At 47.5% G+C, this 144,179-nt stretch overlaps 1 protein-coding gene across 1 annotated transcript; it reads right to left on the reverse strand.

Moving 5' to 3' along the window:
- Positions 1–57,942: 57,942 nt before the first annotated feature.
- On the reverse strand, positions 57,943–107,032 carry CDC5L (cell division cycle 5 like). The gene is made up of 16 exons (XM_073673943.1): positions 106,850–107,032; positions 104,133–104,236; positions 103,876–104,037; positions 101,172–101,299; positions 98,991–99,090; positions 98,057–98,275; positions 97,340–97,487; positions 96,494–96,682; positions 90,866–91,014; positions 90,277–90,439; positions 89,793–89,957; positions 89,543–89,623; positions 87,000–87,245; positions 83,004–83,201; positions 82,203–82,415; positions 57,943–58,512 (listed from the first exon to the last, which is right to left on the reverse strand). Exons 1-16 carry the CDS (start codon positions 106,892–106,894, stop codon positions 58,408–58,410), a joined length of 2,415 nt encoding a protein of 804 aa, XP_073530044.1. The 5' UTR covers positions 106,895–107,032; the 3' UTR covers positions 57,943–58,407.
- Positions 107,033–144,179: the final 37,147 nt, after the last annotated feature.

The following is a 144,179-nucleotide window of genomic DNA, read 5'->3' on the forward strand; positions in this document are numbered from 1 at the left end:
ATAGAACTTTTTGGTGATAATTCTAAGCGGTATGTGTGGAGAAAACCAGGCACTGCTCATCACCTGCCCAATACAATCCCAACAGTGAAACATGGTGGTGGCAGCATCATGCTATGGGGGTGTTTTTCAGCTGCAGGGACAGGACGACTGGTTGCAATTGAAGGAAACATGAATACCGCCAAGTACAGAGATATCCTGGATAAAAATCTCTTCCAGAGTGATCAGGACCTCAGACTTGGCGGAAGGGTCTCCTTCCAACAAGACAATGACCACAGCTAAAATAACAAAGGAGTGGCTTCAGAACAACTCTGTGACCATTCTTAACTGGCCCAGCCAGAGCCCTGACCTAAACCCAATTGAGCATCTCTGGAGAGACCTGAAAATGGCTGTCCACCAACGTTCACCATCCAACCTGATGGAACTGTAGAGGATCTGCAAGGAAGAATGGCAGAGGATCCCCAAATCCAGGTGTGAAAAACTTGTTGCATCATTACCAAGAAGACTCATGGCTGTACTAGTTCAAAAGGATGCTTCTACTCAATACTGAGCAAAGGGTCTGAATACTTATGACCATGTGATATTTCAGTTTTTCTTTTTTTATTAAATTTGCAAAAAATTCTACATTTCTATTTTTTTTCAGTCAAGATGGGGTGCATAGTGAACTTTTTAGAATTTACCAAATGGCTGCAATGAAACAAAGAGTGAAAAATTTAAAGGAGTCTGAATACTTTCCATACCTACTGTATATGATTGTACATAGGAGCAGTATTATACTAGTTATAGTATTGTACATAAGCGCCGTATTATAGTAGTAATATTCTTGTACATAGGGGCAGTATTATAGTATTAATATTCTAGTACATAGAGGGCAGTATAATAGTTAGGGAAAAAATAGAGTCCAGCCCACCCGCATGCACTATTTGTAGATTCGTAGAAGAGGAAGCATCCGTGCCTTGGATGTGAATGATTGCATAGAAAGAAAAGTCCAGCTCCACGAAAATCCAAAAAACTCTTCTGTATTCGTGTGAATGGAAACACTGTAGTTGGTGAATTTAAAATGCTATGGCAATAGATAAAACAACTAGTTTCAGGTAGTGAAACCCTTAATCATGTTAATAAGCCATACACTCCACAGAGGTGACCTTTATTGAAGAGTGGGGAGAAAATAACCTTTACTTACACACAACATTTGTAAGGCTCATTTTGAGTTTGCCACAAGACATGCGGAATACCCACCAAATGTATGGAGGAAGGTGCTGTGGTCAGATGAGACCAAAATTGAACTTTTTGCCCACCAAGGTAAACGCTATGTCTGGCGCCAAACAAACACAGCTCATCAACCTAAGAACACCATCCCCACAGTGAAACATGGTGGTGGCAACATCATGCTGTTAGATGTTTTTTAGCAGCAGGTACAGGGAAAATGGTCCGAGTTGAGGGGAAGATGGATGATGCGAAATACAACGATATTCTTGAGCAAAATCTGTTTCAGTCTGTCAATGATTTGAGACTGAGGAGACTACTACCCCAATCAGCCGGCTCCTGCTGTCACAGTAAACAGTGAGAGCAAGCCCTGATGACGAGAGGAGTAGTCTCTCATCAGCCGGCACCTGTGCTGAAAGTAAAAAAAAAAAGTTAAAAGTTAAAATTAATAAATAATTATTTATATAAAATTAAAAAACACACTATACTCACCTGCACCTAATCGCCGATGGCCTTGTCCCCTGTAAAAAATAAAAAAACACCATATTGTCACCTTTATGCCTAATCCCGATGCCCATGTCACCTGTAATAAAGAAAAAATAATAAACCACCATAATCCTCACCTATCTGCCATAATCTCAAGTGTCCCACGCAGATCTTATTAATAGAACAGTCACATTGAAAGATGTGACTGCTCTATTCAGCAGCTGGCGATACACTGACAGGAGAATCATCACTTCCACATTGTATGAGCTGCCGTGAAAGAGGTCACTCGAGTCCATCAGCTGATGAGCTCTTGTGATGTCACTTACTGCACCGCCGTGTGAAAAAATTCTCACATAGCGGTGGTGCCGTAAGTGAGGTCACCAAAGCTCATCAGCTGATTGAACTTCAGTAACCTCTCTCCCGGAAGCTCAGGGCTGTACACTGTTACAGGAGTGATTACACTCCTGTCAATGTATAGCCAACTGTCCTCTAGAGCAGTCACATCAGTGATTGCTGATGTGAGTGCTCTAGAACTGACCCAGATCTTCGTGGGACTCTGTGGATTATGTCATCACGTCGGACAGGAGAGGTATATGTTTTGTTGTTTTTTTGCTTTTTTACAGGTGACAATGGGCTCAGCTGAATAGGCGTTAGGTGAGTATATTATGTTTTTTATTATTAAAAAAATGATTAAAACCTTGTGGACTTTCATTTCAAATAAATGATTTTTTTCAGGCAGTGTGTTTATTTCAAAACCTTACTATGGGGTTAGTAATGGGGGCATCTTATAGACACCTCTCCATTACTAACCTGAGCTTCATGTCAGCTGCCAATACAAGGCTGACATGAACCCCAACCCTATTACGCCACTTGCCACTGCCACAAGGCGAGTGGGAAGAGCGTGGCTAAGCTCCAGATTTGGTGCAACTTATGGATGCACCTTTCTGGAGCCACTGAGGGCTCATGTTATTAGCCTCAGAGGGGGACAATATCCATGGTCCCGTCCCTGGCTATTAATATCAGCTCACAGCTGTCAGTTTAGCCTTTGCTGGTTATATTTTATAGGGAGACCCTACGTCAATTTTTTTCTAGGACCCCCCTGTAATCTAGCCAGTAAAGGCTAAGCAAACAGCTGTGAGCTGTTATTAATAGCCAGGGAACATCTTTGGCTAATGGCCCCATCCCTGGCTAGTAATATCAGCCCCCAGTGATTGGCTTTCCCTCTGCTGGTTATGAAAATGATATGGGAGATCACGCCATTTTTTTTATTTAATTCTTCATTTTATTTCATTTATAAGAAATCCCATGCCAACTGTGCTTGTTTTTAATGCTGCGTAAACTCACCCGCAGCATGTCAGTTTCTGTAGCAGAGATGCTAATCACCGTTGCAGATTTTGACTGATTGAAATGTCATTACATGCGGTGGATCTGCATGTACTGACAAAACAAGTGTGGCATTAGAACGAAGCATTTTGGATGCAGCGTATTGAACTGCTGGTTCCTGATCGTGGGGATGTACCCCAAAGGCAAACAAAACAGCTGTCAGCTGTTATAAATAGCCAGGGAACATGTTGACTAATGGTCCATTCCTAGGCTAAAAATAGCAGTCCCAGCTGCACCAGAAACGGCACTTCATATTTGAATGGAATTAGGGCTAATGTGATTAGTGGTAATGGGATTAGGTGTCGTTGACACCAAGCCGCCCCTTGGTTTCGTATTGAAGAGGTGTCAGCCAGACACCCTCATTACTAAACCTGTAAGTAAAGAGCGCACCCCTGAGAAAGACCCAGTCAGGAAGCTGAGGACGGGATCCTGCAGCTCCGATGCCATTTTCAACTGTAAGTATCGGAGCTACAGGATTGTTTCCTGCCTGGCATGCCACACATGGTGAGGGCAATCTGGCTATGGGCACCCCGGAGCCTCGGGATCCGAGAAAATGGCCATAGTGCCTTCATTATTAGCCACCCTGCAAGGGCCCCCCTCTGCACCGGCTATATGTCAGCCCTTGGCGTCTGCTCTGCCGGGATATGTATGCCGCCGGTGCGTAGTACAAAACATTATAATGAGGGCAATCGGGTCATGGGTCCCCCTGGTGCCTCGGGCCCCAGATTGCCCTCATAATCTGCCTATGGATGTATGGGCCCCTTTAGTGTTCTAGATCCTGTAAGGGCATGCATGTTTGCCATCCATGTTGTAATGTACCCCATCTTGACTCCTTCTGGTTATAATCTCTTTCATCCTGCACCCCTTCAGTAATAATGCCCCACATCCTGGACTCCGTGCTGTAATATTTTCCCTCATCCTAGTATAATGTCCCCATCCTGGAATAATGCCATCCATCCTGGTATAATGTCCCCCATTCTGGTATAATGTCCCCCATTCTGGTATAATGCCCCCATCCTGGTATAAAATCATCCATCCTGGTATAAAGTCCCCATCCTGGTATAACATCCCCAATCCTGGTATAAAGTCCACCATCCTGGTATAATGTCCTCCATCCTGGTATAATGTCCCACATCCTGGTATAATGTCTTCAATCCTGGTATAGTGTCATAATGTCCTCCATCCTGGTATTATGCCCCCATGCTGGTATAATGTCCTTATTCTGGTATAATGCACCCCAACATGGTACAATATCCCCAATTTTGGTATAATGTCCCCCCATCCTGGTATAATCATGATGTCACTGACATGTGCCGCCCATCACTATCAAGGCAACGTCTACTGCCGGCCTCACTCTGCACTGCAATATACTTCAACTGAATGTGCATCCGAGGACACATATTGAGGTGAAATTGGTGTCGGTGGGCCCCTTTCCGTGTGGGACTGGTCGCGGTCGCATCTTCTGCGACCACGTTCATAACACCCCTGGTTCTGGCTACTAGGCATATATGCACACTTCATTTTCTGGAACAATTTGAAGGGTGCCAACTAGTGATGAGCGATCACTAAAATGCTCGGGTACTCGTTGCTCAGGTCGAGCAAATTGGAATGCTCGAGTGCTCGGTCAAAGTAACGAGCCCAATGTAAGTAAGTCTATGGGAAACTCGAGCATTTTCACGGCACCCCCCCACCCCCCCGGCGGTATTCTGAGGGCCTAAAAATTGCCCAAATCGATGGGAACAGTGCTCAAATGACATGGGAACAGCATGGGGAAGACCCCTGGAAGCATTTCTGACTCCCAGGTCACTGCTGTCAACAATGTTGTCAGAAGTATTACGCCACTTTTACGGACTCACAATAAAACATACAAAAACTGGATTTTCCTGGGAAATATGTTGAGGATCATCCTTTCCAGATTAATGACTTTTATAAGGCAAAAGAAATAACCAAATACTCCTCCACACCTTGGGCTATGTTCACATGTAGCGTTTTTGATGCGTTTTTGCACTTTTGCATTGCTTTCAACCAAGACAAATGCATTCACTGGGAAATGTCATTTTAACATTTTACAACCTTATCTAGCCATGTGATGTGTGACACATCATCAGACACATGCACACATGCATACAGAGGTGAAAATACATGGGAACAGCATGGGGAAGACCTTTTGAAGCATTTCTGACTCCCATGTCACTGCCTAAAAGAGTGCCCATCATAAGTGATCCTTGGCGCAGGCGAAGATGCCTCCCGCCATGCACCTGTCGTTGCAGACTTGCAACAATCACTGTCCACGTTCTTGTCCCAGTGCAGCGTTCAGTTGTCCCTACCCCATTCCTTGGAATGCAAGTGCAAGTATGCAGCCAGCCACCAACCCTCCCACAGGCTGCAATACTATACTGCCAAATTTTTGACAGCTGCCTGCACTTGAAATGTGGCCTTTTAGGCTCGTGGAGGTGGAAGCTGTCCACAATCTTATGGCGGTGGCGACCGAGTATCCATACTCAGTCCCCAGCCGCCACTATTTCTCCCGGTATCGTCTCTGCCTTCCACAAGCACGGGTCCCAGAACATTACCCGTGCCCTCCCCAGTGCACTTACTGGGAAGGACCGCCTAACCACAAACACGTGGGCAGGTGAATATGGCCAGGGACGGTACAGAGCCAGTCCACAGCTTTTTTTGCTGAGTTGTATTTAGCTCGGTGAAAGGACTAGCATAGAGGGAAACCATATCTAGTCTGGGTGTCATTTCTCCCAGGAAGTCCTCTTATGCAGCATGTTGCAGAAGCAATGGCAGCCCGTCCAACATCAACTCGCACTTGTCGGTGGTGCTTTGACACACACACATTTTTCTTTGCGCATTTAATTTCTTGAATACAGAGTTGGACAATGGCCTGATCTGTAATGCGGTTTGAGAAATAACATGCATAAGCATGGCCGATCCACATTAAAAAAGCAGCCATAGCGTGTCCGGGAACCTTCCCCCACACTTTTCTTAGCCATGACTGCTTTTCTGCATGGTTGGATGGTCCCACCAGAGAATCCTCTGGTGTGCCCTGGCTTCTACCTCAGGAGAGTTCATGATAGCGCTAACTTTGCAGCTGCTATGGGGCTCTCGAGAGGGGGAGAAAGGTGAGCCCTCAGAATCAAATCCTATGGTGGGCACAATGTTTTTGAATCTGAAACAGCTTCTCAGTGGCAGTTGTATTTCACCACAGCCATATTCTTTAGGTCGGTGAAAGGACTGGCATAGAGGGAAACCATATCTACTCCGGCTGTCATTTCTCCGTCACCTGGTTCCGCCCATTGTCACACACGACCATGCCTGGCTGTATGTTCAGCGGTGAGAGATTTCAACAACTCTGCAGCGCTGGGCGGTTTGTCACCTAAGAATTAAGCATGTTATCTTCAGCACAGCCTGTTGCCGCTTGACCAAGGCAGTGTTGCAGTGCTGTCAGCTTGTGACTGATGTGGTCATTTCAGAGATGGAGGAGGAGGTGCAGGAGCTGAACAATGTGATTACATTGAGATTAAATTGGTGATGCTGTTTTTTATACTAAAGAAAGATCCTATTGTTTTGGGGGGTTTTATGTTATTTTATAAGACAAATGCATTCACCGGGAAATGTCATTTTAACATTTTACAACCTTATCTGCCAATGTGGTGTGTGACACATCATCAGACACATCCTGTTTTATTTATGATGGAGGGACTCTGAAAGTCATAAAGCCTATTTTTATAGGGCCATCAGACGGCCCTTACTATTCTTAAAAGGCAAGCAGTCAGCCCTCGCTATTGTTAGAGAGCCATCAGCCGGCTATGCTTTGTTGTTCCCATAATTAACAAGTGGGTCTCCTATACTGTTATTGCGTATGCAGTGACTGCAAGGGCTGCCAAAAATTTGGACGCAACCCAATACCCCTTTGAAGAAACATAGAGGAGGGTCTCAGTAAAAAAAATGTTCCCATTATAAAGGAGCGGGTCTCCTATAGTGGTAATGCCCATGCTGTGACTGCAAGAGCTGCCAAAATTTGGGAAAAACCCCACTAAGAATTTAAAGACACATAGAGCAGGGCCACAGTAACAACAAATTCCCATTAGAAAGGAGAGGGTCTGCTATACAGTTATAGGGTATGCAGTGAGTCCAACGGCTGACCAAATTTAGGAAAAACCCCACTAAGAATTTAAAGACACATAGAGCAGGGACACAGTAACAAGTATGACATGTTCCCATTAGAAAGGAGAGGGTCTGCTATACAGTTATAGGGTATGCAGTGAGTCCAATGGCTGACCAATTTTAGGAAAAACCCCACTAAGGATTTAAAGACACATAGAGCAGGGTCACAGTAATGACAAATTCCCATTAGAGAGGAGAGAGTCTGCTATACAGTTATAGGGTATGAAGTGAGTCCAACAGCTGACCAAATTTAAGAAAAACCCCAATAAGAATTAAAAGACACATAGAGCAGGGCCACAGTAACGACAAATTCTCATTAGAAAGGAGAAGGTCTCCAATAGTGTTGGCCTATACAGTGAATGAAAGGGCTGCCAAAAATTGAGAGGCACTCCAATGCCCCTTGGAAGAGACTTAGAGGGCCTCATAAAAACCTGTTCCCATTAGAAAGGAGCTGGTCTCCTATACCTGTAATGCCCATGCACAAAGTGTATGGGCTGACAAACATTTACCCCTGGGGGGTATACATGAACATACTGTATAATTTTTTTTTTACGGGCATCATAAACACCCTTAAAAAAAATTATGTGGGTGTTGCATCACAGACCACGGTCACCCTGGTGATATGGTGGTGGAGGATGAGGATGAGGAGAAGGAGGAGGACAGGAGCAAATAGCCAAAATCAGGAAGAGTATACCCTTTTGTGGGTGTGAAGAGGTGCATGGGAATACACCTCCTAAAAAAGATACTGGATTTGAGTTTATGTTACGCTGCTATCATTCGGTGGTGTTGAGAAGTCTGGCCCAATCCAGCCCTTGTTCATTTTTATAAGAGTCAGCCTGGCAGCATTTGACAGCAGTTGACAGGCAGATGCGCTTATCAGTTATAATTCCACCAGCGGCACTAAAAACCCGCTCTGATAAAACGCTAGTGGCAGGGCAGCCCAGGACCCCCAAGGCATAGAGAGCCAGTCTATTCCACGTATCCAGCTTGGATACCCAATAATTAAAAGGCACAGAGGAATCACGGAGGACGTTGGTATGGTCGGCAAGGTACTCTCTCAGCATCTTCCAAAACTTTGCACTCCTTGTGAGAGTACCCCGCACCTCAGGGCCTGTGCGATGGGAGGGTCTGAGAAAACTGTCCCAGAACTTTGACAGTGTTCCCCTGCCTCTGCTGGATTGCATTTGTCTCTCTCGCCTGTACTCCTTGGTTGTCCAACGAACTGTGACCTCTGCTGCCAGCGTTTTCAGGTGGGAATTTTTTTAATAGTTCCATAACAATGGCCTTCTGGTACTGCCCCATTTTTGTAGACCTGTCCGCCTCAGGAATAAGAGACATAAAGTTCTCCTTGTAGCGTGGGTCTAGAAGTGTCACCAACCAGTATTGACTGTCACCCAAACTTTTGTGAAGGTGAGGGTCATGGGAAAGGCAGTGTAACATAAACTCAGCCATGCGTGCCAGACTGCTAACAGGAAAGACTTCAGTGTCCTCACCAAGAAGATGACTGACCATGCTCTCCTCCTCCTCTCTGTCCACTGGCCATCCACGCTGAACGGACGGTATGACAGTTGTGCAGGTAGTACTGTCTATAGCGCATGAAACTAGCTCCTGTTCTTTCTCCTCCTCCTCTTCCTCATTGTCACCCAATCCACGTTGAGATGAGATGAGGCTGGGCTGTGTGTAATCACCCTGTATGGTTCCTTGCTCCATATCATCGTGCTCCACCTGCAATGCATCCTCTTTGATTGTGAGCAGAGAGCGTTTCAAAAGACAGAGAAGCGGGATGGTGATACTAATTATGGCGTCATCGCAGCTCACCATCTTGGTGGAGTCCTCAAAGTTTTGAAGGACGGTACATATGTTTGACATCCATGTCCACTCCTGAGGTCTTATGTGTGGAGTCTGAACTGAATACCGACGGCCTTGTTAATGCTGGTACTCAACAACTGCCCTCTTCTGCTCCCAAATCCTTCCCAACATCTGCAGTGTAGAGTTCCAATGCGTGGGGACATCACATACCAGTCGGTGAGCCGGAAGCTGCAAACGCTGCTGAAACACGACAAGGGCGGCGGAAGCTGTAGGTGACTTTCTAAAATGGGCACACAGGCAGCGTACTTTAACAAGCAGATCCGGAAGCTCTGGGTAGGATTTGAAAAACCGCTGAACCACGAGGTTAAGCACATGGGCCAGGTATGGTACGTGTGTGAGCTCGCCTTGCCTCAGAGCCACCACCAGGTTCCGGCCATTGTCACACACGACCATGCCTGGCTGTAGGTTCAGCGGTGTGACCCACAGATCAGCCTGCTCTTTCAGAGCTGTCCACATCTCTTCAGCATTGTGCGGTTTGTCACCTAAGCATATTAGTTTCAGAACAGGCTGTTGCCGCTTGACCAAGGCAGTGCTGCAGTGCTTCCAGCTTGTGACTGATGTGGTCATTTCGGAGATTTAGGCTGAAGAGGAGGAGGAGGCTGAGGAGGATGAGGTGCAGGAGCTGTAGACCATGGGGGTAACCCTGATTGACCTATGGCCCACAATCCTCGGCGTCGGGAGGACATGTTCCCTTCCAAGGACCGACTGGGTCCCGACTTCCACTATGTTAACCCAGTGTGCTGTCAGCGAGATGTACTGTCCCTGCCCACAAGCACTTGTCCACGTGTCAATGGTTAGGTGGACTTTCCCGGTAACTGAATTGTTGAGGGCACCGCTAATGTTTTGGGACACGTGCATGTGTAATGTGGGCAGAGTACCGAGGGAAGGCCGCCGCCATCAGGTTGCGGAATGCTTCCGTCTTCACGAGCCTAAAAGGCAACGTTTCGAGCGCAAGCAATCATGAAATGTGGGAATTTAGTACTGTGGCCTGTGGGGCGTTGGCTGCGTATTTGTGCATGCATTCCAAGGACTGTAGTATGGACAACTGAACGCTGCGCTGGGACAAGGACGTGGACGTGTTTCCTGATGCTGCTACTTGAGAGTGTGCAATGACAGGTGCAGGGCAGGAGGCATCTTCGCATGCACCATGGACAGGGGATTGGCTTGCATGCACAACAGCGGAAGAAGCAATGGGGCCACCTGCAGACACTGTTCCTGGACCCTGGGGTTCAGCCCTCAAAGTCGGGTGCTTTGCTGCCATGTGCCTGATCATGCTGGTGGTGGTCAGGCTGGTCATTTTGCCACCCCTGCTGATGCTGGCCTGGCAGGTGGTGAAAATGGCCTTTTTGGGGTTATCGGCAGAGTCAAAAACAACCAGACTTGGGAAGACCTAACAGTTGTACTGGCAACTTCCTTCGTGTTGGTGTTACGAGGAACGGTTGCCTGCCTTATTTCTGCGGCCACCACACTGCTTCTTCCTGCCTGTTGAGGTGCTCAGCCTCTCTCCCCTGTGTGCTGCTGTCCTTGCGCTGCATGTCCTCCTGCCAGGTTGGGTCAGTTACTATATTATCCACCACCTCGTCTTCCACTTCCGCACCCTGGTCCTCCTCCTGACTTTCTGGCAATTGTGTCTCATCATCATCCACCTCTTGTGACACTTTCCCACCATCCCCTTCGTGTAACCGTGGCTGCTCAAATATTTGGGCATTGCTGCATACGATCTCCTCTTGCCCCGCTTCAAGTGGACCGGGCAAGATGCCCGAATCTATAAATGGGAAAGTGAACAGCTCTTCGGAGTGTCCAGGTGTGGGATCAGTTGTCTTTGGGCAATCGGCATGGTGGGAGGAAGGAGGTTCAGGGTGAGGAATATGCGGTCCAGACTTACAGCTACTGAGACTTGAGCACGTGGAAGACAAGGTGGTGGTGGTGGATAATGACTGGAAGCATTTTCAACTATCCAACCAATAAACTTTTCACACTGCTCTGTGTTCAATAGTAGTGTTCTGCGGTCCCCTATTAATTGGGACTGGAAGGTCAAGCTTGAAGATGTGGGTGTTTGTTGTGGCACTATTTCAGAGGGCCCACGGCCTCGGCCTCTGCATGCACCATCAGCACCATCACGTCCAGTTCCCTGTCCCTTGCCACGTGCCTTGCCCATTTTAAATGGAGAACAATATCTTCCACGCTCACAACAAATGACTGAATTTGAAGCGAACTTATATGTGATCCATGTGACGGACAAACCACCGTTTTAAATACCTGGCCTGAGGGTAACTATTTTGAACAGCAATCTTGTGTCAATTGCTTCACTGACATGCTGAAAATTTTTTTTAATGGAGGCCAGAAATGGCAGTATTTTCAGAAAACATATATGTGATCCGTGTGACGGAGAAAACACAGTTTTAAATACCTGGCCTGTAAGTAACTATTTTGAACAGCAAATCGGTGTCAAAAACTTTCCTGACACACTGAAAAAAAAATTTAATGGAGGCCAGAAATGGCAGTATTTTCTGAAAACGTATATGTGATCCGTGTGACAGAGAAAACAGAGTTTTAAATACCTGGCCTGTAGGTAAGTAGTTTGAACAGTAAACTGCTGTGAATTGCTTTACTGACACACTGAAAGAAATTTTTAATGGAGGCCAGAAATGGCAGTATTTCATGAAAACGGATATGTGATCCGGGTGACGGAGAAAACACAGTTTTAAATACCAGGCCTGTAAGTAAATCTTTTGAACAGCAATCTGGTGTCAATAGCTTCACTGACACACTGAAACAAGTTTTTAATGGAGGCCAGAAATGGCAGTATTTCCTGAAAATATATGTGATCCGTGTGATGGTGGAAAAAACACAGTTTTAAATACCTAGCCTGTAGGTAACTATTTTGAACAGCAATCTGGTGTCAATTGCTTCACTGACACACTGAAACAAATTTTTAATGAAGGTTAGAAATGACAGTATTTCCTGAAAATGTATATGTGATCCGTGTGACGGAGAAAACACAGTTTTAAATACCTGGCATGTAGGTAACTATTTTGAACAGTAATCTGGTGTCAATTGCTTCACTAACACACTGAAACAAATATTTAATGGAGGCCAGAAATGGCAGTATTTTCTGAAAACGTATTTGTGATCCGTGTGACGGAGAAAACACAGTTTTAAATACCTGGCATGTAGGTAACTATTTTGAACAGCAATCTGGTGTCAATTGCTTCACTGACACACTGAAACAAATTTTTAATGGAGGCCAGAAATGGCAGTAATTTCTGAAAACGTATATGTGATCCGTGTGACGGAGAAAACACAGTTTTAGATACCTGGCATGTAGGTAACTATTTTGAACAGCAATCTGGTGTCAATTGCTTCACTGACACACTGAAACAAATTTTTAATGGAGGCCAGAAATGGCAGTATTTTCTGATAACGTATATGTGATCCGTGAGATGGAGAAAACACAGTTTTAAATACCTGGCATGTAGGTAACTATTTTGAACAGCAATCTGGTGTCAATTGCTTCACTGACACACTGAAACAAATTTTTAATGGAGGCCAGAAATGGCAGTAATTTCTGAAAACGTATATGTGATCCGTGTGACGGAGAAAACACAGTTTTAGATACCTGGCCTGTAGGTAACTATTTGAACAGCAATCTGTTGTCAATTGCATCACTGACACACTGCAACAAATTTTTAATGAAGGTCAGAAATGGCAGTATTTTCTGAAAACGTATATGTGATCCGTGTGACGGAGAAAACAGAGTTTTAAATCCCTGAACTGTAGGTAAGTAGTTTGAACAGAAAACTGCTGTGAATTGCTTCACTGACACACTAAAGGAAATTTTTAATGGAAGCCAGAAATGGCAGTATTTTCTGACAACGTATATGTGATCCGTGTGACGGAGAAAACACAGTTTTAAATACCTGGCCTGTAGGTAACTATTTTGAACAGCAATCCGGTGTCAAAAACTTTGCTGACACACTGAAAAAAAAATTTAATGGTGGCCAGAAATGGCAGTATTTTCTGAAAATGTATATGTGATCCGTGTGACGGAGAAAACACAGTTTTAAATACCTGGCCTGTAGGTAACTATTTTGAACAGCAATCTGGTGTCAACTGCTTCACTGACACACTGAAACAAATTTATAATGGAGGCCAGAAATGGCAGTATTTTCTGAAAACGTATATGTGATCCGTGTGACGGAGAAAACACAGTTTTAAATACCTGGCCTGTAGGTAACTATTTTGAACAGCAATCTGGTGTCAATTCCGTCACTGACACACTGCAACAAATTTTTAATGGAGGCCAGAAATGGCAGTATTTTCTGAAAACATATATGTGATCCGTGTGACGGAGAAAACAGAGTTTTAAATCCCTGGATTGTAGGTAAGTAGTTTGAACAGCAAACTGCTGTGAATTGCTTCACTGACACACTAAAGGAAATTTTTAATGGAGGCCAGAAATGGCAGTATTTTCTGAAAACATATTTGTGATCCGTGTGACGGAGAAAACACAGTTTTAAATAGCTGGATTTTTAGCGCTGTAATATGGAAATGACCTGGCTGTATTCTGCAGTGCCAACAAGCAAATGGCGCAGAAAAACTGCGTTCTCTGGATTGCTTTTTAAGCAAATAATGAGGATTAAGATGCAAAAAAAAATTATTCCTGGCCCCTGACACCTGGGCCTATTTTTAGAACTATAACAGCAGCAGCAGACAGAACTTTAATGGAGCCTCTTGTGCTATATGCACTTCAGTCTGCTATATACCCTGCCTGCCTATATACATTGCCTGCCTGATATCTCTGCAGGTGGATTAGTCCTCAGAAGGACTTTTAGTTGAGATGGATATGTGTAGAATATGTTGTTTTATACCTACACTAACTAGAAATAAGCAAATCTCTCCCTAGCTCAGCAGCAGCTCTCTCTACACTGTCTGATTCCGGAGTGACTGTGGCGAGCATGGCGGCGCCAGGTCTGATATAGACCTGATGACGCTGTGCGGCCAGCCAATCACTGTAATGCCACAAGCAACATGGCTATGGCACTACAGTGAGTGGCAGGCAATTCCTGCATGTTCATTGGCGCTCTAAAGAGCGCCAAACATGCAGGGAGGAGACCCGATATCCCGCCGAGCAACCCCGGAAATACTCGGCGAGCTTCGAGCATGTCGAGCAGTGAGATGCTCGGGCGAGCACCGAGCAGTAGCGAACATGCTGGCTCATCACTAATATATAGTATAATGCAGCCCCCATAGACTATAATGCAGCCCCCATGGAGTCCATAGAGTATAATGCAGGCACCATATAGTGAAATGCAGCCTCATATAGTGTAATGCAGCCTCATATAGTGTAATACTGCCCCATATAGTATAATACAGACCACATAGAGTCCATAGAGTATAATGCAGCCCCATACAGTGTAATGCAGCCCCACAGAGTAAAATGCAACCCCCATAGAGTCCATATAGTATAATCCAGCCCTCATATGTTATAATGCAGCCCCATATATATAATGCATCCCAATATAGTATAATGCAGCCACCATATAGTATAATGCAGCCCTCATATAGTATAATGCTGCCCCATATAGTTTAATGCAGACCCAGATAGTAAAATGCAGCCACAATATAGCATAATGCAGCCTCATACAGTATAATGAAGTACCATATAGTGTAATGCAGCCCCATAAAATATAATGCAGCCCCCATAGAGTCCTTATAATATAATCCAGCCCTCATATATTATAATGCAGCCCTATATATTATAATGCAGCCCCATATAGTATAATGCAGCCTCATAGTAAAATGCAGCTACTATATAATATAATGCAGCCTCCATATAGTGTAATGCAGCCCAGGGTATAATGTAGCCCTCATAGAGTATAATGCAGCCCCATATAGTATAATTCAGCCACCATATAGTATAATGCAGCCCCATATAGTATAATGCAGCCCCATATAGTATAATGCAGTCCCATATAGTACAATGCAGCCCCATATAGTATAATTCAGCCCCATAGAGTAATGCAGCCCCATATAGTATAATGCAGCCCCATATAGTATAATTCAGCCACCATATAGTATAATGCAGCCACCATATACTATAATGTAGCCCAATATAGTATAATTCAGCCCCAGATAGTAAAATGCAGTCACTTTATAGAGTTCATATAGTATAGTCCAGCTCTCATATGTTATAATGCAACCCCATATATTATAATGCAGCCCAATATAGTATAATGCAGCCCCATATAGTTTAATGCAGACCCAGACAGTAAAATGCAGCCCCACATAGTATAATGCAGCCTCATATAGTATAATGCAGTACCATATAGCATAATGGAGTTCCATATAGTGTAATGCAGCCCCATATAGTGTAATGCAGCCTCATATAGTACAATGCAGACCCCAAAGAGTATATTGCAGCCTCATATAGTATAATGCAGCCCCATACAGACCATACAGCATAATGCAGCCCCATAGAGTATAATGCCCCATAGAGTAATGCAGCCCCATATAGTATAATGCAGCCTCATATAGTGTAATGCAGCCCCATAGAGTATAATGCAGCCCACATTGAGTCCATATAATATAATCCAGCCCTCATATATTATAATGCAGCCCTATATATTATAATGCAGTCCCATATTGTATAATGCAGCCTCATATAGAAAAATACAACTACTATATAGTATAATGTAGCCTCCATATAGTGTAATGCAGCCCCAGAGTATAATGTAGCCCTCATAGAGTATAATGCAGCCCCATATAGTGTAATTCAGCCACCATATAGTATAATGCAGCCCCATACAGTGTAATGCAGGCACCATATAGTATAATGCAGCCCCATATAGTATAATGCAGTCCCATATAGTACAATGCAGCCCCATATAGTATAATGCAGCCCCATAGAGTAATGCAACCCCATATAGTATGATGCAGCCGCATATAGTATAATGCAGCCCCATATAGTATAATTCAGCCACCATATAGTAAAATGCAGCCACCATATAGTATAATGTAGCCCCATATAGTATAATGCAGCCCCAGAGAGTAAAATGCAGTCTCTTTATAGTATAATGCTGCCCCATACAGTGTAATGCAGCCACATACAGTGTAATGCAGCCCCATAGAGTATAATGCAGCCCCCATAGAGTCCATATAGTATAATCCAGCTCTCATATGCTATAATGCAGCCCCATATATTATAATGCAGCCCGATATAGTATAGTGCAGCCCCCATATACTAAAATGCAGCCCCAGATAGTTTAATGCAGACCCAGGTAGTAAAATGCAGCCACTATATAGTATAATGCAGTCCCATATAGTGTAATGCAGCCCCATAGAGTATAATGCAGCCCCCATAGAGTCCATATAATATAATCCAGCCCTCATATGTTATAATGCAGCCCTATATATTATAATGCAGCCCCATATAGTATAATGCAGCCCCATACTGTATAATGCAGCCTCATATAGTAAAATGCAGCTACTATATAGCATAATGCAGCCTCCATATAGTGTAATGCAGCCCCAGAGTATAATGTATCCCTCATAGAGTATAATGCAGCCCCATACAGTATAATTCAGCCACCATATAGTATAATGCAGCCCCATATAGTATAATGCTGTCCCCTATAGTACAATGCAGCCCTATATAGTATAATGCAGCCTCATAGTAAAATGCAGCTACTATATAATATAATGCAGCCTCCATATAGTGTAATGCAGCCCAAAGTATAATGTAGCCCTCATAGAGTATAATGCAGCCCCATATAGTATAATTCAGCCACCATATAGTATAATGCAGCCCCATATAGTATAATGCAGCCCCATATAGCATAATGCAGTCCCATATAGTACAATGCAGCCCCATACAGTATAATTCAGCCCCATAGAGTAATGCAGCCCGATATAGTATAATGCAGCCCCATATAGTATAATTCAGCCACCATATAGTATAATGCAGCCACCATATAGTATAATGTAGCCCTATATAGTATAATTCAGCCCCAGATAGTAAAATGCAGTCACTTTATAGAGTTCATATCGTATAATCCAGCTCTCATATGTTATAATGCAACCCCATATATTATAATCCAGCCCAATATAGTATAATGCAGCCCCATATAGTTTAATGCAGACCCAGATAGTAAAATGTAGCCCCACATAGTATAATGCAGCCTCATATAGTATAATGCAGTACTATATAGCATAATGGAGCTCCATATAGTGTAATGCAGCCCCATATAGTGTAATGCAGCCTCACATAGTGCAATGCAGACCCCAAAGAGTATATTGCAGCCTTATATAGTATAACGCAGCCCCATACAGACCATACAGCATAATACAGCCCCATAGAGTATAATGCCCCATAGAGTAATGCAGCCCCATATAGTATAATGCAGCCCCATATAGTGTAATGCAGCCCCATAGAGTATAATGCAGCCCCCATTGAGTCCATATAATATAATCCAGCCCTCATATATTATAATGCAGCCCTATATATTATAATGCAGCCCCATATTGTATAATGCAGCCTCATATAGAAAAATACAACTACTATATAGTATAATGTAGCCTCCATATAGTATAATGCAGCCCCAGAGTATAATGTAGCCCTCATAGAGTATAATGCAGCCCCATATAGTGTAATTCAGCCACCATATAGTATAATGTAGCCCCATACAGTGTAATGCAGGCACCATATAGTATAATGCAGCCCCATATAGTATAATGCAGTCCCATATAGTACAATGCAGCCCCATATAGTATAATGCAGCCCCATAGAGTCATGCAACCCCATATAGTATAATGCAGCCGCATATAGTATAATGCAGCCCCATATAGTATAATTCAGCCACCATATAGTAAAATGCAGCCACCATATAGTATAATGCAGCCCCATATAGTATAATGCAGCCCCAGAGCGTAAAATGCAGTCTCTTTATAGCATAATGCAGCCCCATACAGTGTAATGCAGCCACATACAGTGTAATGCAGCCCCATAGAGTATATTGCAGCCCCCATAGAGTCCATATAGTATAATCCAGCTCTCATATGCTATAATGCAGCCCCATATATTATAATGCAGCCCGATATAGTATAGTGCAGCCCCCATATACTATAATGCAGCCCCAGATAGTTTAATGCAGACCCAGATAGTAAAATGCAGCCACTATATAGTATAATGCAGTCCCATATAGTGTAATGCAGCCCCATAGAGTATAATGCAGCCCCCATAGAGTCCATATAATATAATCCAGCCCTCATATGTTATAATGCAGCCCTATATATTATAATGCAGCCCCATATAGTATAATGCAGCCCCATATTGTATAATGCAGCCTCATATAGTAAAATGCAGCTACTATATAGCATAATGCAGCCTCCATATAGTGTAATGCAGCCCCAGAGTATAATGTATCCCTCATAGAGTATAATGCAGCCCCATACAGTATGATTCAGCCACCATATAGTATAATGCAGCCCCATATAGTATAATGCTGTCCCCTATAGTACAATGCAGCCCTATATAGTATAATGCAGCCTCATAGTAAAATGCAGCTACTATATAAAATAATGCAGCCTCCATATAGTGTATTGCAGCCCAGAGTATAATGTAGCCCTCATAGAGTATAATGCAGCCCCATATAGTATAATTCAGCCACCATATAGTATAATGCAGCCCCATACAGCATAATGCAGCCCCATATAGTATAATGCAGTCCCATATAGTACAATGCAGCCCCATATAGTATAATTCAGCCCCATAGAGTAATGCAGCCGCATATAGTATAATGCAGCCCCATATAGTATAATTCAGCCACCATATAGTATAATGCAGCCACCATATAGTATAATGTAGCCCTATATAGTATAATTCAGCCCCAGATAGTAAAATGCAGTCACTTTACAGAGTTCATATAGTATAATCCAGCTCTCATATGTTATAATGCAACCCCATATATTATAATGCAGCCCAATATAGTATAATGCAGCCCCATATAGTTTAATGCAGACCCAGATAGTAAAATGCAGCCCAACATAGTATAATGCAGCCTCATATAGTATAATGCAGTACCATATAGCATAATGGAGCTCCATATAGTGTAATGCAGCCCCATATAGTGTAATGCAGCCTCATATAGTGCAATGCAGACCCCAAAGAGTATATTGCAGCCTCATATAGTATAACGCAGCCCCATACAGACCATACAGCATAATGCAGCCCCATAGAGTATAATGCCCCATAGAGTAATGCAGCCCCATATAGTATAATGCAGCCCCATATAGTGTAATGCAGCCCCATAGAGTATAATGCAGCCCCCATTGAGTCCATATAATATAATCCAGCCCTCATATATTATAATGCAGCCCTATATATTATAATGCAGCCCCATATTGTATAATGCAGCCTCATATAGAAAAATACAACTACTATATAGTATAATGTAGCCTCCATATAGTGTAATGCAGCCCCAGAGTATAATGTAGCCCTCATAGAGTATAATGCAGCCCCATATAGTGTAATTCAGCCACCATATCGTATAATGTAGCCCCATACAGTGTAATGCAGGCACCATATAGTATAATGCAGCCCCATATAGTATAATGCAGTCCCATATAGTACAATGCAGCCCCATATAGTATAATGCAGCCCCATAGAGTAATGCAACCCCATATAGTATAATGCAGCCGCATATAGTATAATGCAGCCCCATATAGTATAATTCAGCCACCATATAGTAAAATGCAGCCACCATATAGTATAATGCAGCACCATATAGTATAATGCAGCCCCAGAGAGTAAAATGCAGTCTCTTTATAGCATAATGCAGCCCCATACAGTGTAATGCAGCCACATACAGTGTAATGCAGCCCCATAGAGTATATTGCAGCCCCCATAGAGTCCATATAGTATAATCCAGCTCTCATATGCTATAATGCAGCCCCATATATTATAATGCAGCCCGATATAGTATAGTGCAGCCCCCATATACTATAATGCAGCCCCAGATAGTTTAATGCAGACCCAGATAGTAAAATGCAGCCACTATATAGTATAATGCAGTCCCATATAGTGTAATGCAGCCCCATAGAGTATAATGCAGCCCCCATAGAGTCCATGTAATATAATCCAGCCCTCATATGTTATAATGCAGCCCTATATATTATAATGCAGCCCCATATAGTATAATGCAGCCCCATATTGTATAATGCAGCCTCATATAGTAAAATGCAGCTACTATATAGCATAATGCAGCCTCCATATAGTGTAATGCAGCCCCAGAGTATAATGTATCCCTCATAGAGTATAATGCAGCCCCATACAGTATAATTCAGCCACCATATAGTATAATGCAGCCCCATATAGTATAATGCTGTCCCCTATAGTACAATGCAGCCCTATATAGTATAATGCAGCCACCATATAGTATAATGCAGCCCCATACAGCATAATGCAGCCCCATATAGTATAATGCAGTCCCATATAGTACAATGCAGCCCCATATAGTATAATTCAGCCCCATAGAGTAATGCAGCCCCATATAGTATAATGCAGCCCCATATAGTATAATTCAGCCACCATATAGTATAATGCAGCCACCATATAGTACAATGTAGCCCTATATAGTATAATTCAGCCCCAGATAGTAAAATGCAGTCACTTTATAGAGTTCATATAGTATAATCCAGCTCTCATATGTTATAATGCAACCCCATATATTATAATGCCGCCCAATATAGTATAATGCAGCCCCATATAGTTTAATGCAGACCCAGACAGTAAAATGCAGCCCCACATAGTATAATGCAGCCTCATATAGTATAATGCAGTACCATATAGCATAATGGAGCTCCATATATTGTAATGCAGCCCCATATAGTGTAATGCAGCCTCATATAGTGCAATGCAGACCCCAAAGAGTATATTGCAGCCTCATATAGTATAACGCAGCCCCATACAGACCATACAGCATAATGCAGCCCCATAGAGTATAATGCCCCATAGAGTAATGCAGCTCCATATAGTATAATGCAGCCCCATATAGTGTAATGCAGCCCCATAGAGTATAATGCAGCCCCCATTGAGTCCATATAATATAATCCAGCCCTCATATATTATAATGCAGCCCTATATATTATAATGCAGCCCCATATTGTATAATGCAGCCTCATATAGAAAAATACAACTACTATATAGTATAATGTAGCCTCCATATAGTGTAATGCAGCCCCAGAGTATAATGTAGCCCTCATAGAGTATAATGCAGCCCCATATAGTGTAATTCAGCCACCATATCTATAATGTAGCCCCATACAGTGTAATGCAGGCACCATATAGTATAATGCAGCCCCATATAGTATAATGCAGTCCCATATAGTACAATGCAGCCCCATATAGTATAATGCAGCCCCATAGAGTAATGCAACCCCATATAGTATAATGCAGCCGCATATAGTATAATGCAGCCCCATATAGTATAATTCAGCCACCATATAGTAAAATGCAGCCACCATATAGTATAATGCAGCACCATATAGTATAATGCAGCCCCAGAGAGTAAAATGCAGTCTCTTTATAGCATAATGCAGCCCCATACAGTGTAATGCAGCCACATACAGTGTAATGCAGCCCCATAGAGTATATTGCAGCCCCCATAGAGTCCATATAGTATAATCCAGCTCTCATATGCTATAATGCAGCCCCATATATTATAATGCAGCCCGATATAGTATAGTGCAGCCCCCATATACTATAATGCAGCCCCAGATAGTTTAATGCAGACCCAGATAGTAAAATGCAGCCACTATATAGTATAATGCAGTCCCATATAGTGTAATGCAGCCCCATAGAGTATAATGCAGCCCCCATAGAGTCCATGTGATATAATCCAGCCCTCATATGTTATAATGCAGCCCTATATATTATAATGCAGCCCCATATAGTATAATGCAGCCCCATATTGTATAATGCAGCCTCATATAGTAAAATGCAGCTACTATATAGCATAATGCAGCCTCCATATAGTGTAATGCAGCCCCAGAGTATAATGTATCCCTCATAGAGTATAATGCAGCCCCATACAGTATAATTCAGCCACCATATAGTATAATGCAGCCCCATATAGTATAATGCTGTCCCCTATAGTACAATGCAGCCCTATATAGTATAATGCAGCCACCATATAGTATAATGCAGCCCCATACAGCATAATGCAGCCCCATATAGTATAATGCAGTCCCATATAGTACAATGCAGCCCCATATAGTATAATTCAGCCCCATAGAGTAATGCAGCCCCATATAGTATAATGCAGCCCCATATAGTATAATTCAGCCACCATATAGTATAATGCAGCCACCATATAGTACAATGTAGCCCTATATAGTATAATTCAGCCCCAGATAGTAAAATGCAGTCACTTTATAGAGTTCATATAGTATAATCCAGCTCTCATATGTTATAATGCAACCCCATATATTATAATGCCGCCCAATATAGTATAATGCAGCCCCATATAGTTTAATGCAGACCCAGACAGTAAAATGCAGCCCCACATAGTATAATGCAGCCTCATATAGTATAATGCAGTACCATATAGCATAATGGAGCTCCATATATTGTAATGCAGCCCCATATAGTGTAATGCAGCCTCATATAGTGCAATGCAGACCCCAAAGAGTATATTGCAGCCTCATATAGTATAACGCAGCCCCATACAGACCATACAGCATAATGCAGCCCCATAGAGTATAATGCCCCATAGAGTAATGCAGCTCCATATAGTATAATGCAGCCCCATATAGTGTAATGCAGCCCCATAGAGTATAATGCAGCCCCCATTGAGTCCATATAATATAATCCAGCCCTCATATATTATAATGCAGCCCTATATATTATAATGCAGCCCCATATTGTATAATGCAGCCTCATATAGAAAAATACAACTACTATATAGTATAATGTAGCCTCCATATAGTGTAATGCAGCCCCAGAGTATAATGTAGCCCTCATAGAGTATAATGCAGCCCCATATAGTGTAATTCAGCCACCATATCTATAATGTAGCCCCATACAGTGTAATGCAGGCACCATATAGTATAATGCAGCCCCATATAGTATAATGCAGTCCCATATAGTACAATGCAGCCCCATATAGTATAATGCAGCCCCATAGAGTAATGCAACCCCATATAGTATAATGCAGCCGCATATAGTATAATGCAGCCCCATATAGTATAATTCAGCCACCATATAGTAAAATGCAGCCACCATATAGTATAATGCAGCCCCATATAGTATAATGCAGCCCCATAGAGTAAAATGCAGTCTCTTTATAGCATAATGCAGCCCCATACAGTGTAATGCAGCCACATACAGTGTAATGCAGCCCCATAGAGTATATTGCAACCCACATAGAGTCCATATAGTATAATCCAGCTCTCATATGCTATAATGCAGCCCCATATATTATAATGCAGCCCGATATAGTATAGTGCAGCCCCCATATACTATAATGCAGCCCCAGATAGTTTGATGCAGACCCAGATAGTAAAATGCAGCCACTATATAGTATAATGCAGTCCCATATAGTGTAATGCAGCCCCATAGAGTATAATGCAGCCCCCATAGAGTCCATATAATATAATCCAGCCCTCATATGTTATAATGCAGCCCTATATATTATAATGCAGCCCCATATAGTATAATGCAGCCCCATATTGTATAATGCAGCCTCATATAGTAAAATGCAGCTACTATATAGCATAATGCAGCCTCCATATAGTGTAATGCAGCCCCAGAGTATAATGTATCCCTCATAGAGTATAATGCAGCCCCATACAGTATAATTCAGCCACCATATAGTATAATGCAGCCCCATATAGTATAATGCTGTCCCCTATAGTACAATGCAGCCCTATATAGTATAATGCAGCCACCATATAGTATAATGCAGCCCCATACAGCATAATGCAGCCCCATATAGTATAATGCAGTCCCATATAGTACAATGCAGCCCCATATAGTATAATTCAGCCCCATAGAGTAATGCAGCCCCATATAGTATAATGCAGCCCCATATAGTATAATTCAGCCACCATATAGTATAATGCAGCCACCATATAGTATAATGTAGCCCTATATAGTATAATTCAGCCCCAGATAGTAAAATGCAGTCACTTTATAGAGTTCATATAGTATAATCCAGCTCTCATATGTTATAATGCAACCCCATATATTATAATGCAGCCCAATATAGTATAATGCAGCCCCATATAGTTTAATGCAGACCCAGATAGTAAAATGCAGCCCCACATAGTATAATGCAGCCTCATATAGTATAATGCAGTACCATATAGCATAATGGAGCTCCATATAGTGTAATGCAGGCCCATATAGTGTAATGCAGCCTCATATAGTGCAATGCAGACCCCAAAGAGTATATTGCAGCCTCATATAGTATAATGCAGCCCCATACAGACCATACAGCATAATGCAGCCCCATAGAGTATAATGCCCCATAGAGTAATGCAGCCCCATATAGTATAATGCAGCCCCATATAGTGTAATGCAGCCCCATAGAGTATAATGCAGCCCCCATTGAGTCCATATAATATAATCCAGCCCTCATATATTATAATGCAGCCCTATATATTATAATGCAGCCCCATACTGTATAATGCAGCCTCATATAGAAAAATACAACTACTATATAGTATAATGTAGCCTCCATATAGTGTAATGCAGCCCCAGAGTATAATGTAGCCCTCATAGAGTATAATGCAGCCCATATAGTGTAATTCAGCCACCATATAGTATAATGTAGCCCCATACAGTGTAATGCAGGCACCATATAGTATAATGCAGCCCCATATAGTACAATGCAGTCCAATATAGTACAATGCAGCCCCATATAGTATAATGCAGCCCCATAGAGTAATGCAACCCCATATAGTATAATGCAGCCGCATATAGTATAATGCAGCCCCATATAGTATAATTCAGCCACCATATAGTAAAATGCAGCCACCATATAGTATAATGCAGCCCCATATAGTATAATGCAGCCCCAGAGAGTAAAATGCAGTCTTTTTATAGCATAATGCTGCCCCATACAGTGTAATGCAGCCACATACAGTGTAATGCAGCCCCATAGAGTATATTGCAGCCCCCATAGAGTCCATATAGTATAATCCAGCTCTCATATGCTATAATGCAGCCCCATATATTATAATGCAGCCCGATATAGTATAGTGCAGCCCCCATATACTATAATGCAGCCCCAGATAGTTTAATGCAGACCCAGATAGTAAAATGCAGCCACTATATATTATAATGCAGTCCCATATAGTGTAATGCAGCCCCATAGAGTATAATGCAGCCCCCATTGAGTCCATATAATATAATCCAGCCCTCATATATTATAATGCAGCCCTATATATTATAATGCAGCCCCATATTGTATAATGCAGCCTCATATAGAAAAATACAACTACTATATAGTATAATGTAGCCTCCATATAGTGTAATGCAGCCCCAGAGTATAATGTAGCCCTCATAGAGTATAATGCAGCCCCATATAGTGTAATTCAGCCACCATATCTATAATGTAGCCCCATACAGTGTAATGCAGGCACCATATAGTATAATGCAGCCCCATATAGTATAATGCAGTCCCATATAGTACAATGCAGCCCCATATAGTATAATGCAGCCCCATAGAGTAATGCAACCCCATATAGTATAATGCAGCCGCATATAGTATAATGCAGCCCCATATAGTATAATTCAGCCACCATATAGTAAAATGCAGCCACCATATAGTATAATGCAGCCCCATATAGTATAATGCAGCCCCATAGAGTAAAATGCAGTCTCTTTATAGCATAATGCAGCCCCATACAGTGTAATGCAGCCACATACAGTGTAATGCAGCCCCATAGAGTATATTGCAACCCACATAGAGTCCATATAGTATAATCCAGCTCTCATATGCTATAATGCAGCCCCATATATTATAATGCAGCCCGATATAGTATAGTGCAGCCCCCATATACTATAATGCAGCCCCAGATAGTTTGATGCAGACCCAGATAGTAAAATGCAGCCACTATATAGTATAATGCAGTCCCATATAGTGTAATGCAGCCCCATAGAGTATAATGCAGCCCCCATAGAGTCCATATAATATAATCCAGCCCTCATATGTTATAATGCAGCCCTATATATTATAATGCAGCCCCATATAGTATAATGCAGCCCCATATTGTATAATGCAGCCTCATATAGTAAAATGCAGCTACTATATAGCATAATGCAGCCTCCATATAGTGTAATGCAGCCCCAGAGTATAATGTATCCCTCATAGAGTATAATGCAGCCCCATACAGTATAATTCAGCCACCATATAGTATAATGCAGCCCCATATAGTATAATGCTGTCCCCTATAGTACAATGCAGCCCTATATAGTATAATGCAGCCACCATATAGTATAATGCAGCCCCATACAGCATAATGCAGCCCCATATAGTATAATGCAGTCCCATATAGTACAATGCAGCCCCATATAGTATAATTCAGCCCCATAGAGTAATGCAGCCCCATATAGTATAATGCAGCCCCATATAGTATAATTCAGCCACCATATAGTATAATGCAGCCACCATATAGTATAATGTAGCCCTATATAGTATAATTCAGCCCCAGATAGTAAAATGCAGTCACTTTATAGAGTTCATATAGTATAATCCAGCTCTCATATGTTATAATGCAACCCCATATATTATAATGCAGCCCAATATAGTATAATGCAGCCCCATATAGTTTAATGCAGACCCAGATAGTAAAATGCAGCCCCACATAGTATAATGCAGCCTCATATAGTATAATGCAGTACCATATAGCATAATGGAGCTCCATATAGTGTAATGCAGGCCCATATAGTGTAATGCAGCCTCATATAGTGCAATGCAGACCCCAAAGAGTATATTGCAGCCTCATATAGTATAATGCAGCCCCATACAGACCATACAGCATAATGCAGCCCCATAGAGTATAATGCCCCATAGAGTAATGCAGCCCCATATAGTATAATGCAGCCCCATATAGTGTAATGCAGCCCCATAGAGTATAATGCAGCCCCCATTGAGTCCATATAATATAATCCAGCCCTCATATATTATAATGCAGCCCTATATATTATAATGCAGCCCCATACTGTATAATGCAGCCTCATATAGAAAAATACAACTACTATATAGTATAATGTAGCCTCCATATAGTGTAATGCAGCCCCAGAGTATAATGTAGCCCTCATAGAGTATAATGCAGCCCATATAGTGTAATTCAGCCACCATATAGTATAATGTAGCCCCATACAGTGTAATGCAGGCACCATATAGTATAATGCAGCCCCATATAGTACAATGCAGTCCAATATAGTACAATGCAGCCCCATATAGTATAATGCAGCCCCATAGAGTAATGCAACCCCATATAGTATAATGCAGCCGCATATAGTATAATGCAGCCCCATATAGTATAATTCAGCCACCATATAGTAAAATGCAGCCACCATATAGTATAATGCAGCCCCATATAGTATAATGCAGCCCCAGAGAGTAAAATGCAGTCTTTTTATAGCATAATGCTGCCCCATACAGTGTAATGCAGCCACATACAGTGTAATGCAGCCCCATAGAGTATATTGCAGCCCCCATAGAGTCCATATAGTATAATCCAGCTCTCATATGCTATAATGCAGCCCCATATATTATAATGCAGCCCGATATAGTATAGTGCAGCCCCCATATACTATAATGCAGCCCCAGATAGTTTAATGCAGACCCAGATAGTAAAATGCAGCCACTATATATTATAATGCAGTCCCATATAGTGTAATGCAGCCCCATAGAGTATAATGCAGCCCCCATAGAGTCCATATAATATAATCCAGCCCTCATATGTTATAATGCAGCCCTATATATTATAATGCAGCCCCATATAGTATAATGCAGCCCCATATTGTATAATGCAGCCTCATATAGTAAAATGCAGCTACTATATAGCATAATGCAGCCTCCATATAGTGTAATGCAGCCCCAGAGTATAATGTATCCCTCATAGAGTATAATGCAGCCCCATACAGTATAATTCAGCCACCATATAGTATAATGCATCCCCATATAGTATAATGCTGTCCCCTATAGTACAATGCAGCCCTATATAGTATAATGCAGCCCCATAGAGTAATGCAGCCCCATAGAGTATAATGCAGCCCCATATATTATATTTCAGCCACTATATAGTATAATGCAGCCACCATATGGTATAATGTAGCCCCATATAGTATAATGCAGCCCCAGATAGTAAAATGCAGTCATTTTATAGTATAATGCTGCCCCATATAGTATAATGCAGCCCCATACAGTGTAATGCAGGCCCATAGAGTATAGTGCAGCCCCCATAGAGTCCATCTAGTATAATCCAGCCCTCATATGCTATACTGCAGACCCATATATTATAATGCAGCCCAATATAGTATAATGCAGCCCCCATATACTATAATGCAGCCCCATATAGTTTAATGCAGCCCCAGATAGTAAAATGCAGTCATTTTATAGTATAATGCTGCCCCATACAGTGTAATGGAGCCCCATAGAGTATAATGCAGTCCATATAGTATAATGCAGCCCCATAGAGAAACAGAGTATAATGCAGCCTCATATAGTTTAATGCAGACCCAGATAGTAAAATGCAGCCACTATATAGTATAATGCAGTCCTATATAGTGTAATGCAGCCCCATAGAGTATAATGCAGCCCCCATAGAGTCCATATAATATAATCGAGCCCTCAAATATTATAAGGCAAGCCCTATATATTATAATGCAGCCCCATATAGTATAATGCAGCCCCATATATAGTATAATGCAGCCTCATATAGTAAAATGCAACTACTATATAGTATAATGCAGCCTCCATATAGTGTAATGCAGCCCCAGAGTATAATGTAGCCCTCATAGAGTATAATATAATGCTGCCCCATATAGTATAATTCAGCCACCATATAGTATAATGCAGCCCCATATATTGTAATGCAGCCACCATATAGTATAACGCAGCCCCATATAGTACAATGCAGTCCCATATAGTATAATGCAGCCCCATATAGTATAATGCAGTCCCATATAGTACAATGCAGTCCCATATAGTATAATGCAGCCCAATAGAGTAATGCAGCCCCATATAGTATAATGCAGCCTCAAATAGTATAATGCAGTCCCATATAGTATAATTCAGCCACCATATAGTATAATGCAGCCCCGTATAGTGTAATGCAGCACCTATAGAGTATTATGCAGCCCCATATAGTATAATGCAGCCCCACAGAGTCCATACAGTATAATGCAGCCTTATAGAGTATAATGCAGGCACCATATAACGAAATGCAGCCCCATATAATATAATGCAGCCCCATATAGTGTAATACAGACCCATAAAGTATAACTCAGCCACCATAGAGTCCATATAATATATATATTATAATGCAGCCCCATATAGTATAATGAAGCCCATATAGTAAAATGCAGCCACTATATAGAATAATGCAGCCTCCATATAATGTAATACAGCACCGGAGTATAATGCAGCCCCATAGAGAATAATGCAGCCACGATATAGTATAATACAGCCCCATATAGTATAATGCTGCCACATAGAGTAAAGCAGCCACCATATAGCTTTATGCAGCCCCATAGAGTAATGCAGCCCCATATAGTATAATGCAGCCCCATATAGTATAATTCAGCCACCATATAGTATAATGCAGCCCCATATAGTATAATGCTGCCCCATATAGTATATTGCAGCCACCATATAGTATATTGTAGCCACCATACAGTCTAATGCAGCCCCATCTAGTATAATGCAGCCACCATATAGTATAATGCAGCCACATATAGTATAATGCAGCCCCATAGAGTAATGCAGCCACCATATAGTGCAATGCAGCTCCATATAGTGTAAAGCAGCCACACATAGTCCAAAGCAGCCCCATAGAGTATAATACAGCCCCCATAGAGTATAATGCAGCCCCATATAGTATAATGCAGCCACCATATAGTATAATGCAGCCCCATATAGTATCTATAGTATAATGCAGCCACCATATAGTATAATGCAGCCACCATATAGTGTAATGCAGCCCCATATAGCGTAATGTAGCCACACATAGTTTAATGCAGCCCCATAGAGTTTAATGCAGCCCCCACAGTTCTGCAGTATTATGGCCACCACGTACTCACTGATTTAAAAATAATGAATACATACTCACCTCAGCCCATTCCCCCACTGCTCTGGTCTTAGCAGCTCCACTGCCCGGTACAGTGTGACGCGCAATGAAGTGATGTCATCGCGCCCGCTGCGTCAGATGCAAAGGGGGCATGATGGGAGAGGGTGCCTCACCTGAGGCTGTCTCCTTCATCATTGCTTTCAACTGTATCATCATCTATGAAGCCGATACGGCGGAATGCGCAATGTCGGAGGGTCAGCACCAGCGCCAGGCCTTCCTGACTCACAGACCCCATAGTGGCTTCGTGGTGTGCCGCAGCGGCATGCCACTGACTGCAGGACTCTAGGGGTGTGGGGGCCCTAGGCAAACACCTAGCTTGCCTGACCCTAACACCGGCTCTGATCACAAATAAACATTTACATCCAGATACCTTAAAGATGACATCTTTTGAATAATTCTAATCCCTTTTGTCTCCATTTGGTCCAAGCACCATGATGATGTTTCATTTCTCATCCACATCTTGTCTCTGCAGACTTCCCTCTTCTTCAGTCTTTTGCAGCACATGCTAACACGGTGCCCTGAAATATAACAGTGTCATTATAATGCTCTTCAATAAATATCTGCTCTAAGCTGTGCCAATAAATAATGATTGTTGGCAATATGACTCTCACAGTGTCACTCTTATGGTACATAGCCTCCACACTGTCTTCTCTTATCATATATTACCTCCACACCATCAACTCTTAAAACCTCCATGATTTTTTTAGAATTTTAACCCCTTAAGGACCCTGGGATTTTCCGTTTTTGCATTTTCGTTTTTTGCTCCCCTTGTTCCCAGAGCCATAGCGTTTTTATTTTTTGGTCAATATGGAAGTGTGAGGGCTTATTTTTTGCGGGACGAGTTGTAATTTTGAACGACATTACTGGTTTTACCATATCGTGTACGGTAAAACGGGAAAAAAATTCCAAGTGCGGTGAAATTGCAAAAAAAGTGCAATACCACAGATGTTTTTTTAATTTTTTTTACCACATTCACTGAATGCTAAAACTGTATAGGTTCTTTTTTATTTAAGTGGTGAAAAAAAATTCCAAAATTTGCTAAAAAAAAAAATGGCGCCATTTTCCAAGACCCATAGCGTCTCCATTTTTTGGGCTCTTGGACCAGGTGAGGGCTTATTTTTTGCGCACCGAGCTGAAGTTTTTACTGATACCATTTTGGGGTATATTAGATGTTTTGATCGCCCGTTATTGCATTTTATTGCAATTTTGCGGCGACCAAAAAACGTAATTATGGCGTTTAGAATTTTTTTCTCGTTATGCCGTTTACCGATCAGATTAATTCTTTTTTTATATTGATAGATCAGGCGATTCTGAGCGCGGCGATACCAAATATGTGTATGTGGGTTTTTTTTTTATTATTTTATTTTGAATGGGGCGAAAGGGGGTTGATTTAAACTTTTATATTTTTTTTAATTTTTTTAATATTTTTAAAACCATTTTTTTTCACTTTTTGCTTGCTTCTATAGTCTCCATAGGAGACTAGAAGCAGCACTTGTCTGATCGCCTCTGCTACATACAGGGGACGAATAGATCCCCTGTACGCAGCAGAAATGCTTCTGTGCTATGAGCGCCGACCACTAGGTGGCGCTCATAGCGATCAACTCATGACAACCACTGGAGTCTGCTGCAGACCTAGGGTTGTCATGCCCACCCATCGGTGACCCGCGATCACGTGACGGGGTCACCGATGGGCGGGGTAAGTGACGCGCATCCGGCACGCTGATGTTAAATGCCGCTATCAGAGATTGACAGCGGCATTTAACATGTTAACAGCCGCGGGTGGATCGCGATTCCACCCGCGGCTGTTGCGGGCACATGTCAGGGGTTACAGCCTGCTGCGTACTAATACGTCCCAGGCTGTAAAGGAGTCTGCACTTCCCTATAATGATATTGATCCCCATTGTATCTCCTCATAATAATGCCCCATGCAGTACACAATATGATGCCCCACAGCTCTCCACACAGTAAAGTGGCCCCCACAACCCCCAAACACAGTATGATGCCTACACATCTCCCTATACATAGTATGATGGTCCACAACTCCCTATATAGAGTATGATATCCTTCATAGCATCTTATATACAGTATGATGTGACAACAGCTCCCTAAATACAATATGATGGGCTCACCACTCCCTATGTACTGTGCAATGTCCTCCATAGCACCTTATATATTATTGGCTCACAGTTCTGTATCTGATGTCCCCACAGCTCCTTATATAAAGAATGATGGTCCCACAGCCCCCTGCATACAGTATGATGGCCCCACAGCACCTGATACACAGTATGATGGCCCCACAGTTCCTGATACACAGTATGATGTCCTCAAAGCTCTCCTATACACAATATAATAACACCTACAGCTCCCTATATGCAGTATGGAGTCCCCACAGCTAGAAAAAAAAACCCTTATACTCACCTAATCCTGTTCTCGTCCACCGCAGACTTCATATTCACTTCCAGCTTGTCTCCCAGTCAGCCGGTGCAGTCGGCACGATGCAGTTGTGGCACCCTGCTACCACAGGTACCACAGGACCCAAAAGGGTGCATGGACGGACTTCTCCACAAGAGGCCCTCATTACATGCAGACACCTCCACCCTTCCACCTCATGCCACCAGAGGCAGCTCTGTTAGGGATATATGTATGGAGGGTGGAGTTAGGCAGTCAGTTAGTGAGTTCAGTTCAGACAGAGCAGAAAGTGGGAGAGTGTGCTGGCGCTGAGACCAGTGAAGGAGCAGCATGTCTGCTGCTGTGTTCTGAGGGCCCCGAGTGTGGCCGGAGGCAAAGAGGAGAGGAAAAAGGAGTTAAGGGGGCAGAGGAGCATCATAGGCTCACCCCAAGACACAAACCGGACACCGGGTCCGCGCCTACAGGGTCCTCTATACCCAGTAGGGACAACCGGCATACCAGGAGGCTTCCAGACCCCTGGTCATCCTGAAGCTACCAGCAATAACAGGACTAGGAACCACGAAGGCCCCGGCGTCCAGGGATAGTGGTTGCCAAAGAAAGGTCCTACTACCAAGTGGTCAGGTGAGAGAGCAACACAACACAGAAGCTAGGCCAAGTTCCAGGCTGGCTAGAAGCTTAGAGAGAGAGAGACACGGAACAGGAGGCCTTATACCCGCTCACTGGGGAGAGTACTGAAGTGCACCCTTCCTAGCAAGTACCCTGGACCATACCTGCCGTTACACCAGTAAAGGTACTTAAGCGAATCTCCTGTCTCTGTCAATTACTCCTGCTGCGCCATCTCTTCTGCACTACAGCGCCCAGCATCACCATCTGCCCTAACACCTGCCCCGGGGGCCCGCTCCGCCTGTGGGGAGCAGAAACATCCCAGCTGCCATCCCTTCACCCCCGGAGGTCTGCAGCAGCGCCGGTAACTATTACTGGGAACCACAGGTGGCGTCACGAGACAAACTGTACATTAAAACCCCTTTTTTAAGAGAGACCCCAGAGTACGGGCCCGGGAGCCGACTGCCGTGACATCCTAAACAAGGTAAAAGGCCCGGGTACCGAGTCCCCTATATCCCCCTGGGTGACACACATTAATGTCATCAGTCATCACGCCGTCCGATCCCCCCTGTGTAGCGCCAGCCTCCAAAAGGCCACAGCCCAGGTCAATGCTGTTCACTGCTTCCCCCTAAGATACACCTCGGAATGGCATGTGAGGAGAGATGCTCATCTTGCCTTATGGCCGAATCGGCCCTGCAGGTACCCAATAAATTATATTTCTGGGTAATCCCTTCAACATTTTTAAGAGTATTGTCACTATATTGCCTAAAATACTGACAAAATGCACAATAAAGATGCCAAATCTGTAGAAGGGGCTTCAATTAGATAGTCTCAAAATTAAAAAAGAAATTCTGAGGTTTTATCGAGAACTTGCTTGTATAAAATAAGAAAAAGTTTTAGATTTGAAGATTGGGAAAATCTCCAAACACAATCATAGACATGAATGCGATTAAGCCTCCAGTCCTCGGAGAGCCAGCTATTAAGTCATATCATCATGCCCCGAGGCTCCTAAACTCCTTTAATCATTGTCTTCAGAGGATGATTATTAGGGAGTAGCAGGGCTTGGCAGGGCTATCACGGCACAATAGGCGCTTGCTTGATTTGCTACAAATTCAGATGATGGATATATCCCCGACTCTCTGTCAGGTCCCGTCAGGGCCAGGAATTTACTGGGATCTGGTAAAAGAGGTGGATGATTATTAGATGCACAGATAAGCATGTTACACGCATTCCTTCTGGATGTGTAAACCTTCATTAGGATGATTAATGAATTGACCAGTTCATCAATTAGGCTCAATCCCTATCAATGTCAATTCCCAGACATCGTAGAGAGTTCATTTTGTGCCATATTGGGCTTATAAAGCCAAAAGCGGGTCAATGCCATGAGTTTGGATGTGGCATAAGCATAAGTCTACATAACTTTTGAATGGATCGCGTTTCTCAAAGGGTATAAAAGATTTCTACATGCAATCAAAGGCATACACACAAATATGTAATTCCCCCCTTAAAGGGAATATGTCCGTAGTATCAACCCTGCTAAGCCGTCTATATGGGCATGTAGGTCATAGAAAGCTGAATAAAATGATGCCTTGATATCTGCAATCTGATGTCTTATTTCAGAGAAATTAACATTTTTCTTAATAGGTAAATGAGCTGTTAAGATCTATGGGCTGGATATAGATTTCCCCAAGGTGGGCAGACATTGAGCAGCAACAGGAACGAGGGACACTGAGAAGCTGTCAATCAGGCTAAGTGGGCAGAGATTCAGCAGCAGCAGGGATGAGGGCCACTGAGAAGCCATCAGTCAGGCTAGGTGGATGGACATTCAGCAGCAGGGAGGAGAGGCCCTGAGGAGCCATCAATCAGGCTAGGTGGATGGAAATTCAGCAACAGCAGGGAGGAGGGACCCTGAGGAGCTGTCAATCAAGCTAGGAGGGGGGAGATTCAGCAGCAGGGATGAGGGACACTGAGAAGCCATTAATCAGGCTACATGGATGGACATTCAGCAGCAGGGAGGAGGGGCACTGAAATCACATCAGTCGGGCTAGGAGGGCAGAGATTCAGTAGCAGCAAGGAGGAGGGACATTAAACAGCTGTCAATCAGGCTAGGTGTGTGGAGATTCAGCAGCAGGAAGGAGGAGGGGCATTAAACAGCTGTCATTCAGGCTAGAAGGGAAGAGATTAAGCAGAAGGGAGGAGGCGAACTGAGGAGCTGTGAATCAGGTCAGCACAAGTACGGAGGAGGGACATTGAGAAGCTGTCAATCAGGCTGCGTGGGCAAGGATTCAGCAGCAGCAAGGCGGAGGGGCCCTGAGGAGCGGTCAATCAGTCTAAGTGGTCGGGATTCAGCAGCAACATGAAGGAAGGGCACTGAAGAGCTGTCAATCAGGCTAGGTGGACAGAGACTCAGCAGTAGCAGGGAGGAGGAGCACTAAGGATCTCTCAATCAGTTATAGGTGAGTGGAGACAACTTTCAATCTTTCAGAAAGGATTATAAAGCTAATCTAACATGGATTTTTTCAGAGAAAGTACACCAGTCTCATCAAGTCTACAAGATCTATTTAATAATATATGCAGCTTATATTGAGAAATCTGGTGACAGATCCACTTTGAACAAAACTTAATTTAAATTTTACATAAAAAATTATGGAGAGCATTGGGTATTCTCCTCCGTGGGTATGAACACATTTGGAAACTGCCCTTTAACTCTGTAATGGCCACCAATATGCCACTGTTTGGAAGCTACCAAGGCACCTTATTCTACAGTGGCATACTATAAGTCCTGTACGGATGGTGGAAGTAGTGCTGGAGTGGGCAAATGGCTACCTAATGACTGCCAACTTTCTGCTCTAACAACCCAGGATCAGAGTATCTCTGATCCCGGACGTTTAAATCTTTGATTAGAGAGGTTTGCATTATAACCAAAAGGGACTTAAAGGAGTCACTGATTTGCTGGTGACATGTCGGGGAGTGGAGAAATCCTGAGCAGTAAGTTCTAGGCAGGAGAGGAGAGGTCTGGGCTTCCTGGATCAACAGAAAGTTTTATTTGTTTGGATCAGTAAGAATATTTTTTGGAAACCTGGATGTATTTCCTATAGTCTGTAGTAAATAGTCTGACAGCTCACCCCGTATTGTGAAATCATGCAGCGCGATTGATTCAGAGCTTGCCATGAATGCTGATTAGAATCACATTGCGGGTCATTTTCTTCCGGAGAAGCTCGTGATCAGACAGTCCTTGATATCAAAGACAAGATGCGTTGGGTCAAATGCGAAATGGCTCTTACCTGTGACAAGGAGCTGGCAGCGGAGTTGATGAACGAGCTGCGCACATGACAAATGTGCTCTTTGCTTCCCAGGACAGCTCATAAATGTTCCCACTGCCCGTAAATGATCTGAGGAGGATAGACTTTTTTTATTTTTTACCCCCCCCCCCACACACACACTTCAGGGGATAGAAACACAATGGCAATTGAAATATTTCAGAAACATTGTTACGAGCTGCAAATGTAGAGATGATCTCACGAGCCGGCAGGACAAGCCTGTTTTATCGGATTAGGGAAAACCTTTGACTCCTACATGAAAGCAGCATTTTTGTTGACCAGAGATCTCCCCACCTCGGCAGAACTGATCATCCAAGAGGACGCGCAGAGGAACCGTAACCACGCCGGCCCTGGAGCCATGTTTTCTGTTCTGACTGCACAAAGATCATTCAATCAAGTCCAGGCTGCCCCTATTGCTGAGGAAATAAGGATTTGTACTCAGCCTGTGTTATGCACACGCCCGGGCTAGAGCGGCTTAGTAGTGATTCCACTGGACCGTGCCGGAGAGTGAATACCTGGAGGGGCGTAACTAAGTATCTGCCCGATCCGACCGAGGTGGCACGACGGCATACGACGCCAGAGCACCAAGGAGGAACCGAGCAGAGGGACCAGGTGCTACTCCAGGACAGACCCCGGACACGGATGTTGACCCACACAGGGGAATACAGGAACAGACTGGTAGACTGGCACACAGACTGGGATGCAGGCAGGCGGGTATGCAGGCAGGCGGGTATGCAGGCAGGCGGGTATGCAGGCAGGCGGGTATGCAGGCAGGCGGGTAAAGATAAGCACAGCTAGAGTGCAGACAGGGAGGCACTAGCAAGTAAGAACACAGGCGGGATAGGACCCAGTACACACCGGGACTCAGGAACAATACAGGCAGAGGGTTACAGGCAAGCACAGCTAGAGTGCAGACAAGGCTGAGCAGGGAGGACAGGGCTCTGTTCACACTGAACAGACAGGAAGGGAACGGGCATAAAGGCAAAACAGGTAAAGGATAGGAGAGAGTTCAGACTGGAACTGAGTGTACGGAGGAGACCGACACTGCAGCAGGATACAGGAGCGGGTCTGGGAATACTGCCCCCAGAGAGGCGGAAAGAACAGGCAAGGAGCGTGTACAGACAGGACAGACTAAAGAACACAGAAAGGACTCAGTTCAGACTCGGGAACTAATACCGTAAAGCAGGAGACATACAGGACACAGTTCAGACACGGGAGCTGACACCGCAAGGCAGGAGAAATACAGGACTTAGTTCAGACACGGGAACTAACACCGTAAAGCAGGAGACATACAAGACACAGTTCAGACACGGGAGCTGACACCGCAAGGCAGGAGACATACAGGACACAGTTCAGACACGGGAGCTGACACCGCAAGGCAGGAGACATACAGGACACAGTTCAGACAGGCCTGGAAATACAGCCTCCAGGAAGGGCGGACAGGGAAACAAAGACGGGACCTGGCACCTTCAGAGTGCAAGCACACACTGAAGGAAACACTTATGCACAGGCAGGGATAGAAGGGAGCTGCTGAGCTATATACCAAGTGTCAGACAGCAATAGGCTGAGGACGCACAAGGGGTGTGACCCACAGCAGGTACAAAAGGCAGGAAGTGATCGGGCGCCGCCCTTAAGCAGCAGAAACAGACACAGACACAAACAAGACAGCATGGAGGGAAGCCAGAGAGACATTCTGGACAGGAGATCAAGTGCGCCCTCTTGCACAGTGGGAGATGGACCACCATGCAAGGACGCCGCCAGGTATGTTACAGTACCTCCCCCCTTACGCCCCCTCTTCTTCAGGCCTGCCAGAATCTTCCGCAGGGAATTCGAGGACCAGTCGTTCACTGGGTTGGAGGGGAACAGAGACTTGAGGGTAATCTCTGCTTCGAGGTACATCTTGTCAAGCTCACAGGAAGAAATAGACGGGTTATCAGGTACATAATGAGGAAAAGTCACTGTCTCTTTGTTATCTGGTGGTACCCCGGAGGATTCAGGAAACAACTGGAGGTCCTCCGCCGGGTCAGAAGAGTACTGAGGCTCAGAGAAAACATCTGCTTCAGAGTACACTGGGTCGGACTCACTGGAGGAAGCAGGCGAGGTATCAGGTACAGGAAATAGGAAAGTCTCTGTCCATTCACCACCAGGTGGCACCCCGAAGGGTTCTAAACACAACTGGAGGTCCTCCGCCTGGTCGGAGGGGTATAGAGACTCGGGAGTAACTTCTGCTTCGGAGAACACTAGGTCGGACTCACTGGAGGAAGCAGGCGAGGTATCAGGTACAGGAAATAGGAAAGTCTCTGTCCATTCACCACCAGGTGGCACCCCGAAGGGTTCTAAACACAACTGGAGGTCCTCCGCCTGGTCGGAGGGGTGTAGAGACTCGGGAGTAACTTCTGCTTCGGAGAACACTAGGTCGGACTCACTGGAGGAAGCAGGCGAGGTATCGGGTACCGAGTATAGGAAAGTCTCTGTCCATTCACCACCAGGTGGCACCCCGAAGGGTTCTAAACACAACTGGAGGTCCTCCGCCTGGTCGGAGGGGTGTAGAGACTCGGGAGTAACCTCTGCTTCGGAGTACACTAGGTTGGACTCACTGGACGAAGCGAGCGAGGTTTCAGGTCCAGGATATAGGAAAGTCTCTGTCCATTCACCACCAGGTGGCACCCCGAAGGGTTCTGAACACAACTGGAGGTCCTCCGCCTGGTCGGAGGGGTGTAGAGACTCGGGAGTAACCTCTGCTTCGGAGTACACTAGGTTGGACTCACTGGACGAAGCGAGTGAGGTATCAGATCCAGGATATAGGAAAGTCTCTGTCCATTCACCACCAGGTGGCACCCCGAAGGGTTCAGAACACAACTGGAGGTCCTCCGCCTGGTCGGAGGGGTGTAGAGACTCGGGAGTAACCTCTGCTTCGGAGTACACTAGGTTGGACTCACTGGACGAAGCGAGCGAGGTATCAGGTACAGAGTATAGGAGAGTCTCTGTCCTTTCGTTACCAGGTAGCACCCCGAAGGGTTCAGGAGGTCTCAGGGAGGACAGACCCAGGCGTGACTGCTTGCCTCTAAGTCGAGCACGTCTGGACTGCCTCTTGAGGTTGGGAGAAGTATTCCGGAAAGCGTAGTCACCCTGTGAGGATTCTGGGTGGGCAGTAGTCTCATTGGGCTGGAGAACTATTACGCTACCCACACACATTACCCATTGGGGCTGCTCCGGGATATTGGGAAGTGAAGCTTCAGCAGGAGCCTCCGGGTTAGGATCATCGAAGACCATTAGAAAGGCCACCAGGAAGGCCATTAGGTCCCGGAGGATCGGATCCTGTGTCTCATATAGGGGGTTGATCCATTCCAAGGCATCCCCCGCCAGGTAAGACATAATAAAGGCCACTTTAGCCCAATCGGAAGGAAAATAAAGAGGGTAGGCCTTAAAGTGTAGCATGCATTGCTCCACAAATGCACGACACTGTTTTGGATCCCCATAGTAACGTGGCGGATCCGCAGGAACGAGAGCTGATAGATCCATCTGGACGAGTGCGTAATTCGCCTGGAACTCAGCGTAAAGCAAAAAAAAATTTATTTATTTATTTTAATGCATATATCCGCTGGAAAACTTCTCAGAGGGCGAAGGCCGTGGGGCTCAACGGGAACCATGGCCTGTGCATGCTGTTATGCACACGCCCGGGCTAGAGCGGCGTGTGCATGTGATTGGTAGTGATTCCACTGGACCGTGCCGGAGAGTGAATACCTGGAGGGGCGTAACTAAGTATCTGCCCGATCCGACCGAGGTGGCACGACGGCATACGACGCCAGAGCACCAAGGAGGAACCGAGCAGAGGGACCAGGTGCTACTCCAGGACAGACCCCGGACACGGATGTTGACCCACACAGGGGAATACAGGAACAGACTGGTAGACTGGCACACAGACTGGGATGCAGGCAGGCGGGTATGCAGGCAGGCGGGTATGCAGGCAGGCGGGTATGCAGGCAGGCGGGTATGCAGGCAGGCGGGTAAAGATAAGCACAGCTAGAGTGCAGACAGGGAGGCACTAGCAAGTAAGAACACAGGCGGGATAGGACCCAGTACACACCGGGACTCAGGAACAATACAGGCAGAGGGTTACAGGCAAGCACAGCTAGAGTGCAGACAAGGCTGAGCAGGGAGGACAGGGCTCTGTTCACACTGAACAGACAGGAAGGGAACGGGCATAAAGGCAAAACAGGTAAAGGATAGGAGAGAGTTCAGACTGGAACTGAGTGTACGGAGGAGACCGACACTGCAGCAGGATACAGGAGCGGGTCTGGGAATACTGCCCCCAGAGAGGCGGAAAGAACAGGCAAGGAGCGTGTACAGACAGGACAGACTAAAGAACACAGAAAGGACTCAGTTCAGACTCGGGAACTAATACCGTAAAGCAGGAGACATACAGGACACAGTTCAGACACGGGAGCTGACACCGCAAGGCAGGAGAAATACAGGACTTAGTTCAGACACGGGAACTAACACCGTAAAGCAGGAGACATACAAGACACAGTTCAGACACGGGAGCTGACACCGCAAGGCAGGAGACATACAGGACACAGTTCAGACACGGGAGCTGACACCGCAAGGCAGGAGACATACAGGACACAGTTCAGACAGGCCTGGAAATACAGCCTCCAGGAAGGGCGGACAGGGAAACAAAGACGGGACCTGGCACCTTCAGAGTGCAAGCACACACTGAAGGAAACACTTATGCACAGGCAGGGATAGAAGGGAGCTGCTGAGCTATATACCAAGTGTCAGACAGCAATAGGCTGAGGACGCACAAGGGGTGTGACCCACAGCAGGTACAAAAGGCAGGAAGTGATCGGGCGCCGCCCTTAAGCAGCAGAAACAGACACAGACACAAACAAGACAGCATGGAGGGAAGCCAGAGAGACATTCTGGACAGGAGATCAAGTGCGCCCTCTTGCACAGTGGGAGATGGACCACCATGCAAGGACGCCGCCAGGTATGTTACAGCCTGATGTAACTGTTTGTGTTTTTTTTTTTAAGCCAGGGCTAAAATCAACAGATTACAGCAACCACAGTGTGACCTTAAAGGGAATCTATCAGCAGGATTTTGCTATTTAATCTGAGAGCAGCGTAATGTAGGAGCAGAGACCCTGATTCCAGGGATGCATGACAGATTTGTAGTAGTGGGGAAGGATTTAGCCTTCCTTTGGCACTGAAACAGTTAAAAGAGAATGTTCCCATAGGTAGATCTCTCTGAGCTGCCGTTAGGTCCAGTTAAGGGGTTAGCTGTGATGATCCGAGCCAGTGGAGTAGAGGGGGAACTTAGTGAAATGATCAAGCATAAAGTGTGTATAAAGCATGTCCCTGATATAATTCCTTGTGGGGCTGCAGTACTTTTTATCAGCCACTAGATGCCACTGCTGGGCATAGTTGTCAATGAGGGGCAAGACAGTTGCTAAGCAGATGACTTAGTGGGTGGAGCCTCTGGGTGTGCTAAAAATAGCTGCAGCCGTTATTTTTGAGTTGAGTTGAAGCCCTGTCAGGGATGTGACAGGAACTCTTACATGCGGACGTCCAGGTAAATTGGCTGCTAGGGTAGACGGGGGCACTCTACCCTCAGATAGTGAATCCTTAGTGTGAATATCTCCTCACGCAGGAGTCTCATTAGCCGGCCAGAGAAACTCAACGGAGGTATTGAGGACCCGGGACACTTCTAGTCTGCAGGTAGCAGAGGGAAATAGGACTCCAGGATAAGCCGTGAGGGAGATAAAGGATCTGGGCACACTGTCACTGGTGAGGAACCGTCTCTTAGGCTAAGGAATAGAAACAGAGAGATGCTTCACCTAAAGAGCGCACCAGGGCTGAAGATGATTCTAGCACCTGTATGGGAGACAAGAACCTGTTGGGCCTTATCCAATCTATCAGACTGTAAATATTGTAATTACTCCTTTCATAGGCGTACCCAGGATCAAAACTAGGGGGGGGTCAAGCCATGGTCGTTCAGGTTGTAAAATTTTAAAACGAAAAAGGTGAATGAAATGAAAATTTTAAGAAAATTATATGTAATTATAGAAGTGCTTTATTAGTTATTACAATTATTTGCTTGCAAAAAATTTTGATTTTTATTCTAATTACATGTCTTATACTAATATCATTTTTCTTGGGTTTGAAGAAAACTTGTTCAAAACTTTAGTTTCAATCCAGTCCTGATTTTTCCTTGAAGAATTTCCGATGGACGCTCATCAACCACAATCCAGTCAGTCTGTCCTCTCCCATTGTACTTCTGAGCCAGGTCTTTACCCTTCGAAGGGTACTGAAAGATCGTTCAACAGTAGCTGTGGTGGACGGGAAAGCACTTTAAATGAAGAGTGCGTGCCTTGTTGCAGGGAAAAAAATATTAGCCTCCTCAAAAAGTGCAGCCACTTCAATGTCTTTAACCACCTGTCCTTTCTCCAGGTCCGGACCAGTTCCTACTCGTAAGGCCCAGGCCCTTCCAAATTTCAATAATTACACAGTGAGTGAGTGTATTGTGTAATTTACACTGGCTGGCTGCCACAGTCACTGGCAGCCGGCCCACAGTAACATGACAAGCGCTCCACTCCGGCGGGATTCTCAGAGACAGGAAACAGGGGAGGCAGGCAGCGTGCTACGTCAGCACGCCTTAGGAGTCAGGACCCTGATCAGGTGACATGCGGCGTGCTGTGTCACTCAGCGTGCGTTAATAATAATCCCAGCCGGACCCCATGCAGTGACACTGTGCTGTTCCGGCCGCCGGGTGCAGAGCAGAGCAGTCACCTGCGGCTGGCCACAGAGGGAACTTTCACTGGCCGGCCGCGACCACAGGTGATCTAAGTGTGTGTGCGGCAGGGCCGGATCCAGGTTTTTGTGGACCCTGGGCGAAAGAGTCTCAGTGGGCCCCTTTAACACATACCACGATTCATGATGCACAGATACCGAAGAGAAATATATATATATATATATATATATAGTACAATGCGAAGATTTCACCTCTTACATTACTTGAGTGATATCTACTGTAAATTCCACAATAGCTCAGAAACCAGCAAATCGCTCCACACAGTATACTGGCACTCATAAAATGCTCCATACAGGATACTGGTCCCCATATAACGCTCCATACAGGATACTGGCCCCCATATAACGCTCAATACAGAATACTGGCCCCCATATAATGCTCCATACAGAATACTGGCCCCCATATAACGCTCCATACAGGATACTGGCCCCTATATAATGCTCCATACAGAATACTGGCCCCCATATAACACTCCATACAGAATACTGGCCCCCATATAACGCTCCATACAGGATACTGGCCCCCATATAATGCTCCATACAGAATACTGGCCCCCATATAGCGCTCCATACGGAATACTGGCCCCCATATAATGCTCCATGCAGGCTGTTCCCCACACATAATGCCTCATGCAGGCTGTTCCCCCCCACATAATGCCCCACGCAGGCTGTTCCCCCCACATAATGCCCCACGCAGGCTGTTCCCCCCACATAATGCCCCATGCAGGCTGTTCCCCCCCATATAATGCCCCATGTAGGATGTCACCCCCCCTTATAATGCCCCATGCAGGATGTCACACACCTCCCCTCCCATATAATGCCCCATGCAGGATGTCACACACCTCCCCTCTCATATAATGCCCCATGCAGGATGTCACACACCTCCCCTCCCATATAATGCCCCATTCAGGATGTCACACACCTCCCCTCTCATATAATGCCCCATGCAGGATGTCACACACCTCCCCTCTCATATAATGCCACATGCAGGATGTCACACTCCCCCACCTCACCCCCCTCCCTTATACTGCCACAGGCCTCCATACAATAAAAAAAAAATCAAATACTCACCTCACGTCTCACCTTGAGCCGCTGCTCCGGACTCCAGCGTCGCCGGCGTCTTCCTACTCTGCGCTGTGACTGCTGAGGAGAGAGCGCGGTGTAAAGACGTCACCGTGCCCTCTGACCTGAGACGTCACAGTGCAGCAGCCGCGGAGGATGCAGGAGCTGCTGCGAAGGCATGGGGAGGGGTAAGTATTGTGTCGGCTGCCGGGGCCCTGAGCAAGCGGGGGGAGCGGGCAGTGAGGGGCCCCCCCACCTGCTCAGGGCCCCGGCATTTGCCCGGGTGCTGACGCCGGCCCTGGTGTGCGGCGTGCGGCCCTGCTTCTAGGGGGGGCAGCTGCCTCCCCTGCCCCTCGGTGGGTACGCCCATGACTCCTTTCCCCCGCGTAAAACCCCAGTTATGGTTAATAACTTTGTGTCCTCTGAAATTATTACTGCCCTGGTCCCAGAAGAGAAATGTCTGGAGACAGCTGTGACCGGATGGTGTGAAGTAAGGGAAGAATGTCACATGCACAGCCACACATCAGAGGGAGGACACGAATTGTCTGTAAGGTGCCAAAGCAAGCAGGGGCCACAACTCGCTCACGACTACCTTGCTGGGGCACCTTAGAGATTATCTTTAATGTTTGCTTATGGAAAAAAAAATGTTGTCAACAGCCCTGTAACCACTGACAAAAAAAGCTAACCCATTTTTTTCCCGAAAGGTTATTTACAGTTGTACTCCAAGGTTTACATACCCTGGCAGACTTTTTGCTTTCTTGGCCTTGTTTCAGAGAATATGAATGATAACAAAAAAACTTTTACTCCACTCATGGTTATTGGTTGGGTGAAGCCATTTATTGTCAAACTACTTTGTTTTCTCTTTTTAAATCTTAATGACAGCCAAAAACATCCCAATGACCCTGATCAAAAGTTCACATACCCTGGTGATTTTGGCCTGATAACATGCACAGAATTTAACACAAATGGGTTTGAATGGCTATTAAAGGTAACATCCTCACCTGTGACCTGTTTGCTTGTAATCAGTGTGTGTACATAAAAGCTGAGTGAGTTTCTGGGATCCAGACAGACTCTTGAATCTTTCATCAAGCCACTGATGTTTCTGGATTGTGAGTCATGGGGAAAGCGAAAGAATTGTGAACGGATCTACGGGAAAAGGTAGTTGAACTGTATAACACAGTATATCTAATATTCCTTAATATTAGTATATTCCTTAATATCTAAGGAATTGATAATGCCAGTCAGCAGCGTTCAAAATGTGATTAACAAATAGAAAATCAAGGGCTCTGTAAAAACCAAACCACGGTCAGGTAGACCAACAGAGAATTCATCCACAACTGCCAGGAAAATTGTTCGGGATGCAAAGAAAAACCCACAAATAACATCAGCTAAAATTCAGGACGCTCTGAAAACTAGCGGTGTGGCTGTTTCAAGATGCACAATAAGGAGGCACTTGAAGAAAAATGGGATGCATAGTTGAGTCGCCAGAAGAAATCCATTACTGCGCAAATGCCACAAAGTATCAATACGCCAAACAGCACAGAGACAAGCCTCAAAACTTCTGGAACAAGTTAATTTGGAGCGATGAGACCAAAATTGAACTTTTTGGCCACAACCATAAACGTTACATTTGGAGAGAGGTCAACAAGGCCTATGAAGAAAGGAACACCATTTCTACAGTAAAGCACGGAGGTGGATCGCTAATGTTTTGGGGATGTGTGAGCTACAAAGGCACAGCAAACTTGGTAAGAGTTGAAGGAAAGATGAATGCAGCACGTTATCAGCAAATACTGGAGGCAAATTTGCACTCATCATCCCGGAAGCTGCGCATGGGACGTACTTGGACGTTCTAACATGACAACGATTCAAAACACAAGGCCAAGTCGACCTGTCATTGGCTACAGAAGAACAAAGTGAAGGTTCTGGAGTGGTCATCTCAGTCTCCTAACCTCAATATCATTGAGCCACTCTGGGGAGATCTCAAGCGCGCAGTTCATGCTAGGCAGCCCAGGAATTTACAGGAACTGGAGGATTTTTGCCAAGAAGAATGTGCAGCTTTACCATCTGAGAAAATATAGAACCTCATTCACAACTACCACAAAAGACTTCAAGCTGTCATTGATGTTAGAGGGGGCAATACACAGTATTAAGAACTGGGGTATGTGAACTTTTGATCAGGGTCATTTGGATGTTTTTGGTTGTCATTAAGATTTAAAAAGAGAAAACACAGTAGTCTGACAATAAATGGCTTCACCCAACCAATAACCATGAGTGGAGAAAAAGTTTTTTTGTTATCATTCATATTCTCTGAAACAAGGCCAAGAAAGGAAAAATTCTGCCAGGGTATGTAAACTTTTGAGCACAACTGTACAATTTTTATTCCAGGGGTGGGGAAGCTTTTTTCTGCCAAGGGCCTTTTAAATATAATAGCATCACTTTTGAGTCGTACAAAATTATCAACTTGAAATTTATCCTACAATATTTTGTCAAACATTTAATTAACTTACCCTAATGTGATGGCTGGAACCACTTCTCTTTGGTGAGACTGTGATGTTAGCTGGTATTGATGATGTTGCTATTAGCAACTGATTTTCCAGGTTTGCATCGTTCTGGAGCTCAGTCAACTGTTTGCAATAAGTTTTGTAAAGAACTTGCAGCAGTACGTTTTCTGAAGACAAATGTGTATTACACTGCAGGCCTCCTCAAAGAGGGAAATTCCTCACTGCTCACATTACCTTTATAGAACTCAAGCACTGGCAGGTCTGCAGTAGACATCACTTAGGAGACACAGACTACTGTATGCATCACATAGGATACACCAAGACTGCTGTAAACACATCACATAGAAGACACTGAGACTGTGGTATATACATCACATAGAAGACAACAAGATTGCTGTATATAAATTACATAGGAGACACCAAAACTGCTCTATATACATCAGATAGGCGATACCGAGACTGCTGTATGCATCACATAGGAGACACCAAGATTGCTGTATAAACATTACATAGGAGACAATGAGACTTCTTTATATACATCACAACTGAGACTGTTGTATATACTTCACATAGGATACACTGAGACTGCTTTATATATATCACATAGGAGACACCAAGACTGCTCTATATACATTATATAGTAGACATCAAGACTGCTATATAAATCATATAGGAGACACTGAGACTGCTGAAAACATATCTCATAGAAGACACAGATGCTGCTGTACATACATCACATAGGAGACACTGAGACTGTTGTATATATATCACGTAGAAGACAACAAGATTGATGCATATAAATTACATAGGAGACACCAAGACTGCTATATATATATATCATATAGGAGACATTGAGAATGTTGTATATACAGTACATCACATAGGAGACACTGAAAATTCTGTATGTACATCACATATGAGACACCAATACTGCTGTATACATCACATAGGAGACACAGATACTACTGTACACATGACATAGGAGACACCCAGCGTGCAGTGTATACATCACATAGGAGATGATGGGGCTTTAACATACCCATCACATAGGAGAAACCGAGAATGGTGTATATGCATCACATAGGAGACACCGAGACTGCTGTATAGAACACATTGGAGAACCTGTGGCTGGAGTATATACATCACATAGGAGATGCTGGGTCAGGAGCATATACATCACAAGGGAGATGCTGGAGCATATAAATCACACAGGATATGCTGGGGCTGGAGCATATACATCACATAGGAGATGCCGTGGCTGAAGTATATTCATCACATAGGAGACACTGAGACTGCTGTATATACATCACACTGTTATGATCTGCAACAAGAACTAAGGAAAGATAGGGGAAAGCTGTCCCTACAGTAAGACTAAGCTGAATCCCTACAATGTAGCGGGCTGCCTGTTCCTAGTGAACAGACCCGCCTTCATCCTCGGCTGGTCTGAACGAAGACCTATAGAATTAAGGGAGGGGTCCCTAAAAGAACTAAGGACTGGGACAAAAATGGGACACCTCCTAAACAGAAGTTGTTGTAGAACACAAAAGACAAACTGACAAAAAGTACTAGAGGTCCCAGAGGACCAAGCGAACTGACAGAGATAGGCACCGAAGCACCAGGCTAGCAAGACAGTCAAACAACACTGAAGTCCAGCAAAGCCAGAAGGGCAGAGCTGGAATATATAGGCAGATGGTCACGTGACCGCAAAACACAAGATAGAAAAAACTAACAGGAGGGTTCTAACACACATAGGATACACTGAGACTGGTGTATATACATCACATAGGAAACACTGAGAATGCTGAATATACATCACATAGGATACACTGAGACTGCTGTTTATACATCACACAGAATACACTGAGACTGCTATATAGACATCACATAGGAGACACCAAGATTTCTGTATATACATTGCTTAGGAGACACCAAGACTTCTGTAAATACATTACATAGGGGACATCAAGACTGCTCTATATACAGTACAGACCAAAAGTTTGGACACACCTTCTCATTTAAAGATTTTTCTGTATTTTCATGACTTTGAAAATTGTACATTCACACTGATGGCATCAAAACTATGAATTAACACATGTGGAATTATATACTTAACAAAAAAGTGTGAAACAACTGAAAATATGTCTTATATTCTAGGTTCTTCAAAGTAGCCACCTTTTGCTTTGATGACTGCTTTGCACAATCTTGGCATTCTCTTGATGAGCTTCAAGAGGTAGTCACCGGAAATGGTTTTCACTTCACAGGTGTGCCCTGTCAGGTTTAATAAGTGGGATTTCTTGCCTTATAAATGGGGTTGGAACCATCAGTTGTGTTGTGCAGAAGTCAGGTGGATACAAAGCTGATAGTCCTACTGAATAGACTATTAGAATTTGTATTATGGCAAGAAAAAAGCAGCTAAGTAAAGAAAAACGAGTGGCCATCATTACTTTAAGAAATGAAGGTCAGTCAGTCCGAAAAATTGGGAAAACTTTGAAAGTGTCCCCAAGTGCAGTTGCAAAAACCATCAAGCGCTACAAAGAAACTGGCTCACATGAGGACCGCCCCAGGAAAGGAAGACCAAGAGTCACCTCTGCTTCTGAGGATAAGTTTATCCGAGTCACCAGCCTCAGAAATCGCAGGTTAACAGCAGCTCAGATTAGAGACCAGGTCAATGCCACACAGAATTCTAGCAGCAGACACATCTCTACAACAACTGTTAAGAGGAGACTTTGTGCAGCAGGCCTTCATGGTAAAATAGCTGCTAGGAAACCACTGCTAAGGACAGGCAACAAGCAGAAGAGACTTGTTTGGGCTAAAGAACACAAGGAATGAACATTAGACCAGTGGAAATCTGTGCTTTGGTCTGAGGAGTCCAAATTTGAGATCTTTGGTTCCAACCACCATGTCTTTGTGCGACGCTGAAAAGGTGAATGGATGGACTCTACATGCCTGGTTCCCACCGTGAAGCATGGAGGAGGAGGTGTGATGGTGTGGGGGTGCTTTGCTGGTGACACTGTGGGGGATTTATTCAAAATTGAAGGCATACTGAACCAGCATGGCTACCACAGCATCTTGCAGTGGCATGCTATTCCATCCGGTTTGTGTTTAGTTGGACCATCATTTATTTTTCAACAGGATAATGACCCCAAACACACCTCCAGGCTGCGTAAAGGCTATTTGACCAAGAAGGAGAGTGATGGGGTGCTACGCCAGATGACCTGGCCTCCACAGTCACCAGACCTGAACCCAATCGAGATGGTTTGGGGTGAGCTGGACCGCAGAGTGAAGGCAAAAGGGCCAACAAGTGCTAAGCATCTCTGGGAACTCCTTCAAGATTGTTGGAAGACCATTTCCGGTGACTACCTCTTGAAGCTCATCAAGAGAATGCCAAGAGTGTGCAAAGCAGTCATCAAAGCAAAAGGTGGCTACTTTGAAGAACCTAGAATATAAGACATATTTTCAGTTGTTTCACACTTTTTTGTTCAGTATATAATTCCACATGTGTTAATTCATAGTTTTGATGCCTTCAGTGTGAATGTACAATTTTCATAGTCATGAAATTACAGAAAAATCTTTAAATGAGAAGGTGTGTCCAAACTTTTGGTCTGTACTGTACATCACATAGAAGACACGGAAACTTCTTTATATACAGTCCTGCTCATCGTTATCGGCACCCAATGTAAAGGACATATCGATATTCATGCTATAGTTACTTTTATAGTTACTTCATTTCTGTTGCTTGCTCCTAAAATCATGTTATTATTACTCTTTGCATAGCATACATTCTTTCATTCTTTTCTCCTGCTTCACATGCAATTTTCTCACAAGAACCTTTTCTCTCAAGAACATTCTATGAAACACCCTGCTCCTGTTATCTAACTAGTCTGAGCCGGGATGGGTAACCTTGTAACTTTCCATCATGTGCCGAACTAACGATAATATGACCATATGTGTGTTTCCGTAATAATTGTACTAACATTGGTTTAAGCCTGTAGTATGGCTGTAGGTGATTGGCTATTGATATACTCAAAACAATATATAATGCTAAGTAGAATAAACGGGGGTTAGAGATTCTCCGGATCCTCCCATACAGAGCTCTGTCTCCGTCTGGCTTTCTGTTGAATTGTGCAATCAACCTTGTAACATAATAATTTGACACTCACTTGGTCAACCGTGAAGGGTCATTGCTGCCCTCCCTCAACACCATGAAGTTTAAGTACATAATGTGGAATATCTCCTGAAAAAAAATGAATCAAATGAAACAGTTTTTTTGTATAGAGCACTCGTGTTAAATACAAAAGAGCAAATGATAAACAATTTAAAACAAAAAACAATGGGAAGGTAAAACAGAAAACCTGAAGCTTGCTGTGTCACTGGTATTGGCACCCTTTACATTAATTTAGTATGGAAACACATTTTGACTCGCCTGTGGTAAATCACAAATGAGATTCACCTGTGTTTGTCGGTGCCCATGTGATCTGAATTAGCCAATGAATGAGAACTTCAGTGTTTTAAAAATCCACATGGTGAAGGTCCTGTTCCCATGTCACAATGGTGAAGACAAATGAGCTGTCTGAGGACATCAGAACTGCTATTATTAGCAAACACAAGACTTCCAAAGGGTATCAGGCAATCTCCAAAGACCTTGGTATCCCAGTTTCAATAGTGTGCAATGTTATTAAGAAGTTTGCCAAGCATGGAACCATTAACCCCTTAGCAACCCTGGGATTTTCCGTTTTTGCATTTTCGTTTTTTGCTCCCCTTGTTCCCAGAGCCATAGCGTTTTTATTTTTTGGTCAATATGGAAGTGTGAGGGCTTATTTTTTGCAGGACGAGTTGTACTTTTGAATGACATTACTGGTTTTACCATATCGTGTACAGGAAAACGGGAAAAAAATTCCAAGTGCGGTAAAATTGCAAAAAAAGTGCAAAACCACAGATGTTTTATTTTTATTTTTTTTACCACGTTCACTGAATGCTAAAACTGACCTGCCATTATTATTCTCCAGGTCATTGCAAGTTTGTAGATACCAAACATGTATAGGTTCCTTTTTATTTAAGTGGTGAAAAAAATTCCAAAGTTTGCTAAAAAAAAATGGCACCATTTTCCAAGACCTGTAGCGTCTCCATTTTTCGGGATCTGGGGCCGGGTGAGGGCTTATTTTTTGCGCGCCAAGCTGAAGCTTTTATTGATTCCATTTTCGGGTAGATCCGATGTTTTGATTGTGCGTTATTGCATTTTATTGCAGTGTTGTGGCTACCTAAAAAACGTAATTCTGGCGTTTAGAATTTTTTTCTCGTTACGCCGTTTACCGATCGGATTAATTCTTTCTTTATATTGATAGATCGGTCAATTCTGAACGCGGCGATACCAAATATGTGTATGTGTTTTTTTTTTTAATTATTTTATTTTGAATGGGGCGAAAGGGGGGTGATTTAAACTTTTATATTTTTTTTAATTTTTTTAATATTTTTAAAACCATTTTTTTTTTCACTTTTTGCATGCTTCTATAGTCTCCATAGGAGACTCGAAGCAGCAACTGTCCGATCGCCTCTGCTATATAGAGGTGATGAGCAGATCACCTCTATGTAGCAGAGATGCTCCTGTGCTATGAGCCCCGACCACTAGGTGGCGCTCATAGCGATCAGCTCATGACAACCACTAGAGTCTGCTGCAGACCCAGGGTTGTCATGCCCATGCATCGGAGACCCGTGATCACGTGACGGGGTCACCGATAGGCGGGGTACGTGACGTGCTTCTGGCTCAGCAATGTTAAATGCCGCTGTCAGAGATTGACAGCGGCATTTAACATTGTTAACAGCCGCGGGTGAATCGCGATTCCACCCGCGGCTGTTGCGGGCACATGTCAGCTGTAATAATCAGCTGACATGTGCCCGGTTCAGTGTGGGCTCAGCGCCGAAGCCTGCGCTGAACAGGGGGTGACAGCCTGGTGCGTACTAATATGCCACAGGCTGTAAAGTGGTTAAGGACCTCCCTGGATGTGGGGGAAAGAGGAAAATTGACAAGAGATGTGCTCGAAGGTTGGTGTGAATGGTGGAAGAAACACCACCTCAAACATCCAAAGACTTGAAGACCAACCTGGAACAGTCTGGGGTCATGGTTTCAACAAGTACTATCCGACGCACCCTAAACCAAGCAGAACTTCATAGGCGAAGGTCAAGGAAGAAACCACTGCTGAAGAAAAGACATAAAAAGAAGTGACTGATCTTTGCCAAAGAGTACCTTGACAAATCACAATCTTTCTGGGAAAATGTTCTGTGGACAGATGAAACAAAAAGAGAGCTTTTTGGCAATCCAAAGCATTTGTTTACTGATGGCGCAATGAAATTTAGGAAAAGAACACCTTACCAACAGTTAAGCATGGCAGAGGATCCATAATGCTGTGGGATTGCTTTGCTGCGTCTGGTACTAGAGGCCTTGACCGTATCACAGGAATCATGAAATCAGAGAATTATAGATTCTAGATTTTAGAGCGAAATGTCCTACCCAGTGTAAGAAAACTTGGTTTGAGTCGAAGATCATGGGTCCTCCAGCAAGACAATGACCCAAAGCACACATCCAAAAGTACATAGGAATAGTTGGAAAAGAAAAAATGGACTGCTTTAAAATGGCCAGGAATCAGTCCTGACCTCTATCCCATTGAAAATCTTTGGGGTGAGCTGAAATCTGCCATTGGGAAAAAGAACCGTGCAAACATTCAAGAGCTTAAACAAACTACAAAGGAAGAGTGGGAGAAAATTCCAGCTGAGAAGTGCAAGAAGCTTATAGATGGCTACAAGAAACGTTTGGCCAATGTTTTATTGTTGTATTACTTTGGACCGCTAACTAAAAAATTCTGAGGATATAACTTTGATACATTTCCATTTATTTCTGAAGATATTGTACAGTCTATGAAAAAATGAAGGAGTGCCAATAATGGTGAGCAGCCCTGTACATTACATAAGAGACACCAAGATTGCTGTATATACATCACATATGTAAGCCATCATCAGTATTTGTAACCGAAAATCAGGAGTGGGAGAACAATGCGAAAGTGGTGATATGTTTTTATTCTTCTTTTCCTCTGATTGTTCCACTCCTGATTTTGGCTCACAAATACTGATGTAAAATACTGACCAAATAATGATCTTGTGAACGTGACCTAACTGGGTCACTTGTAAAATCTTATATATGCCAAAACTGCTTGAATTAAAAAAAATCTATAAAAATATACATCAGGGTTCAGTAACTCGTTCATCACGAGACAGACACCACTTACAACTTTATCCAGGTAAGCAGGATCCCAAAGAAGTTACTTAGATTGATTCTTGTGCCCGGCTGCATCTTCTTTCTTGCCACATTTCTGATCTCTGATACCACTTGCATGTTCTTGAGTCGATGTCACTCCAAGTTTCAATTCTCGGGAAGTATGACTATGGGGTAGTCTGGTACATATATTTTTTGGTGATTGTGTAAGTATCTGTATACATGAATCATGGCTGAAGAAAGTGTAATGGTGGTCTGGGCCAGATGGAGAACATAAAGAAAGAGAACAGTTTCCAACAAGAGATGGCACTGAGTGGAGGGTGAATGGTGAAACATACAGCTGAAGACCCTCCCAAATTATGATAGAATTTCCTCTCAATCAGTTGCCTACACATGACGTAAGAAGTAATCATGTACAAAGAGGTCGCCAGACCAGTTATTATACTGAACTGGGACAGGTAATCTGCCTCATTTTGCATACAGCAACGTACAGCTCCTTCTTTCGATTTACACTGTAAAGTATCCGAGTGTTCAGTTTATGAAGAATCTTTCCTCATGTCTGGTTCGCATTACACAGAAATAAGGGGAGATCGGAGCCGCCTCACCGTTCAGCCGAGAAGATGAAATTTATTTGCAGTTTCTGCTGTGAACAAAGGACAAGAAAAAAAAATAGTTGTGATCGGTGCCAGTCACAAGTCGTAGAAGGTATGCAGCTCGTTGTGGAGGAGGTTTGCTTTGGCACAATCTTGCAAACATCAAGCCTATCATTGGGCTGGGGCGTGAGGACTATCACATTAATACTTTATAATATGCAGTTATAGGAGGAGGGAGAGTAAAAATATGAACTCTGGTCTGTAAAAGATACTGGAAATAATTGTGCTCTGCAGCGGAGCCTGATATTCTGTGCATAAAAGGGGTGTAGAAACAGACATTAACACCGAAAATGCAAAAATAAACCACCCCTGGCCAATAACTTTAGTCCCTTGGACAAAAAAAATTAAAAAGGTTTACATTATGACTAACTAGTTTTAGAGAGTGAAGCCCCCGTACACACAAGTCTAATATTGGTTAATATTCCAATGTGTATGGGGGCGCCGGCCGACTGATGGAGGAGATCTTGAATGGGCACATCGGATTTTGGACTGTTGACTATATTGTTCTCCCAGAGATAGAGAACACAGGAAAGCTCAGCCAAACAAGTGTTCCTGTTTATGGGACAGACATCTAATGTGTATGGCGCCCTTCAAGGAGTTGTCCAAAATCAAAAGAGAATTTCAGCCTAAATATCTATTTAATTTAATAATCCAATAGCACTTCTAATATACTTGAATTAAAAATTCCCTACCATTCTCTCTTTACTGTAACTTCCATTTTGTTTTTTTCATAAAACTTCTGAGGATGTTTCGTTTGGGTATCCCAGCATGCATTGGGGATTCTGAAATGGAACGTCATCAGGGGGGCCGGGACAATGGGCATTGACGGAACTGCTGTACCCACCCTGAAATAAAATGTCATCAGTGACAACTGTTTCAGGAGCTGGGCCGATCCGGTCCGTGCCCTAATAAGCATGCGTTGGTTATCCATTCCTCTCGGGGTCTAAAGAGAGATGATGAGACGGAAAGAGAGCGAACTGTCAGCGAGTATTGAAAAAAAAGTGAACACGGCGCGCAGAGACCAATCCTCGAAATGGACGTCACCGCCCTGAAACAGGACGTGATCAGTGACATATCTTTCACGGGCTGGTCTCTGTTCTCTGCAATCTTTCCTTTTTAAGGTGCACTGACAGTGCGCTCTCTTGCTATCTCGCCACTTTCCTTAAAACCCAGCAAGGTCAGAGACAGCTGCCTTTTAATGAATTTCTGTTTGCGAATGCCCACTGTAAGCTGGGATACTCAATGAAAACATCATCAAATGTATATAAAAAAAATGCAGGATATTAGAGTATGGAGGAGATGATAAGAAACTTTTAATTGAACCATATTAGAAAAGTGGTTAGATTAGTATATTAAACAGATATTTTTGGTTTCAGACAACCCCTTTTAGGCTTCTTCAGTTGAATAGTGCACAGATCGGTGTCCAGATCCTGAATCAAGCAGCTCCATGTGCCTCTCTCGCAGCAGGAAGACAGCACAACGCAACATGGGCGTGTAATAGTGAAGTTTATGCCATAAATGCCAACTTGCCCTTGATTTCATCCTTTATAAGGTACGCTCTACGCAAGGCAGGCACATTTTACGGCAGATTTCAATAACTTAAAATTGCAGTTCATGCAAATCCACCAGTACAAACCTAATAAGGCTCATAGCTGAGAGTTTGCTGCGGATGTATTAATTAGTAGACACCGCTGTGTGAACAGCGCCATCCTCACGTCTAATACACTGCAAATTTTTAGCACAGGAAATTGATTTGTGCTGCTGCTGTCCACTGATCCAAAAATCAGGGAACGCTTGTAAAACATTAGGTCAATAGCACTTCAGGAATATCAATATGTCCTGCAGGAAGCAAAGTGATGGTGAATCAATCAACTGAATTGGTGCCAATGAAAGTGGCAACAGGAGCCCTGGAGAGGAACAGCAAGAGCACCCCACCAAAAAAAAAGGAACAGTGAAGGTGGTGGCCACCATGATTCTCTTCTAATCCTTCCGGATTGATTCTTCTCGTTTTGTTCATATCCATGTCACTACTGGTAAGTGAGATGGTACCTAGAGCCCGTTCAGGTTGCACCGGTAGTCCAGATCCTCCAGTAAGGCTCATCTTTATGTGCTGTTGAATGGATGTTTAATGTCTCCCAGCACTATCTGAAGAACATTGAGCAGACAGCAGGACACGGACTGTTACATGAGCAGAACCAGTCAAGCTGTAGAAGGTCATCAACCCAGCAGCAAGGCCGGCATCGACCAAAGCCCTAGAAAATTATCTTCTGCGGCCACTAATGTGTAAATCTTTAACCAAACTGACAGAAACCGGCTCCATGCGGGTGACATAAGGGACCGATCTCCTGTAATGTGTCCTTTTCTCACAATCCAGCATCAGGCACCTCGATTGGCATCACCAGAATTGGTAGGTCCACCATCTATGCCCCAGTCTCTTCACAGATGAGAGCAGGTTCATATTTGACAGACCAGACGTGAAATAGTCTGTAGACACCGTGGTGAATTTTACGGTACCTTCAACATCAACCACCTTGACCAGTCTGTCAGTGGGTCAGTAATGGCCTGGCAAAAAACATCACAAACCTCCATGAGATACCAACAGAGCCCTGACTACTATTAGGCACTGGAATGAGATCCTCAGAGCCATTGTATAACTTGACGCTGGAGCTGTAGGTTCCTCCTGGTGGAGGAGAACGCATGGTCTCAAGTAGCCTAAGTGGAGAGACAGATCTTGTAAAGAGGACAGTATCGCTGACAGCACCTGAAACATCCAGACCTTCCCGTCATCGAATTATTTCACTATATAGCTGTATTTTCCGAGAGTCTCGTCAGTGAAGTACACAACGTTGTCAGACTTTATTTATTGTACACCAATAATCTGCAGGCAATGACAACCTCCAAGGTTACAAAATGACACAACAATGCTGCTACCTACATTCAATGGAATGAATAAGTTGCAAAGATTGGTAAAAAAAAAAAACAAAACAAAAAAAAAAAACAACACACATATACAAGCTAGTAAAAAAGGGAGTCTCCCGCTGACAAGGAGACCTTACACTGCCTGATGTATTTATGGAGGGGGAATTAAAGAGCTCTTGGTATCACAAAATAAAATTATCAGTCACTGTTCTCAACGTTTCAGAGTCTTTAAAGCAGACGCGTCTTGTTCCGCACACAGAAAGGACTTCAGGTTTCCCGGGTTTATTAAGCTCGTCTCACAACAGAAGGACGACGGCCGACACACGGAGGAGCAGATCGGTAGTGATCACAGGCGGCAGGACGAGCACGTGCACACGCGGTAAGCCTTGGGTTCAGTATTTGGGTACCGATTCTTCCTTCTCTAGAAGAAGTTCTGCAAATCGTTGCTGAAGCTCCCTTTCTCTTTCCTCTTGTCTCTGCACATCTTCTTTGAGAAACTAGGGGGAAAAAAAAAAAGGAAAAAATAAAAATAATCGCATACGGCAAAGAAAAATATACAATTCCACGTGACCCAGCAGATGAGTCGTTTTCTGTAAAGCATCTCTGATCTGTGTAGATACAAAGTAGTGGGGGAGACCTGCAGGAGCTCTCCACCAATGCTTTGTATCTACACCGACAAGGAGACTAAGACCGGCCCAGAGCAGTCAATGAAGTGGGTGCGGAGGAAATTAATAGCAGGGGTCACCTATAAGTTTTATTCAAGACTTGTCTGAAATAGGACACTTAAACCCCTCCAACAAAAAAAACAAACTTAGGCTGGGATTTTCAGCACTATTCTGCATCAGGACTCGGTTTGCGCCATTTACAGTAGGTATCAGCTGTAACGTCCAAGTGGCACCCTCCTGCCGGATCGGAGATGGCTCCAGTCATGGACATCTAACCCTGAAGATGCTGTGGTCTATAGTGGCCATGACATCAAAGGGAGGAGTCTTTGTCGCTTCATTTTACCCTAAATCCTATTTGCAGGCTAAATAGATCCTTTTAATTTTTCCTTACAGCTTGTAGAAGAAAGACAGTGAGAATGGACCCTCATGTTACTCATTATCTGCTCATAGAAACTGGGTAAAGTGCAGCCAGAGGGGAAGCAGCCAGTGCCAGCAGCATGGGGATTACCAGGCCAGTGGGATCCCAGTGGGGGTGAAGGCTTAGTGATGGCTGACCGCAGCAGGGAGGATCGGGATGTCGGGGCGATGATCAGATAATGGCTGCCGGGACTCTCCAGGAAGAGCAGCTGCTTTTTGACAGATATAAACTCTCAGGCAGAAGAGAAACAAAACGTTTCCAAATCTCAGACAGGAATCTAATGACTTCGCAGATGTGTGCACTGCCAACACCACGTACAAACAGCAGCCCGAGCAATGTACAGTCAAGGTCGAAAGAGTTGGCACCCTTAAAATTGTTCCAGAAAATGAAGTCTTTCTCCCAGAAAATTATTGCAATTACACATTTCCTGTGTGTATTGGAACAACAACAACAAAAAAAAGAGAAAAAAATAAGGCAAATTGGACATAATTTCACACAAAAGCCCAAAAATGGGCGGAACAAAATTGTTAGCACCTTTCCAAAATTGCAGATAAACTTTGCTTCAAGCATGTGATGCTCGTTAAAACCAAGGCTGTGGAGTGGGAGTTGGAGTCGTAGTCCATTTTGGTGGAGTCGGTATAAAATGGACCGACTCCGAAAATATATAATAAATTGGGTCCAGTAGTTCAATGCAGTTTGTGGGGAACATTTTTTCATAAGAATTTGGGAACGTTCTGAAATGTCCTATAAATTGCCTGTCCTATTCCTGATCTAAGGGGCTAGACTTTTAGCAGAGATGAATCTGTGCTGTAGTTTATGTATATGGTAAGTAGTGAAGCTGCTCCTCTACAGATAAGGGGAAAAAAAAAAAAAAAAAAAAAACACACAGGGAAGGAATGCCTGCACTCATCTCAGAACTGCTGGAGTGAACAGGAAAGCAGGATTAAGGTAAAGTACTTCTTAAAGCATATATAAACTTTCAATAAACTGGGCAGAAATCATTAGTCCAGTATATGTTGTCTCTGTATGCTTGATGTTTTAGTTTGTTTTTCCTTCTTAGCTCATATATTTTATGTTCTATCTAAATGACTTGTTTATTGTATCATAATGATGATTAAAAGCCTGATGTTACTATTTTACTACATTAAAATTATCACTTAAACTTAAATATGAGCCACGTATGAGGGAGTCAAGAGTCGTGGAGTCAGTGTCATGGAAATTGAAGAGTCAGAGGTTAGGCTTACCGACTCCACAGCCCTGGTTCAAACTCACCAGTGGCAAGTAACAGGTGTGGGCAATATGAAAATCACACCTGACACCAGATAAAAGGGGGAGAAGTTGACTCAATCTTTACATTGTGTGTGTGTGTGTGTGTGCCACACTAAGCATGGAGAACAGAGGGAGAAGAGAACTGTCTGAGGACTTCACAAGTCCATCTTCATAGATCTTGATGTTCCTTTATCCACGGTGCGCAACATAATCAAGAAGTTTACAACCCATGGCACTGTAGTTGATCTCCCTGGATGTGGACGACAGAGAAAAATTGATGAAAGGTTGCAACACAGGATAGTCCGGATGGTGGATAACAGCCACAATCAAGTTCCAAAGAAATTCAAGCTGTCCTGCAGGCTCAAGGTGCATCAGTGTCAGCGCAAACTATCCATTCACATTTGAATTAAACGAAAAGCTATTTCAGGAAGCCCAGGAGGACCCCACTGCTGACACAGACATAAAAAAGCTAGACTGCAGTTTGCCAAAATGTACATGAGTAAGCCAAAATCGTTTTTGGGAAGAGTCTTGTGGACAGATGAGAACAAGATAGAACTTTGTGGTAAAACATTCTACTGTTTACCCAAAATGGAATGAGGCCTACAACGAACACCGTACCTACAGTCAAATATGGTGGAGTTCAAAGATGTTTTGCAGTTGTTCTGCTGCCTTTGGCACTGGGTGCAAGACATCATGAAATCAGAAGATTACTAAAGGATTTTGGGTGGCAATGTAGTGTGCAGTGTCAGAAAGCTGGATTTGCATCCTAGGCCACGGGTCTTACAGCAGGACAATGACCCCAAACATACGTCAAGAAGCTCCCAGAAATGGGTGGAAACAAAGTGCTGGAGAGTTCTAAGTGTCCAATAAAGAGTCTGGATCTAAATCCCATTGAACACATGTGGAGAGATCTTAAGCTTGCTGTGGGGAGAAGGCGCCTTCAAGTATGAGAGACCTGGAGCAGTTTGTAAAAGAAGAGTGGTCCATAATACCAGCTGAGAGGTGTAAGAAGCTGATGGTTATTGGAAGCGATTGATTGCAGTTATTTGTTCCAAAGGGTGTGCAACCAAATATTAAGTTGAGGGTGCCAACAATTTTGTTCAGCCTATTTTTGGGGTTTTCTGTGAAATTATATCCAATTTGCCTTTTTTTCTATGCAAGTGTATAACAAAACATGTGAAATTGCAATAATTTTCTGGGAGAAATACTTCCATTTTTTGGAACAATTTCAAGGGGGCCAACACTTTTGGCCGTGACTGTACCTGGCCATACTACAGATAACTGTACAGGCAAAGTGAAATAGACACAATCCTCCCACTTCAACAACCTATACATGACTAATCTTATGGAAAAACTCCTTCCGAATTATAACTTGTGCTATTCTCCAGAGCAGAAATCATTATTCTGGAGTATAATACAGGATGTAACTCAGGATCAGTAATGTAAGTACACAGTGACTGCACCAGCAGAATAGTGAGTGCAGCTCTGGAGTATAATACATGATGTAACTCAGGATCAGTAATGTAATGTATGTACACAGTGACTGCACCAGCAGAATAGTGAGTGCAGCTCTGAAGTATAATACAGGATGTAACTCATGATCAGTACAGGATCAGTAATGTAATGTATGTTCACAATGACTGCACCAGCAGAATAGTGAGTGCAGCTCTGGAGTATAATACAGGATGTAACTCAGGATCAGTAATGTAATGTATGTACACAGTGACTGCACCAGCAGAATAGTGAGTGCAGCTCTGGAGTATAATACAGGATGTAACTCAGGATCAGTAATGTAATGTATGTACACAGTGACTGCACCAGCAGAATAGTGAGTGCTGCTCTGGGGTATAATACAGGATGTAACTCAGGATCAGTAATGTAATGTAATGTATGTACACAGTGACTGCACCAGCAGAATAGTGAGTGCAGCTCTGGAGTATAATACAGGATGTAACTCAGGATCAGTACAGGATAAGTAATGTAATGTACATACACAGTGACTGCACCAGCAGAATAGTGAGTGCAGCTCTGGAGTATAACACAGGATGTAACTCAGGATCATTACAGGATCAGTAATGTAATGTACGTACACAGTGACTGCACCAGCAGAATAGTGAGTGCAGCTCTGGAGTATAATACAGGATGTAACTCAGGATCAGTAATGTAATGTATGTACACAGTGACTGCACCAGCAGAATAGTGAGTGCAGCTCTGGAGTATAATACAGGATGTAACTCAGGATCAGTAATGTAATGTATGTACACAGTGACCACCAGCAGAATAGTGAGTGCAGCTCTGGAGTATAATACAAGATGTAACTCAGGATCAGTATAGGATAAGTAATGTAATGTATGTACACAGTGACTACACCAGCAGAATAGTGAGTGCAGCTCTGGAGTATAATACAGGATGTAACTCAGGATCAGTAATGTAATGTATGTACACAGTGACTGCACCAGCAGAATAGTGAGTGCCGCTCTGGAGTATAATACAGGATGTAACTCAGGATCAGTAATGTAATGTATGTACACAGTGACTGCACCAGCAGAATAGTGAGTGCAGCTCTGGAGTATAATACAGGATGTAACTCAGGATCAGTAATGTAATGTATGTACACAGTGAGTGCACCAGCAGAATAGTGAGTGCAGCTCTTGAGTATAATACAGGATGTAACTCAGGATCAGTACAGGATCAGTAATGTAATGTATGTACACAGTGACTGCACCAGCAGAATAGTGAGTGCAGCTCTGGAGTATAATACAGGATGTAACTCAGGATCAGTAATGTAATGTATGTACACAGTGACTGCACCAGCAGAATAGTGAGTGCAGCTCTGAGGTATAATACAGGATGTAACTCAGGATCAGTACAGGATAAGTAACATAATGTATGTACACAGTGACTGCACCAGCAGAATAGTGAGTGCAGCTCTGGAGTATAATACAAGATGTAACTCAGGATCAGTATAGGATAAGTAATGTAATGTATGTACAGTGACTGCACCAGCAGAATAGTGAGTGCAGCTCTGGAGTATAATACAGGATGTAACTCAGGATCAGTAATGTAATGTATGTACACAGTGACTGCACCAGCAGAATAGTGAGTGTAGCTCTGGAGTATAATACAGGATGTAACTCAGGATCAGTAATGTAATGTATGTACACAGTGACTGCACCAGCAGAATAGTGAGTGCTGCTCTGGGGTATAATACAGGATGTAACTCAGGATCAGTAATGTAATGTATGTACACAGTGACTGCACCAGCAGAATAGTGAGTGCAGCTCTGGAGTATAATACAGGATGTAACTCAGGATCAGTAATGTAATGTATGTACACCGTGACTGTGCCAGCAGAATAGTGAGTCCTGCTCTGGGGTATAATACAGGATGTAACTCAGGATCAGTACAGGATCAGTAATGTAATGTATGTACACAGTGACTCCACCAGCAGAATAGTGAGTGCAGCTCTGGAGTATAACACAGGATGTAACTCAGGATCAGTACAGGATAAGTAATGTAATGTACATACACAGTGACTGCACCAGCAGAATAGTGAGTGCAGCTCTGGAGTATAATACAGGATGTAACTCAGGATCATTACAGGATCAGTAATGTAATGTACGTACACAGTGACTGCACCAGCAGAATAGTGAGTGCAGCTCTGGAGTATAATACAGGATGTAACTCAGGATCAGTAATGTAATGTATGTACACAGTGACTGCACCAGCAGAATAGTGAGTGCAGCTCTGGAGTATAATACAGGATGTAACTCAGGATCAGTAATGTAATGTATGTACACAGTGACCACCAGCAGAATAGTGAGTGCAGCTCTGGAGTATAATACAAGATGTAACTCAGGATCAGTATAGGATAAGTAATGTAATGTATGTACACAGTGACTGCACCAGCAGAATAGTGAGTGCAGCTCTGGAGTATAATACAGGATGTAACTCAGGATCAGTAATGTAATGTATGTACACAGTGACTGCACCAGCAGAATAGTGAGTGCAGCTCTGGAGTATAATACAGGATGTAACTCAGGATCAGTAATGTAATGTATGTACACAGTGACTGCACCAGCAGAATAGTGAGTGCAGCTCGGAGTATAATACAAGATGTAACTCAGGATCAGTATAGGATAAGTAATGTAATGTATGTACACAGTGACTGCACCAGCAGAATAGTGAGCGCAGCTCTGGAGTATAATGCAGGATGTAACTCAGGATCAGTACAGGATAAGTAATGTAATGTATGTACACAGTGACTGCACCAGCAGAATAGTGAGTGCAGCTGTGGAGTATAATACAGGATGTAACTCAGGATCAGTACAGGATCAGTAATGTAATGTAATGTATGTACACAGTGACTGCACCAGCAGAATAGTGAGTGCAGCTCTGGAGTATAATACAGGATGTAACTCAGGATCAGTAATGTAATGTATGTACACAGTGAGTGCACCAGCAGAATAGTGAGTGCAGCTCTTGAGTATAATACAGGATGTAACTCAGGATCAGTAATGTAATGTATGTACACAGTGACTGCACCAGCAGAATAGTGAGTGCAGCTCTGGAGTATAATACAGGATGTAACTCAGGATCAGTAATGTAATGTATGTACACAGTGACTGCACCAGCAGAATAGTGAGTGCAGCTGTGGAGTATAATACAGGATGTAACTCAGGATCAGTAATGTAATGTATGTACACAGTGACTGCACCAGCAGAATAGTGAGTGCAGCTCTGGGGTATAATACAGGATGTAACTCAGGATCGGTAATGTAATGTATGTACACAGTGACTGCACCAGCAGAATAGTGAGTGCAGCTCTGGAGTATAATACAGGATGTAACTCAGGATCAGTAATGTAATGTATGTACACAGTGACTGCACCAGCAGAATAGTGAGTGCAGCTCTGGAGTATAATACAGGATGTAACTCAGGATCAGTACAGGATCAGTAATGTAATGTATGTACTCAGTGACTGTGCCAGCAGAATAGTGAGTGCAGCTCTGGAGTATAACACAGGATGTAACTCAGGATCAGTACAGGATCAGTAATGTAATCTATGTACACAGTGACTCCACCAGCAGAATAGTGAGTGCAGCTCTGGAGTATAACACAGGATGTAACTCAGGATCAGTAATGTAATGTACATACACAGTGACTGCACCAGCAGAATAGTGAGTGCAGCTGTGGAGTATAATACAGGATGTAACTCAGGATCAGTAATGTAATGTATGTACACAGTGACTGCACCAGCAGAATAGTGAGTGCAGCTGTGGAGTATAATACAGGATGTAACTCAGGATCAGTAATGTAATGTATGTACACAGTGACTGCACCAGCAGAATAGTGAGTGCAGCTCTGGAGTATAATACAGGATGTAACTCCGGATCAGTAATGTAATGTATGTACACAGTGACTGCACCAGCAGAATAGTGAGTGCAGCTGTGGAGTATAATACAGGATGTAACTCAGGATCAGTAATGTAATGTATGTACACAGTGACTGCACCAGCAGAATAGTGAGTGCAGCTCTGGGGTATAATACAGGATGTAACTCAGGATCGGTAATGTAATGTATGTACACAGTGACTGCACCAGCAGAATAGTGAGTGCAGCTCTGGAGTATAATACAGGATGTAACTCAGGATCAGTAATGTAATGTATGTACACAGTGACTGCACCAGCAGAATAGTGAGTGCAGCTCTGGAGTATAATACAGGATGTAACTCAGGATCAGTACAGGATCAGTAATGTAATGTATGTACACAGTGACTGTGCCAGCAGAATAGTGAGTGCAGCTCTGGAGTATAACACAGGATGTAACTCAGGATCAGTACAGGATCAGTAATGTAATGTATGTACACAGTGACTCCACCAGCAGAATAGTGAGTGCAGCTCTGGAGTATAACACAGGATGTAACTCAGGATAAGTAATGTAATGTACATACACAGTGACTGCACCAGCAGAATAGTGAGTGCAGCTGTGGAGTATAATACAGGATGTAACTCAGGATCAGTAATGTAATGTATGTACACAGTGACTGCACCAGCAGAATAGTGAGTGCAGCTGTGGAGTATAATACAGGATGTAACTCAGGATCAGTAATGTAATGTATGTACACAGTGACTGCACCAGCAGAATAGTGAGTGCAGCTCTGGGGTATAATACAGGATGTAACTCAGGATCAGTAATGTAATGTATGTACACAGTGATTGCACCAGCAGAATAGTGAGTGCAGCTCTGGAGTATAATACAGGATGTAACTCAGGATCAGTACAGGATCAGTAATGTAATGTATGTACACAGTGACTGTGCCAGCAGAATAGTGAGTCCTGCTCTGGGGTATAATACAGGATGTAACTCAGGATCAGTACAGGATCAGTAATGTAATGTATGTACACAGTGACTCCACCAGCAGAATAGTGAGTGCAGCTCTGGAGTATAACACAGGATGTAACTCAGGATCAGTACAGGATAAGTAATGTAATGTACATACACAGTGACTGCACCAGCAGAATAGTGAGTGCAGCTCTGGAGTATAACACAGGATGTAACTCAGGATCATTACAGGATCAGTAATGTAATGTACGTACACAGTGACTGCACCAGCAGAATAGTGAGTGCAGCTCTGGAGTATAATACAGGATGTCACTCAGGATCAGTAATGTAATGTATGTACACAGTGACTGCACCAGCAGAATAGTGAGTGCAGCTCTGGAGTATAATACAGGATGTAACTCAGGATCAGTAATGTAATTTATGTACACAGTGACCACCAGCAGAATAGTGAGTGCAGCTCTGGAGTAAAATACAAGATGTAACTCAGGATCAGTATAGGATAAGTAATGTAATGTATGTACACAGTGACTGCACCAGCAGAATAGTGAGTGCAGCTCTGGAGTATAATACAGGATGTAACTCAGGATCAGTAATGTATGTACACAGTGACTGCACCAGCAGAATAGTGAGTGCAGCTCTGGAGTATAATACAGGATGTAACTCAGGATCAGTAATGTAATGTATGTACACAGTGACTGCACCAGCAGAATAGTGAGTGCAGCTCTGGAGTATAATACAAGATGTAACTCAGGATCAGTATAGGATAAGTAATGTAATGTATGTACACAGTGACTGCACCAGCAGAATAGTGAGTGCAGCTCTGGAGTATAATGCAGGATGTAACTCAGGATCAGTGCAGGATCAGTAATGTAATGTATGTACACAGTGACTGCACCAGCAGAATAGTGAGTGCAGCTGTGGAGTATAATACAGGATGTAACTCAGGATCAGTAATGTAATGTATGTACACAGTGACTGCACCAGCAGAATAGTGAGTGCAGCTCTGGGGTATAATACAGGATGTAACTCAGGATCAGTAATGTAATGTATGTACACAGTGACTGCACCAGCAGAATAGTGAGTGCTGCTCTGGGGTATAATACAGGATATAACTCAGGATCAGTACAGGATCAGTAATGTATGTACACAGTGACTGCACCAGCAGAATAGTGAGTGCAGCTGTGGAGTATAATACAGGATGTAACTCAGGATCAGTAATGTAATGTATGTACACAGTGACTGCACCAGCAGAATAGTGAGTGCAGCTCTGGGGTATAATACAGGATGTAACTCAGGATCAGTAATGTAATGTATGTACACAGTGATTGCACCAGCAGAATAGTGAGTGCAGCTCTGGAGTATAATGCAGGATGTAACTCAGGATCAGTAATGTAATGTATGTACACAGTGACTGCACCAGCAGAATAGTGAGTGCAGCTCTGGAGTATAATACAGGATGTAACTCAGGATCAGTAATGTAATGTATGTACACAGTGACTGCACCAGCAGAATAGTGAGTGCAGCTCTGGAGTATAATACAGGATGTAACTCAGGATCAGTACAGGATCAGTAATGTAATGTATGTACACAGTGACTGCACCAGCAGAATAGTGAGTGCAGCTGTGGAGTATAATACAGGATGTAACTCAGGATCCGTAATGTAATGTATGTACACAGTGACTGCACCAGCAGAATAGTGAGTGCAGCTGTGGAGTATAATACAGGATGTAACTCAGGATCAGTAATGTAATGTATGTACACAGTGACTGCACCAGCAGAATAGTGAGTGCAGCTCTGGGGTATAATACAGGATGTAACTCAGGATCAGTAATGTAATGTATGTACACAGTGACTGCACCAGCAGAATAGTGAGTGCAGCTCTGGAGTATAATACAGGATGTAACTCAGGATCAGTAATGTAATGTATGTACACAGTGACTGCACCAGCAGAATAGTGAGTGCAGCTCTGGAGTATAATACAGGATGTAACTCAGGATCAGTAATGTATGTACACAGTGACTGCACCAGCAGAATAGTGAGTGCAGCTCTGGAGTATAATGCAGGATGTAACTCAGGATCAGTACAGGATAAGTAATGTAATGTATGTACACAGTGACTGCACCAGCAGAATAGTGAGTGCAGCTCTGGAGTATAATACAGGATGTAACTCAGGATCAGTACCGGATCAGTAATGTATGTACACAGTGACTGCACCAGCAGAATAGTGAGTGCAGCTCTTGAGTATAATACAGGATGTAACTCAGGATCAGTACAGGATCAGTAATGTAATTTATGTACACAGTGACTGCACCAGCAGAATAGTGAGTGCAGCTCTGGGGTATAATACAGGATGTAACTCAGGATCAGTAATGTAATGTATGTACACAGTGACTGCACCAGCAGAATAGTGAGTGCAGCTCTGGAGTATAATACAGGATGTAACTCAGGATCAGTACAGGATCAGTAATGTAATGTATGTACACAGTGACTGCACCAACAGAATAGTGAGTGCAGCTCTGGAGTATAATACAGGATGTAACTCAGGTTCAGTACAGGATAAGTAATGTAATGTATGTACACAGTGACTGCACCAGCAGAATAGTGAGTGCAGCTCTGGAGTATAATGCAGGATGTAACTCAGGATCAGTACAGGATAAGTAATGTAATGTATGTACACAGTGACTGCACCAGCAGAATAGTGAGTGCAGCTCTGGAGTATAATACAGGATGTAACTCAGGATCACTACAGGATCAGTAATGTAATGTATGTACACTGTGACTCCACCAGCAGAATAGTGAGTGCAGCTCTGGAGTATAATACAGGATATAACTCAGGATCAGTAATGTAATGTATGTACACAGTGACTGCAACAGCAGAATAGTGAGTGCTGCTTTGGAGTATAATACAGGATGTAACTCAGGATCAGTAATGTATGTACACAGTGAGTGCACCAGCAGAATAGTGAGTGCAGCTCTGGAGTATAATACAGGATGTAACTCAGGATCAGTACAGGATAAGTAATGTAATGTATGTACACAGTGACTGCACCAGCAGAATAGTGAGTGCAGCTCTGGAGTATAATGCAGGATGTAACTCAGGATCAGTACAGGATAAGTAATGTAATGTATGTACACAGTGACTGCACCAGCAGAATAGTGAGTGCAGCTCTGGAGTATAATGCAGGATGTAACTCAGGATCAGTACAGGATCAGTAATGTAATGTATGTACACAGTGAGTGCACCAGCAGAATAGTGAGTGCAGCTCTGGGGTATAATACAGGATGTAACTCAGGATCAGTAATGTAATGTATGTACACAGTGACTGCACCAGCAGAATAGTGAGTGCAGCTCTGGAATATAATGCAGGATGTAACTCAGGATCAGTACAGGATAAGTAATGTAATGTATGTACACAGTGACTGCACCAGCAGAATAGTGAGTGCAGCTCTGGAGTATAACACAGGATGTAACTCAGGATCATTACAGGATCAGTAATGTAATGTACGTACACAGTGACTGCACCAGCAGAATAGTGAGTGCAGCTCTGGAGTATAATACAGGATGTCACTCAGGATCAGTAATGTAATGTATGTACACAGTGACTGCACCAGCAGAATAGTGAGTGCAGCTCTGGAGTATAATACAGGATGTAACTCAGGATCAGTAATGTAATTTATGTACACAGTGACCACCAGCAGAATAGTGAGTGCAGCTCTGGAGTAAAATACAAGATGTAACTCAGGATCAGTATAGGATAAGTAATGTAATGTATGTACACAGTGACTGCACCAGCAGAATAGTGAGTGCAGCTCTGGAGTAAAATACAAGATGTAACTCAGGATCAGTACAGGATCAGTAATGTAATGTATGTACACAGTGACTGCACCAGCAGAATAGTGAGTGCAGCTCTGGAGTATAATACAGGATGTAACTCAGGATCAGTAATGTATGTACACAGTGACTGCACCAGCAGAATAGTGAGTGCAGCTCTGGAGTATAATACAGGATGTAACTCAGGATCAGTAATGTAATGTATGTACACAGTGACTGCACCAGCAGAATAGTGAGTGCAGCTCTGGAGTATAATGCAGGATGTAACTCAGGATCAGTACAGGATAAGTAATATAATGTATGTACACAGTGACTGCACCAGCAGAATAGTGAGTGCAGCTGTGGAGTATAATACAGGATGTAACTCAGGATCAGTAATGTAATGTATGTACACAGTGACTGCACCAGCAGAATAGTGAGTGCAGCTGTGGAGTATAATACAGGATGTAACTCAGGATCAGTAATGTAATGTATGTACACAGTGACTGCACCAGCAGAATAGTGAGTGCAACTCTGGGGTATAATACAGGATGTAACTCAGGATCAGTAATGTAATGTATGTACACAGTGACTGCACCAGCAGAATAGTGAGTGCTGCTCTGGGGTATAATACAGGATATAACTCAGGATCAGTACAGGATCAGTAATGTAATGTATGTACACAGTGACTGCACCAGCAGAATAGTGAGTGCAGCTGTGGAGTATAATACAGGATGTAACTCAGGATCAGTAATGTAATGTATGTACACAGTGACTGCACCAGCAGAATAGTGAGTGCAGCTCTGGGGTATAATACAGGATGTAACTCAGGATCAGTAATGTAATGTATGTACACAGTGATTGCACCAGCAGAATAGTGAGTGCAGCTCTGGAGTATAATGCAGGATGTAACTCAGGATCAGTGCATGATCAGTAATGTAATGTATGTACACAGTGACTGCACCAGCAGAATAGTGAGTGCAGCTCTGGAGTATAATACAGGATGTAACTCAGGATCAGTAATGTAATGTATGTGCACAGTGACGGCACCAGCAGAATAGTGAGTGCAGCTCTGGAGTATAATACAGGATGTAACTCAGGATCAGTACAGGATCAGTAATGTAATGTATGTACACAGTGACTGCACCAGCAGAATAGTGAGTGCAGCTGTGGAGTATAATACAGGATGTAACTCAGGATCCGTAATGTAATGTATGTACACAGTGACTGCACCAGCAGAATAGTGAGTGCAGCTGTGGAGTATAATACAGGATGTAACTCAGGATCAGTAATGTAATGTATGTACACAGTGACTGCACCAGCAGAATAGTGAGTGCAGCTCTGGGGTATAATACAGGATGTAACTCAGGATCAGTAATGTAATGTATGTACACAGTGACTGCACCAGCAGAATAGTGAGTGCAGCTCTGGAGTATAATACAGGATGTAACTCAGGATCAGTAATGTAATGTATGTACACAGTGACTGCACCAGCAGAATAGTGAGTGCAGCTCTGGAGTATAATACAGGATGTAACTCAGGATCAGTAATGTAATGTATGTACACAGTGACTGCACCAGCAGAATAGTGAGTGCAGCTCTGGGGTATAATACAGGATGTAACTCAGGATCAGTAATGTAATGTATGTACACAGTGATTGCAACAGCAGAATAGTGAGTGCTGCTTTGGAGTATAATACAGGATGTAACTCAGGATCAGTAATGTATGTACACAGTGACTGCACCAGCAGAATAGTGAGTGCAGCTCTGGAGTATAATGCAGGATGTAACTCAGGATCAGTACAGGATAAGTAATGTAATGTATGTACACAGTGACTGCACCAGCAGAATAGTGAGTGCAGCTCTGGAGTATAATACAGGATGTAACTCAGGATCAGTACCGGATCAGTAATGTATGTACACAGTGACTGCACCAGCAGAATAGTGAGTGCAGCTCTTGAGTATAATACAGGATGTAACTCAGGATCAGTACAGGATCAGTAATGTAATTTATGTACACAGTGACTGCACCAGCAGAATAGTGAGTGCAGCTCTGGGGTATAATACAGGATGTAACTCAGGATCAGTAATGTAATGTATGTACACAGTGACTGCACCAGCAGAATAGTGAGTGCAGCTCTGGAGTATAATACAGGATGTAACTCAGGATCAGTACAGGATCAGTAATGTAATGTATGTACACAGTGACTGCACCAACAGAATAGTGAGTGCAGCTCTGGAGTATAATACAGGATGTAACTCAGGTTCAGTACAGGATAAGTAATGTAATGTATGTACACAGTGACTGCACCAGCAGAATAGTGAGTGCAGCTCTGGAGTATAATGCAGGATGTAACTCAGGATCAGTACAGGATAAGTAATGTAATGTATGTACACAGTGAGTGCACCAGCAGAATAGTGAGTGCAGCTGTGGAGTATAATACAGGATGTAACTCAGGATCAGTACAGGATCAGTAATGTAATGTATGTACACAGTGACTGCACCACCAGAATAGTGAGTGCAGCTCTGGAGTATAATACAGGATGTAACTCAGGATCACTACAGGATCAGTAATGTAATGTATGTACACTGTGACTCCACCAGCAGAATAGTGAGTGCAGCTCTGGAGTATAATACAGGATATAACTCAGGATCAGTAATGTAATGTATGTACACAGTGACTGCAACAGCAGAATAGTGAGTGCTGCTTTGGAGTATAATACAGGATGTAACTCAGGATCAGTAATGTATGTACACAGTGAGTGCACCAGCAGAATAGTGAGTGCAGCTCTGGAGTATAATACAGGATGTAACTCAGGATCAGTACAGGATAAGTAATGTAATGTATGTACACAGTGACTGCACCAGCAGAATAGTGAGTGCAGCTCTGGAGTATAATGCAGGATGTAACTCAGGATCAGTACAGGATAAGTAATGTAATGTATGTACACAGTGACTGCACCAGCAGAATAGTGAGTGCAGCTCTTGAGTATAATACAGGATGTAACTCAGGATCAGTACAGGATAAGTAATGTAATTTATGTACACAGTGACTGCACCAGCAGAATAGTGAGTGCAGCTCTGGAGTATAATGCAGGATTGTAACTCAGGATCAGTACAGGATCAGTAATGTAATGTATGTACACAGTGAGTGCACCAGCAGAATAGTGAGTGCAGCTCTGGGGTATAATACAGGATGTAACTCAGGATCAGTAATGTAATGTATGTACACAGTGACTGCACCAGCAGAATAGTGAGTGCAGCTCTGGAATATAATGCAGGATGTAACTCAGGATCAGTACAGGATAAGTAATGTAATGTATGTACACAGTGACTGCACCAGCAGAATAGTGAGTGCAGCTCTGGAGTATAATGCAGGATGTAACTCAGGATCAGTACAGGATAAGTAATGTAATGTATGTACACAGTGACTGCACCAGCAGAATAGTGAGTGCAGCTCTTGAGTATAATACAGGATGTAACTCAGGATCAGTACCGGATCAGTAATGTAATGTATGTACACAGTGACTGCACCAGCAGAATAGTGAGTGCAGCTCTTGAGTATAATACAGGATGTAACTCAGGATCAGTAATGTAATGTATGTACACAGTGACTGCACCAGCAGAATAGTGAGTGCAGCTCGGGGTATAATACGTGCTGGGGTGTGCACGCGTCTTCTTGTGCAAAGTGGCTTCGGAGAGAAGTGGCAGTTATTTCAGAGGCCATGGACTAACATTCGTCTTCTTCTTCTCTTTCCACAGGTACATGCTCTGCATAATTCCCCTGCTCCTATGTATGCTGTCTTCTAATGCTCTGCTGACCCATCTCTCTGGTACATGCTCTGAATAATTCCCCTGCTCCTATGTATGCTGTCTTCTAATGCTCTGCTGACCCATCTCTCTGGTACATGCTCTGCATAATTCCCCTGCTCCTATGTATGCTGTCTTCTAATGCTCTGCTGACCCATCTGTCTGGTACATGCTCTGCATAATTCCCCTGCTCCTATGTATGCTGTCTTCTAATGCTCTGCTGACCCATCTCTCTGGTACATGCTCTGCATAATGCCCCTGCTCCTATGTATGCTGTCTTCTAATGCTTTGCTGACCCATCTCTCTGGTACATGCTCTGCATAATTCCCCTGCTCCTATGTATGCTGTCTTCTAATGCTCTGCTGACCCATCTCTCTGGTACATGCTCTGCATAATTCCCCTGCTCCTATGTATGCTGTCTTCTAATGCTCTGCTGACCCATCTCTCTGGTACATGCTCTGCATAATTCCCCTGCTCCTATGTATGCTGTCTTCTAATGCTCTGCTGACCCATCTCTCTGGTACATGCTCTGCATAATTCCCCTGCTCCTATGTATGCTGTCTTCTAATGCTCTGCTGACCCATCTCTCTGGTACATGCTCTGCATAATTCCCCTGCTCCTATGTATGCTGTCTTCTAATGCTCTGCTGACCCATCTCTCTGGTACATGCTCTGCATAATTCCCCTGCTCCTATGTATGCTGTCTTCTAATGCTCTGCTGACCCATCTCTCTGGTACATGCTCTGCATAATTCCCCTGCTCCTATGTATGCTGTCTTCTAATGCTCTGCTGACCCATCTCTCTGGTACATGCTCTGCATAATTCCCCTGCTCCTATGTATGCTGTCTTCTAATGCTCTGCTGACCCATCTCTCTGGTACATGCTCTGCATAATTCCCCTGCTCCTATGTATGCTGTCTTCTAATGCTCTGCTGACCCATCTCTCTGGTACATGCTCTGCATAATTCCCCTGCTCCTATGTATGCTGTCTTCTAATGCTCTGCTGACCCATCTCTCTGGTACATGCTCTGCATAATTCCCCTGCTCCTATGTATGCTGTCTTCTAATGCTCTGCTGACCCATCTCTCTGGTACATGCTCTGCATAATTCCCCTGCTCCTATGTATGCTGTCTTCTAATGCTCTGCTGACCCATCTCTCTGGTACATGCTCTGCATAATTCCCCTGCTCCTATGTATGCTGTCTTCTAATGCTCTGCTGACCCATCTGTCTGGTACATGCTCTGCATAATTCCCCTGCTCCTATGTATGCTGTCTTCTAATGCTCTGCTGACCCATCTGTCTGGTACATGCTCTGCATAATTCCCCTGCTCCTATGTATGCTGTCTTCTAATGCTCTGCTGACCCATCTCTCTGGTACATGCTCTGCATAATTCCCCTGCTCCTATGTATGCTGTCTTCTAATGCTCTGCTGACCCATCTCTCTGGTACATGCTCTGCATAATTCCCCTGCTCCTATGTATGCTGTCTTCTAATGCTCTGCTGACCCATCTCTCTGGTACATGCTCTGCATAATGCCCCTGCTCCTATGTATGCTGTCTTCTAATGCTTTGCTGACCCATCTCTCTGGTACATGCTCTGCATAATTCCCCTGCTCCTATGTATGCTGTCTTCTAATGCTCTGCTGACCCATCTCTCTGGTACATGCTCTGCATAATTCCCCTGCTCCTATGTATGCTGTCTTCTAATGCTCTGCTGACCCATCTCTCTGGTACATGCTCTGAATAATTCCCCTGCTCCTATGTATGCTGTCTTCTAATGCTCTGCTGACCCATCTCTCTGGTACATGCTCTGCATAATTCCCCTGCTCCTATGTATGCTGTCTTCTAATGCTCTGCTGACCCATCTCTCTGGTACATGCTCTGCATAATTCCCCTGCTCCTATGTATGCTGTCTTCTAATGCTCTGCTGACCCATCTCTCTGGTACATGCTCTGCATAATTCCCCTGCTCCTATGTATGCTGTCTTCTAATGCTCTGCTGACCCATCTCTCTGGTACATGCTCTGAATAATTCCCCTGCTCCTATGTATGCTGTCTTCTAATGCTCTGCTGACCCATCTCTCTGGTACATGCTCTGCATAATTCCCCTGCTTCATCTGTCCCACTCCAATCAATATTCACATATGTTTGTTCTTTCCCCACTATATACCTTATCTGGTTTTTAGAGGTGCTAAACTGCAGAGACTTGCGTCCTGGCTCTGTCTTTGATCACCCAGCCATCTCCTGTTGAAATGACCAGCTGTTAATTTATCCACAAGCCGTTCCCACAATGCCCTACACCTGATATAGTTTAATGTGGCCTATATATTTAGACTCTCTGTAAGGGGTGCACGTGTCTTCTTGTGCAAAGTGGCTTTGGAGAGAAGTGGCAGTTATTTCAGAGGCAGTTAGTCAGGGCAGGAGTCAGGTAACAAACACTTTGACCACTTACTCTCCTTAAACTATGTTTCTGTTAGCTCTCACTTTTTCCTCTATAGTCCTCCACTTTCTAATAACCCCTCAAATCCCTACACCAAGTAAGAAACTCATCATCTCTCCCTCTATCCTCCCCATTCATCTCACCTCCTCCTCCAAATTATTCCTCAACATTCAATCCTGGATCTCCAAACACAGACAGCCACCTCATGCTCTCTCTTGCTCCCACCTGCTAACACTTTCTCTGCTCCTCCTCACTGCTGGAGATATCTCTCCAAATCCTGGTCCTCCTCGCCATATCCCCACAGTTACTTCTACCTCCTATCCACGACCTTCCTCAAACTGTCGCAACCTTTCTAACCTCATACCCATCCAACTAATACCCACCTCCTCAGCTATACTAACAGGAGCTCTATGGAACGCTCGCTCTGTCTGCAACAAACTTTCCTTCATCCATGATCTTTTCATTACAAACAAACTCTCCTTCCTCGCCATCACCGAAACCTGGCTCACCCCCTCTGACACAGCCTCCCCAGCTGCCCTTTCATATGGCGGATTCCACCTTTCCCACACCCCCCGCCCCAATGGCAAACATGGTGGAGGCGTAGGTTTCCTCCTATCAGAACTCTGCGCTTTCACCAAAATCCCACTGCCACCCTCCGTAACACTCCCCTCTTTTGAGGTGCACTGTGTGCGCATCTATTCCCCCTCCAACCTCCAACTGGCCGTCGTTTACCGACCCCCAGGGCAAGCCACCACCTTCTTAGACCATTTCACTACCTGGCTGCTTCACTTCCTTTCCACTGACATCCCCACTATCATAATGGGTGACTTCAACATCCCCATTGACACTCCCCACTCGTCTGTCTCTAAGCTCCTATCCCTCACTTCCTCCTTTGGACTCACTCAATGGTCTTCCACACCCACCCACAAAGATGGCCACACACTGGACCTCATCTTCACCCGCCTCTGTTCCCTATCTAACCTCTCTAACTCACCACTCCCTCTCTCTGACCATAACCTCCTCACATTCTCTACCCTCTCCTCTCCGGGTGCACAATCCCCACTCCACAAACTCACACACCCTCGCAGAAATCTCAAACACCTTGACCTACACTCTCTCTCTGAATCCCTCCTTCCTCTCACAGACAAATTCCTTGCACGATGCAGACGTTGCTGCTGCTTCATAGAACACCACAATAGCTGCAGCTCTAGACTCGATCGCCCCTCTCACACACACCACACCTCGCACATTCAACAGGCAACCCTGGCACACTAAACTTACCAAAGAACTGCGCCGGGCCTCCAGGGTTGCGGAGCGGAGATGGAAAAGGTCTCACTCCACCGAGCACTTCATCACATTCAAGCAATCCCTCACTAATTTCAAGTCCGCACTCACTACAGCAAAACAAACCTACTTCTCATCTCTCATATCCTCCCTATCTCACAACCCTAAACAGCTATTTAACACTTTCAACTCTCTCCTTCGTCCCCCAGCACCTCCTCCCTCTTCTCTCATCTCAGCCGACGACTTTGCCTCATTTTTCAAACAGAAGATTGACACCATCAGACAAAACTTTGGCCTAAAGTCCACACAACCCCTCCTCATATCTACTCAACCCTCCTCCTCCACCATTACAGAAGGTCAAGTCTCCTCTTTACTCTCCAAATCACACCTCACCACCTGCGAACTTGACCCAATCCCATCCCACCTCATCACTAACCTCACCTCAGTCTTCATCCCAACCCTAACCCACCTCTTCAATCTATCACTAACAACCGGAGTCTTCCCCTCATGTTTCAAACATGCCGCAATCACACCCATCCTCAAAAAGCCCTCCCTTGACCCTTCCTCTCTGACCAGCTTCCGCCCCATATCACTCCTCCCCTTTGCCTCAAAACTTCTAGAACAACATGTCCACCTTGAACTGTCCTCCCACCTCTCCTCCTGCTCCCTCTTCGACCGTCTACAATCTGGCTTCCGACCGCATCACTCGACTGAAACTGCCCTGACCAAAGTCACCAACGACCTACTAAATGCCAAATCCAAGCGACACTACTCCATCCTCCTCCTTCTGGACCTGTCATCTGCCTTTGACACAGTGGACCATTCCCTCTTACTCCAGATTCTCTCATCTCTTGGCATCACGGACTTGGCTCTATCTTGGATCTCCTCATACTTGACAGGACATTCAGCGTCTCCCACTCACACACCACCTCCTCATCTCGCCCCCTATCTGTCGGTGTCCCCCAAGGTTCAGTTCTAGGACCTCTGCTCTTCTCCATCTGCACCTTCGGCCTGGGACAACTCATAGAGTCTCACGGCTTTCAGTATCACCTCTATGCTGACGACACACAGATCTACCTCTCTGGACCCGATATCTCCTCCCTACTAACCAGAATCCCACAATGTCTGTCCGCCATCTCATCCTTCTTCTCCGACAGGTTTCTAAAACTCAACATGGATAAAACAGAGTTCATCATCTTTCCACCCTCTCATTCACATCCCCCATCCGACCTATCCATCAACGTCAATGGCTGTTCACTCTCCCCAGTCCCACAAGCTCGCTGCCTTGGGGTAACCCTGGACTCTGATCTCTCCTTCAAGCCACATATTCAAGCCCTTTCCACCTCCTGCCGACTCCAACTCAAAAACATCTCCCGGATCCGTGCATTCCTCAGCAAAGACTCTGCAAAAACACTAGTGCATGCCCTCATCATATCCCGCCTCGACTACTGCAACCTCCTGCTCCGTGGCCTCCCTTCCAACACTCTTGCACCTCTCCAATCTATCCTAAACTCTGCTGCCCAACTAATCCACCTGTCCCCCCGCTATTCCCCGGCCTCTCCTCTCTGTCAATCCCTTCACTGGCTCCCTATTGCCCAGAGAATTCAGTTCAAAACTCTAACCATGGCATACAAAGCCATCCACAACCTGTCTCCTCCATATATCTGTGACCTAGTCTCCCGGTACTTACCTGCACGCAACCTCCGATCCTCACAAGATCTCCTGCTCTACTCCCCTCTTATCTCCTCCTCCCACAATCGTATACAAGATTTCTCCCGTGCTTCCCCCCTACTCTGGAACTCTCTACCCCAACATATCAGACTCTCGCCGACCGTGGAAACCTTCAAAAGGAACCTGAAGACCCACCTCTTCCGACAAGCCTACAACCTGCAGTAACCACCGCTCCACCACACAACTGCACGGCCAGCTGTACCCTCACCTACTGTATCCTCACCCATCCCTTGTAGACTGTGAGCCCTCGCGGGCAGGGTCCTCGCTCCTCCTGTACCAGTCGCTGACTCGTTTTGTTAAGATTATGTAAATGCTTTTCTTATGTATATCCCTATCACATGTAAAACGCCATGGAATAAATGGCGCTATAATAATAAATAAAAAAATAAATAAATAATAATACAGGATGTAACTCAGGATCAGTAATGTAATGTATGTACACAGTGACTGCACCAGCAGAATAGTGAGTGCAGCTCTGGAGTATAATACAGGATGTAACTCAGGATCAGTAATGTAATGTATGTACACAGTGACTGCACCAGCAGAATAGTGAGTGCAGCTCTGGGGTATAATATTGGATGTAACTCAGGATCAGTGCAAGATCAGTAATGTAATGTATGTACACAGTGACTGCACCAGCAGATTAGTGAGTGCAGCTCTGGAGTATAATACAGGATGTAACTCAGGATCAGTACAGGATAAGTAATGTAATGTATGTACACAGTGACTGCACCAGCAGAATAGTGAGTGCAGCTCTGGAGTATATTACAGGATGTAACTCAGGATCAGTAATGTATGTACACAGTGACTGCACCAGCAGAATAGTGAGTGCAGCTCTGGAGTATAATACAGGATGTAACTCCGGATAAGTAATGTAATGTATGTACATAGGGACTGCACCAGCAGAATAGTGAGTGCAGCTCTGGAGTATAATGCAGGATGTAACTCAGGATCAGTACAGGATCAGTAATGTAATGTATGTACACAGTGACTGCACCAGCAGAATAGTGAGTGCAGCTCTGGAGTATAATACAGGATGTAACTCAGGATCAGTACAGGATCAGTAATGTAATGTATGTACACAGTGACTGCAACAGCAGAATAGTGAGTGCTGCTCTGGAGTATAATACAGGATGTAACTCAGGATCAGTAATGTAATGTATGTACACAGTGACTGCACCAGCAGAATAGTGAGTGCAGCTCTGGGGTATAATACAGGATGTAACTCCGGATCAGTAATGTAATGTATGCACACAGTGACTGCACCAGCAGAATAGTGAGTGCAGCTCTGGAGTATAATACAGGATGTAACTCAGGATCACTACAGGATAAGTAATGTAATGTATGTACACAGTGACTGCACCAGCAGAATAGTGAGTGCAGCTCTGGAGTATATTACAGGATGTAACTCAGGATCAGTAATGTATGTACACAGTGACTGCACCAGCAGAATAGTGAGTGCAGCTCTGGAGTATAATGCAGGATGTAACTCAGGATCAGTACAGGATAAGTAATGTAATGTATGTACACAGTGACTGCACCAGCAGAATAGTGAGTGCAGCTCTGGAGTATATTACAGGATGTAACTCAGGATCAGTAATCTATGTACACAGTGACTGCACCAGCAGAATAGTGAGTGCAGCTCTGGAGTATAATACAGGATGTAACTCAGGATCAGTAATGTAATATGTACATAGTAACTGCACCAGCAGAATAGTGAGTGCAGCTCTGGAGTATAATACAGGATGTAACTCAGGATCAGTAATGTAATGTATGTACATAGTGACTGCACCAGCAGAATAGTGAGTGCAGCTCTGGAGTATAATACAGGATGTAACTCAGGATCAGTAATGTAATGTATGTACACAGTGACTGCACCAGCAGAATATCGAGTGCAGCTCTGGAGTATAATACAGGATGTTACTCAGGATCAGTAATGTAATGTATGTACACAGTGACTGCACCAGCAGAATAGTGAGTGAAGCTCTGGAGTATAATACAGGATGTAACTCCGGATCAGTAATGTAATGTATGTACACAGTGACTGCACCAACAGAATAGTGAGTGCAGCTCTGGAGTATAATGCAGGATGTAACTCAGGATCAGTACAGGATAAGTAATGTAATGTATGTACACAGTGACTGCACCAGCAGAATAGTGAGTGCAGCTCTGGGGTATAATACAGGATGTAACTCAGGATCAGTAATGTAATGTATGTACACAGTGACTGCACCAGCAGAATAGTGAGTGCAGCTCTGGGGTATAATACTAGATGTAACTCAGGATCAGTACAGGATAATTAGTGCAGAACAGTGAGTGCAGCTCCACATTATGAGTGGCTGAGTGGGGTGTATACACCTATACATCCCCCATCTTCCTTAGGTGTTTGGCCTGTAAGATGACACTAGTGACTTGCTTACCGCTATCCTCCTGGGAATGGCGGTGTCCTCGTGTTTCTTCAGCTCCTCGAAGGTCTTCTGCTCCAGGCTGGCCTGCTCATACTGATCCCACACCTCATTCAGCTGTTTGATGAGCCCCATGGCTCGGGACTGGTAGCCGCCCAGCAGGATCTTCAGCTTCTTCTCCATCTTGGCGGCTCTCTTGGCTTCCGCAGTCATATGACCTCTATTTACCTAAAGAGAAAAACCCAAGAGACCGTTCAATCGGTTTCATCACATAAGATCAGACCGCAGCGCCACCGTCAGGACCTACAGTAGTAAGTGCAGGGGGCAGACAGGGTCGTCTCCCCTACCAAGTTCATTCATGAGTTTTCTATTTGTGATTTGATCCCCTATTGTTTGTTAATGACGAGAGCAGAGCATGGACAGCCGCGTCTCCGTTCACAGTGGTGTGAGGTGGAGTCTTAACTCTAAGATAAGTGGGGGTCCCAGAGGCATATTTATGGCACATCTCGAGGATAGAATCCTATAGGAAGTTCAGAATAGTGCGAGGCACCTTCTCTGTGGCTCCTTTAAGAGCGCGTGATGAATAAGGTAAATGATTTGGATCTAGTGAATACGAGGGCTCTCCACATTTCCATCAAAAGGTGAAAAGTAACTAAACAGAAGAGGTAAAAACAGCTAAGGAAGACAAAAAAAAGTTTTGCTATAACTGCAGTTGTGAAGAACATCACTGCCATCTAGTGGTGAAACTGAGCAGACACAGCAGCTACAGCTCATGGCACTGAACACCTGAGCCTGTGGCTGCACACGGACACTCACCTCCAGCCGCTTCTCCAGAGACTCGATTCTGTCCTTCTTGCTGGCCAGGTTGGCTCGGGTGTATCGCCCTTGTCCGGGCAGGTAGAGCACCTGACTGTAGCATTCCTCCCACACCTGGTTGTAGGCGTCCAGGGACAGGTCTCCATGGCCCATGCCTTGCTTCACCACCTCCATCTCCTGCTGCAGGAGCTCCTTCGCCTGAGCAGGGAAGAGAAGAGATCATCATCTGTACTAATCCACTTCTCAGCTCAGGTGTCCTATGCCCAGGTGTCCTACCGCGGCGAGAAACCTGACACCACCCAGTCCATAGTACACACAGCTAAACCTAGTAAAGACAATCACCCCGAATTCAGAGCAGGAATGACTGCAGCAAACCCTCAGATGTGAGAAGTCACACGTCTCGGTGGGTTCTCAGCACGAATCCGGTGCCCCCCACCCCCCATCCTACACCACCTCCGGTGCCCCCCACCCCCATCCTACACACCACCTCAGGTGCCCCCCCCCCCCCCATCCTACACACCACCTCCGGTGCCCCCCCCCCCCCATCCTACACACCACCTCCGGTGCCCCCCCCCCCCCATCCTACACACCACCTCCGGTGCCCCCCCCCCCCATCCTACACACCACCTCCGGTGCCCCCCCCCCCATCCTACACACCACCTCCGGTGCCCCCCCCCCCCCATCCTACACACCACCTCCGGTGCCCCCCCCCCCCATCCTACACACCACCTCCGGTGCCCCCCCCCCCCCATCCTACACACCACCTCCGGTGCCCCCCCCCCCCCCCATCCTACACATCACCTCCGGTGCCCCCCCCCCCATCCTACACATCACCTCCGGTGCCCCCCCCCCCCCATCCTACACACCACCTCCGGTGCCCCCCCCCCCCCCATCCTACACATCACCTCCGGTGCCCCCCCCCCCCATCCTACACATCACCTCCGGTGCCTCCCCCCCCCCCATCCTACACATCACCTCCGGAGCCCCCCCCCCCATCCTACACACCACCTCCGGTGCCTCCCCCCCCCCCCATCCTACACACCACCTCCGGTGCCTCCCCCCCCCCCCATCCTACACACCACCTCCGGTGCCTCCCCCCCCCCCCCATCCTACACACCACCTCCGGTGCCTCCCCCCCCCCCCATCCTACACATCACCTCCGGTGCCCCCCCCCCCCATCCCACACATCACCTCCGGTGCTCCCCCCCATCCTACACACCACCTCCGGTGCCTCCCCCCCCCCCCATCCTACACACCACCTCCGGTGCCTCCCCCCCCCCCCCATCCTACACACCACCTCCGGTGCCTCCCCCCCCCATCCTACACACCACCTCCGGTGCCTCCCCCCCCCATCCTACACACCACCTCTGGTGCCCCCCCCCCCCCCCATCACCTCCGGTGCCTCCCCCCCCCCCATCCTACACATCACCTCCGGTGCCTCCCCCCCCCCATCCTACACATCACCTCCGGTGCCTCCCCCCCATCCTACACATCACCTCCGGTGCCTCCCCCCCCCCCCCATCCTACACATCACCTCCGGTGCCCCCCCCCCCCCATCCTACACATCACCTCCGGTGCCCCCCCCCCATCCTACACATCACCTCCGGTGCCCCCCCCCCCCATCCTACACATCACCTCCGGTGCCTCCCCCCCCCCCCATCCTACACATCACCTCCGGTGCCTCCCCCCCCCCCCATCCTACACATCACGTCCGGTGCCTCCCCCCCCCCCATCCTACACATCACCTCCGGAGCCCCCCCCCCATCCTACACATCACCTCCGGTGCCCCCCCCCCCATCCTACACATCACCTCCGGTGCCCCCCCCCCCCCATCCTACACATCACCTCCGGTGCCCCCCTCCCATCCTACACACCACCTCCGGTGCCTCCCCCCCCCCCATCCCACACATCACCTCCGGTGCTCCCCCCCATCCTACACATCACCTCCGGTGCCCCCCCCCCCCATCCTACACACCACCTCCGGTGCCTCCCCCCCCCCCCCATCCTACACACCACCTCCGGTGCCTCCCCCCCCCATCCTACACACCACCTCTGGTGCCCCCCCCCCCCCATCACCTCCGGTGCCTCCCCCCCCCCCATCCTACACATCACCTCCGGTGCCTCCCCCCCCCCATCCTACACATCACCTCCGGTGCCTCCCCCCCATCCTACACATCACCTCCGGTGCCTCCCCCCCCCCCCCATCCTACACATCACCTCCGGAGCCCCCCCCCCCCATCCTACACATCACCTCCGGTGCCCCCCCCCCCATCCTACACATCACCTCCGGTGCCCCCCCCCCCCCATCCTACACATCACCTCCGGTGCCCCCCCCCCCCCATCCTACACATCACCTCCGGTGCCTCCCCCCCCCCCATCCTACACATCACGTCCGGTGCCTCCCCCCCCCCCATCCTACACATCACCTCCGGAGCCCCCCCCCCATCCTACACATCACCTCCGGTGCCCCCCCCCCCATCCTACACATCACCTCCGGTGCCCCCCCCCCCCCATCCTACACATCACCTCCGGTGCCCCCCTCCCATCCTACACACCACCTCCGGTGCCTCCCCCCCCCCCCATCCTACACACCACCTCCGGTGCCTCCCCCCCCCCCCATCCTACACACCACCTCCGGTGCCTCCCCCCCCCCCCATCCTACACATCACCTCCGGTGCCCCCCCCCCATCCCACACATCACCTCCGGTGCTCCCCCCCATCCTACACATCACCTCCGGTGCCCCCCCCCCCATCCTACACACCACCTCCGGTGCCTCCCCCCCCCCCCCCATCCTACACACCACCTCCGGTGCCTCCCCCCCCCATCCTACACATCACCTTCGGTGCCCCCCCCCCATCCCACACATCACCTCCGGTGCCTCCCCCATCCTACACATCACCTCCGGTGCCTCCCCCATCCTACACATCACCTCCGGTGCCTCCCCCATCCTACACATCACCTCCGGTGCCTCCCCCATCCTACACATCACCTCCGGTGCCTCCCCCCCCCCATCCTACACATCACCTCCGGTGCCTCCCCCCCCCCATCCTACACATCACCTCCGGTGCCTCCCCCCCCCCATCCTACACATCACCTCCGGTGCCTCCCCCCCCCCATCCTACACATCACCTCCGGTGCCTCCCCCCCCCCCCATCCTACACACCACCTCCGGTGCCTCCCCCCCCCCCCATCCTACACATCACCTTCGGTGCCCCCCCCCCATCCCACACATCACCTCCGGTGCCTCCCCCATCCTACACATCACCTCCGGTGCCTCCCCCCCCCCCCCAACCTACACATCACCTCTGGTGCCTCCCCTCACCCCCCCAACCTACACATCACCTCTGGTGCCTCCCCTCACCCCCCCATCCTACACATCACCTCCGGCGGCCCCCCCCATCCTACACATCACCTCCGGCGGCCCACCCCATCCTACACATCACCTCCGGCGGCCCCCTTCCCCCCATCCTACACATCACCTCCGGCGGCCCCCTTCCCCCCATCCTACACATCACCTCCGGCACACCCCCCCCATCCTACACATCACCTCCGGCACACCCCCCCCATCCTACACATCACCTCCGGCGCCCCCCCCCCCCACACCTATCCTACACATCACCTCCAGTGCCTCCCCCCCCATCCTACACATCACCTCCGGCGCTCCCCCCCACCTATCCTACACATCACCTCCAGTGCCTCCCCCCCATCCTACACATCACCTCCGGCGCTCCCCCCCACCTATCCTACACATCACCTCCGGCACACCCCCCCCAATCCTACACATCACCTCCGGTGCCTCCCCCCCCCCCCATCCTACACATCACCTCCGGCGCCCCCCCCCCCCCACACCTATCCTACACATCACCTCCGGTGCCTCCCCCCCCCATCCTACACATCACCTCCGGCGGCCCCCTTCCCCTCCTACAAATCACCTCCGGTCCCCTCATTTTCCCATCATCTCCGGTCCCCATCCTACACATCACCTAGCTACTTACATGCCGGAGCTCGTCCTCTGTGAACTTATCGTACGGCGTCTGCTCCAGATAGCCCACATGTTCGACGCTGGTGGCGGCCGAGCCGGGCAGCTTCCCCTTCTTACTCCCGGAGTAATCTCCGCATGGATTGTGCAGAGAGTCGTAGTGCAGCATCGTGATTATCTCCTTCTTGATCATTTCCTCGCTCTTTTGCAGGTCGGTCAGCGGCGGCTCCACATTCACCGGCCTCAGGATTGTCTCATTTACCTGCAGATCGATAATGATCTCAGCATCATGTGCGACACAGCGAAACCCTGATCTGGCGGGACCCTCGCTACACTAACGTGGGGGCTACAGGTACAGGTGCATCTCACAAAATTAGAATATCATCAAAAAGTAAATTTATTTCAGTTTACTTTTTTTGTATTGAAATTTATATTATATAGAGTCATTACAGAGTGATCTATTTCAAGTGTTTATTTCTGTTAATGTTGATGATTATGGCTTACAGCCAATGAAAACACAAAAGTCATTATCTCAGTAAATTAGAATAATTAACAAAAAAACACTTGCAAAGGCTTCCTAAGCATTTAAAAAGGTCCCTTAGTCTATTTCAGCAGGCTTCACAATCATGCGGAAGACTGCTGACTTCACAGATGTCCAGAAGGCAGTCATTGACACACTCCACAAGGTCCCAGAGTCTGGAGGAAGAGTGGAGAGGCCACAATCCAAGCTGCTGGAGGTCTAGTGTGAAGTTCCCACAATCAGTGATGGTTTGGGGGGCCATGTCTTCTGCTGGTGTAGATCCAGTGTTTCATCGAGACCAAGTCGGTGCAGCCGTCTACCAGGACATTTTAGAGCACTTCATGCTTCCCTCTGCCAACAAGCTTTTTGGAGATGGAAATGTCATTCTCCAGCAGGACTTGGCCCCTGTCCACACTGCCAAAAGTACCAATACCTGGCTTAAAAACAACAGTATCACTGTGCTTGATTGGCAGCAAACTCGCCTGACCTTAATAGAGAATCTATTATAGAGAATCTATGGGGTATTGTCAAGAGGAAGATGAGGGACACCAGACCCAACAATGCAGACGAGCTGAAGGCTGCTATCAAAGCCACCTGGGCTTCCATAACACCTCAGCAGTGCCACAGGCTGATCGCCTCCATGCCACATTGCCGCATTGATGCAGTAATTGATGCAAAAGGAGCCCCGACCAAGTATTGAGGGCATTTACTGAACATACATCTCAGATTTTAAAGTCATTTTTCAAGCTGTTGTTATAAAGTATTCTAATTTACTGAGATAACGACTTTTGTATTTTCATTGGCTGTAAGCCATAATCATCAACATTAACAGAAATAAACACGTGAAATAGATCACTCTGTTTGTAATGACTCTATATAATATATGAGCTTCACTTTTTGGATTGAAGAACTGAAATAAATTAACTTTTTGATGATATTCTAATTTAGTGAGAAGCACCTGTACATAGAGCTGATTTACATCTTAAGGGAGTGTTTACAAACGGGATCTTTCAACTACTGCCTGTAGCCATGGCGACACACTGACCAGTATATGAGCTGCAGACGCAAAACAGCAGACTTTTTATTTGATTATTTGCAAAGTTGTTCTATTTTCATTGCAGCGGAGAATCTTCCCAAAAAGGGTGGGCAGCATTTCCAACAAATTCTTTTAAAAGCTGCACGGTCTCGAGACAAGAAACGCTATAAATGTCATTACAGAGCTACAGTTGTGTATACAGCATCTATGCAGACCGATGCCTCACTGCGGTTACAGACTACATACAAAGCTAGTGAGCCACCGGGGGGTAAAGATAAGGGGGTCTCCGGCTTACTCAGAGCCACCCCCGGGGGGATGGGGGGGGTAAAGGAAAGGGGGTCTCAGGCTCGAGCAGAGCCGCCCCGTGTGTGTGTGTGTGTGTGTGTGTGTGTGTGTGTGTGTGTGTGTGTGTGTGTGTGTGGTAAAGGAAAGGGGGTCTCCGGCTCGGGCCTAGCCACCCCAGGGAGTAAAGGAAAGGGGGTCTCCAGCTCGTGCAGAGCCGCCCCGGGGAGTAAAGGAAAGGGGGGGTAAAGGAAAGGGGGTCTCCAGCTCGTGCAGAGCCGTCCCAGGGAGTAAAGGAAAGGGGGTCTCCAGCTCGTGCAGAGCCGCCCCAGGGAGTAACGGAAAGGGGGTCTCCAGCTCGTGCAGAGCCGCCCCAGGGAGTAACGGAAAGGGGGTCTCCAGCTCGTGCAGAGCTGTCCCGGGGGGGGGGGGGGGTAAAGGAAAGGGAATCTCCAGCTCGCGCAGAGCCGCCTCGTGGTGGTAACGGAAAGGGGGTTTCCAGCTCGTGCAGAGCTGTCCAGGGGGGGGGTAAAGGAAAGGGGGTCTCCAGCTCGTGCAGAGCTGTCCAGGGGGGGGGGGGGGGTAAAGGAAAGGGGGTCTCCAGCTCGCGCAGAGCTGCCCCAGGGGGCTAAAGGAATGGGGGTCTCCGACCAGCAGAGCCCATGGGGGAGTATGTATCCTTAGAAGAGGAATAAGACAATACAACAATACGTGGACTTACTTCAGAGGGTCGTGGTAAGTCTTTCTGCACGGCTTTATGCCTTTGCTTCAGTTCCTTCGCCCGCTGTGCGTCCCTTACTGCCTGAGGATATAAAGAATTTAATTGTAACATCAGCATTTTTTCAAAGTGCTCCACAGCCCCAGAGGTGAACGTGGAGGGCCCCGAGGTGGGCTGCCGCTCCATCATGGAGAGACGTGGGCCGCAGAGCACTGCTATACAGTCAGCTTACTTCTCATACACAGACATGTACCTGTTTGCGCGCCTCCACATCCGCCTCGTCCTCGATGAAGGAGTCTTCTTGGTCTCGCTCCTCCAGTTCTCGCTCAGCATTTTCAGGTAAGACGATCTCAAAGTCGTTTTTGGGAGTGGGAAGAGACATCAGTCCGAGACGTAGGTGTTCCCGAGACTCCCTCTCCTGCGTATCAGATCATAAACAATCAGATCGGCCAAGACGCCTTAGGGTAACGGTTACACACACAAAGGAAAGTTTTTCATTTCTAACTACAGCAAAATTATAAAACCGTTTAGCTGAAAAAAAACACATTGTAATCATGTAATTGCTGGCAGGAAAATTGTGTCCGATTAACAGACAATTTTCTGATGCCAGGTTCCCTATAAGACAGAGAAGTAGGGATTCTCTCAGTAATGTCGGATTGACGCCGTCCCTTTAAATACACAGTTCACTCGTAAAGTTCCGTTTTGTCTCAGCACAAAAATCTCCTCCCGTTATTTACCAAATGTTTAATGTACGTGGGGTCATTGTAATCCACTGATCCGTCCTCCGGATTGATGTTCAGCTTGTCACGTAGGGGCGTCCTTCCCGGGGTGGCGCCGATCACTGGTTTGGGGGTCATGCCACCTCGCGGGGTCAGTCCCTCTGAGCTCTGTGACGGTGTTCTAGAGAAGCCAAGGGTAAATATGACGCATAAACACAAACATTTCTGAGCCATTAGTTCTATTACTATTAACTTATTAAAGGGCGTTTTTGTTTGTTTTTTAAGGTTTTGTCTGTGAAATGGCCGCAGTGTGAACATGCTCTTACACATTGCACGTACACCAACTTATGATTATGCTCCAGCTCATTTCTATGGCTTAGGTATGTATGCCACAAAATGGCAACCGATAGCCACCCATGGCCAGACCATAAGTAAAGCTGCAGCAGCTGTGACCACATAATCCGCCAACCTAGGTCCTTCAGAAGAGCAGCTGTACTCATCCATAGATTTATGGTCCTCACATGTGCGCTGCTGTCAGTCCTTCTACTATGGGAGCCCGCGCTCCAGCTGAGAGGAACCACTGACATTGCCTTATAATCTGCCTCACCTGAATGGTGTGGACAGCACAGTATTAGGGGTCTGCACCACTTGTCTCTGAGGCGTCACACCCGAGAAGTCGCTCTCGTGCAGAGGGGTATTCAGACCACCCTTCAGTGGGGTATCCACGTTTGTAAGTGCCATCAGGTTCTGCGCTTCCTGAAAATACAAAAGGTCCAAACACACTTGAAAACGCAATTGTAAATTTATAGCATTCATGACCACTGCATCTTGCTCCCCCGGTGCATAACGTCCAGCCCCCTCCGCTTCCCCGGTGCATAACGTCCAGCCCCCTCCGCTACCCCCCGATGCATAATATCCAGTCCCCTCCTCCCCCCGGTGCATAACGTCCGGCCCCCTCCGCTACCCCCCGATGCATAACGTCCAGCCCCCTCCGCTCCCCCCCGATGCATAACGTCCAGCCCCCTCCGCTCCCCCCCGATGCATAACGTCCAGCCCCCTCCGCTACCCCCCGATGCATAACGTCCAGCCCCCTCCGCTACCCCCCGATGCATAACGTCCAGCCCCCTCCGCTCCCCCCCGATGCATAACGTCCAGCCCCCTCCGCTCCCCCCCGATGCATAACGTCCGGCCCCCTCCGCTCCCCCCCGATGCATAACGTCCGGCCCCCTCCGCTACCCCCTGATGCATAAAGTCCAGCTCCCTCCGCTCCCCCCCGATGCATAACGTCCAGCCCCCTCCGCTACCCCCGATGCATAACGTCCAGCCCCCTCCGCTCCCCCCCGATGCATAACGTCCGGCCCCCTCCGCTACCCCCCGATGCATAAAGTCCAGCTCCCTCCGCTCCCCCCCGATGCATAACGTCCAGCCCCCTCCGCTACCCCCGATGCATAACGTCCAGCCCCCTCCGCTCCCCCCCGATGCATAACGTCTGGCCCCCTCCGCTCCCCCCGATGCATAACGTCCGGCCCCCTCCGCTCCCCCCCGATGCATAACGTCCGGCGCCCTCCGCTACCCCCCGATGCATAAAGTCCGGCTCCCTCCGCTCCCCCCCGATGCATAACGTCCGGCCCCCTCCGCTCCCCCCCGATGCATAACGTCCGGCCCCCTCCGCTCCCCCCCGATGCATAACGTCCGGCCCCCTCCGCTCCCCCCCGATGCATAACGTCCGGCCCCCTCCGCTCCCCCCCGATGAATAACGTCCGGCCCCCTCCGCTCCCCCCCGATGCATAACGTCCGGCCCCCTCCGCTCCCCCCCGATGCATAACGTCCAGCCCTCTCCGCTCTCCCCCGATGCATAACGTCCAGCCCTCTCCGCTCTCCCCCGATGCATAACGTCCAGCTCCCTCCGATCCCCCCCGATGCATAACGTCCGGCCCCCTCCGCTCCCCCCCGATGTATAACGTCCGGCCCCCTCCGCTCCCCCCCGATGCATAACGTCCGGCCACCTCCGCTCCCCCCCCGATGCATAACGTCCGGCCCCCTCCGCTCCCCCCCCCCGATGCATAATGTCCGGCCCCCTCCGCCTCCCCCCGATGCATAACGTCCGGCCCCCTCCGCTCCCCCCGATGCATAACGTCCGGCCCCCTCCGCTCCCCCCCGATGCATAACGTCCGGCCCCCTCCGCTCCCCCCCGATGCATAACGTCCGGCCACCTCCGCTCCCCCCCCGATGCATAACGTCCGGCCCCCTCCGCTCCCCCCCCCGATGCATAATGTCCGGCCCCCTCCGCCTCCCCCCGATGCATAACGTCCGGCCCCCTCCGCTCCCCCCCGATGCATAACGTCCGGCCCCCTCCGCTCCCCCCCGATGCATAACGTCCGGCCCCCTCCGCTCCCCCCCGATGCATAACGTCCGGCCCCCTCCGCTCCCCCCCGATGCATAACGTCCGGCCCCCTCCGCTCCCCCCCGATGCATAACGTCCGGCCCCCTCCGCTCCCCCCCGATGCATAACGTCCGGCCCCCTCCGCTCCCCCCCGATGCATAACGTCCAGCTCCCTCCGCTCCCCCCCGATGCATAACGTCCGGCCCCCTCCGCTCCCCCCCCGATGCATAACGTCCGGCTCCCTCCGCTCCCCCCCGATGCATAACGTCCGGCCCCCTCCGCCTCCCCCCCCAGTGCATAACGTCCGGCCCCCTCCGCCTCCCCCCCAGTGCATAACGTCCGGCCCCCTCCACTCCCCCCCCCCCCCCCCCCCCGATGCATAACGTCCGGCCCCCTCCACGGTGCATAGCGTTCGGCCCCCTCCACTCCCCCCCCCCCCGGTGCATAACGTCCGGCCCCCTCCACTCCCCCAAGGTGCATAACGTCCGGCACCCTCCACTCCCCCACCGGTGCATAACGTCCGGCCCCCTCCACTCCCCCAGCGGTGCATAACGTCCGGCCCCCTCCACGGTGCATAACGTCCGGCCCCCTCCACTCCCCCAGCGGTGCATAACGTCCGGCCCCCTCCACTCCCCCAGCGGTGCATAACGTCCGGCACCCTCCACTCCCCCACCGGTGCATAACGTCCGGCACCCTCCACTCCCCCACCGGTGCATAACGTCCGGCCACCTCCGCTCCCCCCCCGATGCATAACGTCCGGCCCCCTCCGCTCCCCCCCCGATGCATAACGTCCGGCCCCCTCCGCCTCCCCCCGATGCATAACGTCCGGCCCCCTCCGCTCCCCCCCGATGCATAACGTCCGGCCCCCTCCACTCCCCCACCGGTGCATAACGTCCGGCACCCTCCACTCCCCCACCGGTGCATAACGTCCGGCACCCTCCACTCCCCCACCGGTGCATAACGTCCGGCCACCTCCGCTCCCCCCCCGATGCATAACGTCCGGCCCCCTCCGCTCCCCCCCGATGCATAATGTCCGGCCCCCTCCGCCTCCCCCCGATGCATAACGTCCGGCCCCCTCCGCTCCCCCCCGATGCATAACGTCCGGCCCCCTCCGCTCCCCCCGATGCATAACGTCCGGCCCCCTCCGCTCCCCCCCGATGCATAACGTCCGGCCCCCTCCGCTCCCCCCCGATGCATAACGTCCGGCCCCCTCCGCTCCCCCCCGATGCATAACGTCCGGCTCCCTCCGCTCCCCCCCGATGCATAACGTCCGGCCCCCTCCGCTCCCCCCCGATGCATAACGTCCGGCCCCCTCCGCTCCCCCCGATGCATAACGTCCGGCCCCCTCCGCTCCCCCCCGATGCATAACGTCCGGCCCCCTCCGCTCCCCCCCGATGCATAACGTCCGGCCCCCTCCGCTCCCCCCCGATGCATAACGTCCGGCCCCCTCCACTCCCCCCCCCCCCCCGATGCATAACGTCCGGCCCCCTCCACAGTGCATAGCGTCCGGCCCCCTCCACTCCCCCCCCCCCCCCCCGGTGCATAACGTCCGGCCCCCTCCACTCCCCCAAGGTGCATAACGTCCGGCACCCTCCACTCCCCCAGCGGTGCATAACGTCCGGCCCCCTCCACGGTGCATAACGTCCGGCCCCCTCCACTCCCCCAGCGGTGCATAACGTCCGGCCCCCTCCACTCCCCCAGCGGTGCATAACGTCCGGCCCCCTCCACTCCCCCACCGGTGCATAACGTCCGGCACCCTCCACTCCCCCACCGGTGCATAACGTCCGGCACCCTCCACTCCCCCACCGGTGCATAACGTCCGGCACCCTCCACTCCCCCACCGGTGCATAACGTCCGGCACCCTCCACTCCCCCACCGGTGCATAACGTCCGGCCACCTCCGCTCCCCCCCCGATGCATAACGTCCGGCCCCCTCCGCTCCCCCCCCGATGCATAACGTCCGGCCCCCTCCGCCTCCCCCCGATGCATAACGTCCGGCCCCCTCCGCTCCCCCCCGATGCATAACGTCCGGCCCCCTCCACTCCCCCACCGGTGCATAACGTCCGGCACCCTCCACTCCCCCACCGGTGCATAACGTCCGGCACCCTCCACTCCCCCACCGGTGCATAACGTCCGGCCACCTCCGCCCCCCCCCCGATGCATAACGTCCGGCCCCCTCCGCTCCCCCCCCGATGCATAATGTCCGGCCCCCTCCGCCTCCCCCCGATGCATAACGTCCGGCCCCCTCCGCTCCCCCCCGATGCATAACGTCCGGCCCCCTCCGCTCCCCCCGATGCATAACGTCCGGCCCCCTCCGCTCCCCCCCGATGCATAACGTCCGGCCCCCTCCGCTCCCCCCCGATGCATAACGTCCGGCCCCCTCCGCTCCCCCCCGATGCATAACGTCCGGCTCCCTCCGCTCCCCCCCGATGCATAACGTCCGGCCCCCTCCGCTCCCCCCCGATGCATAACGTCCGGCCCCCTCCGCTCCCCCCGATGCATAACGTCCGGCCCCCTCCGCTCCCCCCCGATGCATAACGTCCGGCCCCCTCCGCTCCCCCCCGATGCATAACGTCCGGCCCCCTCCGCTCCCCCCCGATGCATAACGTCCGGCCCCCTCCACTCCCCCCCCCCCCCCCGATGCATAACGTCCGGCCCCCTCCACAGTGCATAGCGTCCGGCCCCCTCCACTCCCCCCCCCCCCCCCGGTGCATAACGTCCGGCCCCCTCCACTCCCCCAAGGTGCATAACGTCCGGCACCCTCCACTCCCCCAGCGGTGCATAACGTCCGGCCCCCTCCACGGTGCATAACGTCCGGCCCCCTCCACTCCCCCAGCGGTGCATAACGTCCGGCCCCCTCCACTCCCCCACCGGTGCATAACGTCCGGCACCCTCCACTCCCCCACCGGTGCATAACGTCCGGCACCCTCCACTCCCCCACCGGTGCATAACGTCCGGCACCCTCCACTCCCCCACCGGTGCATAACGTCCGGCACCCTCCACTCCCCCACCGGTGCATAACGTCCGGCACCCTCCACTCCCCCCAGGTGCATAGCGTCCGGCCACCTCCACTCCCCCCCCCCGGTGCATAACGTCCGGCCCCCTCCACTCCCCCAGCGGTGCATAACGTCCGGCCCCCTCCACTCCCCCAGCGGTGCATAACGTCCGGCCCCCTCCACTCCCCCACCGGTGCATAACGTCCGGCACCCTCCACTCCCCCCAGGTGCATACCGTCCGGCACCCTCCACTCCCCCACCCCGGTGCATAACGTCCGGCCCCCTCCACTCCCCCCAGGTGCATAACGTCCGGCACCCTCCACTCCCCCCAGGTGCATAACGTCCGGCACCCTCCACTCCCCCACCGGTGCATAACGTCCGGCCACCTCCACTCCCCCACCCCGGTGCATAACGTCCGGCCCCCTCCACTCCCCCCCCCCCCCCCGATGCATAACGTCCGGCCCCCTCCACTCCCCCAGCGGTGCATAACGTCCGGCACCCTCCACTCCCCCAGCGGTGCATAACGTCCGGCCCCCTCCACGGTGCATAACGTCCGGCCCCCTCCACTCCCCCAGCGGTGCATAACGTCCGGCCCCCTCCACTCCCCCACCGGTGCATAACGTCCGGCCCCCTCCACTCCCCCAGCGGTGCATAACGTCCGGCCCCCTCCACTCCCCCACCGGTGCATAACGTCCGGCACCCTCCACGGTGCATAACGTCCGGCACCCTCCACTCCCCCCAGGTGCATAACGTCCGGCCACCTCCACTCCCCCCCCCCCCCCAGTGCATAACATCCGGCTCCTTCCGCTCTCCCCCCGGTGTATAAAGTCCCGCCCGACATACATCATACTTGTTACCTGCAGTATGCGGTCCTGCGCCGCCGGTGTTTTGGGCGTCCTGAGGGCGATGCTGTTATTTGCCACATTATATTCAGATAATAAGGTGCTGGATGCAGAATTGGTGATTCCAGACTCCTCGGCTGTCTGCCGGGCGATCTCGCTAGCTTGTCCGATCTTCACAACTTCTTCTAACTCAGCATCGGAAATCTAATAGAAGAGACAACAGTACAATTGTAAAATACCTGGTATTAATGTAGTTTTGACATTAGAGAAGAGGAAACCTACATATTAAATGTAATTGTACTGTGCATACAGCGCCACCTAGTGGACAAAGCCAGCTAGGGAACAGATCAATGAACGTCTTGGCAAAATGTAAATTGTGAACTGGGCTTCGTGCAATTAAGCTGTGTATTGACAGGCAGCAGCTACATTCAGTTACCACGGCGGAAGTGAAATTCTGACCATTGACATTTTTGGTGTATTTGTAAGTGGCGCCCAGTGACGGAAGAAAAGTGCATGCAGAGCGCACATGCTGCAGTCCAATTCCCAAAGTCTATGAGACATGACGTTCCCCGGCTGTTCTGTGACTCCTATAAACTTTATATGTGCATGCCCGGCCGGCCTCTTCCTCTGCTCTTCTATAGGCCATTTTCAAAACTTGGACTACGAGAGTCCATACTTCCAATATAAAAGCCAATGGTTGGGATATCTCTGAGATTCCAGTACAAAGACTGCAAGAAAAAGAAATGCTCATCCCTGTAGGAAGATGTCACCTTTATGTGACTAGAGTGTGCCGAAATCCAAAGACTTCGGGGGGGAAACACAGTAACGTTACTCCAGGCCATCAACGTTTAATCCTCCCACCTGGGGTGAAGGCAGAACCAATTTGCTTCTCTTCTTCGTCAGCTCGGACACGCCGCCGGTCGTCTGGAGGATGGCTGCCGGCAGGTCCGACTCCTTCTTCCTCTTTATATTCTGCTTGTCCTTCTTTCGGTCTTTTGCTTCCTTCTCTCTGGGGACAAAATAATGTAATATAGTTGTGTTCAAAAGGGGATAGCTTAGGACAACCCCTCTAACCAGACGTCTGAGCCCCCCCATCAGCCATTAGTGTCTGAGTTGCTCCAGAAACCAATAACACGCATAAGTTCCCGTTCTGTTTGGCAGAAGAGACGATCTTCATCTCCCCTTCCTGGCTGGACAGAAGTTGGACTCCTACTTAAGTGATCCTCACTAGTGATGAGCGCTCAGTTGCTTGAGTTTGCCGAGGGTGCTTGGGTACACACCGAGTATCACCCATGCTCAAGTGACATGGTCGAGTCCCCGCGACCACATTTCGCAGCCACAAAACATGCGGGATTGCCTGACAAACACAGCCGCGAAACATGCAAGGGCTCGAACATTTCACTAGAGCACCGGCGATACTCTGTGTATCTGAGCACCCTCGAGTAACGAGCACTTGCACGCATCACTAATCCTCACGTCTTAAAGCCTCAGCGAGTTGGAGAGAAGTATTATTTCTATGTGTGAGTACAAATATGGCTACGTGTGATAAGGTCGAGCAGACGGCCTTCTGCGACTTACGATCGGAGCTCCCCGTCGAGGTCCTGCTGCCGCAGTTTTCTGAAGTCGGCGTTCAGGGCGTCGTAGTTCTCCTCCGACGTGTCGTAAAAGCCCGGAGCCGGCTTCTTCTCGAACGGGATTTCGGCGTTGTAATCTACTCCGCGCTTCTTTTTCCTCTTCTTCTGTATCTCGATCCCGGCCGCTCGCAGCTCTCGCCTCTTCTGAAGAGCGGCCAAACGTCTGACAGGGAGCGACACAATGGTCAGAAACAAGCAGCGGAGACACGAGAGATAGTTTAGAGACACAACGGGGAGGGGGCACAAAGCAGAAACGCTGACGGGTCAGGACGCGGTTATATCGCTTTATGTCCCTCGTATATCGCACGTGTATATCTCTGGAGGTCAGAGCCTGACAATACCAATGTGTCAGAAACATCCGCTGTGCTGGATGGAGCGTGCATGGAAAGAGAATCAACAGGCCATGAAGTATGAAAACCACTACACACACATGGTGGGGGCCACTGCTGTACATAAAGTGGGGGCTTATACTATACTATATATTGGATATGCAGCAGACGGCCTCCGGCACTCAGCTACGTGACGATTTGTCTGCGATCATTGCTTTCACACACTGTTTTTCTGTGCTCTTCACAGGTATATGTTGGAACAAAAAAAATGGGATCCAACATCCATAGGCTCCAATTGAAAAAATAAAAAAATATATATATGTATGCAAATATTTTTTTTTATAAAATAACAGTGTTATTCCATAAAATAGAATCTATAGATACATTGGAGGTTTACCAGCTGCATGAGTTGCATGCAACAAGCGAATGCTGCAAAATGCAGCATAAATGGATCCTACCGAGCTCGGGCATCGGAGTCTGACTGGCAGCAGCGCCTACAACATAAAGGCGAAATACAGGACGGTACCTGCTAGGAAATCATCTACAGACCTGGCTTCCTCCAGCTGCTTTTCTCGCGCTTTCCTCTTGGCCTTCTTCCCTTGGGTGTTGGCGAGACGCGCTCTGGCCTCGGACAACATCTCCAGCTCATCTGTAACAAGAGGCATTGCGGTCGTTCAAGTGATGGGGAGGTTGCATATTTTATAGATACGTAAAGCCTACGGCAGGAAAGTTATGATCGGTGGTCACCTTTTGTTAAAAAAAAAAAAAAAAACACGTTGGTACTGACTGTAAAATCTCTTTCTTGTAGCCTTCATTATGGGACACAGGAACCACGGGCTAATACGCTGCACCCAGGTGGATCCTGTGTCCCCCCGAGGAACTACACTAAGATTCAGGCTGCAACCTCTCCATTACGTCACAGCTAGTTACAGGCTTTGTTTTATGAGGATGTAGTACATGCTAATATGTGATAATCGGTACGATGTCGGATGGCAATGCCCGGGCCGGCCGCACATCTCCTGACCCGAGAGTGACACCAGCATAAAAAGAGATTTGTTTTTCTTTTGTGGTCGGAAGACAATACACCATCCATTAGACAGAGGCATACAGTCATGGCCAAAAGTTTTGAGAATGACACCAAAATTATATTTTCCCATGATCTGCTGGCCTCTGGTTTTTATTAGTGTTTGTCTGATGTTTATATCACATACAGAAATATAATTGCAATCATATTATGAGTACCAATAGGTTATATTGACAGTTAGAATGAGTTAATGCAGCAAGTCAATATTTGCAGTGTTGCCCCTTCTTCTTCAAGACCTCTGTAATTCTCCCTGGCATGCTCTCAATCAACTTTTGGACCAAATCCTGACTGATAGCAGTCCATTCTTGCATAATCAATGCTTGCATTTTGCCAGAATTTGTTGGTTTTTGTTTGTCCACCCGTCTCTTGATGATTGACCACAAGTTCTCAATGGGATTAAGATCTGGGGAGTTTCCAGGCCATGGATCCAAAATCTCTGTTTTGTTCCATGAGCCATTTTGTTATCACCTTTGCTTTATGGCAAGGTGCTCCATCATGCTGGAAAAGGCATTTTTGGGCGCCAAAATGCTCTTGGACGGTTGGGAGAAGTTGCTCTTGGAGGACATTCTGGTACCATTCTTTATTCATGGCTGTGTTTTAGGCAAGACTGTGAGTGAGCCGATTCCCTTGGCTGAGAAGCAACCCCACACATGAATGGTTTCAGGATGCTTTACAGTTGGCATGAGACAAGACTGGTGGTAGCGCTCACCTCTTCTTCTCCGAATAAGCTGTTTTCCAGATGTCCCAAACAATCGAAAAGGGGATTCATCAGAGAAAATGACTTTGCCCCAGTCCTCAGCAGTCCACTCCCTGTACCTTTTGCAGAATATCAGTCGGTCCCTGATGTTTTTTCTGGAGAGAAGTGGCTTCTTTGCTGCCCTCCTTGAAACCAGCCCTTGCTCAAAGAGTCTCTGCCTCACAGTGCGTGCAGAAGCACTCACACCAGCCTGCTGCCATTCCTGAGCAAGCTCGGCACTGCTGGTAGTCCGATCCTGCAGCTGAAACAGTTTTAAGATACGGTCCTGGCGCTTGCTGGTCTTTCTTGGGCGCCCTGGAGCCTTTTTGACAACAATGGAAGCTCTCTCCTTGAAGTTCTTGATGATGCGATAGATTGTTGACTGAGGTGCAATCTTTGTAGCTGCGATACTCTTCCCTGTTAGGCCATTTTTGTGCAGTGCAATGATGGCTGCACGTGTTTCTTTAGAAATAACCATGGTTAACTGAAGAGAAACAATGATACCAAGAACCAGCCTCCTTTTAAAGTGTCCAGTGATGTCATTCTTACTTAATCATGACTGATTGATCGCCAGCCCTGTCCTCATCAACACCCACACCTGTGTTAATGGATCAATCACTAAAACGATGTTAGCTGCTCCTTTTAAGGCAGGACTGCAATGATGTTGAAATGTGTTTTGGGGGTTAAAGTTCATTTTCTGGGCAAATATTGACTTTGCAAGTACAGTAATTGCTGTTAAGCTGATCACTCTTTGACATTCAGGAGTATATGCAAATTGCCATTACAAAAAATGAAGTAGTAAACTTTGGAAAAATTACTATTTGTCTCATTCTCAATACTTTTGGCCATGACTGTAGTGTGGCCACTGCACTATCCCTGCACCCAGAATCCAATGGTACAACTGACATACCTTCATCCATATCCACAGGGTCAGGCCTGGCAGGTTTGGTCTCGGGATTCGGGTCGATTTCTCCAGGTTTAAGCTTCCGAGGGTCATCAGCCGCCTCCTCTTCATTGTCCCTCTGAGCGGCCTTGTCTCTAAAAAGGGAAGATCGATACAACTGTTAGGACTAGAAACGTGTCCAGTGCAATGGAAAAAAAAAAATCTCTCTCTCTCCCATAATCACAGTAGGCAATAAGTATCGTAAGGGCCTGTGCACACATTGCAGATTTGTCGCTTTTTTTCGGTGTAGATTTGTCAAAAAAAACCTGTAGGGTTATCTGATGCCAGCAAAGTGAATGAGAATCCCGATGTCTAATGCACATGTTGCTTATTTTTCCTTTGGAGATTTGGTGCAGAATTCTTTCAGCGTTTATTGTACGCTTCGTTCTTCCTGCTGAGATGCAGAAATTTCTGACATTGCCTGACACGTGCACCAACAATTTCTACACCAAATACTTAATGAGTGTGTGAGGGGGGTGGTAGGAGTCCAGAGTCCCATTCCCCTCTCAAGCTGTTTTAGGAGATTTGTGTTATTTATAGGACGGCCATAGGATGGCAGCACAGTCACAGTTTTATATTACTTGGAGGAGGATTGACAGCAACGGGCACAATACAGTATAGTCCATACTAAAGTAGTCATTGTGGATTCTGGCCTCTTCCAGCCTACAGGGATTATTGGACGTGTCAGGACTAGGGAGCCTCAGAAGAGAGGTGGTCCCTGTTAAGAGTCGGGCAGTGGGAGCCGTGGGGTACAGCAGGAGCTTCCCTACGTGTCAGTCCAGAGGCAGTTTTCCCCTAGATCTGCTACACACTGTGAGGAGCACTGTCTGAGGACTGTGACTGCATGTTAACATCTTGAATGTCGTTATATGACCTGTAATCCTACCTGTCTTCAAGGCCGTGCTGGCCAAGTAAACTGGACTGATTTGTTTTTAAAGAACGGTGTCGTCTTTCATTCAAAAGCAGAAGATCTGAACCAAGGATGACAGCGAGTAAAGACTCACTCGGCTAAATATGTGTATATATATATTTATTTATTAACAGACCACTGCCCAGTTTTCTCTCCATGTCTGACAGCCATTCCATTCCAGTGTCAGTTGAATTCCAACCACCGTCCTCCTCATTCTACTTAATGTGCTTCTGATTAGGTGATCATCACATGAACCAAATCTTATGTAACGAGGGAAAGTATAAAATACACTGCTATGGTCTTCACAATCCTCTTGCAATAGGACAAGCTGGATGGCAAAACAAGTGCTAGGAAGAGCCCAAAAGTAATTTGAATGAAAAAAATAACTTGTAACCATGCCAAAGGAGTTGAAAAGAAAAGTCTTGAGTGAGAAAAAGAAGGGCTCAATTCTGGCTTTACTAGATAGGGATACAGTGAGCGTCATGTTGCTTCCATCCTTAAAAGTTAGAAGATGGAAGTCCATTACAACAAGGTCAAGCAGCAGACATTGGGGACAACAAAGCTACAGACCGGCAGAGGGCGAAAGCGATTCTCCACTGACCGGGACGACCGTCATCTTATTCCAATGTCACTCAGCAACCGCAGGTAGTCACAAGCCATCAAATAAAGAAGAACTGCTTGAATTTTTGTGCCAGGAGTGGCATGAGGTCACCCAAAAGCAGTGTGAAAGACTGGTGGAAAGCAGCCAAGACACATGAAAGCTGGGATTAAAAATCATGGTTATTCCACCAAATATTGATTTCTGAACTCTTCCCGAGTTAAAACATGAGCATTGCTGCTTCTAAACTTGTTTTCTTTGCATTATTTGAGGTCTGAAAGCACGGTTTCTTTTTTATTATTTTGACAATTTCTCATTTGCTGCAAGTAAGTACAACATTTTTAGCTTTAAATTTCGGAGACGTTGTCAGTAGTTTATAGAATAAAACAACAATGTACAGGTATATTTTTGAGTAAAATGTAAAGAGAAAAATCAGAGAAAATGAAAAATTTTGCAGAGAACCTTTTTTCTGAAACCTTGTATTTCCTTTTTAAAATTCTCAACCTGCTCCATACAACTGCTCCCAATGTGATGTTCAAGCAAGCCACATGTCAAGAAGGGGTTCAAGAAGTAATCCACTACTTATACATTGATGCCCCATCCATGGGATAGGGCATCAATGTCTGATTGGCCAGGGTCCCGCACCCGGCGCCATTGCCAATCAGTTGTTATCGGTGGCCGGAAGTACTTACTTGCGGAGCTTGGCCGTCTAGTTGTAGTGGCCACCTTATGGTACTACACATTCGCCTCCCATTGAATTGAATAAAAGGGGGATGTGCAGTACCCCGCGACAGCCACTACAGCTAGACGGCCAAGCTCCACAAGTAAGTACTTCCGGCCAGTGGCCGCCACCACCGATAACAGCTGACCAGCAGGGGTGCCGGGTGCGGGACCCCGGCCGATCAGACATTGATGCCCTATCCTATGGATGGGGCATCAATGTAAAAGTAGTGGACAACTCCTTTAAGTACTGGCAGCAACATTGGGGACGTAATAAAAATCAGTGCAGATGAAAGGAGAAGGACCTGATAAGATGTTCCAGAGGGCATAGAAATTGGAGACCCTGTATACATAGCTGCTCCAGGCTATTTTCCAGTGCACGTTTTCTATCTATACACCCACCATCAGAGTTACCGCGCTCCTGCGTGCACAGCGATACTCACAGTAAGTACTCGTAGTGCTCCAGGCACTGGGCGGCCGTCCTGCCGATGATGGGGGCAATGGTCCTCCATTGGGTGGGCATTAGTTTGGCCAAGTGCAGCAGCTTCTCCTCCTCCTCACGTGACCATTCTGTCTTCTTGATGCTGGGGTCCAGCCATTCGTACCTGTCATTTGAGGGGGAGGAAGAGGACAGTTTTTAGCTGGCAGCTTTATGCTTCTCTCTACGCCAGTAATGTCTTTACTACACGGACCACCTTACCAGCGGGCTTTGCACTGCTTGGCCGACTTCCTGTGCAGTAAGGAAGCAATACGAGACCACTGGTTTTTGCCATATTTCATAACAGCCGCCTTGAGGATTTCATCCTGTGAAAAGAAATATAAAGAAAAATAAATATACAATAGCACACTGCATAAAACATGGGGGGCAGCCTTACTCCCCGGTAGAAGAGGCTATATAAACTGCAGCTGCCCACACAAGCAGGTCCATCCCATCCCGCACCGGTCCGACGAGACCGGAACCCGCAAAAAACATCAGTCGTTCAGTAACCTAATTTCTTGCAATGTCTTGAGAGACAGATTATTTTGTGAATAGTAGATGTGGAAGAGACGGCAGATCTGTCTCTCAAGACATTGCAAGAAATTAGGTTACTGAACGACTGATGTTTTTTGCGGGTTCCGGTCTCGTCGGACCGGTGCGGGATGGGATGGACCTGCTTGTGTGGGCAGCTGCAGTTACTGTTACAGGATACGTTCACAAAGCGGATGGAGTGTCCAATAGACGCTGTCAGTGTCTGTCCGTGTAGTGACAACTCCTTATTCACCAATTTCCAGGGGGAACAACAGAGGAATGGCGCCAGGAAGAGCTCCACAATTGTTTTGCGTATTTGCGTCTGCGTTATATTTCCCCAGCACCAGAAACAGCGCCACTCCTGCCCACGGGTCGTATCTGGTACTGCAACTCAGCCCCACTGAAGTAAACAGAGCTGACCTGCAATACCACACACAGTCCATGGTCAGTGGTGGCGCCGATTCTGAAAGTAGCCAGAACTTTCTCATCCTGGAAAACTCCAACTCCCTCCCAAAATCAAGTCCCTGATAGTTCGTGCATGTGGTTCTGCTGCAATTTCATGTGTGAATCTGGTCTGACTCTGCTTTCGTAGACCCCTGAATGGCCCGTCTGTAGTGGGGGAGGGAAGTAGAAGTTACACGACACATACATTTACCTCTCAGCATCCCGGGAAAGTGTTGTGAGCGGTGACAACGGCCATGCTGGCCGTCACTTTACTTTCTCAGAAGCGAATATCTTCTGAAGGCTGGAAAAAGTTATTTTTATAACCTGACTGTAGGGGGCGACAATATTAATTTACCTCTCTGTGTTTTCAAACTACAACTCCCAGCATGCCCTGACGCCAGCAGACTCTTTCATGGCAGAGTTCAGATAAGTCCCAGCACGCTCCAATGCCAGGGGAAGAACTACAAGTCCCAGCACGCTCCAATGCCAGGGGAAGAACTACAAGTCCCAGCACGCTCCAATGCCAGGGGAAGAACTACAAGTCCCAGCACGCTCCAATGCCAGGGGAAGAACTACTAGTCCCAGCACGCTCCGATGCCAGGGGAAGAACTACTAGTCCCAGCACGCTCCAATGCCAGGGGAAGAACTACTAGTCCCAGCACGCTCCAATGCCAGGGGAAGAACTACTAGTCCCAGCACGCTCCAATGCCAGGGGAAGAACTACTAGTCCCAGCACGCTCCAATGCCAGGGGAAGAACTACTAGTCCCAGCACGCTCCAATGCCAGGGGAAGAACTACTAGTCCCAGCACGCTCCAATGCCAGGGGAAGAACTACTAGTCCCAGCACGCTCCAATGCCAGGGGAAGAACTACTAGTCCCAGCACGCTCCAATGCCAGGGGAAGAACTACTAGTCCCAGCACGCTCTAACACCAGAGGAAGAACTACTAGTCCCAGCACGCTCTAACACCAGAGGAAGAACTACTAGTCCCAGCACGCTCTAACACCAGAGGAAGAACTACTAGTCCCTGCATGCTCTAATATCAGATGATGTGCTGCAGAAAGAGCCACTAGTCCCAGCATGTCCTTACAGCAGAGGCTGTGCTGCAGGGGAAGAACTACAAGTCCCAACATGCTCTAATAACTAAAGGAAGGACTACTAGTCCCAGCATGCTTTTCTACCAGAGGAAGGACTACTAGTCCCAGCATGCTTTTCTACCAGAGGAAGGACTACTAGTCCCAGCATGCTTTTCTACCAGAGGAAGGACTACTAGTCCCAGCATGCTTTTCTACCAGAGGAAGGACTACTAGTCCCAGCATGCTTTTCTACCAGAGGAAGGACTACTAGTCCCAGCATGCTTTTCTACAAGAGGAAGGACTACTAGACCCAGCATGCTCTACTACTAGAGGAAGGACTACTAGTCCCAGCACGCTCTACTCCCAGAGGAAGAACTACTAGCCCCAGCACGCTCTAATACCAGAGGAAGAACTACTAGCCCCAGCACGCTCTAATACCAGAGGAAGAACTACTAGTCCCAGCATGCTCTAATACCAGAGGAAGAACTACTAGTCCCTGCATGCTCTAATATCAGATGATGTGCTGCAGAAAGAACCACTAGTCCCAGCATGTCCTTACAGCAGAGGCTGTGCTGCAGGGGAAGAACTACAAGTCCCAACATGCTCTAATAACTAAAGGAAGGACTACTAGTCACAGCATGGTGTAATAACTAAAGGAAGGACTACTAGTCACAGCATGGTGTAATAACTAAAGGAAGGACTACTAGTCCCAGCATGCTTTTCTACCAGAGGAAGGACTACTAGTCCCAGCATGCTCCGCCCCCTGCAGCAGCTGTTTGCCCGGTGCCGCTCTGTGTGACCCGGCTGTGAGGAGCCCGCAGGCCGCAGAGCCCCGGCAGCATGGAGGCCTCCCCCGGCCGTGTCCCCGCTCCGCCCTCCTCCTCCTCACCTCCGTGTTCCGCCACACGCCTCCCTTTATCATAATGCGCGGCATGGCTGCGGTGTGCGGGCTCCGACACTGGAAGCGTCCGGTAATCTGTCCGCCCCGGGATCACGCCGACCCGCCGCCGCTTGTTGTGGTTGATAGAGTCGCGCTGTGCCGGAGGGAGAGAGCGAGCGGCGCAGAATGAGAGGCGTGTGATGTGCACGGCGCCCTCTGCTGGCCGGAGGCCGCAGCTGTCAGTGTGTGAGTGCCGCTAGCTGCAGCCCGATCCATCATGGGGTCTCTCCGCCTTCTGGAGTCATTTGCGCCTTTTTAGTGTCTTTTGTATTTGCGTCTTATTTTCTCTACCTTTTGCGCCACTTTAGTTGTCTCTCCATTAACTCTTTTTTCATCTTTTTTCTGGACACTTAATCAGATGTTTTAGATTCATGGAAGGTGACTTTTACCAAGTATCACATTTATTTTGCGCCTGCCGCCCTGCCGTCAGGGCTCTGGAGGCGTTTTCAGTTTCGCACCTCTCTTTTTATAGACAAATATGTGACTTTTTAAAAGATTTCTGACTTTTGTTGCTGAAAAGCTGCGAAAAAACAACGGTTAGCGATAAAAGGGGCGATTCTCTAAGATGCTTGTGCCAGAAATCTGCCGGAAACACCTCAACATGTTGTAATATTTGTGCACAACTCGACGGCTGCGCTGAAATATTGTGATTTTTGGCATTTACACGCCGCTCCAGACTGGACATTGGCAGGACGGGGAACGGTCATGTCCACCTTTTATGGAAGTCATAGGCCGCAATGGAAATAAAAGATCCCGAAGGGCCATAATGGCGGATGCTGTGTCCCCCAATGAAGACCATGAGAAAGAGGTTTCATGCTAAGTACCAAAAGTCCTTCTTTCCCAGTCGCTGCATTGGGGGACACAGGAAACCATGGGACATCTCAAAGCAGTCCCAAGGGTGGGAAATAGAAGAACGCCAGAGGAACCAAGGTAACCAAGGGATAGTAAAATCCCTCAGGCCGTAACCCGGCCGACTGCCTCTTCCAGCTCCTCTCTACCCAGACTCATGTCAGCCATCATAAAAGCATGAACTCTGTAGAATTTTGAAGATGTGTAGACAGAGGACCAAGTTACAGCCTTACAAAGCTGCAGGACAGAAGACTGATGGCAAATGGTCCTGGGGGCCCCCACTGCCCGGGTGGAGTGTGATTTAACCCTCGGCGGAGGCACTCTGTCCTTAGCCGGACACACTTCCAGAATGGCAGAACATATCCAGCAAGTAATGGAAGCCTTAGAGACCTCAACGAGATCCTTTCAGAAGGTCAAACAGAGTCTGAACATCTAAATGAGGCCATCAGCGACGTGTCCAACTTGTGTAAAGATAACATACAGATGAAAGAGAGATGGATAGAAGGAGCCCCTCATTAAGGTTAAAAGTTACCTTAGGGCATAAATGTGAAACTCTGGCCTGTGGGTGATTATACTACAAACTCGAAGTGAGACTGATGAACTGCGAAACAAAGGCACTTTTGGCGAGCTGGAAAAATAGGAATTTGGAGATAGGAGTCTTGGATATCCTCTGAGCAATGAAATTCCCTTTGTTACACGGAGGATACAACAGAACATAGAGACTCCATCCTGAAGCAGCGTAATTGGTGCATTTGGTCAAAGGTACAGGTCCAGAATGGGTCTTACCAAGCCCTTCCTCTCGGGCATGACAAAGAGCTTTGAATAAAAACCTGTAAAGAGCTTCTGTACAGGAACAGGAACAATAACGCCTGATCGGAGAAGTGAGGAGAAAAAAACGGAAGCCAATGAGGGAGACCGTTAAGGACAAGATTGGAAAAAAAAACATTGCGTGGAAAAATAGAGAATTCCATCACGGATCCTGTTGTCTTCGTTGGCCATTGTACACTTCCTCTGCATCTCGTCACTGGCTTAGTGAAGGGTCGCAAAGATAAACACTCTGTTCATGTGGTAGGAGAAGAGCACGTCTCTAAGCCCCATCATCGGCGAGGTCCACATAACCTGGAAGAGGAGAATACTCTGGAACTAAAATAATTTTCCGACTGGTCACATGGATGCCAGGACAGAACTGGCTTGTAGGAAGGTTTCTTCATCTTGTGGGAGGCAGTGGCCTCTCTTGGTGGACAGAAGAGAATATTGCGAAAAAGACAAAACTCATGCTGTCTCTGTTTGCTAGCAGGGTGTTTAAACTTGCCTGTGGAAGAGGGGTGCTCTTGTGGCATCCGAGATTATTTTTTGTCCATCATGGTCCCAAACAGGCTGGAGCCCTGAAAGGGATGAATGCAGGACCGCGCACCATGACTTGAGCCAAAGAACACGTCAGATCACTAAAAAGTTGTTTGAGACCTGGATAGAACAGTCATGATCTGTAAGCGAGAGAAAACAGAGATACTCACCTGCATGGCAATCTGCTCTGCGAGGTCCAAAAACTCATTTGTAGGCTCCCCGGAGGGATGCCTTGGTGTTAGTGTACTGCCAAGGCAGAATCTGGACACAGAGGTTGAGCTCTCAGCTTCAAACACAGACTTTACCAAGGATACCACGTGTCTATCCATGGGTCCTAGAGAGAAGCCATCACTAGAGTGGGAGAGTCATGGTCATGGAAAACTGAAAAATCAGGGGCCTTCTGAGGGAGGAGACAACCAGGATGTAATGCGAACCACTGGAAAAGGATACAACATTTTCATACGACTTTATCTGCGGTAACGTCTCAGTGCCTGACCAATCTGAAGGACACCATCTCTGCAGCAGGAGAGGTACCCACTTCAAATACATTCAGGGACTGGTTCACCACACTAACAAAGCTGTTGTACTATGTCTCCAGCTGGAGCACCTGGTTGGAGTACAGGTCCAGTTTTGATTAGGCAGCGTCCGATTCCTGTAGTGACTGAGCATAAGAGAGGGGGGAGTGAGATGATGAATGTTGACTGAGACAATGAAATTTCTTGAGGCTTCTTGGACTGCTGCTGCAATCAGTCATTCTGGTGCAGGGAAACTGGTGACTCACTCACACTGGGTAGTGGACAGAGTGCCAGGCAGTTTTTGACATAGGTAAACATTCTATAACTCTGGCTAAGGTCTGCACACCGGATTGGACACTGATAGGAACAGGGTAACAGCTGTGCAGAGAAAGGGCATGATCTCGCTGCAGGCCACAGGAGGCCTCTAAGCCAGAAGAGCCGGGCGAGTGCAGGGAGTGCAGGTCGTAGTTGTTGGTCTGATGGGAATTCTTTTACTGACACAGGGCACATGCAATAAAGTGACTAGGGCCGTTTGGGCAGGCTGACGCGCACGGTCCTCTCTGAGAACTCGTTCTTCGCTCTGTGCCACGCACCAGGCTTTTGTAGTCGGGCGGACAGAAGACAAAAGGCAAGGTTCTTTTGCACCAGTAAATAAATGCTGACTGTGTTAGTAAAGGGTCCTGCCATCCAAACAAAAGAGGATGACCCCTGCTCAATTACAGACTGTCCTCTCTGCCTTTTGTTGGGATAACAGTCAGAGCGGTGCATCACTACCTGTCGGTGACACGATCATTCAGATACTAGACGCTTCTCCCAAATAACTGGGGGCTTTCTATTTTTTCCAGGTTACTAAAAATTCTCCTCTCCGTGTCCTGCAGTCAGTCCTCCTCATCAGGATGAGTTCACACAAGCATATGTCACAGTCCATATTCGGAACACAATTGTCACGCAAGGTGAGGGAAAGACTAAGTGCAACACGAAGGGAAGAGGGGGAGGAAGACCAAGCACTAGGGAAAGGGGGGAGTGGAGACCCCTAGGCAGATCTAATATCACCATGCCTACCCTACCATCCCTATATTGGTTCCACACCTATCGCCGAGCAGGAATCTAAGCCCTGAATGTCCCTAGAGCTTGGCTCTAGATATGGAATGGACAGGGTGAGCACTAGTCAAACCCCACGACAAACTAAAGACTAGTGATGCGCGAGCATGCTCGCTACTGCTTGAGATGCTCGGTGCTCTCTGAGTATTTCTGGGGTTGCTTGGAGGGAGCTCGGGTCCCCTCCCTGCATGTTTGGCACTCTTTAGAGAGCCAATCAACATGCAGGGATTGTCTGCCACACACTGTAATGCCGCAGCCATGTTGGTTGTGGCACTATAGTGATTGACTGGCCGCACAGCGTCATCAGGTCTATATCAGACATGGCGCCGCCGTGCTCGTCACAGTCACTCCGGAATCAGACAGTGTAGGGAGAGCTGCTGCTGTGTCAGGGAGAGATTTCCTTGTTTCTAGTTAGTGTAGGTATACCAGGATATTTTTTTTATTTTAATCCTGATTATTTGCTTAAAAAGCAATCCAGAGAACACTGTTTTTCTGCTCCATTAGCTTTCTGGCACTGGAGAATACAGCCAGGTCCTTTCCATATTACAGCGCTAAAAATCCAGCTATTTAAAACTGGTTTGTCCGTCACACGGATCACATACAGTACAGACCAAAAGTTTGGACACACCTTCTCATTTAAAGATTTTTCTGTATTTTCATGACTATGAAAATTGTACATTCACACTGAAGGCATCAAAGCTATGAATTAACACATGTGGAATTATATACTTAACAAAAAAGTGTGAAACAACTGAAAATATGTCTTATATTCTAGGTTCTTCAAAGTAGCCACCTTTTGCTTTGATGACTGCTTTGCACACTCTTGGCATTCTCTTGATGAGCTTCAAGAGGTAGTCACCGGAAATGGTTTTCACTTCACAGGTGTGCCCTGTCAGGTTTAATAAGTGGGATTTCTTGCCTTATAAATGGGGTTGGGACAATCAGTTGTGTTGTGCAGAAGTCTGGTGGATGCACAGCTGATAGTCCTACTGAATAGACTGTTAGAATTTGTATTATGGCAAGAAAAAAGCAGCTAAGTAAAGAAAAACGAGTGGCCATAATTACTTTATTTTTAGAAATATTGACATTTCTGGCCTCCATTGAAATTTTGTTTCAGTGTGTCAGTGAAGCTATTGACACCAGTTTGCTGTTAAAAATAGTTACTTACAGACCAGCTATTTAAAACTGTGGTTTGTCCGTCACACGGATCACATATAAGTTCGCTCCAAATTCAGCCATTTGTAGTGAGCATGGAAGATATCGTCCTCCATTTAAAATGGGCAAGGGACTGGGAACTGAACTTGATGGTGATGGTGCATGCAGAGGCCGTGGGCAATCTGAAATTGTGCCACAACACCCACATCTTCTCGCTCGATCTTCCTGTCCCAATTAATAGGGGACCGCAGAACACCACTATTGAACACAGAGCAGTGTGAAAAGGTTATTGGTTGGATAGCATATAATACTTCCAGTTTCTTAGCCATCACCACCACCACCCTGTCTTCCACACGGTCAAGTCTCAGTAGCCGTGAGTCTGGACTGCATATTCCTCACCCTGATCCTCCTTCCTACCACCATGCCGAGTGCCCAGAGACTACTGATCCCACACTTGGACACTCCGAAGAGCTGTTCACTTTTCCATTTATAGATTCGGGCCTCTCGCCTGGTCCACTTGAAGCGGGGCAAAAGGAGATCGCATGTAGCGATGCCCAAATATTAGAGCAGCCACGGTCGTACGAAGGCGACGGTGGGAAAGTGTCACAAGAGGTGGACGATGATGAGACACAATTGCCAGAAAGTCAGGAGGAGGACCTGGGTGCGGAAGTGGAAGACGAGGTGGTGGATGATATAGTAACTGACCCAACCTGGCAGGAGGACATGCAGAGCGAGGACAGCAGCACACAGGGGGAGGGAGCCAGAGCACCCCAACAGGCAGGAAGAAGCAGTGTGGTGGCTGTAGACAGAAGGCGGGCAACCGTTCCCCGTAACACCAACATGACGGAAGTTGCCAGTACAACTGTTAGGTCTTCCCGAGTCTGGTTGTTTTTTAAAGAGTCTGCCGATAACCCCAAAAAGGCCATTTGCACCACCTGCCAAGCCAGCATCAGCAGGGGTAGCAAAACTAGCAGCCTGACCACCAGCATGATCAGGCACATGGCAGCAAAGCACCCGACTTTGTGGGCTGAACCCCAGGGTCCAGGGACAGTGTCTGCGGGTGACACCACTGCTTCTTCCGCTGTTCTGCGTGCAAGCCAATCCCCTGTCCATAGTGCATGCGAAGATGCCTCCTGCCCTGCGCCTGATGTTGCACACTCTCAACTAGCACTATCAGCAAGCACGTCCTTGTCCCAGCGCACCGTTCAGTTGTCCTTGGAATGCAAGCGCAAATATGCAGCCAACGCCACACAGGCCACACCACTAAATTCCCACATTTTGCGCTTGAAATGTTGCCTTTTAGTTTCATGGAGACGGAAGCTTTCCGCAACCTGATGGCGGTGGCCGTGACTCAGTACTCGGTCCCCAGCCACCACTATTTTTCCCTTTGTGCCGTCCCTGCATTGCACAAGCACTTATCCCACAACATTAGCCGCCCATCAACAATGCAGTTACAGGGAAAGTCTACCTAACCACGGACACATGGACAAGTGCTTGTGGGCAGGGACGGTACATCTCGCTGACGGCACACTGGGTTAACATAGTCCAGTCGGACCTTGGGCCCTAAGTAAATCAGGGTTGCCCCCACAGTCTACAGCTCCTGCACCTTATCTGTTAGAACTCTCCTGTTAGATTTTTTCTATTTTGCTGGTCACATGACCTATTTTGCCTATTTAATCCTGCTCCGCCCTTCTGGCCATGCTGGACTGCATTGTAATTTCTACTCTTAAGCTAGCCAGGTGCTTTGTAACCTTTCTCAGTCAGTTTAGCTAGGTCTTTTGACCTCTATGTTCCATGTTGTTTGTTTGTCTTTTTTCGGCTACAATTTCTGCTAGGAGGAGTCCATCTTTCTCCCAGTCCCTAGTTCTTGTAGGGATCCCTCCCTCACATCTATAGGTCTTCGTTCAGACTAGCTGAGGACTTTAGCGGGTCTGATCGCAGGATCAGGTTCCCCTTTACATCGTAGGGATCTAGCTTAGTTCTATTGTAGGGACAGATCTCCTGTCTTTCCTTAGTGCTTGTAGCCTTTCATAACAGTAAGTCCAGCCCAAAAATATCTCTAAGGAAAGACCTCCAGTTTCCATCATGGTGTCGGTTCAGGATTTGGCTCAACGCCTGCAGGGACTCTCTCTGGAGGTGGCCGAGCTCCAACAACACATGAGTAGCTGTTCTGGAGCGCATTTTGTGGAGCCAAAGGTACGATTGCCTGATTTATTTTTTGGTGAACAACAAGATTTTTTTTCCTTTAAAAATGCTTGTTTATTGTATTTTCGTTTGAGACCCAGATCCTCTGGTGATGAATCACAGTGCATAGGGTTCATAATGTCACTTTTGCGCAAAGAACCTCAGGGATGGGCCTTTTCTCTCCAACCTAGTGATCCGTGCTTTAGATCAGTGAATAGTTTTTTTTCTGCTTTGGGGTTGTTGTATGATGATCCTGATCGTGTCTCATCAGCTGAGACGGAATTGAGACTTTTGAGGCAGGGATCAGGTAATGTGGAAAATTATTGTACTCACTTCCGTCGGTGGTCTGCTCAGGTGGGGTGGAACGATTCAGCTCTGAAAAGTTTGTTTCTTGCTGGGCTAGGTGAAAGGGTTAAGGATCTGCTTATTGCTTATCCTACACCTGGAAACTTGCAGGAGGCAATGCAATTAGCTATACGGGTGGATAGGAGACTGCATGCATGGGTTAATGAGAGTAAATCCTTTGCCATGTCAGCTCCTAGTCTTGAGAGGGTCTGTACTGACATTGGAGAGCCGATGGAGATTGGGGAGATGTCACCCCGCTCTCAGGAAAAAGACTGCAGGTTTTCTGAAGGTTTGTGCTTTTATTGCGGAAAATCTGACCATTTCATTAAGAACTATGTGCTTCGTATGAACAAAGAAAAAAAAAAAGGTCAGTTACGCCCGTATAGCCTGTTTAAACACTAAGGGGGTATTTCTTTCTGCTACTACTGCACCTCAGGAAGAATTAATTGAAGTTCGGGTATTTGTGGATTGTGGTTCTACTCTGAATGTGATTGATGGGGGATTCTTGGAAAAACTTAAATTGAAACCCAAACCTTTGTCATCCCCTATTGCCGTGGTTTCTGTCGATGGCTCTCCCTTGAAGGCTCTCCCTTCACAAGGTTTATGAATTTCCCCTCACTATTAATGGTATTCACCAAGAAAATTTGGATTTGGTAGTATTAAATAATTTGCCTTCTCCAGTATTTTTGGGGTCACCCTGGTTAAAATTGCACAATCCTGTACTGGATTGGTCTACCAATGAAATTAAGTCCTGGAGCCCTAAGTGTTATGACAAGTGTTGTAACGGGCGCATTGCTGCTGTGGATAAAGGGGAATTACCTGTACCTATTCAGGATTTTTGGAATTTTTTTCTGAGGAGGAGTCGCAAATTTTGCCTCCCCATAGAGACTATGATTGTACCATTGAATTTGGAGGGACTCTTCCTAAAAGTCGTTTATTTAATCTTACTATTCCTGAGAGAAAGGCTTTGGAGGAATACATACAGACGAGCTTGGCCGCCGGTCATATCAGACCCTCTAAGTCAGGGTTCCCCAACTCCAGTCCTCAAGGCCCACCAACAGGTCATGTTTTCAGGATTTCCTTAGTATTGCACAGGTGATAATTCCATCATCAGCACAGGCAATAGTTACATCACCTGTGCAATACTAAGGAAATCCTGAAAACATGACCTGTTGGTGGGCCTTGAGGACTGGAGTTGGGGAACCCTGCTCTAAGTCACCTGTGGCTGTTGGATTTTTTTTTGTTAAAAAAAAGGACGGCGGTTTACGTCCTTGTCTGGACTTTCGGGAGATTAATAAAATTACTGTACGCAATCCTTACCCACTGCCATTGATTCCTGATTTGTTTAACCAGTTAGTGGTGGCCAAGTGGTTCTCTAAAATTGATCTCCGGGGGGCATACAATTTGTTGCGCATGAAGGAGGGTGATGAATGGAAGACTGCTTTTAACACTCCTGTGGGTCATTTTGAGAACCTGGTTATGCCTTTTGGTCTTACCAATGCTCCAGCATTTTTTCAGAATCTTATTAATGACATCCTTAGACCTTTGATCGGCAAAAATGTGGTTGTGTATTTGGATGACATTTTGATTTATTCGCCTGATCTGGAGTCTCATTGGCGGAGCGTACGTGAGGTATTACAGTTATTAATTGACAATTCGCTTTTTGCTAAGCTGGAGAAATGTGAGTTCGCTGTACAGAGAATTCGTTTTTTGGGCTACATTATCTCCAGCGAGGGCTTTGAGATGGACCCGGTGAAAGTTCAAGCTGTGCAGGAATGGCCTAGGCCTATTGGTTTGAAATCGATACAGAGGTATTTGGGTTTCGCCAATTATTACAGAAAATTCATTAAAAAATTTTCTATTATTGTTAAACCGCTGACTGATCTCATCAGGAAAGGTGCTAATACGGTTCAGTGGACTACTGAGGCCATTGAAGCGTTTGTGTTTCTAAAGGAGAGGTTCAGCTCTGCCCCCATCCTTATGCAGCCTGATGTGACTAAGCCGTTTTTGGTTGAGGTTGATGCTTCTTCTGTGGGGGTCGGTGCGGTGTTGTCTCAGGAAAACAAGGATGGAGTATATCCCTGTGCCTTTTTTTCAAAAAAATTTTCTGAGACTGAACTTAATTACGATATTGGTAATCGGGAATTGCTGGCTATTAAACTCGCATTTGAACACTGGCGTCACCTCTTGGAAGGTGCTGAATTTCCCATTCAGGTTGTCACTGATCTTAAAAATCTGATCTATCTTGATGCTGCCAAGCGCTTAAATGCCCGTCAGGCTAGGTGGGCACTTTTTTTTTCGCGGTTTAATTTTTCCGTTACTTACATCCCGGGTACCAAGAATGTTAAAGCTGATGCTTTGTCTCGCAGCTTTTCTCCCATGGTCGGTGCTGAGGAGGAGGAGAGCGTTTTACAAGAAGGTGATGTGATTGCTGCATTGGACTCCGTTTTGGAAGATGAGATTCTTAAAGCACAGGAGAATGCCCCATCTAACACTCCCCATGGGAGGTTGTTTGTGCCTAGGACCTTTAGGAGAGAGTTGTTTGTTGAGTGTCATGAGTCTCGGTTGGCAGGTCATCCAGGAATTTCTGAGACCAAGAGACTTGTGGGTCGCAGTTTTTGGTGGCCTGGATGGCAGAAGGAAGTCATTAAGTGGGTGCGTCAATGTACTGTGTGTGTTAGATCTAAGTCTTCTCATACTCCTGTTGCGGGGTTGCTTTGCCCTCTGGAGGTTCCTAGTGCACCTTGGACACATCTGGCTATGGACTTTATTACTGACCTTCCCTCCTCTGAGGGTTTCACGGTCATCTGGGTGGTCGTGGACCTTTTTAGAAAGATGTGTCACTTGGTTCCCTTCATCAAACTGCCCTGCTCTAAGACACTCGCTAAGGCCTTTGTCAAGGAGATTGTCAGACTACATGGTGTTCCTACTGACATTGTTTCTGATAGGGGACCTCAGTTCATGGCTCGTTTTTGGCGTGCCTTTTGTGACAGGTTGGGAGTTCATTTGTCGTTTTCATCTGGATATCATCCTGAGTCTAATGGCCAGACAGAAAGGAAGAATCAGGATGTTGAGCAGTTCCTGCGTTGTTTTGTGGCAGACAATCAAGAGGGGTGGTCTGAGTTTCTGCCGCTTGCTGAATTTGCTCTTAACAACCATACATCCTCTTCTGCTGGGTGTTCGCCTTTTTTTTGTTGTTCTGGGAGACATCCATCTTTTGGGTCATTCTCCAAATTGGTATCGGCTTTGCCTGAGGAGGAGAGTTTTTCCGGTGATTTGGAGAGAGTTTGGACGGATGTGCGTGGTAATCTTCAGGAGGCTAACAAAAAATCTAAGAGGTACTTTGACAGGAAACGTCAAGAGGTTTTGTTTACGGTTGGTGACATGGTTTGGTTGTCCTCTAAGAATCTGCGGTTGAGGATTCCTTCTAAAAAATTGGGTCCCAAGTTTGTAGGGCCCTTTAAGGTGCTTCAGGTAGTTAACCAATCTGCTGTTAGGTTGGAGGTTCCTACCTCCTGGAAGATTAATCCGGTGTTTCATGTTTCTCTATTGAAAAAAGCTGATGTATCAGATAGAGACGCCACTGCCACTGTTCCTCCGGTGGTGGAGGACGGGGACTATGAAATTTCCCGCATCCTTAATTCTAGACGGTATAGGGGGAGTTTGCAGTATCTCGTCGCTTGGAAGGGTTTCGGTCCCGAGGATAACTCATGGGTGAGGGCGGATGATGTTTCTGCTTCCAGACTTGTCAGAGCGTTTCACAAGAGGTTTCCTGATAAGCCTGGGCCTAGGGGATCCGGAGGATCCTCATAGAAGAGGGGGTACTGTTAGAACTCTCCTGTTAGGTTTTTTCTATTTTGCTGGTCACATGACCTTTTTTGCCTATTTAATCCTGCTCCGCCCTTCTGGCCATTGTGGACTTCATTGTAATTTCTACTCTTAAGCTAGCCAGGTGCTTTGTAACCTTTCTCAGTCAGTTTAGCTAGGTCTTTTGACCTCTATGTTCTATGTTGCTTGTTTGTCTTTTTTCTGCTACAATTTCTGCTAGGAGGTGTCCATCTTTCTCCCAGTCCCAAGTTCTTGTAGGGATCCCTCCTTCACATCTATAGGTCTTCGTTCAGACTAGCTGAGGACTTTAGCGGGTCTGATCGCAGGATCAGGTTCCCTGTTGCCTCGTAGGGATCTAGCTTAGTTCTATTGTAGGGACAGATCTCCTGTCTTTCCTTAGTGCTTGTAGCCTTTCATAACATTATCCTCCTCTGCCTCTGCCTCCTCTTCAGCCTCCATCTCCGAAATGACCACATCAGTCACAAGCTGGAAGCACTGCAGCACTGCCTCATCCAAACGGCAACAGGTTGAGCTGAAGCTAATATGCTTAGGTGACAAACTACACAATGCTGAAGAGTTGTGGACAGCTCTGAAAGAGCAGGCAGATCTGTGGCTCACACCTCTGAACTTACAGCCAGGTATGGTTGTATGTGACAATGGCTGGAACCTGGTGGCAGCTCTGAGGCGAGGCGTGCTCACACATGTACCATGCCTGGCCCATGTGCTTAACCTCGTGGTTCAGCGGTTTCTCAAAACCTACCTGGAGCTGCCGGATCTGCTTGTTAAAGTACGCCGCCTGTGTGCCCATTTTAGAAAGTCAGCTACAGCTTCCGCCGCCCTTGCCGTGCTTCAGCATCGTTTGCAGCTTCCAGCTCACCGACTGGTGTGTGATGTCTCCACGCGTTGGAACTCTACACTGCAGATGTTGGGAAGGATTTGTGAGCAGAAGAGGGCAGTTGTTGACTACCAGCATCAACAAGGCCGTCGGTATTCAGTTCAGACTCCACACATAAGACCTAAGGAGTGGACATGGATGTCAGACATCTGTACCATCCTCCAAAACTTTGGGGCTCCACCAAGATGGTGAGCGGCGATGACGCCATAATTAGCATCACCATCCTGCTTCTCTGTCTTCTGAAATGCTCTCTGCTCACAAAGAGGATGCATTGCAGGCAGATTATGATGAGATGGAACAAGGAACCATACAGGGTTACAGGGTGATTACACAAAGCCTTGCCTCATCTCATCCCAACGTGGATTGGGTGACAATGAGGAAAAGGAGGAGGAAGAACAGGAGCTAGTTTCATTCACTATAGATGGTGTAATGCACACGCCCGGACTGACTGGCGTATGCGTGTTTAGTGGTTCCACTGTGCCATGAACCGGAGAGTGTCTGGAGGGGCGTGGCTAAGTATCTGCCCGATCCGACCAAGGTCGCGCGACGGCATACGACGCCAGTGCACCAGGGAGGAACCGAGCAGAGGGACCAGGGTCTTCTCCAGGTCAGACTCCGGCCACGGCTGTTGACCCACACCGGGGAATACAGCAACAGGCAGACTAGAGCGCAGGCTGGGTAGGGTCCAGTACAGACTGGAAGACAAATTCGGAGCCGCAGATGCGGTAAACAAACAGAACAAAGCGAAACCGCAGACGCGGTAGTCAAGGCCGAGCAGAGCAGAACCGCAGACGCGGTAGACAAGGCAGAGCAGAGCAGAACCGCAGACGCGGTAGACAAGGCTGAGCAGAGCAAAACCGCAGACGCGGTAGACAAGGCTGAGCAGAGCAAAATCGCATACGCGGTAGACAAGGCTGAGCGAATCGAAACCGCAGATGCGGTGGACAGGGCTGAGCAAAGTGAAACCGCAGACGCGGTGGACAGGGCTGAGCGAAGCGAAACCGCAGACGCGGTAGACAGGGCTGAGCGAAGCGAAACCGCAGACGCGGTGGACAGGGCTGAGCGAAGCGAAACCGCAGATGCGGTGGACAGGGCTGAGCGAAGCAAAACCGCAGACGCGGTGGACAGGGCTGAGCGAAGCGAAACCGCAGACGCGGTGGACAGGGCTGAGCGAAGCAAAACCGCAGACACGGTGGACAGGGCTGAGTGAAGCGAAACCGCAGACGCGGTGGACAGGGCTGAGCAAAGCAAAACCGCAGACGCGGTGGACAGGGCTGAGCAAAGTGAAACCGCAGACGCGGTGGACAGGGCTGAGCGAAGCGAAACCGCAGACGCGGTGGACAGGGCTGAGCGAAGCGAAACCGCGGACGCGGTGGACAGGGCTGAGCGAAGCGAAACCGCGGACGCGGTGGACAGGGCTGAGCGAAGCGAAACCGCGGACGCGGTGGACAGGGCTGAGCGAAGCGAAACCGCAGACGCGGTGGACAGGGCTGAGCGAAGCGAAACCGCAGACGCGGTGGACTGGGCTGAGCAAAGCGAAACCGCAGACGCGGTGGACAGGGCTGAGCAAAGCGAAACCGCAGACGCGGTGGACAGGGCTGAGCAAAGCGAAACCGCAGACGCGGTGGACAGGGCTGAGCAATGCGAAACCGCAGACGCGGTGGACAGGGCTGAGCGAAGCGAAACCGCAGACGCGGTGGACAGGGCTGAGTGAAGCGAAACCGCAGACGCGGTGGACAGGGCTGAGCGAAGCGAAACCGCAGACGCGGTAGACAGGGCTGAGCGAAGCGAAACCGCAGACGCGGTGGACAGGGCTGAGCGAAGCGAAACCGCAGATGCGGTGGACAGGGCTGAGCGAAGCAAAACCGCAGACGCGGTGGACAGGGCTGAGCGAAGCGAAACCGCAGACGCGGTGGACAGGGCTGAGCGAAGCAAAACCGCAGACGCGGTGGACAGGGCTGAGTGAAGCGAAACCGCAGACGCGGTGGACAGGGCTGAGCAAAGCGAAACCGCAGACGCGGTGGACAGGGCTGAGCAAAGTGAAACCGCAGACGCGGTGGACAGGGCTGAGCGAAGCGAAACCGCAGACGCGGTGGACAGGGCTGAGCGAAGCAAAACCGCAGACGCGGTGGACAGGGCTGAGTGAAGCGAAACCGCAGACGCGGTGGACAGGGCTGAGCGAAGCGAAACCGCAGACGCGGTGGACAGGGCTGAGCAAAGTGAAACCGCAGACGCGGTGGACAGGGCTGAGCGAAGCGAAACCGCAGACGCGGTGGACAGGGCTGAGCAAAGCGAAACCGCAGACGCGGTGGACAGGGCTGAGCGAAGCGAAACCGCAGACGCGGTGGACAGGGCTGAGCGAAGCGAAACCGCAAACGCGGTGGACAGGGCTGAGCGAAGCGAAACCGCAGACGCAGTGGACAGGGCTGAGCAAAGCGAAACCGCAGACGCGGTGGACTGGGCTGAGCAAAGCGAAACCGCAGACGCGGTGGACAGGGCTGAGCAAAGCGAAACCGCAGACGCGGTGGACAGGGCTGAGCAAAGCAAAACCGCAGACGCGGTGGACAGAGCTGAGCAAAGCGAAACCGCAGACGCGGTGGACAGGGCTGAGCAAAGCGAAACCGCAGACGCGGTGGACAGGGCTGAGCAATGCGAAACCGCAGACGCGGTGGACAGGGCTGAGCAAAGCGAAACCGCAGACGCGGTGGACAGGGCTGAGCAAAGCGAAACCGCAGACGCGGTGGACAGGGCTGAGCAAAGCGAAACCGCAGACGCGGTGGACAGGGCTGAGCAAAGCGAAACCGCAGACGCGGTGGACAGGGCTGAGCAAGGAGGGGCAGAAGGGCTAGTGCGCTACCCACACACATTACCCATCGGGGCTGCTCCGGAATATTGGGAAGTGAAGCTTCAGCAGGAGCCTCCAGGTTAGGATCATCGAAGACCATTAGAAAGGCCACCAGGAAGGCCATTATGTCCAGGACGATAGGATCCTGTGCGTCCCATAGGGGGGTGATCCATTTCAAGGCATCACCCGCTAGGTAAGACATTATGAATCCCACCTTAGCCCGATCGGTGGGAAAATAAAGAGGGTAGAACTTGAAATGTAGCATGCATTGCTCCACAAATGCACGACTCTGTCTTGGATCCCCATAGTACCGTGGCGGATCCGCAGGAACGAGTGCAGAAAGATCCATCTGGACGGGTGCGTAATTCGCCTGGAACTCAGCTAAAGAAAAAAAAAAATATATATATATATTTTTATTTATTTTTAATGCACGTATTCGCTGGAAAACGTCTCAGAGAGCGAAGGCCGTGGGGCTCAACGGGAACCATGGCCTGAGCATGCTGTAATGCACACGCCCGGACTGACTGGCGTGTGCATGTTTAGTGGTTCCACTGTGCCATGAACCGGAGAGTGTCTGGAGGGGCGTAACTAAGTATCTGCCCGATCCGACCAAGGTCGCACGACGGCATACGACGCCAGTGCACCAGGGAGGAACCGAGCAGAGGGACCAGGGTCTACTCCAGGTCAGACTCCGGCCACGGCTGTTGACCCACACCGGGGAATACAGGAACAGGCAGACTAGAGCGCAGGCTGGGTAGGGTCCAGTACAGACTGGAAGACAAATTCGGAGCCGCAGATGCGGTAAACAAACAGAGCAAAGCGAAACCGCAGACGCGATAGTCAAGGCCGAGCAGAGCAGAACCGCAGACGCGGTAGACAAGGCAGAGCAGAGCAGAACCGCAGACGCGGTAGACAAGGCTGAGCAGAGCAAAACCGCAGACGCGGTAGACAAGGCTGAGCAGAGAAAAACCGCATACGCGGTAGACAAAGCTGAGCAAAGCGAAACCGCAGACGCGGTGGACAGGGCTGAGCGAAGCGAAACCGCAGACGCGGTGGACAGGGCTGAGCAAAGTGAAACCGCAGACGCGGTGGACAGGGCTGAGCGAAGCGAAACCGCAGACGCGGTGGACAGGGCTGAGCAAAGCGAAACCGCAGACGCGGTGGACTGGGCTGAGCAAAGCGAAACCGCAGACGCGGTGGACAGGGCTGAGCGAAGCGAAACCGCAGACGCGGTGGACAGGGCTGAGCGAAGCGAAACCGCAGACGCGGTGGACAGGGCTGAGCGAAGCGAAACCGCAGACGCGGTGGACTGGGCTGAGCAAAGCGAAACCGCAGACGCGGTGGACAGGGCTGAGCAAAGCGAAACCGCAGACGCGGTGGACAGGGCTGAGCAAAGCAAAACCGCAGACGCGGTGGACAGGGCTGAGCAAAGCGAAACCGCAGACGCGGTGGACAGGGCTGAGCAAAGCGAAACCGCAGACGCGGTGGACAGGGCTGAGCAATGCGAAACCGCAGACGCGGTGGACAGGGCTGAGCAAAGCGAAACCGCAGACGCGGTGGACAGGGCTGAGCAAAGCGAAACCGCAGACGCGGTGGACAGGGCTGAGCAAAGCGAAACCGCAGACGCGGTGGACAGGGCTGAGCAAAGCGAAACCGCAGACGCGGTGGACAGGGCTGAGCAAGGAGGGGCAGAAGGGCTAGTGCGCTACCCACACACATTACCCATCGGGGCTGCTCCGGAATATTGGGAAGTGAAGCTTCAGCAGGAGCCTCCAGGTTAGGATCATCGAAGACCATTAGAAAGGCCACCAGGAAGGCCATTATGTCCAGGACGATAGGATCCTGTGCGTCCCATAGGGGGGTGATCCATTTCAAGGCATCACCCGCTAGGTAAGACATTATGAATCCCACCTTAGCCCGATCGGTGGGAAAATAAAGAGGGTAGAACTTGAAGTGTAGCATGCATTGCTCCACAAATGCACGACTCTGTCTTGGATCCCCATAGTACCGTGGCGGATCCGCAGGAACGAGTGCAGAAAGATCCATCTGGACGGGTGCGTAATTCGCCTGGAACTCAGCTAAAGAAAAAAAAATATATATATATATATTTTTATTTATTTTTAATGCACGTATTCGCTGGAAAACGTCTCAGAGAGCGAAGGCCGTGGGGCTCAACGGGAACCATGGCCTGAGCATGCTGTAATGCACACGCCCGGACTGACTGGCGTGTGCATGTTTAGTGGTTCCACTGTGCCATGAACCGGAGAGTGTCTGGAGGGGCGTAACTAAGTATCTGCCCGATCCGACCAAGGTCGCACGACGGCATACGACGCCAGTGCACCAGGGAGGAACCGAGCAGAGGGACCAGGGTCTACTCCAGGTCAGACTCCGGCCACGGCTGTTGACCCACACCGGGGAATACAGGAACAGGCAGACTAGAGCGCAGGCTGGGTAGGGTCCAGTACAGACTGGAAGACAAATTCGGAGCCGCAGATGCGGTAAACAAACAGAGCAAAGCGAAACCGCAGACGCGATAGTCAAGGCCGAGCAGAGCAGAACCGCAGACGCGGTAGACAAGGCAGAGCAGAGCAGAACCGCAGACGCGGTAGACAAGGCTGAGCAGAGCAAAACCGCAGACGCGGTAGACAAGGCTGAGCAGAGAAAAACCGCATACGCGGTAGACAAAGCTGAGCAAAGCGAAACCGCAGACGCGGTGGACAGGGCTGAGCAAAGCGAAACCGTAGACGCGGTGGACAGGGCTGAGCAAAGCGAAACTGCAGATGCGGTGGACAGGGCTGAGCAAAGTGAAACCGCAGACGCGGTGGACAGGGCTGAGCAAAGCGAAACCGCAGACGCGGTGGACAAGGCTGAGCAAAGCGAAACCGCAGACGCGGTGGACAAGGCTGAGCAGGCAAGAACCGCCGAAGCGGCAAGCAAGGCAGACAGGGCTCAGTTCACACGGAACAGACAGGAAGGGAAAGGCAGAACCAGATACCCACAGGGTACTTGCAGAGAAGTAGCGAGTGGACCACAAACTCACAAACGGAAGTACAGTGACAACGAGCAGGAGTTAGGAACGATTTCAGACTCTGCAGAAAAAGGGAAGGTACGGACATAGAGAAAAACAAAACAGGCTAGGAGAGTATTCAGACAAGAACAGACACAGCAGCAAGATACAGGAGCGGGTCTAGGTATGCGGCCCCTAGAAGGCGGAACGAACAGGCAGGAGCGTGTTCACACAGGCACTGGAAATACAGCCTCCAGGATAGGCAGAAGACAACAGGCTAGAAGATAATACAGACAGGACACAGTTCAGACACGGGAACTGATACCGAAGGCAGGAAACATAAATGGGACCTGGCATATCAGTGACCAAAAGCCAACTGACAGAACGCAATGCTCAGGCATGGGTTCATTGGAGCAGCTGGTTTAAATACCAGGTGACAGACAGCAATAGGCTGAGGACGCACAAGGGGTGTGCCTGCAGCAGGTACAAAAAGCAGGAAGTGATCGGGCGCCGCCCTTAAGCAGCAGAAACAGAAGCAAACAGACAGCATGGAGGGAAGCCAGAGAGAAATTCTGGATTGGAGATCAAGTGCGCGCTCTTGCACAGTGGGAGATGGACCACTATGCAAGGACGCCGCCAGGTATGTTACAGTACCCCCCCCTTACGCCCCCTCTTCTTCAGGCCTGCCAGAATCTTCCGCAGGGAATTCGAGGGCCAATCCTTCACTTCAAGGAGATCACTTCCACTGTCCACAGGAAAAGCTGGTCTCCTCTGGGTAGCTAGGATGCTACCTCCTATCCAGCCATCCTCAGCAACAGACGAAACGGGTGGAGTACCAGGAACAGCACACAAGGAAGTCTCCACATATTTTCAGGTGGCACGCCAGAGGGTACAGAAGACAACTGGAAGTCCTCCGCCGGGTTGGAGGGGGGCAGAGACTCGGGGGTAACCTCCGCTTCGGAGTACACTTGTTCAGACTCACTGGATGAAGCAGGCGAGGTATCAGGTACCGAGTATAGGAGAGTCTCTGTCCATTCGCTATCAAGTAGCACCCCGAAGGGTTCAGGAGACACCTGGAGGTCCTCTGCCGGGTCAGAGGAGTGCAGAGACTCGGGGGTAACCTCTGCTTCAGAAAACACTAGGTCAGACTCACTGGACGAAGCAGGCGAGGTATCGGGTGCCGAGTATAGGAAAGTCTCTGTCCATTCACCACCAGGTGGCACCCCGAAGGGTTCTGGAGACAAATGGAGGTCCTCCGCCTGGTCAGAGTGGTGTAGAGATTCGGGAATAACCTCTGCTTCGGAGTACACTAGGTTAGACTCACTAGGCGAAGCGAGCGAGGTATCAGATCCAGGATATAGGAAAGTCTCTGTCCATTCACCACCAGGTGGCACCCCGAAGGGTTCTGGAGACAACTGGAGGTCATCCGCCTGGTCGGAGGGGTGTAGAGACTCGGGAGTAACCTCTGCTTCGGAGTACACTAGGTTGGACTCACTGGACGAAGCGAGCGAGGTATCAGGTACAGAGCATAGGAGAGTCTCTGTCCTTTCGCTACCAGGTAGCACCCCGAAGGGCTCAGGAGACAACTGGAGGTCCTCCGCCAGGTCGGAGGGGTGAAGAGACTCATGGGTAACCTCTGCTTCGGAGAACACTGGGTCGGACTCACTGGAAGAAGCGGGCGAGGTATCAGGTACCGAGTACAGGAGAGTCTCTGTCCATTCGCTATCAGGTAGCACCCCGAAGGGTTCAGGAGACAACTGGAGGTCCTCCGCCTGGTCGGAGGGGTGTAGAGACTCGGGGATAACCTCTGCTTCGGAGTACACTAGGTCGGACTCACTGGACGAAGCGGGTGAGGTATCAGGTACAGAGTAGAGGGAAGACTCTGTCCATTTGCTACCAGGTAGCACCCCGAAGGGTTCTGGAGACAACTGGAGGTCCTCCGCCTGGTTGGAGGGGTGTAGAGACTCGGGGTTAACTACCGCTTTGAGGTACCCATTGTCAGGCTCACAGGACGGAGCGGACGAAGTATCGGGTACCGGGTGTAGGGAAGTCTCTCTCCATTTGTCATTAGGTGGTATCCCGGAGGATTCTAGGTGGGCAGAAGTCTCTTCGGGCAGGAGAACAGGTGCGCTACCCACGCATATTACCCGTAGGGGCTGCTCCGGGATACAGGGAAATGAAGCTTCGGCAGGGACTTCAAGGTTGGGATCAGGAGGTCTTTGGGAGGACAAACCCAGGCGTGACGGCTCGCCTCTACGCCTAGCACGTCTGGACTGCCTCTTGAGGTTGGGAGAAGTATTCCGAAGAGCGTAGTCATCCTGTGTGGATTCTGGATGGGCAGTAGTCTCTTCGGGCAGGAGGACTAGTGCGCTACCCACACACATTACCCATCGGGGCTGCTCTGGAATATTGGGAAGTGAAGCTTCAGCAGGAGCCTCCAGGTTAGGATCATCGAAGACCATTGGAAAGGCCACCAGGAAGGCCATTATGTCCAGGGCGATAGGATCCTGTGCGTCCCATAGGGGGGTGATCCATTTCAAGGCATCACCCGCTAGGTAAGACATCATGAATCCCACCTTAGCCCGATCGGTGGGAAAACAAAGAGGGTAGAACTTGAAGTGTAGCATGCATTGCTCCACAAATGCACGACTCTGTCTTGGATCCCCATAGTACCGTGGCGGATCCGCAGGAACGAGTGCAGAAAGATCCATCTGGACGGGTGCGTAATTCGCCTGGAACTCAGCTAAAGAAAAAAAAATATATATATATATTTTTTTATTTATTTTTAATGCACGTATTCGCTGGAAAACGTCTCAGAGAGCGAAGGCCGTGGGGCTCAACGGGAACCATGGCCTGAGCATGCTGTAATGCACACGCCCGGACTGACTGGCGTGTGCGTGTTTAGTGGTTCCACTGTGCCATGAACCGGAGAGTGTCTGGAGGGGCGTAACTAAGTATCTGCCCGATCCGACCAAGGTCGCACGACGGCATACGACGCCAGTGCACCAGGGAGGAACCGAGCAGAGGGACCAGGGTCTACTCCAGGTCAGACTCCGGCCACGGCTGTTGACCCACACCGGGGAATACAGGAACAGGCAGACTAGAGCGCAGGCTGGGTAGGGTCCAGTACAGACTGGAAGACAAATTCGGAGCCGCAGATGCGGTAAACAAACAGAGCAAAGCGAAACCGCAGACGCGATAGTCAAAGCCGAGCAGAGCAGAACCGCAGAGGCGGTAGACAAGGCAGAGCAGAGCAGAACCGCAGACGCGGAAGACAAGGCTGAGCAGAGCAAAACCGCAGATGCGGTAGTCAAGGCTGAGCAGAGCAAAACCGCATACGCGGTAGACAAAGCTGAGCAAAGCGAAACCGCAGACGCGGTGGACAGGGCTGAGCGAAGCGAAACCGCAGACGCGGTGGACAGGGCTGAGCGAAGCGAAACCGCAGATGCGGTGGACAGGGCTGAGCGAAGCGAAACCGCAGACGCGGTGGACAGGGCTGAGCGAAGCGAAACCGCAGACGCGGTGGACAGGGCTGAGCGAAGCGAAACCGCAGACGCGGTGGACAGGGCTGAGCGAAGCGAAACCGCAGACGCGGTGGACAGGGCTGAGCGAAGCGAAACCGCAGACGCGGTGGACAGGGCTGAGCGAAGCGAAACCGCAGACGCGGTGGACAGGGCTGAGCGAAGCGAAACCGCAGACGCGGTGGACAGGACTGAGCGAAGCGAAACCGCAGACGCGGTGGACAGGGCTGAGCGAAGCGAAACCGCAGACGCGGTGGACAGGGCTGAGCAAAGCGAAACCGCAGACGCGGTGGACAGGGCTGAGCAAAGCGAAACCGCAGACGCGGTGGACAGGGCTGAGCAAAGAGAAACCGCAGACGCGGTGGACAGGGCTGTGCAAAGCGAAACCGCAGACGCGGTGGACAGGGCTGAGCAAAGCGAAACCGCAGACGCGGTGGACAAGGCTGAGCAAAGCGAAACCGCAGACGCGGTGGACAAGGCTGAGCAGGCAAGAACCGCCGAAGCGTCAAGCAAGGCAGAGCGAAAGGGACAGGGCTCAGTTCACACGGAACAGACAGGAAGGGAAAGGCAGAACCAGATACCCACAGGGTACTTGCAGAGAAGTAGCGAGTGGACCACAAACTCACAAACGGAAGTACAGTGACAACGAGCAGGAGTTAGGTACGAGTTCAGACTCTGCAGAAAAAGGGAAGGTACGGACATAGAGAAAAACAAAACAGGCTAGGAGAGTATTCAGACAAGAACAGACACAGCAGCAAGATACAGGAGCGGGTCTAGGTATGCGGCCCCTAGAAGGCGGAACGAACAGGCAGGAGCGTGTTCACACAGACCTGGAAATACAGCCTCCAGGATAGGCAGAAGACAACAGGCTAGAAGATAATACAGACAGGACACAGTTCAGATACGGGAACTGATACCGAAGGCAGGAAACATAAACGGGACCTGGCATATCAGTGACCAAAAGCCAACTGACAGAACACAATGCTCAGGCATGGGTTAATTGGAGCAGCTGGTTTAAATACCAGGTGACAGACAGCAATAGGCTGAGGACGCACAAGGGGTGTGCCTGCAGCAGGTACAAAAAGCAGGAAGTGATCGGGCGCCGCCCTTAAGCAGCAGAAACAGAAGCAAGCAGACAGCATGGAGGGAAGCCAGAGAGACATTCTGGATTGGAGATCAAGTGCGCGCTCTTGCACAGTGGGAGATGGACCACTATGCAAGGACGCCGCCAGGTATGTTACAGATGGTACTACCTGCACAACTGTCATACCGTCTGTACAGCGTGGATGGCCTGAGGACAGGGGGGAGGATGAGGAGGAGAGCATGGTCAGCCGTACTCCATTCGTCCTCATGGAAGTCTTGCCTGTTAGCAGTCTGGCACTCATGTCTGAGTTTATGTTACTTTGCCTTTCCCGTGACCCTCGCGTTCTCCAAATTTTGGGAGACAGTCATTTCTGGTTGGTGACACCTCTAGACCCACGCTACAAGGAGAACTTTATATCTTTAATTCCTTAGGCGGACAGGTCTACAAAAATGGGGCAGTACCAGAAGGCCCTTGTTGCGCCACTATTAAAAAAAATGCCCATCTGAAAACGCTGGCGGTAGAGGTCACAGTTCGTTGGACAACCAAGGAGTACAGGCGAGAGAGACACAACTCCAATCCAGCAGAGGCAGGGGAACACTGTCAAAGTTCTGGGAGAGTTTTCTCAGCCCCTCCCATCGCACAGGCCCTGAGGGGCGGGGTACTCTCACAAGGAGTGCAAAATTTGGGCTGAGGGAGTACCTTGCCGACCGTACCAACATCCTCCGTGATTCCTCTGTGCCTTATAATTATTGGGTCTCAAAGCTGGATACGTGGAATGAGATGGCTCTCTATGCCTTGGAGGTCCTGGCGTGCCCTGCCTCCAGCATTTTATCAGAGCAGGTTTTTAGTGCCGCTGGTGGAATTATAACTGATAAGCGCATCCGCCTGTCAACTGAAAATGCTGACAGGCTGACTCTTATAAAAATGAACAAGGGCTGGATTGGGCCAGACTTCTCAACACCACCGAATGATAGCAGCGTAACATAAACTCAAATTCAGTGTCTTTTTTTAGGAGGTGTATTCCCATGCAAATTTTCACACCCACACATGGGTTTACGCTTCCTGATTTTGGCTATTTGCTCCTGTCCTCCTCCTTCTCCTCATCCTCCACCACCATATCACCAGGGTGACCGTGGTCCGTGATGCAACACCCACATAATTTTTTTAAAGGGTATTTATGATGCCATTAAAAACAAATTTTATACCGTATGTTCATGTATACCCCCCAGGGGTAAATGTTTGTCAGCCCATACGCTTAGTGCATGGGCATTACAAGTTTTGGAGACCCTCTCCTTTCTAATGGGAACATTTTTTTATGAGGCCCTCCTCCACATCTTTTCCAAGGTGCATTGGAGTGCCTCCCAATTTTTGGCAGCCCTGGCATCCACTGCATAGGCCAACACTATGGGATACCTGTGGCGCCCCTGAGGGTTCGACCGCCACAGGAATGCTGCACTTCTTCAATGGAAGGTGGTGTTCCTCCTCTGAGGTAAGGCCAGTGTGATGGTAGTGACCTAGCCTTTTGCATCCAACACCACATTTCCACCAGAGGGAGCTAATATGCACTAGGTGCTGCTCCCCTACAGGGAGACTGGGGAACACAAAGTGGTAGGAACCAGTTAGTGGGTGTGGGTGGAGGAACAGTTAGATGGTTACACTTCAAATTTGATACTTAATAGAATCCCATCTTTGATCTTGGTTCTTCTCTTGGTCGTTCGGTCCTTTTTGTTCAGAGATCGTCTCTGGTCTTTGGAGTATCCTGGCACAACCTGGCTAGTCAGCCCTGGTTGCTATGTGCTGTCAAACTACTGTGTGTAATGTGACTTCCCTCCAGGAGTGCAGATCCTGTGTGGGCCTGCACCGGCAAGGGACACAGCCCTCGTACCCTGATAATGGGACGAGAGGTAGGTTACAGACAAGGAATGTCTCAACCCGGCCGAGGACCAGGATCAAGAAGGCCCGGGAGCTTTAGAGTGTGGCTCCCTAGCAAATGGGTCCCGGGGAGGATGCAGACGGAGCGGAGTACCCCACCTGTCCTCACCTACCTGATCTATTCAGAGGGATTCCGGCTGCAAGAGGGGTACTGGCCCCCGACACCCGACCTTGTACTCTACGTCCAGGACGGGAAAGCCCGGTTAGGCCCTGAGGATCCCACCGGGTGTCGGATGGAGAGGAATTGCCGCCCAACCCCTACACCTGAGCGGAGCTCAGAGGGAGACCTGGCCTATCTACACACGCACAGACGGAAATGGGTGAAGTCTGTAGTGCAGGAACACTCTGGTGCAGGGTCGCTACCGAACACTGGACTTCCACGGAGGTAGTCGGACCCCCGTCCCTGGTGGCCGCAGGACTCTGCGAGGAGCAGGGAGTCGCCTTCTCGCTAACATCTCTGAGTGAGTAAAGCCTTGGAAGTTCACCCCTATGGCTTCCAGACTGTTCATTACGCACCATACCACGCGACGCGGTGCCCGTACTCCCCGCGCTAACACTACCCCCCTTCATCCTGTCTTGCCTGCCCTGAGGTCTTGCTCCGCCTGTGGGGAGCAGTGAGAACTTTAGCCGCCACGACACCAGGCCTCAGCAGACTGTAGCGGCGCTGGTGACCCTTCACCAGACACCACAGGTGGCGTAGTCGTTAATCAGCCACTCAACCCGGAACAGCCCACACCATCTCTTTCTAATGTGACGGCCCTAAGCACGGGTCGGGCCCGGGCCATGGCTGCATCCCATCTCTTCAACGCAGGGCCCGACACCGAGTCCCCCAACACCGAGGGTAAAACACGGGCTTTCTGAGTAGAGGCGTCACATACCCATTTCCTAATAATGGGAACATTGTTTTCAGGAGGCCCTCTGACCTCCACGTCTCTTCCAAGTGGTATTGGAGTGCCTCCCAATTTTTTTTTCAGCCCTTGCATTCACTGCATAGGCCAATACTTTGGGAGACCCACTTCCTAATAATGGGAACATTGTTTTCAGAAGGCCCTCTGACCTCCACATTTCTTCCAAGGGGCATTGGAGTGCCCCCAAATTTTTGACAACCCTTGCATTCACTGCACTAATGGGAACATTGTTTTCAGGAGGCCCTCCTCTAAGTCTCTTCAAAGCGATATTGGACTGTGTGTCCAAATTTTCAAAGGGGTATTTGGGTGCGTCCAAATTTTAGGCAGCCCTGTCACTCGCTGCATACGCAATAACAGTGTAGGAGACCCACTCTTTAGTAATGGGAACAACAAAGCATAGCCGGCTGATGGCTCTCTAAGAATAGTGAGGGACGACTGCTGGACCTTTAAGAATAGTAAAGGCCGCCTGATGGCCCTATTAAAATAAGCTTTGTGACTTTCAGAGTCCCTCCTTCATAAATGAAACACGATGTGTCTGATGATGTGACACACACCACATGGCCAGATAAGGTTGTAAAATGTTAAAATGACATCTTCCGGTGAATACATTTGTCATGGTTGAAAGCAATGCAAAAGTGCAAAAATGCATCAAAAACGCTACGTGTGAACATAGCCCAAGGTGTGGAGGAGTATTTTTGGTTTTGGTTATTTTGCCTTATATACAAGTAATTACCCTGGAAAGGATGTTCTTTAACATATTTACCAGGAAAATTCATTTTGGTTTCGATTTTGTATGTTTTATTGTGAGTCCGTAAAAGTGGTGTAATACCTCTGACAACGTTGTTGACAGCAGTGACCTGGGAGTCAGAAATGCTTCCAGGGGTTTTTCCCATGCTGTTCCCATGTCATCTGAGCACTGTTCCCATCGATTTAGGCAATTTTTAGGCCTCTGCAGACCGCTGGGGGGAGCCGCCTGAAAAATGCTCGAGTTTCCCATAGACTTACATTGGGCTCTTTGCTTGGGTCGAGCACCCGAGTATTCCAGTGTGCTCGACCCGAGCATCGAGCACCCGAGCATTTTAGTGCTCACCCATCACTACTGAAGACAACAAGGTAGACAAACAAGGGGGATACACTTACCTTGAACAGACACCAGAGAGATAGCGCCAACTGTCCTCCAAGGGCACCGGAGAAGAAACTAGCCAACTGCTAATGCTCCAAGCCAACACAGAAGTACATAGCACTATCACCGGCGCCTCTCTGGTGAAACTGAGAGTTTTTAACTACCAAGTAAGGGTGTGTCAATCAGCAGCGGAAGGTGGAGGTAGCTGCTTGGTCCTAAAGGAAGAGGAATATAACAACACTAAAGAGATGAGAGGATCAAGAAGGCTTATGCAATGCCAAGTGCAGTGACCTTCTGCAGCCTGCTCCAGAACGACTGTCTGTCACACCTGACACACCCGTGACAACAATGCCTGGACTGACCAGGAGTCTCCTGCCCTAAACCTACAGCCTCTTAGACATGCGAGGTTCTGGAGACCCTGACCGGGGATTGCGGTCTGTATTTGTGAACCCAGCCTTACAGTGGACAAAGTCCTGATTCCGGTATCAACCAATTCTATACCATCAGAATACAATCTGCAGGAACAGGACTTTTGAATTTTAGTGGATGTCTTTGAGGAGAACATCAACCAGTTTATTTGCCATTTATTTGCCAGTTTGGCGATTGTCGTTCTGCAAATTCTCTGAAAGCATCATTCGTAATGTTGGACAGATACTCTTCATCCATGATGTTACCATAGTACAAAAAATAATCAGATCAGCATTGCCGGACTGTAAAACACCCATCATATCACAGACCCGGGCATGGACTGGGGTCAAATATTCACTAATTATTCCAATTATCGTAATTGCTGCAGTAACAACACAAACTCCTCATATCCACATCTGCTCAATGCTCGTCATTTACCACTCTCCAATGTTCATCGGGAATATTTCCTTCAATAATAATAAAGATAAATAACCAAAATAATTAGCAGTCATCCTCGTTTATTCAGTCGTTTCAGAGGTATCTTTGCCTCCTACATGGGTAGCAGATGCTGGATGAGGCACGTTGCCGATCGGGACAATGCACATACTGAAGGACATGTACATGTGTAAAGTTATATAGGATAATGCTCCTACTACAAGTACCTTGGTCATAGTTGCACAGTGTTGGAGGGGGGGGGGGGGATTCCCCCACACAAAAAAATAGCACTGGTGCCGCTCACCTCAAATATCTAGATCTATGGGTATACACGTTTTTGATCTCTATGGACGACAACATGCCACCGATACAGATAGATCGTGTAGTAGAGGAGAGAATCAGGTCCCACCTTTCTCCATGATGTAAGCCAGTGTAGACTCTGCAATGATGTCACTGCATTGTGCTGCCTCTGTCCTTTTGGGCAGGTTGCAGGGGAGCTCAGGATTCGATTGTGTCAGGTGAGTATAAACTTTACTTTTTTTGTGGCAGGCGTGACATAAAGGTGTTGTTATTACTTTTTGAGAAGGCATCATTATTACTTTTTTGATCACAGACATTTTTATTAAGTTTTTGATGAAACAGGTTACCACTTTCTCCTTTCCTGCTGCACCCAATTTTAATTTTTGCACTTTCGTATTTTTCTGCCCTTCTTCCAACAGTCATGACTTTTTTAATTTTTCATCTACAAAGCCGTATGAAGGCTTTTTTTACTGGATGATTTATAGTTATGAATGAGAACATTCACTTCAACATGTAATATACTGAAAAGAGGTAAAATAATTCCAAGTGATCTTGTTTGAACATCGCTCTTTGGTCAAAATGACATGAGAACACATTTCCTCATTTCACTACCAATACGGCGATACCAAACATTGGATTTTTTTTACTTAAGTGGCGAAAAAAACACCCCAGAAATTTGTAAAAAAAAAAATTGGTTTGGGTTGCCGTTTTTTGAGGCTCATAACCTCTTTATTTTTGAGTCGATGTCACTATATCAGAGCTTGATTTTTTGTAGAGCAATTTGACGTGTTTATTGATACCATTTTGGGGTACATGTGATCACTTTTTATTGCATTTTTGTTTTTACTTTCTTATTGTTAAAAAGGGTTACTGGGCTCAGCCATAAGAAACAGAACAGAAACAGAAAGAAAAAAATAAAAACAAACATTTTGGTCAATTGACCTATGCATCCGACATAAGCTAAGTGTCGCCGGTGTGTCAGGTGTGACAGACAGTCGTTCTGGATCCAGCTGTAGACGGTCATTGCGCTTGGCACTGCCTATTCCTAGCTGGCCATGGACACAGTCTTGCCTGCAGATACCGGTAGGTCCATGGATTTTATTACTGACCTACCGGTATCTGCAGGCAAGACTGTGGTTTTGGTGGTTGTAGATAGGTTCAGTAAAATGGTTCATTTAATCGCATTACCAGCACTTCAAAATGCCAAGACTCTTGCTGAGGTTTTTATTAAGGAGATCGTGAAGCTTCACGGGGTTCACTCCGATGTGATGTCAGGTGGGAGAACCCAGTTTGTTTCTAAGTTCTGGAAAGCTTTCTGTACTTGCCTGGGGGTGCAGCTGTCTTTTTCCTCTGCCTTCCATCGTCAGTTGAATGGGCAGACCGAGCGCATTAATCAGAATTTAGAGGCTTACCTCAGGTGTTTTGTCTCCGAAAACCAAGAGGATTGGGCATCTTACTTACCGTTGGTTGAGCTTGCTATTAATATTCATCGCCAAGAATCTACCAGCAGGTCATCGCTCTTTGGTGCATACGGTTTTCATCCACAATTTGGTACTTTTAGTGGGGGGGAGGCTTTGGGGAATTCCTGAGGAGGAACGTTTTGCTTCGTCGCTCTCTTCCTGGAAGCTGGGACCTAGGTTTATTGGCCCCTATAAAATAACCGTAGTCATTAACCCTGCAGCGTTTCGTCTTGAGTTACCTCTTGCTCTTAAAATCTTCAATGTGTTCCACAGTTCTCTGCTCAAGAAATATGTAGAACCTCTTGAGTCCTCTCCCCTGCCGCCACCCCCAATCATGGTTGATGATAATTTGGAGTTTCAAATTTCGAGGATTGTTGATTCCAGTCTCCAGCGTTGTTCCCTACAGCACTTGATGCACTGTAAGGGTTATGGTCCAGAGGAAAGGATATGGGTTTCAGCATTCTAAGTGAATTCCCCTAGGCTGGTTCGTTCGTTCCATGCCTCTCATCCTGAGAAACCAGGTCCAGAGTGTCTGGAGGCCACTCGTAGAAAGGGGGGAAACTGTCACGGGTGTTTCAGGTGTGACAGACAGTCGTTCTGGATCCAGCTGTAGAAGGTCATTGCGCTTGGCTCTGCAGGCACTTTCTTGATCTTTTCATCTCTGTAGTGTAGTGATATCCTTCTCCTTCTAGGACCTAGCAGTTACCTCCACCTTCGGCTGCTAATTGACACACCCTTGCTGGATGTTTAAATACCTTCCGTCTCTCCAGAGAGTCACTGGTGATAGCTCTATTTTCCTATATCCTGTCCTGAAGTACAAGTAGTCGGCTAGTATCTTCCTGGAGTTCCCTTGGAGGATAGTTGGCGTGATTTCTCTGGTGTCTTCTTAAGCTAAGTGTATTCCCTTGTCTGTTTACCTGTTTGTCTTTAGTTGCAGTGGGGGCTGACTAGTGCTCACCCTATCCCCTCCCTATCTAAGGCCTATCACTAGGGGCAGTCAGGGATCAGGTTTCCTGCTCGGCGATAGGTGCTGAACCTATTTAGGAATGTTAGGGCAGTCAGGGTGTTGTCAGATCTGCCTAGGGGTCTCCACTCCCCCTTTCCCGTCGTTGTGCACTTAATCTTTCCCTCACCTTGCATGACACTAAGTTTCCCATTAAACCCTGGGCATGCAGAACATTAAACTAAAACAAGAAAAAAAGAGAAAGTAAAGGGGAAGATAAAACAGTTCCAAAACACATAATATGGTAGACATTTGACAAAGAACAACAAAGAGAAAAGGAATCAGACAAGAATGGGAAAATAATGGAAATCGGTTGACCACCAACTCACTCGCTTAATCTAAACCTAAGCTTCAGGAGAAAAGAAAAGAGCTTCTCTTTAAAGGGGTTTTACCATGACAATAAATATTTCCTATGTAAAATATCTTAAAGAAACAACATACTTTTTACATACAATTTATTTCTAAAAATAATTTTTTTCTCTACCTACAGAGCCTGATCACTTGTTTTCCTATTTGTTTCCAATCATATATTCATCTACCAGCAGACTTCTCCTGCTGTGGCCAAGCATGCACCCATGATATCAGTAGTTCTGGGGTATGCACACATAACCTTAAGCATAGGTCTAAGCAGAAAGCAACGGTCCACCACAGCCAGATAGGACCAGGGACAGTGTACAGTATATGTGAAGCCTCGCTCCCGCTCGCTAGACCTACCCTGAGAGATGGGGTTACTCGGAACCGGGCCTCCTGTGTAGGGTGGATGCAGTCGTGGCCTAGGCCCGGCCCGTGCCCAGGGTCATCACAGTAAAAATAAGGGCCAGGAGGGACGGTGGTAATCGAGTGGATGTAATGACTACGCCACCTGTGGTTTTCTGGTGATCCTCCACCAGCGCTGCGGCAGTCCTCTGAGGCGGGATGTCGTGGCAGCAGAAGATGGTACTACTCCCCACAGGCGGAGCAGGTCCTCAGGACAGAGAAGAGGGATCAGGGGAGTAGTAGTGGGTGGTGTGGTGAGGTGTGGTGCCACGCTGAAATAAGGAACCGGAGGCAATGGATGCAGTCTTCCAAACTTTACTCACGTTGTTAGGTGTCAGCTGCAAGGCTTCTCCTTGCTCCTCACGGCGTGCTGCAGCCACCAGGAAGGGGTTCAGCACACTCCGGGTAGTTCAGGTGCATCAATCAGGACCCCCGCACCAGAGTGTTCCTAGAATTTCCCACTAGGTCCTCTCCTGTCCGTATGTGGTGCGTGTTACAAGGCTGGGTCTCCCTCTGGCTATACACAGAACAAGGGTACGGGTGGCGACTCCGCTCCGTCCGTTACCCGGTGGGATCCTCTAGCCTCCGGGCTTTTCTGACTGAGACGTGAAGTAGCAAAGCCAGATATCGGGGGACGGTACCCCTCTTGCAGCAGGAGTCCCTCTGACTTGGCCAGAATGAGGGTAGCAGGTGGCGTACGCCGCTCCGTCCGCATCCCCTGGGATCCTTTTGCCTGTGGAGCTTTACTCCTACGCTCCCCTCCAGGCCTTCTTAGGTAGGGACCTTGACCGGGTAGAGACAGCGGTTAACTCTAACCCGCTCCTTGTCTCAAGGCCAGAGAACGAGGAAAGTGTATCTTCAACAGGCTGCAGGTTCTTAGCAGAAAGTCACATTCAGCGATGAAGACCACAATCAAAAGACCTTGAACCTAAGGTGGCCGTTAGTTAAATATGAATTAGTAAGTGTAACCTAAAGGTGCGTCCTCCACCCTCACCCACTACATGGTTCCCCCTTTCTTTTGGTTGCCCCCCCCCCACATCTCCTCTATCAAGGCTGGGGCAGCACTATGGTGCCTTAAAGCCCCCCTCAGGACAGGAGTGGTGTAGTGTTGAATGGATGGCTGAGTCCTGAGAGGTGCTCCATCCTTACCTCGGAGAGGAGATACCACACCTTGGTCTGAGGTGCTGTACCCCTGTGGCGACTGAACCCTCGGGGTGCGCCACATATACACAGTGTAATTGTTACTCACCTGTCCTAGCACCAGCACTGGGCCCTTCTTTCTTCTTTTATCGCTACATTCTATGTGCTCCTATACACACTGAGTTTTTCAAGTAACCCAGAAAATTCTTTTGACATCATTTACGCAAGACTTTTCAAGGTTGACTTAGATTGCTTTTGCTGTCTGAATATTTAGTAGCCATGTATTCAGTCACCACTTGTAATTTAGGAGTTTTGCTTCTTCATATATTTCTCTCAGCTGGCTAATCACCTCTTCAGGAAACTACCGCTTATTTATCAATTATCTTCTTTTACCTCCTTGCTCTGATCTGTGGTTAACCATTCATCTGCTGTAAGCATAACAAACTCTTCTTTGCTAATTTTGGTACTGTTCACAGTATTATGCTGTTCCAACAATGTGTAATCTTTTCTATCAGAAAATACAATCGTGGACGAAAGTTTTGGCACCCTTGAAATTGTTTGAGAATATGTATTTCTCCCAGAAAATTATTGCAATTCAGCATGTTTTGTTATACACATGTTTATTTCCTTTGTGTGTATTGGAATAACACAAAAAAACTGAGAAAACAGGCAAATTGGACATCATTTCATACAAAACCCCAAAAAGGGGGTCAGACAAAATTGTTGTCACCATTCCAAAATTGCGGGTGAACAACTTTATTTGAAGCATGTGATGCTCGTTCAAACTCACCTGTGGCAAGTAATAGGTGTGGGCAATATGAAAATAACACCTGACACCAGATAAAAAGGGGAGTTGACCCTGTATTGTGTTGTCTGTGTGTACGATCCCTTAATAGACCATAGACTCCAAAGATGCAGCAACATCAATACCATTGCCTTTGGATACAATTTACTTACCTGGACTGGTTATGAAGCCTGCTGTAAGCCCATCCGAGGTTGAACAGGCTATGCTTGACCTCTTCGCCAAGCTCGAAGGTTAATTTCCCTCTCATGGTTTGACTTCATCCTCACCCACTGTCTTGGAAATACTGCAGGGCAAATACCCTATCCAGGTCCTCCGATGCCCCTGGGAATTTTCAAGCCCCGCCACAGCATAATTCTTACCCATGAATTTGTAGTATCTTGCCCCTAGTGTTTGCCGTACCATCTCATCAGGCACCTCCTGGTTCTCTTCAACCTCTTCATATACTGAGAGAGCTCAGGGCTGAGATTTTTATGGACGTTTAATTTTTACAGATCTTCGTGAGGTGCAAGGGTCCACTATCATCCAGGTCATTGTGGTCATAGTCAGCACTTTTATCTGCTGTACAGTTGTGGAGGGCACTCTGCAAGAGATTACAAATCTCCTTAGACTTCTCCTATGCCTGTCATTCCCAAAGTAATGGGCAAACTGAGAGAATCAATCAGTCTATAGAGCTATATTACTATGGATATTTTGTAATCCCTATCAACATAATTGCTTCTCTGAGCCGAATTTGCCCACAACAATTCAATTTCTGACTCTTCAGGCTGATTAATCTGATACCCGATGTGAAGGGATCCGATCAGTGGCCGTTGAATACTCACCTTATGAAGTTTTCATAAAATTACGTCTTTTGTGCTCCAGTGTGCTTCAGGGTGGGACATGGGGGCAGGGTCTTCTTCTGGTTCTCCACCCCCCACCAGCCTCCTCTGCTTCTTGTACAGGTCACGGATTATTCAGTGACCTGCCTCCTTTTTAAAATTCCGCGCCGCCGATATCATTGTGTGGGCGGCGCGTGCGCAGTGGGAGCCGATGTCCCGCGTGCAGGACTTCAGTAAAATGGCGCAGGAGTTGGCGCATGCACCAATCGGGATTTCGGCTCAGTCAAAAATTCACTGATCCGAAATCTTGATCTGTGCATTCGCCACCTCCTGCGCCATTTTTTGGACGCATCTCACACTGCGCACGCGCCGCTCACACAAAGATGGCAGCGGCGGTGTGCAATTTTAAAAAGGAGGCAAGTCACTGCATAATCAGTGATACCTGCAAGAAGCAGAGGGGGCTTGTGGGGGGCGGAGAACCAGAAGACCCTGTCCCCACGTCCTGACCTGAAGCACACAAGATGCCATTTTCTGAAAACTTCATAAGGTGAGTATTCAGCAGTCACTGAGCAGATCCCTTCACGTCAGGTATCATATTAATCAGCATCAATCACAGTGCCATTATAGCCATGGCTTTAGTTTATAGGACTAAATCCTGCCGACAGGTTCTCTTTAAAGACTTGTTGCAAGAACCTGGCAACCAAGTTCATGTATCCATTCCAGATTATTCAGCAAATAAATCAGGTCACGTTCCATCTAAAGCAGGGGTCGTCAAACTACGGCCCGCGGGCGACTTTTATCCGGCCCACCGGGCTATGGGCGGAGGAGAGGGGAGCGGTGCCATTGCCCGCCCTTCCCCCCGCTTGCTCAGGGCCCCGGCAGGCGGATACTTACCTCTCCTCGTGCCTCTGCAGATCCGCTGTATTTCTGCTCTGCGCTCCCTGTGACGTCTCAGGTCAGAGGATGCGGTGACGTCTTTACACCGCGCCCTCCCGAGTGCCGTCACAGGCAGCGCAGAGCGGGACGACGACGACGCGACGCTGGAGTCCAGACCAGAGTAGAACAGCGGCAGCAAGTGAGAAGTGAGGTGAGAATTGGATTTTTTTTTTTAATGTATGGAGGCATAGGTCATTATATGGGGGGGTGACATCCTGCAAGGGGTATAATATGGGGGGGTGACATCCTGCATGGGGCATAATATGGGGGGGGTGACATGCTGCATGGGGCATAATATGGGGGGGTGACATGCTGCATGGGACATAATATGGGGGGGTGACATGCTGCATGGGGCATTATATGGGGGGTGACATACTGCATGGGGCATTATATGGGGGGTGGCATCCAGCATGGGGCATTATAAGGGGGGAACAGCCTGCATGGGGCATTATAAGGGGTGGAACAGCCTGCATATGGCATTGTAAGGGGGAAACAGCCTGCCTATTGGGAACATTTACCTGCCCATTGAGGACCTATGCTGCCTATTGGGAACATTTACCTGCCTATTGGGGACCTATGCTGCCTATTAGGGACATTTACCTGCCTATTGGGGACCTATGCTGCCTATTGGCTACATTTACCTGCCTATTGAGGACCTATGCTGCCTATTGGGGACATTTACCTGCCTATTGAGGACCTATGCTGCCTATTGGGGACATTTACCTGCCTATTAGGGACATTTACCTGCCTATTGGGGACATTTACCTGACTATTGAGGACCTATGCTGCCTATTGGGTACAGTTACCTACCTATTGAAATACCGGTTGATTTAACTTTACTTGTTCTTCATTTTAAATATTGTATTTTTTCCTGTATTGTTTTTTTTACTATAAAATAAGATATGTGCAGTGTGCATAGGAATTTGTTCATAGTTTTTTTTTAAAAACTATATTCCGGCCCTCCAATGGTCTGAGGGACCGTGAACTGGCCCCCTGTTTAAAAAGTTTGAGGACCCCTGATCTAAAGTTACCTCCCACGTTAAAAATTCCCAATGTTTTTCACATTGCCACATCCTCAGGTCCTCAATAACTTTTCTCCTACTGTCAAGACAGATTTTGCTTCTGCCTCTGTTCCAGACATCGAGTATAAGATCAACCAAATTCTGGACTGTTAAGAAGGTTCTTGGGAATCTCTTCTATGTAATAGACAGGAAGGGATACAGCCCTAAAGAGAGATGCTGGGTTCCTAAAGGGATTTTAAAGGGAGTCTGTCACCCCCAAAATGCCAATTTAACTTCATAAACATTTACATAAGGGATGTAGCCAACCACATAATCATACCAGGCCTATACAGTTTAACTTAATATTTTCTGAAATATCTACTTTTATTCATTATGCAAATGAGGGCGCTTTGGTGCACCCTTAGCATGACCTCTGCCTTTGTGCAAAGTTATGCACTTCTACTTGCATATTAAAACCATTCCCTTATATTGATTGGCGGTGGTCTTTTCGTAAGAACAAAAAAAAACTGTGCAAGTTTCATCAGTAGTTTTATCACAATTTCCTCATAGTTTCATCCAAGTTTCCTCAGTTTTGTTTGGATGAGAAACAAAAAAAAAAAGTTTCTCCACCTTCTCCTATCTAGCAGTCCGTGAAAAATGGATAGCACGGAGATGGCATCCAAATACTGTCCAATTTTTTTCACGGACCCACAAACTTATACTGCTGGATTTGTTCCGACACTTGGATCAATATAGAACATGTCTCCGTGATTTTGCTCTGACCACTCATTTCGAAGAAAAGATTTTCACTTGCTTGATAAGAATTTACTAAGCATCGTTGTAAACCACTTTGACCTAGACTGGCTTTCCGGTTCAATTGTCAGATTATCCCAGTTGAATTGGGAGCCTCTTGAGCTTGATAATGGGACAAAAGGTCTTTAATAGAAATAGTCTCTAAAACTTTAATATTTCTGCTGAAAAAAGGAACAAAAGGTCTCAAACCACAGATTTACCCCGCAAGATTTTAATTTGCAATAGCACTGTGCAGCAGGTATATATTCTGTAATGCTTTATTACTCCTGTGGGGGTGCTGGAGGGAAACTAAACACTTGTTTTCCCTTGTCATAGTGATGGTCCTCTAGGCTCATCTCCCTTGAATGGAGGTGGGATTAAAGGGTTATATGATCAGTATCTAGCATATCAGATGACTTTTGTTTAGATGTAGCTATTTTGCTTTGGCAGAGAAAAAAATTCACCAAAAGCTGCATCAAAGACATAAAGTCCCATTCATTAAGGGGTTTAAGCCAGAATTCTGGTGTAAAAACACCTTAAAAGTTCGCAAAATGTTCACACAACTCAGAAGTTATAACTTTTGGCAAATTTAACAACAGTTCTGGCCAATTTTATGGCCAAGCCGACCCATCTAACGCATAAAGATGTATGCCACATTAACCCTTGCATGAACTGCCCCCTTAATGCAGTTTGCATTTTTTTGTGTAAGAATGTGAGTGCTTTCCTTGTCACCAGATATGATATTTAGCGCTCCGGTTGGGTCTCCACTTGACAAGTGCTACACACCTG

Source organism: Phyllobates terribilis, unplaced genomic scaffold, assembly GCF_046119375.1.
Source record: "Phyllobates terribilis strain yellow unplaced genomic scaffold, ASM4611937v1 Scaffold_3__8_contigs__length_932513732, whole genome shotgun sequence".
Lineage (NCBI taxonomy): Eukaryota > Metazoa > Chordata > Amphibia > Anura > Dendrobatidae > Phyllobates > Phyllobates terribilis.

Coding starts and splice junctions, on each gene's coding strand:
- CDC5L (XM_073673943.1), bottom strand. CDS start 106,894: ATGCCGCGCATTATGATAAAGGGAGGCGTGTGGCGGAACACGGAG. Junction 91,015..96,493: donor CGCAGGACCGCATACTGCAG/GTAACAAGTATG, acceptor TTGTATTTTCAG/GAAGCGCAGAACCTGATGGC. Junction 89,958..90,276: donor CCACGTACATTAAACATTTG/GTAAATAACGGG, acceptor TCTGATACGCAG/GAGAGGGAGTCTCGGGAACA.